The sequence below is a fragment of the Helicoverpa zea genome, chromosome 27, assembly GCF_022581195.2.
Source record: "Helicoverpa zea isolate HzStark_Cry1AcR chromosome 27, ilHelZeax1.1, whole genome shotgun sequence".
NCBI lineage: Eukaryota > Metazoa > Arthropoda > Insecta > Lepidoptera > Noctuidae > Helicoverpa > Helicoverpa zea.
Genome location: NC_061478.1, coordinates 233,387 through 359,367, shown reverse-complemented (window position 1 = coordinate 359,367; position 125,981 = coordinate 233,387). Strand labels below are relative to the sequence as shown.

The following is a 125,981-nucleotide window of genomic DNA, read 5'->3' as shown; positions in this document are numbered from 1 at the left end:
AAAAGAAAAAATACGTGTCCATTATTTTAGGGCTATCTAAGAGGCAGACTAATTACTTTTTTTCATTCTATGCCAAATATTTCATTTTAATAATTAAACAACCTGTAGGTATGTCAGGGAAAACGATACTTCAGTGATCACGAGAATTTGTTATTAAACATGAAAAAACGTGGTTTGTGTGGTTTTAACAAGATGACACTTCTCATCTGGAAAATATTGGAGATTTCTGAAGACTTAATCGTATAGTTCCCATGATATAAATACATACATATATGGCTAGGTAATCCATTGGACCGTTTCGAAAAATATCAAAAAGCACATAAGAAAGTTCTTGCTGAAATTAAAAATGAAGGCAGATTCGAGTGTAGTACCGACTTCGATTATATATAAGGTTAAGCAAAGCTTAGCACGGTCCAAGGATGGGTGATGATCTTGTCATGACCTGTTCTTCCTTTACCGGAAGGTCGATAAATTGGCGGGTCCCAATCGTCATTTGAACAATTCTGGCAGTCGTTACGGGAAGACAGAAGCCAGATCTGTCGACCTGTCCTGACCAAGGGATATTGGGTTGCCCGGGTAACTGGGTTTAGAAGGTCAGATAGGCAGTCGCTCCTTGTTAAACACTGGTACTCAGCTGCATTCAGTTAGACTGGAAGCCGACCCCAACATAGTTGAGAAAAGGCTCCGCAAATAGTTGTTTTAAGAAAAACGGACATTTATACTATCAATGAACTTGTGCCCAAGTATAGCTATGACAAAATTTTGGCGCCACAATTCCTCAAAAACCAATATTTTATCTACTAATTGCACTAAATATTAATAAGAACTTATCTCTTCGCGTCATAAGACGAAGAATGCATACAATTTGTAAATTGGGTGTCACATTCCATAGAAAGAGAGATGGCACTATATGGAGTGTATAAGTCTGTCTCTCTCTTACAAAGAAATCTGGATCAACATTGGATTGAATAGATAATCTGAGTATTAGCTATTATTGTGAATATCACGTCTGTCTTTTTTATATTAAAAAAGATTACAAGTTATGTGATTCACATTGAAATACATAAAATATGTCCGGGTGGCTTTCCAAAAAATATGTTTTTAATCGATACTAGAAGCAGTAGATAATAATCGTAAAATCCATCTTGCAATTTTTATGCCTTTGTTCACCGTCATCATCATCATCATCAGCACTGATGCAACGGAAGTGTCCTAGCGGAACCGAGTGCCATCCATGAATTTCCACGAGCAGCATTTAAAGTAATAAACAATTGCTTTAAGAAAAACGTCGGTTGAATTCTTCTTCTTCCTCCTGCCCTGTTCCCAATTTTATTTGGGGTCGGCGCAATATGTCTTCCGCTTCCATTTCCCCTGTCACTCGTCATACTGACGCTCCCTCCCTTCCTATTCATGTCATCTTTCAAGCAATCCATCCATCATGGTTGAATTAACGGTCCTTAAGTCATTTTAGCACCCCTCGGGGGTCCAATAGGACATGTAATTTTACAGCCTTTTTATCGTCCCACTGCTGGGCTGCGGCCTCCTCTCACACGGAGAAGGATTGAGCGTTACTCACCACGCTTGCTCAATGCGGGTTGGTGACTTCAGACTATATAGTCCAGATATTTTGGGTAAAAAAAAAACAATATTAGTACATTTTTCTAAACGTATATTTATTAGAAACATAGCAACAATACCCTTATTTACTCTACAGTAATTACAATGGCGGTGGGCCGCTACGGGGCCTTTCAAGCGGGGTGCATGGGGTGCAACCGACCTCGGGTGCAACTGTCTCAGTGGGGTGCAACCAGGCCCATTGAGGTGCAACCGATATCATGTGTAACTGGTTCAGTGGTATGCAACCTATAGTTCGGCCATTCAGAGAATGCGTTCCTGACACGTCGCGATTGAACTGACGACGTAACTACATTCATTGATTATTGATATAATAATGTTGTTTTAATGCTCCTCAATTGTTAAAACGGTAAACAACCAGCAAAAATATTTTTATCGTAACTGCAACGCCATTGCAAAGTTACGTCGTCAGTTCAATCGCGACGTGTCAGGAACGCATTCTCTGAATGGCCGAACTATAGTCAACTGGGATGCAACCAGGCCCACTGGGGTGCAAAAACCCGGGTTTTTTGGTAAAACGGATGCAACTAGTTATTATCACATTTGTAAGAATCTGATTAAGAATAATATCAATCAATGCTTTTTTTAAAGCGATTGTCGCGCCACAGTTGCGCTGCAAATTATATATTTTTTATGTATGATTTGATGAGTTACAATATTATGATATAAAATTGCATTTTTTACCTTGATACTGTATTTAAAAACTAAAAAGATAATAATATGTAGTAAAAATACTATTTTTGCTCCTGAGATCATTATTATTGCATTTCCCATTTTAATAAAAATAAATATAACATAATTTGTTTGTACTAAAACAACAACAACTTTTTAAAAAATATGAAAATAAAATTTGCAATTGACAATAATTGATAAAATATTACTTAAAATTTAAAACAAATGGTAACATAATATCGTCAAAAAATATAAACAAAAGTTGTGTTGAAAACAATAATTGTATTATTTTGAATAAATTCTAAGCATTAATATATTTAACTAAATTGATTTTATTGGTTAAATAATATCTGGTAACTTTATTCAATAATTCCAATTTAAATTAAAAAGGCGAATAAATTAAGTACATTTCCATACACATTTGGTGTTATAACAAATAATATAGTTTTAGTACACAATTCGAATAATATTTTTTCATACATATTTCACACTAATATTATAAGAAGCTGTGAAGTAGTTTCGATATTTATTTCCGAATAGTATTATTGGCTCTCAAATAAATAAATTAAAAAATATCGAGCTATGTTGGCGTCTAAATACATATAGTTGCTCATGTCGGCAATTATTGTCGATCCATAATTATTTTACCACTCAAAAAGGCCGATCTACAAATAATTTTTGTTTGTATTTAATTCAATAAATAAATGTGACTTCCTAAGTAAAACTTCTTCACAGCTCTTAAAAAATTATGGATCCAATACTGATTGTTTTTTTTAACCTAATCAACACACAAACCACACTTTTTGCTATATAAGTAATATTTTTACATAACAATATAAATTAAAACAATGCTATAATTATAGACATTAAATAATACTAATTTTAAGCCAATACTTATTAACATACGCAATTGGATTTGAAAGCAACCTATTTGGCGGGACTTAGATTTTTTTTTGAAAAATTTTCTGTATAGGAATATATATACTTTACATATTCAATGCAGAGCATATACAATGCTTCTAGGCACATAATTAAAATATATAGTGATTTCAATATAGGTCATTTGTACCGCGATAGTTGAGCAACAGTTACGCGATAGTTGAGCAACTGTTGAGCGATAGTTTGGCTACTTTAGCTGCCCATCTAAAGGTGCAATTGCATACCTTGTTTTAGCTCAATAGTTGCGCCACTATAGTTAAACAATGGCGCCACAGTTGCGCGATTTTTAGTCTAAGTTGAAATCACTTATGTATATTTATTAGGATGTTCTTATATTAATCATATTGTACAGTTTTACACCGCCATTTCACAAAACGGAATAAGTAAGTTTTCAAACACATTTTTTTATACAATTTTAGGCCAATCCTGATGTTATCATACGAGATTGTTTTGAAATTAATCAAATAGACATTTAATAAGACGTTAGCAAACAACATAACTTTTCTTGGTAGTCGGGTTAAAAATCATATGGAAAGGAGTATGGCATTTAAGTCTCAGAAACGTCAATGTTTCCTGACCGGTGATATTTCACCAAAAGCATGATGACAAAATGGAAGCCATTTTTGTTCCTCTTTTTACTACACTACTACACTTTTAACTTTCTTTGAAATATCGTGTAAGTTGTAATAACTTCGGAGTAAATAAATAAATACCAGTGGTTTTTTTTTTGATGAGATGACATATCGATTGCTCTGTTCTGTCTGTGTCTCAAATCAATTTCAATATCTTCTGTCTTATATTTTCCACGGTCATTCCTGGTTCAGATTATCCATACAATAAACAAACTTTTACTTCATTGAATTGGTAAGTTATAAAAAGCTAGATTTTGTTTTAAAAATCCCTCTAGAGAGCTACTTTTGATGTGGTTGTTATGGCGATATTTTCTTTCTATCTTTTTTATCTTTGCGTCATGATGATCCATTGATTTAATTAATCATTATTATAGAGGTATAAAGATATTTAATCACTTTCTCCAAGAATAATAATTATTTATGTATGTATTTCAAACCCAGCGACATATTGTAAGGCAACTGTAGCCCGCAACATTGCGCCATGTTGTAATATCTTTAACGTAAGCGCACAATCCTGTTGAGCGATTTACGGGCAACATATCGGCAACATTTTTGTTGCCGGTATTGTGTTTTAAAACCACAGAGTTGATATGAATAGATATTGTCCTTATATTACAATAGAAAGCTGATTTTAAATTTACAATAAGATCTATTTCATATGTCCATTCTATTAATTTCAAACTCTGTGGTTCAATCAATCAAATATTTTCTTATTGATAATTTTGTAGCAAACTTTATTTTTCAGTAACTATTAACAGAATGACTACGTCTAACTCATTCATTCATCGCTATATTTCCAACTGAACCTTATCGAAGCGGGACAAGCCTTTTACTGATATATTGTTTGTTAAAAATACTATTCGATTTTAAAATTTGAGTTTTCAGTTACACAGCGGTTTTGTTGCGATATTTTAAGTTTTTTGAAAACTGATTTAGAAAATACTAAGTTAACCACGTATAAAGGCGGGTCCAGACATGTATCATTTGCCCGATCCGAGCACCGTATCGTATCTGGGTATCGCACCGTATCAAGTTGTGGCCGTCTCCGATTTGCTCCGTATGAGGGACAAAAACCGACACGACATGGGACGAGCCGTATCATAACGGCGTATCATGATACGCGTATCGGTACCCGTCCACAGATGCGATCATGATACGCGTCGACGATACGGTAAAGCTGGGTACTCACTTAGCAGTGTAGCACGTAACGTATCAGATACGGTATCAAGTGAGTACGTAGGCACGAGCCCGCTGCGAGCCGCTCGCGCGTGGAGCGCTGTAAGCTCGCAGTGCCCCGCCGAGTGGTGGCTTCGCTGCGAACACAAAGGCGGCTCGCAGTGTGCTCGTGAGGACCGTGGACGAGCCGTACCCACTTGCAGGTTGATACCGTATCTGATATGTTACGTGCTACACTTCTAAGTGAGTACCCAGCTATAAGGTGATCGGATCGGGCAAATGATACATGTCTGGACCCGGCTTTAGGGTAAACAACCACTACTTGAACATTATGTAATTTATTGTTTGGACTTTTTGATTCACTAAGCTTCCCCCAGCAGCTTCTCTCGCCTTTCATGGGTCTTTTTCGAAAAATGGAAAGCCCATTTAATTAAAAAAAATAACATAGATTTTTTTTTTAAATCTGTCCTGTAGTATCTGAGATTTGCAAATAAGCTACTATGAAAAGGATTTTATGAAACCAAATTCCTAAAGGTCACATTCCGATCCCCGCTTCTATCGCATGCGACCGACGATCGATGTCCGACGGTTAGGTATACAATGATTATACTATAACCCGTCGGAAAATTAAAGGCGTTCCATTAACTGTTCTAGTATTTTATAAAAATATCGCAACGAAACTACTGTTTTTTCAAAAAGCACTGCATTTACAATGGTACAAATTACAAAACCGCCCCAACCATTCAAACTAAATATATTTTACACAAAGCAAACATATGTACTAACACTAAGAAACGCCGATACCTGCGTCGCAACTGCGTGGCAATTGCGTCACAACTGCGGCGCAACTACGTGGCAATTTTGTGTGTGATTAAGGTGGAATTCCGACAAAAGTGTTTGTCGCATATTCGAGATAATATTAATAGTAAATTAAGTACAATTAATGGAAGTCGACCTTTGGGTCATCGACCGTAAACGACAAAAGAATGTGTCGGAATTACACCTTTATATCTAAACTTAAAGCAACTGCGTCGCAGCCATGATGGTAACTTTACAACAGTATCACAGCTGTGTAGGCAACTGCGTCACAACTGCGGTGCAACTACGTGGCAGTTGCGTAGAAACTGCGTCACAACTACGTGGCAACTGCGTGGCAACTGCGACTCACCGGTGACCATTATTGTTGCGATAAACGATTCTATGCTAGTACCTGTAGTAGTTAGGTTTGAATGGGCCTACTTTGTTCAAGCCTAAGTACTTCGCCTGTTCGTCCGTTAACTCCGTGAGATGGGCATCGAATGTCGGAAGGTGTAGACTGGCGACGTATTCGTCCATTTTCTTGGGTAATAGGTATACGTCAGCCTGCAACAGAAATCAATAGATTTTATGAAAACTTCATGAGTTCTTTAAATTTTTTTCTGTCATTTGAACATCTTTTGCGATCGTTACGGGTAGTTAGTGTTGCCCGGTTAACTGGGTTAAGATCAGGTAAGCAGTCGCTCTCTTTGGCACACTCTAGTCGGTCGCCTGTCAGATGCGTTGGTTATGTTTTGTTGAGGTATGTGTCAGTTTTAATGAGGTGTGTCGGTGTTGATGAGGTGTGTGTCGGTTTTGATGAACTGTGTGACAGTTTTGATGAGCTACTTGACAGTTTTGATGAGGTGTGTGACAGTTTTGATGAGGTGTGTGACAGTTTTGACGAGGTGTGTGACAGTTTTGATGAGGTGTGTGACAGATTTGATGAGGTGTGTGATGGTTTTGACGAGGTGTCTGACAGTTTTGATGAGGTGTCTGACAGTTTTGATGAGGTGTGTGACAGTTTTGACGAGGTGTCTGGCAGTTTTGACGAGGTGTCTGACAGTTTTGATGAGTCTATGACAGTTTTGAATTTTTTGACAGTTTTAATCAAATGTGTATTAGTTTGATGAAGTGTGTATCAATTTTGATGAGGTGTCTGACAGTTTTGATGAGGTGTATGTCAATTTTGACGAGGTTTGTCAGTTTTAGTGAGTTATTTTTCAGTTTTGATGCGGTTTGTGTCAGTTTTGATGAGGTTTGTGTAGGTTATGATGTAGTGCGTGCCTCACCTTGTACCGGTGCGCGGGCGCGTTGTACAGCTCGATGAGCGCGAGCGCCTGCGTGGCGGCCGTCACCGACACCACGAACGATGGCAGTGAGGAGCAGCATAGGTTGGCTAGACGGCCTTCTGCTAGTAGGACTATGCGTTTGCCGCTCGCCCAGATTATGTGGTCCACCTGTGAGGATATACAGGTTGATATAATTACAGTAAACTTGTCACATACTATGTGTTTGAAAAATTATTTGTGCACGGTCTTTTAACAAGTGGACTTTTAACAACAACAACAACAACACAATTGAGCTAACACGGTAGTCTCAAAAATGGTGACAAACTAGACTGTAGAGGTGAGTGATCTTGGGCATTAAAGCCACGCGATCATGTCTCTGCGACCAGCCCGCGCACTTTGGTCGCGTGTGTATTTCGTTGCACGTGGCCTAGCTGCCGTAAGGGGTTAATTCACACATTACTAAATGGTTACTAGTTAAATCCCTTGGCGTTCGCACCACATGCTCAGACATGCTCCGCAATAGACAGTTCGGCCCGACCATATGGAGGCGACCGCCCCATTGGACTACTTGGCGCAAGCGTGACTGCTGCTGTGCATACATATGTGTGTGTGTCTCGAGTTGGAATTCTCGCGTCTGTGCCGGCCCGCGCATCAGAGAGTACATTAGTGTCGGTCCTGCTTGTAATCTCTCTCTGATGGCGTCGGATTGCCGTCCCATTGGACCATGAGAGTGAAGGAATAGTGAGTGCACAGCAATCTAAGTAAATGCTCGTGCACTATGTCCTGCGCAGCTGGCTGATCTCCTTACATGAGAATAGCCGCCGTGGCCGAGATGGGCCTTAAACGCCGTTATTATTATAATTTAGTTAGTAAAACACTCAAAAAAAAAGTCGTGGTGGCCTAGTGGGCAAAGAACCAACCTCTCGAGTATGAGGGCGCGGGTTCGATTCCAGGTCAGGCAAGTACCAATGCAACTTTTCTAAGTTTGTATGTACTTTCTAAGTATATCCTAGACACCAATGACTGTGTTTCGGATGGCACGTTAAACTGTAGGTCCCGGCTGTCATTGAACATCCTTGGCAGTCGTTACGGGTAGTCAGAAGCCAGTAAGTCTGACACCAGTCTAACCAAGGGGTATCGGGTTGCCCGGCTAACTGGGTTGAGGAGGACAGATAGGCAGTCGCTTCTTGTAAAGCACTGGTACTCAGCTGAATCCGGTTAGACTGGAAGCCGACCCCAACATAGTTTGGGAAAAAGGCTCGGAGGATGATGAGTAAGACACTCATTGTGGAAGACGAGGCAAGAAGGAATAGGTTCGGAGCTGCGCAATTGTTACCGTGGCCCTGGTACATAAAGGGCCTAAGATGGAACATGATGGGTTAATAAATTTCTGACGTTCGAGAAATGCTGTTTTGCAACCGATTTTTTATTTTGAATATGAATTGAAAAATTTGCTTACCTGACTACGAACTCTCTCCCACAGCAGATCAGGGGTACGTAAGGCGTGGACATCTATCTCAGTATTGCTGTGTCCCATATTGCAGACCACGCAGCCGTTCTTCATCCGCTCCATGTGTTCACGTGTGACCACGCCCTTATTGCCCGTCGCTGTTATTACGATGTCTACTTGGCGTATTACCTGGGAAACAAAGATTTAAAAAGTGTTGTAATTTCCTAAATATAAAACCTTTAAAGTTATAGAAATCTGCATCCAGTTAGGCTGGAAGCTGGCCCCAACAAAGCTGTGATAAAGCTCGGCAGACGATAATGCAGAGAATTGCCTCTCAAGTTCGAGTTAGATTCTAGTAAGTCTTCTGGGGCGTTTAAAAATATAATGCTGAAGAATTTTTTGTATGTTTTCTTGAGCACGCTTAGCTCAGGAACTACTAGTCTGATTTGAAAACAAATTACAGTGTTAAATAGGCCATTTATTGAGGAAGGCTATAGGCTTTTATCCGGGTTTGTACGGAAGTACCCAAGGAATGCGGGTGAAACCGCTGGCAGAAGCAAGTTTTGCTAATAAATTACTTACCTCATTTAACTTAACAACTCGGAAGCCATCCATGGCCGCCTGTAGCGCACAGATGGGATCTATTTCCGTCACATACACCTGAAAGAAACCGTTATAGAAAAAAATAAATACATACACATTTATCATACTTATTATAATGAATGCGAAAGTTTGTACGAAGACATGGAAGTTTGCTACTCATTAGCGCAAACACTACAATGGATTTCGATAATCATTTTCACTAACATATGTATGTCGCTGTATGAAGAAAACGTCGTTGAAAGGCCCTTCTAACCTACAGACCAACATAAAATATCTTGTTGGGCGCCTTTTTCTTCTTTCCAGCAAAAACACAATGTAAATGGTGAAGGGTAGGCGTTTTGGGGGCTGTATTTTCTAAATGACGTTCAAAAGTACTGTTTCACAACTACATATGTTTGAATTTTCGGGACGCACGCGCAGGTGAACTCGCCGACAAAAGGCAGTTCTATACAAACAGGTAATACTCACAACACATCCCAAGGCTTTGAGTGCTTGACAGCATCCCTTCCCGACTTCCCCGTAACCACACACGACTGACTGTTTGCCACCAAACATCAGATCCGTGCTGCGTTTGAGAGCGTCTATTATACTTTCCCTGAAATAAAATTATTGTTTCAAAACCAAATCAAAGTCAAAATCAAGTGATGAAATCCCCTCCAGCTTCGCACAGGTGCAATGCCGATACCAAATATACGATATCATACATACAAGCTGTTGATTTGCATCCGTGCAAAATTCAAGGACATAACTATGGTAATGATTCTCAACCCAAATCAACAATAAAATGGGTACGTAACTTATTTTTTTTCTATTTACCTACAGAAATCTATATTTTTATGTCAACCTCCTGAAATTTGTTACATTATGACCACAACAAGCAATTGTTAAATTAGTTGTAAGATTTTATAATGTAACTGTTTGCTATTCCTTAAAAAAAAAACCTTAAAATTAGCGCCAACGGAGGAACTGACCTGCAAGAGTACAAGTTATCGAACTTGGTCTTCGTGACGGAGTCGTTGACGTTCATGGCCGGCACACACAGCTTGCCAGCCTTACTCAGCTGGTACAGTCGGTGGACACCCGTCACGCTCTCCTCCACTATCCCTAGAATTGAGGAAAAAGGGGGATTTTTTTATAAAGTTGGTGATTATAGGGCAGAAAGAGGAACATTTTATAACAAATTGAGGTGTTATTGCAAGGCACATTTTATTATACCAGAGTCGTGGTGGCCTAGTGGGCAAAAAACTAACCTCTCGAATACGAGGGCGCGGGTTTTATTCCAGGTCAGGCAAGTACTAATGCAACTTTTCTAAGTTTGTATGTACTTTCTAAGTATACCTTAAACACCACTGACTGTGTTGCGGATGGCACGTTAAACTGTAGGCTGTCATTGAATACCCTTGGCAGTCGTTACGGGTAGTCAAATCAAAAGTCAGTAAGTCTGACACCAGTCTAACCAAGGGGTATTGGGTTGCCTGGGTAACTGGGTTGAGGGGGTCAGATAGGGCAGTCGCTCCTTGTAAAGCACTGGTACTCAGCTACATCCGGTTAGACTGGAAGCCGACCCCAACATAGTTGGAAAAAAGGCTCTGAAGATGATTGACCGTGGGGCAAGAAGAGGAACATTTGGACGTAGTTATGCAGAAACGTTCCAACCCACAAGTCACCCGAAATCGAGTTATTGTGATTGAACAGCCTAAAATTTAGCATATGGTTATCTAAACTCAATATAATTCAACAATAAAACCTCTAGTACCTTTACTAGTTAGAATAAAAAAGAATACAACTGAAACGCGTAAATGCTTATGTCTCAAATTCAAGTTTAATTTGAGATATAAGCATTTACGCGTACAGTGGGTTGGAACGTTTCTGCATAACTACGTCCATTTGAAAAACGCAAATTGAGAATTGCGAGGCATATTATATTGAATTTTTCGTACATAGAAACAAGAAGCTTTTATAAAAAAAATATTACAGAGGCACTTATTTCGTTTTTTGTCCAGTTTAACGTGATACAGCATTTACAATTTAGCCTAAATGCAATAAACGATCAGGACACTAATCACATATCTAACTAACAGTACATAGAATATAATATTCTATTCTTTATTGCATACTTAACAATACATAAAAAAAAATAAAAAAAAGACAGTTTATGTACAATGGCGAGCTTAACCCAGAATTGGGTTCTCTTACAGCCAACCTTAAAGCCATGGAGAGATTTGATAGTGGTAGGGTAGATTAAAAAGTGCACAACAAACATTGAAAACTAAACAAAAATATCAAATAACAATATACTAAACATATATATGTAGTAAAACTACACAATACATAAACATAATACATATAATATATATATATATACATACGAATATAAATATCATTCATGTCGATAAATAGTATTCCTTTACTCGTCGCCTGAATGCACCCAACGATGGGCTTTCGCGTATCGAATGTGGAAGGGAATTCCACAGTCTCACAGCACGAACAGTGAACGATCCATCATAGCGGCTCGTAGTGTGGGAAGGGACACGAAGAAGGAGAGATGAGGAAGTGCGACAAGGTTTGCCTCTCGGAACAAGAAACTCAAAACGTTCCCGAAGATATCTTGGTGAGCGAGGATTGTAGAGAAGAGAGAAAAGAAAAGAAAGAATGTGAGCATCTCGACGCCGCCGAATAGGCAACCACTTCAACCGACTTCGAAATTCCGACACGTGGTCGTACTTCCTGAGCCCGAAAATGAAGCGGATGCACAGATTCTGCAGACGTTCGAGCTTATCTAGAAGTTCCTCAGTCGCATCAAGGAAACAGACATCAGCATAATCTAAAAGTGGGAGAAGAAGCGACTGAGCGAGAGTAATTTTTGTTGAAAAAGGCAGGAACTTTTGGAGCCGTTTGAGAGACTGAAACGTGCAAAATACTCTCCTGCTTACTTCCGCAATGTGTTTACCCCAAGACAAGTGACTGTCCATTAGCACACCCAGGTTTTAATAATAATAATAGATTTATTTATTTGAATAAAATGTAGGATAGTACATAGATAGCATAGGATAGTACATAAGAATGTTCATAAGAGGAGTTCATAAGAGCGTATATAAAAGAGTACATAAGAGGAGTACATAAGAAAGAACATAAGAGAGTACATAGGAGCGTATATAAGAGAGTACATAAGACATAACATAAGACAGTGCATAAGAGAGTTCATAAGAGAGTTCATAAGAGCGTACATAGAAGGGTACATAAGAGAGAGCATAAGAGGGTACATATGAGAGAGCATAAGAGAGTACATAAGAGGATTATATAAGAGAGTACATAAGAGGAGTACATAAGGGAAGTACATAAGAGGAGTTCCTAAGGTAAATACAAAATAATTATAAGAGTAAAGAAAGTATATAAGAGAGTACATACGAGAAGTACATACGAGGAGTACATAAGAGAGTACATAAGAGAGTATATAATATGAGTACATAAGAAAGTTCATAAGAGGATTACATAAGAGAGTACATAATAGGAGTTCATAAGAGAGTACATAATAGGAGTACATAAGAGAGTACATAAGAGAAAACATAAGAGAGTTCATGCACTTCAAAAGTCCCCAAAACAATCTATCACAAAAACATTCTACTCCCAAAAAGACCAGAAGACCAAGCATACTTTTTTTATCGATGGCAAAAATCATCAAATGACCCCTCCCGCTGTGGGTTAGCAGCGGTGAGGGAGTGTCAGACTTTTAGTGTCTAAAAATCTATCGTTTTCCTTCGTAGGCCTTTTATGTACCAGGGTCGAGGTAACTCTTTCGAACAATCCCGCAGCCCCGGCAGGTATTGGCCCTGCTGAGGAGACCAAGCATACCTTTAATATGTTTGAAGGCAGCGGCGTGTTTCTTGAGCATCAGGTGCGTGGCGTCCCCTCCATCATCCAGGATCATGTTGGGAGTCCACGTCGCAGTGGGGGTGCAGCACTGGTCGATGCACCACCAGAAAGCTTCTTCACTTTCTCCGCGCCACGCGAAGATCGCGTAACCTGGGAAGATATTCATCATCATCATCATATGAGCCCATTGGCGTTCACTGCTGATCTTAGGGTGCGTCCACATCTGGCGAATGCGCCGCGAATGCGCAGCACGCGAGCCGATCGCGAGCTGTCCGCGAGCTGCGCGCGTGCAGTCACTGCAATAGTTCGGTGCGCCTCTTTAGCGCAACTCACGCAAGGCTCGTATAGAGCGCGCGAGCGGCGCGCGATCTGCGCGCAATCAGTTCTCGCCCTTACAGTTCCGTATATTGGCTCAGTACTATCGAAGATGTCAGACGTCGCGCGCCGCCTGCGCGCCGCTCGCGTGCGGCGCTTAGGTCGCGCGCGAGCTGCGCGCGGGCGGCGCAGAAGCGGCGCACGAACAAAAATGCACGCGCGCAGCTCGCGGACAGCTCGCGATCGGCTCGCGTGCTGCGCATTCGCGGCGCATTCGCCAGATGTGGACGCACCCTTAGGTCTTCCTCAATGAATGAGAACCATTGAGAAATTCTTGATTTAGTATATTAATAGGGCTAAACTACTACACTGACTTGATGGATATTGAACTTGCTTTCTGCAAGCCCTGGTAGGGGATAACATGAGTTCATCTTATCGTATCTTCGTAATCATGCTTTGCTCTTTGCTCGTCTAAAGCAACAAGCAACTCCAAGACAAACGGCTTGGGCACTAGTGTTTAGTTCATTCGAACAAAAAGGACACGGTGTCCGAAGTAACTTTGCGTGTCACGCAAACGGGACACGCCAAGTTACTTGACGGGATCTACATAATGTATGTTGATAGATAGCTTTTTTTCGTAAAAAAAATGTAATTTTTAATTGTTACTGAGTTACTTTAAATTTTTATTCTAAATTTCTTTTGCAAAACATGTTCCTATTCTGATTTATGTAATGCCTTAAAATACAAATCTAATAAATAAGTAGTTATTTACCCGCATGTGCCAAAGCTGCAGCCACCTCATTCTGCGTACTGTAAATATTGCAGGCAGCCCAGCGCACACTCGCGCCTAACGCCGCTAGCGTTTCTATGAGAACTGCCGTTTGAGCGTTGATGTGTGTGCAGCCTACGATCTGGAAGTAATAGGGCAGGATTTAGCATGAGTGTATTAACATGATCAATGCAACAAAGTCAATGTCAAATGTTCTAGGCCTTTGCAAGCTCTTACGAAACGCCACACTATTTGCACGGTTCCAAAAGGTTGGTCTCATGGAGAAGAGCCTACAAGAAACTCCATATTAACAAATTGCCTGAACACTACTGTGTTCAGCGACTTTTGCAATTCCATGACCAGGCCATATTGTTCTGTTCTCGTTTCAGTAACTTATGAAAGATTTAAGTGTTCATGGACTTCTGTTGATGTAAAATTGTTAGTTTTACATACTTCAAATCAGCCTTAATAATTACAGGAGCAAAATTGTATTGTAAAACTCTTTAGAATAGAATACAAAGAAACGTTGTCAGCCCAGGAGACAAGTAGGATTTATTTTCATGCATAAAGTAGTTCCCATAGCGAATGGGCAAAACCGAGGGAAAAAGCTTCATTAATTAGAGATATTACCTAGTTCCTAATTCCCACAAAAAATATTGTTAAAATAACAAAAACAAATTCAACTTCGAGACCTAACGTTTATATCAGTTGATTGAGCAATCAATCAAACCACTCCAGCCGTTAGTTCATCAATCATTCTGTCAATCTTTCATGATTCTTTCATTTCATTGATGTCTGAAACCATGTCAGACTTTTTGATTGACCGATTTTACTACCTAATGAAAGTATCCTAGTTATTTTTGTAAATGTCAGAGGATATTTTTGGGTAATTGTTACTCAATATGAAATTGCTGTACAGATTTAGAAATTACTTGGCTTGGAAATAGTTTCTGCACTGGATTAAGAAAGCCTGTTTTTATTCATCAAATTGAAAATTACTTTTGAAAGTGCCATAGTACCTTCAGAATTTTGTACATATTTCATTGACCACTGATTGAAACGACACTACCATTGTCAGATCTCTTAAAAGACCGCACTACATAAGCAATTTTTTTTTTCTTAATTAGGGGGAATGATTACTTTAGGTTAAGCCCAGACTACACCGAAGCTGAACTGAGAAGTTTTAAACAACGATCTCGTCTTCGCCTACTTAGTGTTATCCATGTAACGGAAAAAGTTGTTTAAAAAGTCTCCTGGGCTTATTTCATGAACCTACTGAACCTATTCCAGAATACAGACTTCTTCAAAAACACCCTAAACTCTACAGATCTAGATCTCTACAGTCGTCAATCACCTTAGCATCCTTAAGAGGCTTATCATCCTTAGCCCTGGCTCTAAGAGCCATGATCCCCGGCATCTCCTGTTCAGCGATTTCAATCTCTCGTCTTCCGAAGGCATGTTGTTCTATGTTCCTGACGCAGTAGGCTGGGTTCGGCTGACCGGCAGCTATGGCCTTCTCGTGGGGTTGTACTCCTTCGTCCTCGTCTGATGATGACCCTGGAACAAGAGGATATATGGTTTTAGAAGAGGAAAAAGTAGGGGTGTTTTAGCGTTGGGAATGGTGTGTTTGCAGGTGTTAATAATCTGGCATAATCGTGGTTGAATTCCAATATTTTAAGGGGCTACCAAACGCACAAATACCCCTGTTTGAACTTGCACCAACCCCACCACCAAAGTCTGGTACACATCGGGCCAAGTAACTTTGTAAATCTGAAATTGGGCATTGTCATTCATAATTTTTTGGCAATAATAAGTTCAGTAGTAGCCGACTTCGAACAAGCAAAGCTTCCAAAAATGTTAAAATTGCAAAGTTATTTGGTATGAACTGTAATCTTCGTGTGATGGGGTCACAAACTGACGTCAGGAGAGATCATCATCGCCGAGATATCAAGGATACAATGATAACTTTACATACTCTTTGAGACATGGCCCCTTCATGTCACGGTTTGAATGATCATACATTCTAAGCTATAGTTTTTGTAGTAATTAATGAGTGTGTTGTGTCCATATGGATGGGTGAAGAGGCAAAGGTAGACCAAGGAAAAGGATTGATTGCCTGAAGATGACAGGCATAAGAGGGGATGTTAGTATGACGGCTGACATTGAGGAATGGAAGCGGAAAACATATTGCGCCGCTCACAATTAACTTGGGAACAGGACAGGAAGAGGAAGAATTGTTATTATTCAGTACGAATTTAAATAAAACACTTACAAATATCACTTCCAGATATAATAGAATATCTCTTCTTGTGTTCTTTAGATTTTTTCACTTCGTTTATAGTTTCCATTCTAACTTATTACTTACACTAAACTTATTTATCACTTGTTGAATTGACCAATATTGCTTAAACCTTATAACCAGAAACCTATGTCTAAGCTTGTTCTAGACTAAAAAAGAAGAAAACAATAAGCTTCGTTACTTCTATTGCTGAACAAGTACTCTCACCAAACTTAATGGCGGATCGGAACTAACTTCCCAGCATGGGACCATGCATGTGGCCCGTGGTTGCAGCTGAGTACCAGTGTTTTACATCATAGTTCGGGAAAAGGCTAGGCAAATCGAGATTCACATCATCATCTGCCTCGCCCTTTTCCCAACTATGTTGGAGTCGGCTTCCAGTCTAGCCGGATGCAGCTGAGTACCAGTGTTTTACTAGAAGCGAATGCTTATCTGACTTCCTCAACCCAATAACCCGGGCAACTCAATACCAACTACAATACAACACAATTAACAATAAACAAAAAATATGCCAAAAAGAACGTTTCCGAAGAAGTCAAAAAGATATGATGTCCTCCTAGCTGATTATCGGCTTCGGCGGCTGTTCTTATGTAAGGAGATCAGCCAACTGCGCAGGATATATTATAGTGCACAAGCATTTGCTTGGACACAGGTATACTCACTACTCCTTAGCTCTCATAGTCCTATGGGACGGCAATCTGACACGACCGGAGAGAGATCAGGTGCGAAAAAGTATTATTGATTTATATTATTTACCTATAAAGCTACATACGGCAGTCTATTCTTAGCCGACCTTGAAGAAAAGTAGGTGTTTATAAACAATACGAGTTGGCGTGAATACTATTCTCGTATGACGCAACGTCTGCAAACTTCATAACATAACATTTTGCGGAATTAAACTAATAAATAAATCATTATAAACTACGAAAGAGCAGACTTGATACCTACATATTGATATGTATGTATGATATAAATAATGTAACTATTTATATGACTTCCCGAGGGAACTACTCGCCCCCGCGGCCCCGGGTACAAAGTAGTCTATGCCTTTTAGGTATTAGACTATCTAGGTACCTTTCAGTAGTATTGAAGTGAAATCGCGAAGATACAATTACTTTTATAATTATAATATTACAAGCAAGGATTCGATTACGACGGTGATTTCGCCCGTGTCCCGAAGGGACCACATCCCGCATCCAGATAAAAAATATACCTACTTATATGCTATCGTCAAGTTTCCTCAAAATTCGTTCAGTGATATTAACATTTACATATCCAAACATCCAAATGAATTAATAAATGTAATGTAGGTAATTGGCACACACATTTATTCTGCAAAAGAACTAAAGATACTAAAACGTATATATATATATATACGTAAAACAGCGTCTAACATTAAAATCTAAATGAACACGTTCTACATATGTAAGTATATACCTAATAACATTCGACCTCATTTACATTGAGAGTTATAACGTTTATAGGTCAAACACATTAATATATAAGTATTTACTGTTGCATTTGTTAGTATTTGTATAATATCAAAACTAGCAGTTTCCAGAAGTTTCACCCGCGTCTAGGAAACTACATCCTGCATTTCGATAAAAAGAACAAAAGAAAGTTACAACTTCTGACAAACTGACGGGTTATTTTCTAACACCCAACGACTGCCAAAGATGTGTACTTAATGAAAGCCGGGACCTACAAAACGTGCCTTCCGAATCTTGGAGAAAATTTGCAAGACAAGATGGTCACTGACCTCCTCAACCCAGTTGCCCAGGACAACTCGATACCCCTTGATATGGACTGGCTGTCAGATTTTCTGGGTTTTTGACTGTAGCAACAACTGCTAGAGCTGTTATAATGACAAGCGGGACCTACAAAAACAGGCCTTCCAAAATACGGAGGAACTCGTCATGATACGAAGGTCCACCGCTCCAAGCGTTGCTTAACCTTGTGATCGATCAACCCGTGCCGCTGTAACGTAGCATTAACATTTATGTCTAAATCTAGAAGGAAGCATATTGACCTAGGCAATATGGCAGATAATAGGAGTCTATTATGGATAGTATGCATACAATTAAGCTTTTGTATGCCCATATTCAGATTAATCTGAGGTTAAGTTAAGATAAAATAAAGGAAAACAATATTGGTTAAGTCCGAATCGACTTGTGACGCAAGTTCTGTATGATTATATTTTTAGGCTACAAATGAGTAGGCATATAAAAGCCTAAACTATTAGACCCCTCGTAAGTTCGTGCAGACACGAATAGATGACTGTCGAAGACTGAAGAACTCATTTGACGGTTCAATAAGGGATATTAATTTGACATCAAAATCCTATCGAATAACATAAGCGAATCACCAGAAATATAGGTTACTTAAATCAACAGTAAATAAAGTAGTCCCCTCGGGAAGCGAATAAAATTGACACCCAAGAACCAAAATGACGCTACCAAAAACATATCATCGTCCTCCGAGCCTTTTCCCAACTATGTTGGTGTCGGCTTCCAGTCTAACCGGATGTAGCTGAGTACCAGTGCTTTTCAAGAAGCGACTGGCTATCTGACCTCCTCAACCCAGTTAGCCGGGCAACCCGATTCCAAAAACATAGTCTCTTAAAATAACATGAGGTACCCTAAAACACCTAGCACTAGACCAGACCAACCAGTCAAACTGCCTTGATACGCCAGTAAGATCTAGGCAAACGTTACAAATATGGTTATTTACCTTAACTTCAGGTTTGTAAGGCATCGAGTCAACTTCCTCGATAATTCCGGTCAGGGGTAGCCAGTCAATAGTGTTGGGTCGTGGAAATGTACTGTTTGTTTGGAATCCTGTTATCCTAGTATTATTATAAATGTATGTATCTGTATGTATAGGTGTTGGTTCCTCTTTGAAACAAGAATTTGGATGATTTTGATGGAACTCAACAGTGGTATAGAATTACAATAAAACAGTCTGGTTCCTAGACAGACGACCTTATAAAGGTCGCAGGAAGACGCTGGATGCAGGTCGCCTCCAACAGGTATCTGTGGAGATCAAAGGGGGAGGCCTATGTTCAGCAGTGGACGTCCTATGGCTGAGATGATGATGATGATGATGATGTCGAGTCTGGTTCTTATACGGGTGAGGGAAGTAGTTCCCCCAGGAAGCGGGTGTAACGTCTGGTGGAAGCTAGTGAAAATATTAATGTACCGTAGAAATGAACTCAATTAATGTTCAGAATCCTTACTTATACAGGGTTATAGGTAAAACACTAACAGCCTCTCAGAACCATATTACTAATATCATAAACTAAAACTTTTGTTCTATAACTTTCAATAATTCTCAGATTTTAGTTCATCAAAATGTTCAAGTTGTAGTTTATGATGTTAGTAATACAGTCCTGCAAGGTTGTTAGTGTTCACCAATAACCCTGTATAAATGCGAGTCATATTTTTTTGTTTGCAGCGAACGTTATGTAATGAATGTTGTTACACAGACATTTCTAGAACCTGGAAAATGACGTGGCCTTCTTTTTACCCCGTTGCGGCAAGTGACTCTAGGAACGTGACTGAATCCACTGGCGGAAACTAGAATATTATATAAGCATAAACACATTAACTTATTTACATAACAGATTAAGCAAAAACTAGCGACATTGACCTCCCATAATTAATATTATTAATGAATTGGTACAAAGGTTCGTCAAACATTTGTAGTGTCGCACAATAGAAGTAAAAAACTGAACTGACGGAAATATCCTCAGCCATTACTTACAAACAACTTATTACTTTAACTTACCCTATTCACAGAGCCATGAGCCAAATGGTAAACAAATCATAAAAAGGATTCTTTATAAGCCACGATTGAAGTAATGCACATATTTTATAAAAATAACTACGGAAGTAATACTCTGACAACATTAGAAATGATATTTTAGAACGATGTCTGTAGAACGTATGTAATCCTTTCAGACTTATTTGAAATCAAATATAATTAGTACCTGCGATAGGCTGATGATGATGATAATAAATACCGTAAATTATTTTCTTAATTTTAATTACATGTAAAAGAACCAAAAAGACTTGACCGTCAAACATAGAACCCTACTAAATTGTAGACCACAGATACTGTGAACGTTTTACATAAAAATGTAACGTTTTGTCATCGGTCGGGTTATACCCGCCATCTTGAAAAATTGACATTCTTTGTTAACATTTTGGCTCACGGCTCGGTGAATAGTGTGTAGCTACTGCCAGCGGTTTCACCCGCTTCCTAAGGGAACTATTTTCGCACGTTTTCTTTTGTACTTTTGTTGCGCCACTTCTTCTTTCCAGCACAAACACATAGGAAGTGGTGAAGGGTGGGCGTTTTGGGGGCTGTCTTTTGTAAATTATTGACGTTTGAATAAATGATTTTAGAATTTGATTTTGCACCCGGATAAAAAGTCTAAACTTTAGGTTTACAATATTAGTAGGAGTACACTTCATATTTATTAACGTTGTACTTTGAAACAATACATCTTAGAAAATTATAACGCAAATAAATTAATGTAGATAATAATGAATTAAGACACTGACTGGCTATTTATGTAAACTAGCATATATGTAATAAACTCTACCTGAGATGAGAAGTTCGGAAAAGTTTACCCCGGTAAATACCCCGGTAGGTATGTTTTTTTTCTATTTTTAACTGACTTTAAAAAAGGTTCTCAGTTTGACCACTACATGTGCACGTTTATGTACGACTGTCTTACGTTTTGCTGTAGCTTTTTTGATGCGGTTTTTAACAAGACTTTGGTGCGATTTTTAGCATTAATACCTAGTGCTTTTTAAGTCAGTTTTATTATTTTGTAAAACACTCTTATAAGACATACATAACATATCTAGATAAACATAATGGTTTGCGCAGAATATTAAGTAAGCTCTAAGAGTTGTTTTGATGATTTTTCCTAGAACTGCACTTTAGTATTTTACCGTCAAAAACCACAGAACCTAGATAAAGATCTGACTAAGTACATACTAACTTTTATCCTTAAACTGCAAGTACCTACAAAAGTTAGTCTGTCCGTCCGTACGTCAGACTGACATGTGTTGCTGGGGAGTTTGTTGCGTCACTTCTTCTTCCCAGCAAAAACACATAGGAAGTGGTGAAGGGTGCTGTCTTTTGTAAATTTTGACGTTCAAAAAGTGCTATTTTGCAGTCAATGATGATTTTGATGATTATGTGTTTCGAGTTACATTCTTTTGGTAGAGCTTTCCTTCTAATGTAATCTTTGGTAAAATCTAATGAGTACACCGGGTTTCAATATCCGGGTGTAAGTCTTATGTCTTTATCAGTACAAGAGATACGTCTCAGACTGGCACGGAAAACATTTTATGAATGCTTATCACTTGATGGAAAACCGCATAGAGAACCGTTCTGTCATTTTTGAATTTATTACGTACATGACAAACCGATTTAAATAAATAAATATCTTTTTCTTCAGTGAAACGATTTTTCTTCTTTATAAGGCAGTAAAAACACAGTTTTGTTTTATACGTAAAAAAACGCACAAGTTCGAGGCACGAAACTCGGTGGAAAAAGTCTATAATTTTTCTACAGTTTCAAGAATTGGACGTTCACGAACTGAATAAATATATTTGCATAACATGCAAATCTGAAATTCCGAGAATCTTCTATATTACCAGTACTTTACATGTACTTTTATTTTACATATCATAACGTTTACATTTAAAATTACCCGCACCCGCTTCCCGAGGGAACTTCTTATCTTGGTTGTCCGGATAAAAAGTAGTCTATATTTTATTTTACTGCATAGTTTTATCAAAATCCATCCAGTCGTTTTTGTTCGAAACATACAAACTCGCGTTATATACAGTATTATTAATTATGAGAGGGAAGGAATAGTGAGTGCACTTGTATCTGCACAAATGCTTGTGCACTACAATATGTCCTGCGCAGTTAGCTTATCTCCTTACATGAGAACAGCCGCCGCAGCCGGTAATCGGCTTGGAGGACATCATCATCATCATATTAATTAACAATAGGAATAGGTTGATAGCTATCTAAGTAAATGTATTCAGCTAGTTTTTCTATTATTAGTATCAATGACCGTTTAGCAAGTGTAATGAAGTTCTAATTAAAATGGCAACTCTTTAATAGAATCTTTGGGCTAAGATTTGTAGGAATACTAGCTATCGCTCGTTAGTGTTTCCTAATATAATAAAGTCGAAACTACAGAACCGATGTCAAAAGTTCTTCCACTGTTGAAAGGCTAATTATACTAATGGTTTGAAGGCTCTTCTCTAGTAACATAGGCTATATTTTATTCCGGTAGGGGCAGTAGTTCCCACGGGACGCGGGTGAAAACGCAGGAAAACCAATACATAGATAGGTATTATTTCTCAACATTTATAATTATCTTACTATCACCTATGAGAAAAGGGAAAAAAACAATATAAAGGTAGTTTCCTACTATAAGCAATTTCGATATAAACGCTAGAAATTGGTCATTTGCGTAATAGATTTCGTTAAAAAATCCAGTCGTTAAAAACAATCGCTTTCGACCGATGACAGAATAACATATATAGACAATTTTTTTGTCATGTGACAAAAGAACAACCTCAGGGCGTGAGTACAACTGCGGAAAATAGTCGACAATTAGAATATTTAGAAAAATAAATAAAGAAAATTAACATAACAAATAACAATCACTAAAAAACACCATGACAACGAGCCTCAAACACATATTTACTTACTTACTGTACATACACTCCAACCAGTTTCACAAACCACTTTTTCTAAACGTCGGTACATGGAATAGGTGGTAATAGAACATCAATAAATATTATGCATCTTTTAAAATGAACTTGTGTCAAGGAACTTTAGACTGAACTTAAAAAATATGATCTAATATATCTTATAACTATTCTGTTATAGGATTTTAGAGTTCAGTATTCAAAGAGTCAACGGGGTATCGGGTTGCCCGGGTAACTGTGTTGAGGTCAGGCAGGGCAGTCGCTTCTTGTAAAGCACTGGTACTCAGCTATATCCGGTTAGACTGGAAGCCGACCCCAACAAAGCTGGGGAAAAAGCTCGGAGGATGATGATTCAAAGAGTCAACAGGGAATACTTTTAGGCAATGTCTTAATATCCCCAAATCTTTTATTTTATGGTTGAGCGCAGATATTTTAACAACAATTAGGAAGTTTTTATTTTACATGGTTATGTTAGCAGAAATAGAAAAATAATTAATTAAAGAAATACCCTTTAAAGTGAGGAACCTACCAATATATGTTTATATTGGATCGGTTACCTGAAAGATGACACAAATAGGAAGGGAGTGAGTGTCAGTATGACGAGTGACAGGGGAAATGGAAGAGGATGACATATTGCACCGACAACAGGGCAGGAGGAAAAAGAAGAAGTGAGGATCCTACCAAATCATTAACCATTTGTGACATTGGACACTCCAAAAAATGGAAGGCATGCGTATAAGAAAACCCTCACTAGAGAAACGGACAATTTAGCCAAGATCCAACGGACAAGCAGTGGCTGCACATTTCAGAAGAACCTTGGGGGAGGCCTTTGTCTAGCAGTAGATGGCTAAAACAATATCAAAAAACCCAAATCCTTTTTACATAAATAAAAAATCATAGGCAGTTGCTTCTTGTGGCACACTGGAACTCAGCTGAATCCGGTTAGACTGGAAGCCGTCCCCAACATAGTTGGGAAATGGCTCGGAGGATGATGATGAAAAAATCCTACAGAACCCACTAGCCACACCAAAAAGCACACACGCAATTTTTTACAAGATCTATTGGTACGGAACGTTTTTTCCTCGACTGTCGGTCGTCGCCATGAGCGAATATAAACTGGATTCATTCGATAACTATATAAAAGGTGGTTGGTCGGTAAAGGTGGCAGTATTACAAGCACTACTCTAAGATGAAATCGTTTGTCGTGTTCTGTGTTTTGGTAGCTGGCGCTTTTGCCGCTGTAAGTAGATTATTTTTCTTAATTATTTATTGAATAGTAAGATTTTAACAACATGTCGATATTTTTGGTAGTAATCTCTAGATTTGAAAGACTGGTCAAAGAAATCCTCTCTGTGACAAATAAAAATAACAACATAAAGTCGAGAGAAAATTATATAGACAGATGGGCAAAAGCTTACTTAGTTATTTTAAAAAGAGGAGAAAATAGATGATGCGAACATTTTAACACCTCTGCCGAATACTCGAGTTAAATAGGGGTCTACTCCAAAATGTAAATAAGTTATACTTTAAGGTCCATGTACAAAAAAATATCTTTTACAATTGATTTTTTTTTTATTCCAAAACATCAACAAAAGTCAACCCCAGTACTGTAGATCAAACGGGGCATAAAAACGATGTGTTAAATAAATCTATGCAAATATTATAAAGAGGTTTTTTTTCTTTATTTATTTAGGCTCCAAAACTGAACTGATTTTATTTGAATCCTTCACTGTTACACTATTCCCAAGTGACATAGACTATATTTTATCCGGGTACGGGAAGTTGTTTCCACTCAACACATCAAAAATACCCTTTGGTGTTAGAAACAAGGTCTAAGCTACCGTTGCTTAGGGCTCCAGAGACAGAAACCTCCTCACAATACGTGCCGTATCAATGAGTACTGCCTTCTGAATCACAAGTCCCCGATTTTTTGACGAGGACTCTTGAAACATTCAATGATATTTATTTCTGTAGCTTTGTGAGACTCTGAAAACATTAATTTTAACATGTAAATGAGAAAGTAACTCTGCCTGTCGAGCTTTCACAGCAAAACTACTGAAATGATTTGGATTTTGGTACACAGATAGTCTGGAGCCTGAGAAAAGACATATGACTACATTTTATCCGGATATGAAAAGTAGTTCCCTCAGGAAGGCGGATGAAATCGCTGGCAGAAGCTAGGATACATATATTTTTGTATTCTTGAAGTTATTATGCAATTCTCATAAATCTTGATTCAGGTCACGTATTGTTTATATTTTTGTTTGATACTGTTATATCAGCATTTTATATGCGTTAGTCGTTTCTTAGTTGTGGTTAAACTTGTCGTAAAAACTATTTCAAGGCAAGAAATAATAGCAATCGTTTAACACATAAAACTTTGTCGTTATACAATACCAATTAACTAGGTAATATATTTTAATTGACTAGCTGTTTCTCTCTATTCCACCGCTGCCCGACGGAACTACTTCCCCGCTTCCCGAGGGAACTACTTCCCCGCTTCCCAACGGAACTACTTCCCCGCTTCCCAACGGAACTACTTCCGTGCTTCCCGAGGGAACTACTTCCTATACCCGGATTAAATATAGCCTATTTTTATGAGAGATAATGTAACTAAATTATAGTGGCCAAAAAAATCAGTTCTAATTTTTGAGAAATTGTTGTGGTAAAAAAATTGTTCAATCAGTTCTAGTTTTTGAGAAATTGTAGTGGTCAAAAAATTCTTAAATCGGTTCTGGTTTTTTAATTCCTTCGTGCATTATTTAAACTATAAAAACATGAAAATAAAAATTAAGTAAATCAGTGAAAAGTTCATGGTCAGCTAGTTTTATTTAAATAATCGATTTGGTCTAAAAATAATCTACAGTATAGTGATTGTAGATAATAAAGAATTTCAAAGCTGAATCGATTACAATGAATTTAAACATGAAAATAGGTGGCAACCTGAAGATCGAGTAAGATTGCATTTTATCCGGGTATTAGACGTAGTTCCCTCGGGACGTGATCGAAGTCGGGGGCGTAATCTAGTGCAGAATAGAATGTAGTTATACAAAAATCTTATCTCCACCCCGTCTCTCCAGTGGTATACTGAGAGCTAAGAAATTCTATCGGCTGTTTAAAAACATCTCCGCTTTGAGAGAGTCTGGGCTTTAAGCAGCCACTAGATTTTATAAAACACTTTTGTAAAATCTGGTCCTGAATTCAATTTTCATACCACTAACTATAACATCTTCAGCTGTTTTTAACCGTACAAAACACACAAATTTTACAACCAAACCCTAACATCAAAACACCTCTTTTTCAGAACGTATCCCTACCCCCAAAACAAAATGAAAAAGCCAACCAAATCGCGACCGAATGTATGAAAGAATCCGGCTTAAAACCCGAAGTGCTAGCCGAAGCCAAGAAAGGCCACATCAGCGATGACGAACATCTCAAGAAATTCACCTTCTGCTTCTTCAAGAAGGCTGGTATCGTCAGCGAAGATGGCAAGCTAAACACAGAAGTAGCTCTGGCCAAGTTACCCCCTGGTGTCGACAAGGCAGAGGCAGAGAAGCTTCTAGATACCTGCAAGGGTAAAACTGGCAAGGATGTCACTGACACAGTCTTCGAGATCTTCAAATGCTACCACCATGGTACTAAGACTCATATTTTGCTTGGATTTTAATTTATAAAATTAAGTTAGGTGTAAGGTTCTCTGAATGACCCCCGTTACGCAATTGTTTTTGTTTTGTTTGACCCCTTTGTCGTCTCTAAATGACCCCTTTACTAGATTTGCTATGAAAGACCCCCGTAAAATTAAAACACGTAATATTTAATCTAAAGCTATTTTAGTATTTTGTGTTGCCATCCTTTTTATTAAAAAAGAGCCTCATTTCGTATTAAGTTCTTTTTTAAGTTTATCAAAAAGCAAAGCTGTGAAAAATGTTACCAACTAAATTATTGTTTTTATTTATTTATTTAAATAAATGATAATGTCTTTTAAAATATTCTAACTTATTTAAATACCAGTTAATCACCCGCCACTTTCTTCTCTCACTATTTGTTTTTATTAGATTCAGGTACCTAAGTAATATTTTGGGTAAGTTGAATGTACATATTTCACAATATACATAATACTATCTGCCTGTCTGTCTCTATCAACCCTGGTTGCTATCTTGACAGGAGCTACAAATCTGTCAGACTGTCACATGAATTTGAGAAAACTCTGACACTAGACCTTGTTATGACAACATTTCACCAAAATTGTTCGCATACAAAAATAAGTATGCTACGGCGTGAGTCCACAGCTAGCCACCGCAACCGCCGCGTGAACACCATGTTCGCGCGGCGGTTGCAGTGTCGCGGGCGTGTTAGTAATGTTCGCACGCAATGTGTCAGGCCTTGGCCTCGAATTTTGCGGGCAGCGGGGCGGCAGCGGCGGCGGCGCGGGCGGTCACCGCTTGACTGGAGTGCACCGCTCGTTGCCCGCTCCCGCGCCGCTGTATTCGAGGGCCGGTCCATTTGATTATACGCGTAAGATCCTGCCGCTCCCGCGCCGCCGCCGCTGCCACCCCGCTGCCCGCAAAATTCGAGGCCGAGGCCTTACTGCTTGCTAGAGCGAGTACACCACGAAATACATGCGGTGTGCCGAACAGTGCCGCACCAAGGGGGAATTCTTATTCGTATTACTTAGTTAACTTGCTGCCAAGTGAATTTGAAAATTATAAACTGACAATTTCTTTTACCTATCCATCTATTATTTTCCTTACTAGAGACAGGAACTGACTATTTGTATGAGGCTAATGTTAAAATACCAAGTCCACTAGTCTTACCTAGAGGTATTAGGTTGCCCTGATAACTGGGTTGAGGTGATCAGATAGGCAGTCGCTCGTTATAAAACACCGGTACGCAGCTGCATCTTGTTAGATTAGAAACCGACCCCAACATAGTTGGGAAAACGACTCGGGAGATGACGAATTTTAACATTCTATCCGCCGTAAGTCAAATCAGTCACCTTTCTTTCAACACTGTACTAAGCATACATATAACAAATATATTATACATATTTATATGTCGTTATCAGTCAAACAAATTTCACGCATCGCGTACAAAATCAAGACTCGTGGAACTGATAAGAAAACCGTGGAAAACCAACACAGTGTTACTTATAAATGCACTCATACGATAAATCAAGATTATACGCAGGATTTACAAGTAATTTTCACTTAATTCCTGGGGGAACTACTTAACGAATATTGATGAAAAGTAGCCTAAGTATTGTGTTATCTATACTGATATATAACAAAGAGGATTTTTTTTATTCGTTTGTACCCTAAAGGCTCCGAAATTATTGAACCGATTTGCATAATTCTTTCACAGTTGGAGAGCTACTCTTCCCGAGTAACATACGGTATAGGCAGTAGCTCTCACAGGACGCGGGTGAAACCGCGGGAAAACAGCTTAGCTACATGGAACTGCTAAGTTTCCTCCAAATCTATCCAGAAGTTTTCGCATGAACGAGAGAACACAAACATACATTATACATTCCCTCACAAAGTTTGCATTTACAAATACTACTATTTTAGTAGGATAGAGATTATCATGTTTATTAATTCAACGATTTATGCAGTTAAAGCACCTTTCACCTTTTATAACAAGAATATTAAATACTAGCTGTTTTCCCGCGGTTTACCCGCTTCCCGTGGGCACTATACTGCCCGTACCGGGACAAAATATAGCCTATGTTACTCGGGGACAGTGTAGCTTTCTAACAGTGATAGAATTTTTCAAATCGGTAGTTTTAGAGCCTATTCACGTTAAACAAACAAACAAATCTTTCCTATATATAATATTAGTGTAGATAAATATGTACATAGGATAACAACACTATGACCCTATTTTGTACTGAAATTAGACTAAGCCATAAAACAACGCTAACTATTTCACCATGCCAATAAATTCTATGACTGCATACGTACGAAAATACTTCAAACATACATAATTTTATATACCACACAACATTTTATTACCCAACCAATAAAGAACGTTATAACTATAGCACCAAAAACCGTAATCCAATACACACGAAACACCGTAAAACTTAATCACAACACTATCACTTGCACATAAAATTAATTTTAAAAATAAAAAAAAGAACGCGGAATTCTTTTTTCAAATCATACGTTCGCCTCGTTTAGCGCGCTTCGCAAATGTGACGCGTCGCGTTTAGAAAGTAGGTTGTAGTAAGTATTGATATATTTGAAAAAAGTTTAATTCTGGTTGTAAATTAAGTTGGGTAATATATTTTGTGGTGCCCTGGGGGGTAACTAGCCTAAATTGGACGTGAGCCCAGCCTGATATAATAGCTGCCTTGTGCAAAAACAAATATACAGTCGCCTGCATTTGCTTAACCAGGCAAGAATGCATATTTTGTTAATGAAGATTAGTTCACGCATCGCTTATCATTATTTTATGGCCATCATTTATGTGTAATCACGTATGTTCTGAACACGTCTAGTTATCAACCGACTTCCCTAAAACGGAGGTTCTTAATTCGGATGTTTTCAACTAACGATTTTTGTCAAATTACATGACGGGGACTATACTCTCCTATAGTTCGGCCATTCAGAGAATGCGTTCCTGACACGTCGCGATTGAACTGACGACGTAATAACATTCATTGATTATTGATATAATAATGTTGTTTTAATGCTCCTCAATTGTTAAAACGGTAAACAACCAGCAAAAATATTTTTATCGTAACTGCAACGCCATTGCAAAGTTACGTCGTCAGTTCAATCGCGACGTGTCAGGAACGCATTCTCTGAATGGCCGAACTATAGTAGGTATCTTTGTGTACCAGACCAAGTTCGCCAGGAAGCTGTGGATGCAGGTTGCTGAAGATCGACCAAGTGGCGAACCTTTGGGACGTCTTTCGGCTGACACGACAACGATATATAAGACATGACTGACTAAAGCCAAAATTCTGCTAATTTGACCATAGTCACAACAGGGGAATATCAGAAGCCAGGAAGTCTGAAAACTACTTTTACCAAAGGGTATCAATCAGGTTGCCCAGAATGAGGAAGTCAGATAGGCATTCGCTTCTTGTAAAACACTGGTACTCAGCTGCATCTTGTCAAACTGGAAGGCGACCCCAACATAGTCGGGAAAAGGCTAGGCAGATGATGAGATTTTGTCAGTGTTTGTTTATCTTTATATGTTTATCTCATCAACTTTAGATATCATGTTTACGTGTATTTATACATTAACACTAAATGATTCTGTCAGAATGTGTGTTTAGTCTATCTTGAAGTTTTCATCTGTTTTCTTAAACAATCTCTGTTAGTTTAGATGACAAGATGCTGTATAGAGGTACAGTGGTCAACATAATTTGTTTATTTCTGACAACATAATAGTTAACTATACAAAAAAGAGTCTGTTTGTAATGTTAAAATAACTGCCTGTTACCACCTATATACATCGATTTTTACTGCATACAGGATACATATTTTAAACATATGTATATTTAAACGACTTAAAAAAGGAGGCTCTCAGTTTAACCTGTACCTATGCAAAAAAGTTTTTGAGTACTGCTTTTTATGTATGGCTGTTATAAGGAGTAACTAAGACTAGTTTTTATCCGTGTGTGCGAAGAAGTTTCATTTAAAGGCGGGACACCGCAGGGAGCATCTAGTTTATTAGTAAATTATGCTAGTAGATAATTAGCCAACTACGTCTTTACTTTTACACTAACAAATATTTGTACAAGCCTTTAAAAATGTCTACCATCCATTCAAATATTTCTTTCGTGCAAGAATTTTAAATTAGGCAGGCTTTGAACAACTTTACGCAAAATACCAATAACATGTACTTACATAACATATTTACAACCAAATAAAGTAAAAAGCATGACTTGGCAAACAAAGTTTGACGAATAACTTAAGTCATTTTGAAACGTTAAACGTCATTTTTTTATATAAAACGTCAAATAAATTAGCCCTCATATCATTTAAAATTTCATCCAATCCATCACACAATTTAGAAAAAACTTTTTTTATAAAATCGACTTCAATGTGGTACCTAAAACCTTTCTCCTAATGTGCTAAAAACCATGCTGAAAACTGCATCGAAACCGATTCACCCAAACGGGAGATAATCGCGCACAAACATACATTATATGAATACAGGCCAAACTGAGAACATCCTTTTTTAAGTCGGCTACAAAAACTTTTGCATCCAACAGTACATTTGTACGAACACCACAGTGAACGTTAACAGGGTAAGCTGAACAGCAATCGATACTGTCGCACTGCAATGATAGGTGGAGCCGTACATTATTTAGTGGACCGACCTCTTTCTTCAATTCTAAGGATAAATGGCTTTATTTCGAAGAATAGTGCATTTGACGTTGAAGCAAAACAATTTAAGGAGCTAAGTAATAGGCGCATGGGGTCGATCGATCATGAGGTTAAGCAACGCTTGGCACGGTGGTACCAACCGTGGATTGGTGACCATGTCAACATGGTGTCCTCCTAGCCGATTATCGGCTACGGTGGCTGTTCTCATGTAAGGCTAGTCTGCCAGCGCAGGACATATTATAGTGCACAAGCATTTGCGCAGTAGAGTGAAGAAATAGTGCACTCACTATTTCTTCACTCTCATAGCCCAGAGAGAGATCAGGCGCAGCACCGACATTTACGGGCTCTCCGATGCACGGGTGAATCAATCACCGACTTCCACTCTCCGGGCTGCTTTGCGAAAGTTTCTAAAAACCAACAAAGCTATTTCGGCCCGACTCGAGAATCGAACCCAAGGCCTCGTGCTCAGCAGCCGCGCTTGCGACAGCTAGACCAACGAGGCAGATCCATGTCAACATAGAGAGTTAAGTAAGTACTCCATTTTTCTCGAGTCCACTCCTAGCAGGTCTTCGTGCACAAAGGTTGCAATTTCGCGCACATTTTAGAAATTTTCGCACATAATTTGTAACTTTTGCTACAGGGGATAAACCAGCGGAAATATTTTTATGCGTCACAGTGACACACAACGGTGGAATATTGCCTATATAACACTAAGGTACGCTGATCAATCAGACGATTCAGGTAGTCGGAATCCGTGTCAGCAAATACTACAGAGATGTATTTGCTGACGACTGATACCTTCGCAATACGGTTGAATAGTAAGAGTGTCGCACACAGAAGTATCGATTTTTAGTTCAAATATTTAACTTGAAGATTAGGGCTTTATTTTCTGTACCTGGATTTTTCACACAATATTTCTTGGAGTATTTTTGAAGAGTTTGTTTGTGTGCATGCGCTGATGTCAGCAACTATGTACTTGAAAAATTCTTTCAGGATTAAATTTTTTTCACCCAATTTATCGAGGAAAGAGTTTTAGCCAGGTGCGCGAGTTAGAGTAAGTTCTCACGGTCTGCAGATGAAACCAATGGCGGAACAAATTCGATGATAATGAGGGTTTTCGATACTTTTTCTGCCGCCAGGCGGCGCTTCGTATGCGTCAGGTCCAAACAGCTGTCAAATAGTATGGAATTGTAGGGTCCGAACTTATTGTTTATTGAAATTCTATTATATTGGAAGTGTTATTGATTTTATTATGGACTACGGTCAGAATAAGGTTTCCGAACTAAAAATTGAGCTAAGAGAGAGGGTGCAAAAGTCACTGGTACTAAGGAAAAGCTTGTTGAAAAATTTGTTACAACACACAATATGATTTAGTTTTTTTTATTTACTCAACCTCAATAGTAAAACAATAATGCAGTGCTTTAATTATAAAATAAAAAAAACACTAAAATCGTTCACTATTCATAGTAAAGATAAGCACTTTGACAGTTACCTGGACCTGACGACTCGGTGCTGCCACCTGGTGGACGCCATTTTAGAAAACCCTCATTATAGAGACACAGGTAAAACGGAAACTAGAGGTACACAGGCCCGCCGTAAGCGGGCGTGCAAGGCGTGCACCGCACGCGGGCGGCACGTCCTAGGGGGCGGCAAATCGAGTGACTTATCACGTAATATTAAAAAAATGCAATATCTTTTTACCAATTATTTGATTTCAATATTTCCGAACACAGCAATAGCCGCCCTCGCTTTGGTCGTCCCCTATCAATTTTGACGGGTTCACCCTTTGCATCCCCAAAAAAATTCGCGCTCGCTGCGCTCGCGTCTCCATGTCAGATATCGCAGTTAGTAGCGGTAGGGCGCGGTTGGGCGACGGCCCAGGGCGCCGGATATAAGGGGCACCGCAGGTGCCCCCACCAATCCTTGATCAGAATGTTACTCCTATTTTTGTTTTAAATTTCATCAAAGATTGCAACTTACAAGAACTGTATCCAAATGAATGGATAGCATCAGGGCCATCTTAACTTATGGTGCAGCGTATGCGAATAACCCGGGCGCCGCGGGCTCAGGGACGCCGAAGCGAATTTGTGTTTAATTACGCGTTAAATTTGAGAAATTCTCGAACAAACACTACTTTTATGTCCCAAAACTCAAAAATTTTCGCGCTCGCTCCGCTCGCGGTTTCCTTACTTTAAGCTTCAATTTTTTATCACATATAGCTACTTTTAATGTCCCAATACTCAAAAAAAATCACGCTCCCTTCGCTCGCGGCTTCTTCACTTCACAGTCGTTTTTTATTATATATGTTTAGGACTTTTAGTGATGCAAAACTCAAAAATTTTCGGGCTTGCTTCACTTTACAGTTGTTTTATTTTTCAACAATATTTTAGTCTACCCTAGCAAAAAGGTAGCGTCGTTTTTGAGTTCTTTTATTAATAAGAAAGTAACTTCTAGTTTCCATATGAACTTTCTTATTAACGGTACTACTTTAAGTCCCAAAAATATAATACATAGGCGCCAACACCAACAAAGAGTTATGTACGTCTGGGCAAAATTTTAAGTAATTTTTGTTTTGAGTTAGAACAATATATACGAATATAACAAAAAAATTCGCGCTCGCTTCGCTCGCGCAATCAGAAGACATGTTCCGGTGTTTTTGCATTCACTAACCAGCAATAACTTATGTACGATTGGGCTACATTTTACGTAATTTTTGATTCGACTTGTTAACTATAAAAAAAATATATTCGCGCTCGCTTCGCTCGCGCAATCGGTAACTACACACACCTCTGTTTTTCGTATGGGTTTGAATTGCAGTTGAAGGGCGCCGTAGAAATCTCGCCCAGGGCGCTGGTAGAGTTAAAACCGGCACTGATCGCAATTTATCTTTGTTTAATTGTTGAGGCATTCTATTCCGAAAAATCATTTTTCGCGCACGTCCGTTATAGCTTTTTGTTCACTTTGGCTTTTTATGATATGTTTACTTCATGAAAACTCTAAGGAAAAAATCGCGCTCGCTTCGCTCGAGGCTTCATGTACATTAGCGCTTCATTTCTGTGCATATCTTACTTTTTGACTTTGCTTTGTTAATTTACAGTGGTTTTTATTTGTTTTGTGTCCTTAGACTAAAAAAATTTCGCGCTCGCTTCGCTCGCGCTTCCTTACATATGAAATGTGTCTCATGCGTCGACTTTTTCAACGGGAAACCCACCAAAAACCATTAATAACATATTTTACTGAAATTAAACATTGCTATAGATATTTAATTTCGTTAGTTTAAGTTACCCATAATCTGTTCTAAGCACTTTGATATACATTATGTTGGTACCTACCCATTAATCACAATCTTTCAATACATAGGGGCCACTTGGGTAATGATTGCACTGTATTGATGCCCTAAGCAATTACTTAGTCTGCTTATGGGCTAACCCAGGACTTCTTAGGTTACTCTAAGACTTAGAGCATTTCAAGTAAATAAAAAGTTATGTGTAATATGTTATGTACCTATTGCAATATTTATGTATCCAAAAGGAAGTGCGTTTTTTGCAATCAGAGCGGTGCATGTACATATTTTTTTCTGTTGGACAAGTAAAATGGATATGAATGGGCGGGGGGGTCCGGTCCCCCTGGACCCCACCCCTTATATGTTTTTTGACAAAACCCAGTATAATATGTAGTCGTAGGGCGGCATAATCGGTTTTGCACGCGGGCGAACAAACAGCTAGCGGCGGGCCTGGAGGTACATTGCAATTGTGAGAGTTTGTATGCATGGATGTTTGTTACTCTTTCACGCAAAACCAGACAGAACTTAGCAGTAACAAAGCTGGTACATTACAGTAAGTTTAGGCTACTTTTTATTTGCAGGAAGTAGTTGCTAAGAGTCGCGGGAGAAACCGCTAGTTACTGAATAAGGATTGTGCGAAGCTTTGAATATGTCGAGACGCGGATATAGGATCTTATGAGAATTTTGTGAGTGCATATAAAGTATTTAAGACAAAGGTGTGAAAGGTGTTATCACTTTTCATTCTGAGATTTTGTGTAATTTGAATATCTTTGGCAATCGCTACGGGTAATCAAAAGGCAGTAATTCTGATAACCAGTATTACCAAGGGGTATCATTTTGCCCCGGCAACTGGGTTGAGGAGGTCAGGAAGGCAGTTTGCTCCATGTGGCACACTGGTACTCAGCTGCATCATGTTAGACTGGAAGCTGACCCTAACATAGTTGAGAAAAGCCTAGAAAAATGTTAATCATTTTGGGATTTTTGAGGAGTTGCAACAAGATATTTACAGTGAACACACAAAATGCATGGCACCTTTTCGGAGTCGGTTAAAACAAAATCCTCACCATCACTTAAATCCAATGTTTTAACACCTTCTTCTAAGATAGAGGGCACTAAATGTTTCTCACTGGACATTTTCACTTAAAACAATCCTGGGCACTACTTAAGTTAAACCAACCACTTACAACAAGAACTAAAGTTACCTATAAAACGCACGAGACACAACCAGATGCGGGAAATTCATATAAGAAATGTGTTTTCTTATTTTACCTAAGTTACCATTATATATGAGACATGGTCTTATCTCTCGCGATAATAATATACCTCATGTATGTAAAAAAAATGTTTCATGCAAAAAAGAAACAATTTACTTGGGTAAATAAAATATTGAAAAAAAAAAAAACATTTCCAATTTCCTGCACGTCCTTGTAAAATCCACCTTAATCACAGATTACTTCAACGCTTGTATTCCATTCTATTCTACTGTCCACTGCAACTTAGCTCACGAAATTACGAAACATATGCGATAACGTCATAAAAATGGGACACCAAAACACTATGTACATAGATACATACAAGTGAGTTTCCGAATCATGGCATAATCAATTACAAACATGATAAATTACCGCAACGAGAGTTAACGACTAAGGCCCAAGTCCACCGACAACTGAACGGAGTTTTCACGTTTAATTTTCATAGTAAACAGTTATTTAAAAAAGACTGTTTTTTAAATAACTGTTTACTATGAAAATTAAACCTTACTTTATGTTGTCGGTGAACTTGGTCCTTAGTCGTTAACTCGTTCATTTTGACAAAACTAATATTAATATAACTACATTATTATCTCGACATTATAATTTTAAAACACATAAGTAAGCTTATTATATATAACTTGTTATAAGACATCATTAGCGCCTACAAAAAATATTAATGCAAAGTACATAAGTGGTTTATTTGCTGTTAATGTTTGCAAGGAAAACTTGTCTTCAAATCACCTAGCCTTTTCGCAGGGTCGGTTGAGTACCAATGTGACACATGAAGGGACTGCCTAATATGACCTCAACAGCCATCCCGATAGCACGACTTCTCTTGGTAAGACTGGTTGTCAGACTTTCTAGCTTCTACTTCTAAACAATTAAAAACTATAACAAAATTCATTTATGTAATTGCGTCCAATGCCGAAATCGACCACGGCGGCTGTTCTCGTATAAGGAGATCAGTCAGCTGCGCAGAACATATTATAGTGCACGAGCATTTGCGCAGACACAGGTGCACTCTCTATTCCTTCACTCTCATACCCATGTCTATTTATCTCTATCTCAAAAGAACGCTAGTAACACAAACAGATTTTGCAAAACACTACAAGATTATCAGCGTCGTGTTTTCGACACATTTCAAGTCACAAGTGTCAACTCAAGATAAAAATATCTGTACGTGGTAAAGTAATCAATAACAAGACAATATTGTATTTTGTATCTATAGATTATATTGTTCACATCGGTCACAACCTTAGTTATCTTACAAATCTATCCCTACTAATATTATAAATTGCGAAAGTAACTCTGTCTGTCTGTCTGTTACGCTTTCACGTCTAAATCACTTAACTGATTTTGGTATACAGAGGTAAAGTTGACCTTGAGAAAGAATAGGATAGTTTTTATCCCGGACTTTTGAAGAAGTCTCTTGGAAATGCGATATAACCGAACTCTACGCGGGTAAAGCCGCGGGCGGAAGCTAGTAATATTATAAATGAGAGAGTAACTCTTTCATTTCATCATCATCATTAGCCTTTGTATTATCCCACCCACTGCTGGGCTGCGGCCGTCTCTCACACAGAGAAGGATTAAGCGTTAATCACCACGCTTGCTCAATGCCGGTTGCCGATTTCAGACTTTATAGTTCAGGTTACCTCGAGATGTTTTCCTTCACCATGAACCAGTCACTGTTGTCCAAGATATACTTAGAAAGGTACTTGCTTGACCCGGAATCTGACCAACACACTCATACTTGAGAGCTTGGTGCTTTACCTACTAGACCATTTACGCCAAAACTATACTGACCCTTATAGTCAAGAGTCTGAGACCGAGAGAGGGCATAAGGTACTTCTTATTCAGGTGCAGGAAGATTTTCCCTATATTTCTCCATTTTTTCATATCCTCACATTATTTTTTTTCATATCCTCCGCTTATGGACAGGCAGCCTTACAAAGAAACTGAATAAAATTTAGCAAAACAAAAGGTCAGAGCTGAAAGTGTGAAACCCAAACAAGTGTTTCTGAAAGCACATAATAATACTTTACTTACAATGAGTTTTTTACTGTTACTGCTAAACACTTTTGTACTTCAGTGACCTTTACAGACTTTTGTTTTCAGTATGTATTTTACCCTACTACAAAAAGCTAAAGGGTTTATAATTTCAGTTGGTGTTTTATAAGGGTTCCTTCCAAAGAAAAGAGCACGTGTTTCTGTGCACAGGTACACTCTCTATATCCTCTATTTCCCTATATTGGCACCAACATTATCGTGCTCTCTGATGCACGGGCATATCAATCAATCGTGCTGCTTTGTGTAAGTTTTTAAAACCTTCAGTTTTACACGATCCGGGATTCGAACTGAATAGATCAACGAGGCAGTCAGTGTACACTATCTGCAAGTATCCTTCACCAACTGCCTAGCCTTTTCCCAACTATATTGGGGTCGGCTTCCAGTCTAACCGGACCGGATACAGCTAAGTACTTACTAGTGTTTTAAAGAGCGACAGCCTATCTGACCTCCTCAATCCAGTTACCCGGGCAACCCAATACCCCTAGGTAAGACTGGTTGACTAGAAGCTAGTCTATCTATACATATAATAAATCTGTAAAAAAACTGTGTCTGTACATTGAATATATTTAAAAAATAATTATTGGGTGGGGTTTAGAAACAGTAATGGAGCACAAATCCAAAAAAAAAATTCTGTCTGTATGTCTGTTTGTTTGTACACGCTAATCTTCGGAACTACTGGACGGATTTCAATGATTTTTTCTTTGTTGTATCAGTATTAAGCCTGGTCAACATATAGGCTATAATTTATCTTCGAAACTTGAAGACCTGATGCAGAACACCAACAGATCAACAAAACTATAAGAGATACAAAAATGGTGCCATAGCAAAAATTGTTTCATGTGATGAGCATTTTCAGCTGAGATAATAAATTTTAAGATCTGGAACACCTGATGTGGAACCCCAAGAGCCCAGCTTCTCTGTACCATATACAGGTATGACGTTTTAGCAAAAGTTGTTCAACTTGATAAGCACTTTCTATTGACTTATACAAATTGAAGATCTAAAAACCTGATGTGGAACTACAGGGGCCCAGCTAGACTATAGCATATAGAGGTGTGACGTTTTAGCAAAAGTTGTTCAATCTGATAAGCACTTTCTGTTGACTTATAAAAATTGAAGATGTAAAACACCTGATGTGGAACCCCAGGAGCCCAGCTAGACTATAGCATATAAAGATATGACGTTTTTGCAAAAGTGGTTCAATCTAATAAGCACTCTCTATTGACGTATATACATCGAAGATCTGGAACTCCTGATGTGGAACTTCAAGAGCAATACTACACTTGAAATGTATAGAAACGAATGTTATGAAATAGGTATGGTGACACAAAACCGACGATTATCCCTTTATACACTATAGAAATGAACCCAAGGACAATCCCCGGTGGACGTCGTTAAAAAAAAAGACAATCCCCGGTTCTGTGCTATACCATTGCTAACTGTGGATGAAAACTACTTGGGCTATTGTGATGGGATGCTAATGGACTAGGAATGGGGAAACTACGGGAACTATGGCACCTGCCGATGACTCTGTATTAGATACATGTAAAAATTGTAGGTGGAGACTTCGCCAGCTCACTTACTGGGCCCCCGGGAATCAGTCACTGAATAGCAACAAGAGAGCAACAGGGACACATGAGCGGCTGAAGTGTGAGAATACCTCGGCGGATTTTAAACGCAGATTACGCGCTCCCTGTGGGTCACTTACCACGAGGCACCTATCCTCCGAGCAGGGCTACTAACCCTGCTCTAGCGACTCCACTCTGGACGGCCAAGCCAAGCCAGAGGTGTGAGACCTACCCCCGTCATGGTTCACTCCGACCGGCCGGAGAACTCAGTAGATATAGCCCCGCGGGGTAGCTACTCCCCGTCATCAGCCTCAGATGTCCTGCGGTGCTTATATCTCATTATTATTGTCGTTATTATCTCAAGAGCCTTTGTCCCAATTATGTTAGAGTCGACTTCCAGTCACGATGCAACTGAGTACCAGTGTTTTACAAGGAGCGAGTGCCTATCTGAGCTCCACAACCCGGTTACCCGCTCAACCCAACACCCCTTGGTAAAACTGGTCAGACTTACTGGCATCTGACTACCCATAACGACTGCCAAGAATGTTCAATGACTGCCGGAACCTACAGTTTAACATCCCCTCCAAATAACGGTCATTGGTATCCAAAATATACGTAGATAGTACGTACGAACTTAGAAAAGTTGCATTGGCAGGTACTTGCCAGACCTGGAATCAAAGTGTCCATTTCGACCGCGCGGCCACCTCATAATTTTTGATGAAACTTTGCCAGGAATTAGTAGTAATTTGTTACTTTTCACTCCTCTTTTCCTGAATTTGTTACAAAAAAAAACCAAGACGCTATGACAAAGAACAGTTGGCCGCTAGAACCGCCACTTGCCGTAGTCATCGCCCGTGATTACTCAGAAACTATACAATGCAGATAGACGAATGATACATCAAAAGAAAGGTCTTAATTTGTTAAATTTGTTACAAAAATAAAAAAAGGTCAAAACGTAGATAAACAAAAAGTTATGCAATGTTAAGTTTTCAGGTTATGAGTAGGTAAGTATATCACCGTAGGTACCAAATTAATAGAGGCTAATGTGTATAGAAAATTAGTCTTTAATTTGTTACAGCGAAAAAAGACAAAAAAATACTAGAAAGTAGGTTCAATAATATGTTAGAGTCGTTTTTAGTTGGCCGCGCGGACGACAATATGCCTAAAATACAATTTCGTTTTTCTCGTTATTAAAAGTAGGTTTAAGCTTAATTAGAGTACTAATCGATGGGTAACGTAGCCTAGTTTGAATAAATATAGCGAATTTAACTGCAGCATTCATATTTTAGGAGATATTTACAAAAACACAGTGGTATGAAACTGTATGAGAGTAGGGTGTCCATGCATTTTCACATATTCGAAATTTTCGTTATTCACGTCTTATTTTTTTAGGGAGAGTGCATACTAGTAGAGTACCATGATTACATTAGTACAAAGGCATGTTGTTAATTTTGTATTCTGAACAAATATGCGGTTCGTTTTGCGGTCATATTGATGTCCATTGTTCTTAATTCTTTAAAGTACCCATTTACTGATAAAAAAATAGTTTCATTAACTTTCCGCAGGTGTTTTATGATGGGAACGATTCCAGAAAAATAATCTCTTTTGTTTTCAATCTATTGTTAAAAATATTTGTCGCAAGCGGTTTAAAAAACGATATTTTTTTGTTGCAAATAAATTCCTGTGCTAAATTTTGAAGTGTACAGGTACTCGTACGTATTTAATTCCCGTGATTTTCATACTACTAAGTTACTGAGACAATTATCATTATAAATCCAGAAGTGTCTAAAAGTGCTTAGTTATCAGTTGTGCCCACTGTATGTTGGAACTCACCACCAAAAAGTGTATTGCAGAGGGATCCAAATCGACTGCGGTAAGTTTATTTTTTTTTTCAATTTTATGATGACTTGTATAAAGTAATAAACTCTGTCCTTATAATTATTAAGTATATATAAAACGACATGAAATTCATGAAGTCTCTGCCACATTTTAATGTGATTTCATTTCACTTCAAAAGTGGTCATCTCTTAAAAATATTCTTAGCTTAATAACTTACATTAGCTTTTAATTTAGCTGCAAAATATAATTGCACACTTCTTTCATAGAAGTGCTGAACGTTAGTGACCGAAATCTTTTTAAAATAAGTCGCTGCATCTTTGTCTGTCAAATAACGACGACTTTTCTTCGTTATAAAATTATTAATTAAGAAAAGTTCTTGCCTTTAATATGTACCTACTTACATAGCAACAATTTGTAGTACCTCAGTATGTATATTTCGTTTGTGATGCAGGCAACGGATGTTTAACTTTTGTATTATATTATCAATTGCTTTTATTGCAGCAAAAATGGGTAAAGCTGGACGAAAATCTATTATTGAGAAATCAAAACAGAGAGAAGTTTTTATGAAATATGCCGACAAACTACTGGATGTTAAACTGAATGACCCTTTATTTGATAAAATTGCAAGTGATTTGGATAATCTTATGACACCAGCAGCTCTTTACATGTCACTGAAAAGAAATTTCAGGGAGTTTCTAAACACTGAATGCAAGCAGCGAACTGTATGTCCGTCCTCGTCATCCTCATCATCATCCTCAAGCAATAGCCCGAGAACTGCATCCAAAATATCACATTCTCATGTCGAGTCCAATCGTGAAAACGATACAAAAAACTTCAAGTTCGAATTAGATATCTATGACTGGAAAAAAATGCAACCATTAAATGTCTTGTATAAAAGAAATGACTTGAGAACATGCACTCCATTTAAAAAATATAAAATACTGCCTAAGTACAAATGGGTGGATATTTTAAGAGAAAAGATTTGGCTCATTACTAGATTACCTTGTACATGGAATTTCAAAAGTTACAAAGTGGAGTCTGAGCATCATATTTTCTATCTATTTGTGACTTTGATTTTTATAAAGTATGCACTCTCCCTAAAAAAATAAGATGTGAATAACGAAAATTTCGAATATGTGAAAATGCATGGACACCCTACTCTCATACAGTTTCATACCACTGTGTTTTTGTAAATATCTCCTAAAATATGAATGCTGCAGTTAAATTCGCTATATTTATTCAAACTAGGTTACGTTACCCATCTATTAGTACTCTAATTAAGCTTAAACCTACTTTTAATAACGAGAAAAACTAAATTGTATTTTAGGCATTTTGCCGTCCGCGCGGCAAACAAAACACGACTCTAACATATTATTGAACCTACTTTCTAGTATTTTTTTGTCTTTTTTCGCTGTAACAAATTAAAGACTAATTTTCTATACACATTAGCCTCTATTAATTTGGTACCTATGGTGATATACTTACCTACTCATAACCTGAAAACTTAACATTGCATAACTTTTTGTTTATCTACGTTTTGACCTTTTTTTATTTTTGTAACAAATTTAACAAATTAAGACCTTTCTTTTGATGTATCATTCGTCTATCTGCATTGTATAGTTTCTGAGTAATCACGGGCGATGACTACGGCAAGTGGCGGTTCTAGCGGCCAACTGTTCTTTGTCATAGCGTCTTGGTTTTTTAGGGTTCCGTAGCCAAAATGGCAAAAACGGAACCCTTATAGTTTCGTCATGTCCGTCTGTCCGTCTGTCCGTCTGTCCGTCTGTCACAGCCGATTTACTCGGAAACTATAAGTACTACAGTGATGAAATTTGATGGGAATATGTGTTGTATGAACCGCTACAAAAATATGACACTAAATAGTAAAAACAAGAATTGGGGGTGGGGCCCCCCATACATGTAACTGAGGGATGAAATTTTTTTTTTCGATGTACATACCCGTGTGGGGTATCAATGGAAAGGTCTTTTAAAATGATATAAAGTTTTCTAAAAAACATTTTTCTTAAAGTGAACGGTTTTTGAGATATCAGCTCTCAAAGTCGTAAAAAGTATGTCCCCCCCCCCTCTATTTTTATAACTACGGGGTATAAAATTCTAAAAAAAATAGAGGTGATGCATGCTAATTAACTCTTTCAACGATTTTTGGTTTGATCAAAGTATCTCTTATAGTTTTTGAGATAGGTTGATTTAACTGTAATTTACGGAACCCTTCGTGCACGAGTCCGACTCGCACTTGGCCGGTTTTTTTGTAACAAATTCAGGAAAAGAGGAGTGAAAAGTAACAAATTACTACTAATTCCTGGCAAAGTTTCATCAAAAATTATGAGGTGGCCGCGCGGTCGAAATGGACACGAATCAAAGACGTACGCTCATACCTGAGAGATTGGTTCTTTACCCACTAAACCACCACGACTTCCACTAAGTCATCACGACTTTGTCATCTCAGTAACATTTAATGTTTTTTTACGTAATATTTTTGCCACACACAACTTAAATGCGGACTAATTAGAATCACTACTTTTATCCCTATGGTCACGACTTTTGCGGTTCAGTTCTCAGCGTTTTGTTTAGTCTGCTGTGCTTTTGCCGTTGAAGTACAAAAATTAAATATATGGAACGTTTCTAATGGCTATGCGTATTCCGTTGTTTTCAAGTCAACGGGCCCTTAAAATTCAATATCAGACGGTTCAGATCTTTGATTTTGCTGACCCCGTCGTCGCTGGCATAAGGGACAGGATCCGCGTACGAAGTCGCGGGCAGAAGCTAGTATTTACTATAGCTAAGTATATCAATAGGAGTCTGATATATTCAGTAATATGGGACGTCACACAATGCACGCTCGTATCAAATGCATATCAATGCATTTATGTTATTGAGCTAAATAGATGCACCATTTGATTGCAAACGTGTTTCTATTATAGCAATATTATAAATAATCATATGTATCTTTAGATGTTGTATGTAATTCCATGATGCGAAAAATGTTAAACGAACTTGTATATAATGTGCAATTTACGACACAGATAGTTTTACACCTAGATTATATTGATTTTATCATGTTGTTATTTGGACTCAGAATTCGGAATTCAAAGTTTCTATATAAACCAAGACACGGGCAGTAAGTACCAGAATTAATCTAATGCAACCAATTTCCGCCAAACTATGGAACTAGAATGCCAAATGGAACCACGGACAACAGCTAGTCGGGAATTACAGTTTGTCAACACTATTAGCTGGTCAGACCAAGATTGCATCCTTGCTGTTTTCAAGCAGAACATGCTATTATCAACTGTATGACCACACAACAAGAATCATTTTCATTCCAGCAAGCTACTGATACCTGGACCTGTACCATAGATAGGATAGGACAACTTCATTTCAAAGCTAATCCAGGCTCATTTAAATCAACCTTCAACAAACACAGAAAACTGGATTTAACAAGTCATAATCACAGCTTATCATAATATTCATAATCACACTTATATTTCCACTACGACCTACGTCCACTAACTTAGAGCATTGAACCAACCGGAACTGACATCACAAATCTTTATGCGAAAAATTCTGCCAATGTGGGGCGAGGTAGCGTAACAAATAAAGAAACCGGAGAAAAGAAAAATGAGCGGAGATACCATAATGCAGGTAGGTCAGGCGCCTTCTTCCAGCTCAAATTTGGAACTGTGCCCATGATCAAAACGATCAGTTTCGAGTAAACTAACGAGGCGTTCAGATCCTTCAGGACGATCTGTTGACGATTTTTGATATTACAAAAATGGTCGGGTCCAAGGAAGGCGTATAAAGGCGAAGACTGTAACGTTCCTCGTCCCCTGCTCACCCGCAATTTGGCGCGTTACTTTCTGTAAGTAAACACTGAAGCTACTTGTAAACGCGTCTACATAATTTCAAAAGCAGTCTATGGAGTTTTTTTTCCATAAGACCTACTCCTTAGAACTTTTGACGTTTATGAAATAGAAAACTTTAGTTATGTGTCCGGTTGTTTAAATACTCCAGGTCCACTAATCGCGACCGCAATACCTGCATTAAATTGATTGGTCGAGCCGTTCACCCGGGTGCCCGACTGGCCACTACTTCGGCACTGCACGTGAGCTATCGTGACTAATGTGACGTTGATGAGTTTTGGAAGGGGTTGACATGTGGGGGTCAACGTTCGCAGAAGTTGCTGCATTCCGTCAAATAGGTGGTCAGTGGTCAGTTTATGGGTCGCGATCGACCATGTGCAAATTTTGGCGGCATTTACTTTTCATACAACACATTTGTGCAACACGGTATGGCTGAATGGACTGAACATCATCATCATCCGAGCCTTTTCCCAACTATGTTGGGGTCGGCTTCCAGTCTAACCGGATTCAGCTGAGTACCAGTGCTTTACAATGAGCGACTGTCTATCTGACCTCCTCAACCCGATACCCCTTGGTGAGACATCTTTTTCCAGCTGTCGACTAACCCAAGTTAATAATGATGGTAAGTGATATAGTAAGACTCGCCACTGCCACAGATTAATATAATAGTTACCACGTCTCTTACTTCGGCACTGCACGTGAGCTATCGTGACAAATGTGACGTTGATAGGTTTTTAGAAGGGGTTGACATGCAGGGGTTAAAGACCGCTGTGGTTACTGCATTCCGTCAAATAGGTGGTCAGTGGTCAGTTTATGGGGTCGCGGTCAATGCGCTGATATGAGTGGTAGCATTTTCTTTTTGCGATCTAATTTAGTCATTACTGGGGTGTTCTCTGTGATTTTGCACGCGTCTGTGGTTACTACTCCGCACAACCGGATAAAGAACCAAAGTCTTCCTCGACAAAGAAGCTATCTAACACTAACGACATAATCAACACTTTCAACCACTCTCAGTATGAATAAAAACATCATCCTCCGAGTCTTTTCCCAACTACATATGTTGGAGTCGGCTTCCAGTCTAACCGGATTCAGTTGATTACCTTACAAGAAGCGACTGCCTATCTGACCTCCTCAACCCAGTTACCCGGGCAACCCAATACCCCTTGGTTAGACTGGTGTCAGACTTACTGGCTTCTGACTACCCGTAACGACTGCATGAATAAAAACATTACTTACTAAACAGCTGAGGTTTTCCTTGACCCAACAGTTATTAACAATACTCATACATATCCAGTACTTCTATAGGAATTATCACGTGCGTCCTAGATATAAACTTATGCTAATGAGCAACGCGTTTTCATATTTAATTGAGTTGTATGCATAGTTATTAGGCTGAGGTTTCTTTCTCATGGGAATTAAAAGATTGTGTGTACGTTTATATCGAAAGAAAGTATTTATCTATAGAAAGTATAATGCATGTCTATCAGATGTTAACATAATACGCCTTTTCAAATTGTCTTACATAATAATAATAGTGTCCAGACAGATAGTCGGCAACGGCGGCTGTTAAGGAGATCAGCCAGCTGGGCAGAACATATTATAGTGCGCGAGCATTTGCACAGACACCGCTGCACTCACTATTCCCTCGCAATCCGATACCACCGGAGAGGGATCGTTTTTAACACCATAAATCAATACTAAACTCAGTAGCAGAATCGTGGATTCCACTCGAGAGTATTTAATAGGAAATATATCATCAAAACACGTGCTATTCAAACATACACACTAAACCAAGTGACCCAAAACCACATATGTACATATACTTCATGAAATTCTCGAGATTTATTTAAAATTCCAAGATTTCATAATATATTAAACCTTAGAATCACTAAACCCTGATAAAATTCACTCAAAGACAACACATTTGTGCAACACAGTATGACTGCTTGAGAGTTGAGATGAGTGAACATTCGCAAAGTGATAGTAGCCACCCTCAGTGGCGTGCGTATACAACAGTAAATAAGTCTACGAAGCCCTAGATCTAGGTGGTTGACGGTGATGGTCAAATGTATGAGAGGAAGAAACCTGAAGATCGAACCGAAAGAAATAATGATGGTAAGTTATTTTATGTAAGGAGGAGAACTCAGTATTTAGATATCAATAAGTGAGTAAATATGTAGGTTAACATCCTTAGGAAACCTGGACTTTAACTTTACTTTAGGCCGCGAACGCACAGGCAGGTGGCTTGCTTAGCGCTTAGCGCCTAGCTAGTCGAATAGCCAGGATGAAAGCCGCTAGGCACTAGGCGCTAAGCAAGCCACCTGCCTGTGCGTTCGCGGCCTAAGGTCTAAAATCGCCTCCAGTTTGCGCAGACATGGTGATCACCGCTCATTCCTTCTATGTATGAGAAGATGCATATCCCCTGCAGTGGGACCAATAAAAGGTTGAAGATGATGAATGAAGATGCTCATGAAAATGCAACACCCTTCAAGACTCCAGAAGACACGTGCAAAAGCCAGCTTTCGTGCTGATCTACTAGACCTCAGATTACGTGTGAACTAACCTGTGTCTCCAGAACTCTGGGCCTTAAGTACCGCTGTCGCGCTTGGTACAACTAGAACAATAAGACGGTTACTGGTAGACTGACTTTTGGAGTTATGCTACCCTCATCTGGATAAGGACCTCTGAATTTTTGTAGTATATCTAGGAAAGACTCATTCTTATTCTAACATCTAGTTTGATAATGGTACCTAAAAGAATCTTCTTGGAAATAACGCATTGGATTATGTAACTTCTGGACTCTATTGTGATGGCGTACTGACATACGAGTAGGAGGCAATAATGTCGTTTATGCAATTTCTGCCCTCTTTTGGTTTTGGGAGTGCCCACACATCATTGTCAATTTTTGTTTAGAAGGACCTATAATTCTGCTGACATTTACAACAGTTCCATTCCATCATGTGTATTATGTAGAAGACGCAAATAATTACGGAGGTGTCCGTGTATGTATTGTTGTGTATGTGTTGTTCTTAAAAGCTGCTAGACAAACGGACAGTAGACACACTTTTCATGGGTCTTTATCATAACACCCAATTCTTAGCCACATAAGGCTCTTTTGAACACTGAAGACAGGCCTCTTCTAAAAAAGAGTATGCTCCATCAATTGATCCCTTGAAGCTCAAGATAAAAATGGCTATTTCAGACTATATACATAGATGCAGATCACCCCACGATGTTTTCCTTCGCCATTAGTCAATGGCATCCAAGATAAACTTCCGAGCTAACATTAGAATTTATTACGTGGATACGTCATATTGCAATATAGGAGAATAAAATCTATTTTTGAGGTTTTATACTGAATGACTAAACGACGAATCTCAATTAACTTATCACTACATAGTATAAAACGCATTTTCTGTCTCTATATCCTCATGTCCCTTTGTACGCTTATATCAAAACTAGGCAACCGATTTTCATGCAGGTTTTTTAAATAGATACAGTGATTAAAGAGGAAGGTTTACATGAATAATAATTAGTTCACATTCATTAAATAGTGGGGAAATACTGTTATCCCGTGTTAAGCCGGGGCGGGTTGCTAGTATCTTATATTATCGTAATAAAATTACTTCTAATAGTTTATATTTACTTCATAAAACGTTATGAAGTCATCTACATTAACACAGATAGTTACGGGGTCGGTATTGTCTAAATAACTCCATGTGCGCGTCATTACGCAAGGTTAAGGGATGGGGGTGTACAGAACAATGCTCAAGTGACGTCATTCACTTACTACGTATTTCTGTCCATCTATCTATCTCTGCTAACTAGAGTTAGGGATTTGAAATTGGCCCCATGCAAGGAAAGTCATATTCTTTTCTCTAGGACTTACTGGTACTCAGCTGCAACCGGTTAGACTGGAAGACAACCCTACCATAGTTGGGAAAAGTCTAAGCTGATGATGATGAATACTTGTACAAAGCAAAATACACTTATGTACAAAGCCGGGATAAATAGCGGAAAGCTAATAAATTATAAGTAGTGTGTGACAAATCGGGTAATATTTAGCAGGCCAAGGGTGACCGATACTCATGAATTCGAGAGCTTGGCACAAGTACCTATGACATAATCTATACTTGAGTATAGTAAATAAGTACTTAGAAATGCTTTATTTGGTATTATGTTTTGATGGCATGGCATCAGAATAGAGCGATTACCTGGATTAAGCCAAGCGAAAAATGACATGTAAATAAATACTATTAAAAGCTTGTTAATAATTTCAATGATTTTATCGTCTAAATGGGAAGAATTAAAACAAATCCTTGTTAGTGCGAACAGTTTACCTACCACAGCTGATAACTCCTTTCCTACAAAAAGATTTTTTCAAACCATATGTAAATAAATAAACTACAACGAATTATCATCAATCATTGGAAAAGTCAGTTGGAATACTTCGCTTAACTCTACAAACATTTTACATCTACATATAACGCAAAACCGCGATCAGCGGCTAGACTTACATAAGTATCAAATATCCTCTTGAAAGCCAAAGCCAGTAATAACACATAATCTATAATCCTGTCGTTTGTATAATCAGGGTCGTGGAAACCTTATAATTTGTGAACATTGTGCATTTGCCGATGTTAACTACGAGTTACAGCCTTTTATTACCGTCCCACTGCTGGGCTGCGGCCTCCTCTCACACGGAGAAGGATTGAGCATTAATCCCCACGCTTGCTCAGTGCGGGTTGGTGATTTCAGACTATATAGTCCAGGTTTCCTTTTTAACAGCCATTGGTGTCTAAGATGTTAACTACAGGTCTCGTCAAATCAGCGGGGCCCACCAGGCCTGCCGGGGCTGCGGGATGGTTCGAAGAGTTACCGCGGCCCTGATACATAACAGGTCTACGAAGGAACATGATGAGTTTTAGTAAGTAAGAGTCTGACACTTGCTCAACGCTTCACGCTGCTAACCTACAGCGGAAGGAATCATTTGAGTCATTTCCTATAAAAAAAGGGTCTCGTCAAATAACTTTAGTCATCACAACTGGCAAACTAAGAAGAAGTTTGAAAATGGCATCAGCAACTGAAAAACGATGTGGAAACTGGCTGTCATGGTATAGGCATGTTATGCAGAGGAATGAGGATCATGTTGCAAGGAAGGTGATGAGCATGAATGCGAATAGATATAGTGGAAGGAACGACCAAAGAAATGATGGATGGATTGTGTGAAAGTCGTCATGGCTGAGTAGAATGTTTCTTGTGAGATGACGGCTGATGGAAGAAAACATACTGCACCGGCGCTAAATACAATTGCGATAAGGGCCAGAGGATGATGGGGTACGCCCTAGCCGGTAGGGCACCACATTTTTCCTAATCATGCTATAAAAGGTTTTGACATATGTTTTACAATCGGCTGCTTGCCTGACAGTTGACACCAACCTTCTTTAGGAATGCTGTGGTGATTTATCTGTCATCTTGCGGTTGGCCCAAAATGTAGATGTGTCCCATTGAAGAAAGATAGGGAGGTCCTATTCTGATCCGAAACCACTACTGGAGCAATTTAGAAAATTATTTCACCAATAGAAAGCTACTTAATTTGGGAAGCAGTTTCCTTGGAAATGGAGGAACAGCTAGTCCATTAGATCTGGAGTAACAAACAATAACATTGAAGAGTTGACCTAAATACTTAACCTTCATTATACTGAATGTTTTGCGAAGTCCCCTCACGGCCAGACTTGTTGCGTAACGGATTATAACATTGAAACAAATGATATTATACTTCGGCCGTTCAGAGAATGCGTTCCTGACACCTATCAGTTAGTCACGACTAGTGATGGGCACAACATAACACTGAGTTCGTTACCGTTCCTTCAAAATGAACCGCCGCATTATTTTAAGATTATTTTCGTTTTAAATTGGCGGAATCATTTGTTTTATATTTTAGTTATTTAAGTGGAAACCAAAAAAAGGTAATATTCATATAATAAAATTGTTTTATTTATTCTTTGTTACAAGTACATTGAATTGAATGTGCGAACAGAATATTAATCAGACTCCGATTTGCTTGAGGAGGTGGTGTCTTCATCATCATCTTCGCCTACATGTATAATTATATTATTATCAATAACAGAATCAATCCTGATATCTCGGTCTAACAAAAGCCGGGTAATCAAATAAAAACAGATCGAAAACACTTGAAAAACGTGGTCTATGCGCACGAAACGACAACGGACGACTGTTTTAGCGTCACAAAATGGCGGCCCATAACGCCATTTGGGGTTACCATTTTTAATCTAAGTATAAAAATGCGGTTTGGTCATAGTTTTATTTTTATATTTCATAAAAGTTATAATTAAGTCTTATAGTCCATTATTTTCCAATTCTTAAAAAGAAAATCAAAACGTATTATTTTATATTATAACTGTATAAGAACAGATTACGATACTTGCCTGTTATTTTTAGCACAGCACTACAAAATATAAACCGCTGACATAACCTTGTAATAGCGCAGTATAGATGTAGAAAAATATTGTTTACCAAGTTATTTGACACTCAGTTTGGCACAAAATTATAACATTCATTGATTATTGATATAATAATGTTGTTTTAATGCTCCTCAATTGTTAAAACGGTAAACAACCAGCAAAAATATTTTTATCGTAACTGCAACGCCATTGCAAAGTTACGTCGTCAGTTCAATCGCGACGTGTCAGGAACGCATTCTCTGAATGGCCGAACTATAGTTACATATACGAGTATGTAGAAGCTATCAAAGTAATATTGTAAGTGGACTGTAGTTAAGGTCAGCTTAAAACTAGCAGAACAAATCAAAATTTTCAAGGGAGCCTGCCAAAGTCATCATCATTATTATCTCAGGCATAGGACGTCCACTGCTGAACATAGGCCTCCCCCTTAGATCTCCACAGATACCTGTTGGAGGCGATCTGCATCCAGCGTCTTCCGGCGACCTTTATAAGGTTGTCCACGTAAGTCCACGTCATAATTTCTTAACTATACAAACGTCAAAATTTATTTAGCATCCTGAACTAGCTCGGGATGCGAGTTAAGCTGTTGGAGGAACTCAATATAATTGTTACGAGTTACTATTCCAACGGGTGTTCAAAATACTCTGTCTTACTATTACCTAATACTCATCATCTTCCGAGCATTTTTCCTACCTACCTATCCTTATCCTGTTTTTAGGGTTCCGTACCCAAAGGGTGAATCGGGACCCTATTGTTTTCGCTCCTCTGTCCGTCCGTCCGTCTGTCACCAGGCTGTATCTCATGAACCGCGATAGTTAATAAGCTGAAATTTTCATAGATGATGTATTTTTGTTGCCGCTATAACAACAAAAACTGAAAACTAGAATTAAATAAATATTTGCTCCGCTACAACAAACGTGATTTTTTTGTCCGTTTTATAAATAATGGTATGGAACCCTTCGTGCGCGAGTCCGACTCCCACTTGGCTGGTTTTTTTATTACCTAATACTCTGTCTTTGTATTAATTTGCTTACTAGCTATACATCATCATCCTCCTGCCCTTATCCCAATTTTATTTAGGATCGGCGCAGCATGTTTTCTCCTTCCATACTCTTCTATCTGCCGTCATCTCACAAGTAACATTCTTTCGTACCATATCTACTTTCACCCAATCCATCCATCGTTTCTTTGGCTGGAAATACATATAAGAGCCAAAGAACAGATAGAATATAGGGAATGGTTTAAGTGGCGGAAGCTAGTACGTAATAAATTCAGTAAAACCCATAATAAATCGTATCTCACAGAGATAAAGAGATAGAATCGATTCATTGAACATAATGTGAGGAAGCTTTTGAGCGTGAACGAGGAAGGATACGGCAAAGAAACGATGAACGTTAGTAGTTTTGTTTTCAACGTATCGTCAACTTGCCGATTTTGTTAATTATTTCAGGACGCTAAATGCAAGACAAACGGGCTAGCCGTTCGATTGAATGGCTATTTCATTGATTGAAAACTCTAGGTATAATAAATAGCCGAATTGTATAGGATAGACCTATGTGTAGTAGGTAAAGAATATGATTAGCATTACGCCAGCCAGACGATAGTCTTTGCCATGGATGAAGGCGCCTTCTAGGTCAAAATACACGCGATGGGAGGTTTGATCTAACACATCTGTCGAAGATTTTTTTAGCTTTACGAAACATGAGCGGGTTGCAAAGATACATTATGTAGACCTATGAATACTACTTGGGCTATTGTGATGGGAGGCTAATGGACTAGGAATGGGGAAACTACGGGAACTATGGCTCCTGCCGATGACAATGTATTAGATACATGTAAAAATGGCAGGTGGAGACTCGCCAGCTCACTTACTGGGCCCCCGGGAATCTGTCACTGAATAGCAACAAAAGGGCAACAGGGACATGAGCGGCTGAAGTGTGAGGATACCTCGGCGGATTTTAAACGCAGATTACGCGCTCCCTGTGGGTCACTTACCACGAGGCACCTATCCTCCGAGCAGGGCTACTAACCCTGCTCAAGCGACTTCACTCTGGATGGTCAAGCCAAGCCAGAGGCGTGAGACCTACCAACGTCATGGTTCACTCCGACCGGCCGGAGATGGGGGACAGTATACTCTCCCTGGAGAACTCAGTATATATGCCCCGCGGGGTCGCTACTCCCCGTCATCAGCCTCAGATATCCTGCGATGCTTATATCTCATTATTATTGTCGTTATTATCTCAAGAGCCTTTGTCCCAATTATGTTAGGGTCGACTTCCAGTCACGATGCAACTGATTACAGCTCTAAAAAGCTGGCAGTACAAAGTGGGCAAAAATTAAAAAAAAAAGCTCAAAATTTGTTGCTAATTTGTTGCTAATTAGTTGCCAAATAATCGTTTTTTTTGCTTTTGCCGATTTCGAGAAATCGTCAACAATGCTAGCTTCACCATAAGCTGGCATGGATTATAAGATAAAAGTAAAGGTAAAATAAACAAAATCACTACAAATTTGTTGCTAATTTGTTGCTGTATAACCAAAATAAATTTGAGGTGCAAAAATATTTTTTTTTTCAAATAGAAAATTTTTATTTGCTTTGCGCGCTTGAATGTCAATTGTTTCATGAAAAAAATATGAAATAAATTTGTTGCTCGTCACAGAACTGTTCCTTGTCACTTAGAGAACCAGCAACTAAATAGACACCCGAAGATCGGGTGTCTTGAACTTCGGTGACTAACAAACCGGCCATGCTAGCTTGAATGTCGATTTTTCCGGTGAAAAACGTTGAAATGAATTTGTTGCTCGTCACAGAGGTGATTAATGTCTCTCAGAGAACCAGCAACTAAATAGACACCCGACGATCGGGTGTCTTGAACTTCGGTGACTAACAAACCGGCCATGCTGGCTTGAATGTCGATTTTTCCGGTGAAAAAACGTTGAAATGAATTTGTTGCTCGTCACAGAGGTGATTAATGTCTCTCAGAGAACCAGCAACTAAATAGACACCCGACGATCGGGTGTCTTGAACTTCGGTGACTAACAAACCGGCCATGCTGGCTTGAATGTCGATTTTTCCGGTGAAAAACGTGGAAATAAATTTGTTGCTCTTCGCAGAACTGTTAGGCATCGATCGGAGAACCAGCAAGTAAATAGACACCCGTTGATCGGGTGTCTTGAACTTCGGTGACTAACAAACCGGCCATGCTGGCTTGAATGTCGATTTTTCCGGTGAAAAACGTTGAAATGAATTTGTTGCTCGTCACAGAGGTGATTAATGTCACTTAGAGAACCAGCAACTAAATAAATAGGAGAGCTCAAATAACACACAAGTCAAATTGTTGAGCTCTCATAAATTGACGAGCTCAAAAACATCGCAACAAACGGCAACATTCGAACGCTTAATGTATCTAGCGGGAAGTCACAGGAATGGCCTTTTAGGGTCATCCGATTTCGATAATTTTTTTTTTGCTTATTAGCGCTCAAGGATGGCTTAGAAAAATAGAATTCAAAAAAAAAAAGCGAAAAAAACACCCGATCGTCGGGTGTCTATTTAGTTGCTGGTTCTCTGAGAGACATTAATCACCTCTGTGACGAGCAACAAATTCATTTCCACGTTTTTCACCGGAAAAATCGACATTCAAGCCAGCATGGCCGGTTTGTTAGTCACCGAAGTTCAAGACACCCGATCGTCGGGTGTCTATTTAGTTGCTGGTTCTCTGAGAGACATTAATCACCTCTGTGACGAGCAACAAATTCATTTCCACGTTTTTCACCGGAAAAATCGACATTCAAGCCAGCATGGCCGGTTTGTTAGTCACCGAAGTTCAAGACACCCGATCGTCGGGTGTCTATTTAGTTGCTGGTTCTCTGAGAGACATTAATCACCTCTGTGACGAGCAACAAATTCATTTCCACGTTTTTCACCGGAAAAATCGACATTCAAGCCAGCATGGCCGGTTTGTTAGTCACCGAAGTTCAAGACACCCGATCGTCGGGTGTCTATTTAGTTGCTAGTTCTCTGAGAGACATTAATCACCTCTGTGACGAGCAACAAATTCATTTCAACGTTTTTCACCGGAAAAATCGACATTCAAGCCAGCATGGCCGGTTTGTTAGTCACCGAAGTTCAAGACACCCGATCGTCGGGTGTCTATTTAGTTGCTGGTTCTCTGAGAGACATTAATCACCTCTGTGACGAGCAACAAATTCATTTCAACGTTTTTCACCGGAAAAATCGACATTCGAGCTAGCATGGCCGGTTTGTTAGTCACCGAAGTTCAAGACACCCGATCGTCGGGTGTCTTTTAGTTGCTGGTTCTCTAAGTGACAAGGAACAGTTCTGTGACGAGCAACAAAGAAGATGGATCAAAATTGCCCCACGTCCTATAACAATGTGACGTATCTCAAAAAAAAGATAAAAATGTTAAAAAAATTATGGCATACTCTCTAATTTATTTTTTTCACACCTTCATACGAAAAAACTGCTTTAAAAATTGTTCAGGCGCTGTTATAAAAACGTCGTTCGTAGGACTATTAATGGACCATTTTATTAAATATGTTTTTTGTTTGATAGGGTATACCACACAGGTGGTCCCATAATCATCAGGTCAGGATCTGATGATGGAAACCCTGAGAAACCCAGGGCAACTTTTAAAAGTTGTAGGCATGCACAGGATAAAAACTTGACTATGAGGTGTATGTCTGGTAAAACTATGCAACAATGAAGGTTTGGAGCTGACCTAATGATGGAGACGAAAAAAGGTCGAGGGAACTCAACAACTGAATATGTAAACTACCTTGTGTTAGGGCTTATATTATTTGTATTGAATAGACCTTTGCAACAGTGAAGGTTTGGAGCTGACCTAATGATGGAGACCAGAGAAGGTCGAGGGAACTCGACAACTGAATATGTAAACTACTTCGTATTTGGTCTTTTATTATTCGTATTGATGAGAACTTTCTACAAATCCGGATAGTGACAACTATGCTTGTCACAGAAAAGCCAAAAAAAAACTTTTTACAATAAAATAAAACCGACTCCCAAAAACACTTAAAATCAAGATAAAACTATTCTTAGGTGCATCGGCCTAGAAGTCGCTGGGGACTTAGACACTGACTTCTAGGCCGATGCACCTAAGAATAGTATTTTTTTCGTTTTAGTAGAAGGTTCTCATCAATTCGAATAATATAAGCCCAAACACGAGGTAGTTTACCTACATATTCAGTTGTTGAGTTCCCTCGATCTTTTTTCGTCTCCATCATCAGGTCAGTTCCAAACCTTCATTGTTGCATAGTGTTACCAGACATACACCTCATAGTCAAGTTTTTATCCTGCGCATGCCTACAACTTTTAAAAGTTGCCCTGGGTTTCTCAGGGTTTCCATCATCAGATCCTGACCTGATGATTATGGGACCACCTGTGTGGTATACCCTATCAAACAAAAAAAATATTTAATAAGATGGTCCATAAATAGTCCTACGAACGATGTTTTCATAACAGCGCCTGAACAATTTTTAAAGCAGTATTTTCGTATGAAGGTGTGAAAAAAATAAATTAGAGAGTATGCCATATTTTTTTTTACATTTTTATCTTTTTTTTGAGATATGTCACATTGTTATAGGACGTGGGGCAATTTTGTATGGATTGTGATCCGTCTTCTTTTTTTCATTTTTTTTTCATGAAACAATTGACATTCAAGCGCGCAAAGCAAATAAAAAAATTCTATTTGAAAAAAAAATATTTTTGCACCTCTTTATTTTGGTTATACAGCAACAAATTAGCAACAAATTTGTAGTGATTTTGTTTATTTTACCTTTACTTTTATCTTATAATCCATGCCAGCTTATGGTGAAGCTAGCATTGTTGACGATTTCTCGAAATCGGCAAAAGCAAAAAAATCGATTATTTGGCAACTAATTAGCAACAAATTATAGTTCGGCCATTCAGAGAATGCGTTCCTGACACGTCGCGATTGAACTGACGACGTAACTTTGCAATGGCGTTGCAGTTACGATAAAAATATTTTTGCTGGTTGTTTACCGTTTTAACAATTGAGGAGCATTAAAACAACATTATTATATCAATAATCAATGAATGTTATAATTTTGTGCCAAACTGAGTGTCAAATAACTTGGTAAACAATATTTTTCTAAATCTATACTGCGCTATTACAAGGTTATGTCAGCGGTTTATATTTTGTAGTGCTGTGCTAAAAATAACAGGCAAGTATCGTAATCTGTTCTTATACAGTTATAATATAAAATAATACGTTTTGATTTTCTTTTTAAGAATTGGAAAATAATGGACTATAAGACTTAATTATAACGTTTATGAAATATAAAAATAAAACTATGACCAAACCGCATTTTTATACTTAGATTAAAAATGGTAACCCCAAATGGCGTTATGGGCCGCCATTTTGTGACGCTAAAACAGTCGTCCGTTGTCGTTTCGTGCGCATAGACCACGTTTTCCAAGTGTTTTCGATCTGTTTTTATTTGATTACCCGGCTTTTGTTAGACCGAGATATCTGGATTGATTCTGTTATTGATAATAATATAATTATACATGTAGGCGAAGATGATGATGAAGACACCACCTCCTCAAGCAAATCGGAGTCTGATTAATATTCTGTTCGCACATTCAATTCAATGTACTTGTAACAAAGAATAAATAAAACAATTTTATTATATGAATATTACCTTTTTTTGGTTTCCACTTAAATAACTAAAATATAAAACAAATGATTCCGCCAATTTAAAACGAAAATAATCTTAAAATAATGCGGCGGTTCATTTTGAAGGAACGGTAACGAACTCAGTGTTATGTTGTGCCCATCACTAGTCGTGACTAACTGATAGGTGTCAGGAACGCATTCTCTGAACGGCCGAAGTATAGCAACAAATTTTGAGCTTTTTTTTTTAATTTTTGCCCACTTTGTACTGCCAGCTTTTTAGAGCTACTGATTACCAGTGTTTTAAAAGGAGCGACTGCCTATTTGACCTCCACAACCCGGTTAACCGCTCAACCCCCAACACCCCTCGGTAAAACTGGTCAGACTTACTGGGTTCTGACTACCCATAACGACTGCCAAGAATGTTCAATGACAGCCGGAACCTACAGTTTAACATCCCCTCCAAATAACGGTCATTGGTATCCAAAATATACGTAGAAAGTACATACGAACTTAGAAAAGTTGCATTGGCAGGTACTTGCCAGACCTGGAATTAAAGACGCACGCTCATACTTGAGAGATTGGTTCTCTACCCACTAAACCACCACGACTTCCACTAAGTCATCACGACCTTGTCATCTCAGTAACATTTAATGTTTTTTTACGTAATAATACGTGTAATATTTTTGCCACACACAACTTAAATGCGGACTAATTAGAATCACTACTTTTATCCCTATGGTCACGTCTATTGCGGTTCAGTTCTCAGCGTTTTGTTTAGTCTGCTGTGCTTTTGCCGTTAAAGTACAAAAATTAAATATATGGAACATTTCTAATGGCTATGCGTATTCATGCTGTTTTCAAGTCAACGGGCCCTTAAAATTCAATATCAGACGATTCAGATCTTTGATTTTGCTGACCCCGTAGTCGCTGGCATAAGGGACAGGATCCGCGTACGAAGTCGCGGGCAGAAGCTAGTGTAGACCTATGAACACAGACATTTTGGCGACACTACTTTCTTAGGAGATTTTCCGTTGTGACATCTCCGTTCATCATTTTGTTCTCCATGGTCTTTACAATTTGTAGGCAGATAGATATACTATATTAGATAGGTAGATTGAAATCGATACCAAAGGGTTTTACTGGCCAAGAGCGAAAGGCCGCGATGAATAAACAAACAATCATTGTAATATTATTCAAGAAATGATAGCCGCAACCCGCATACAGATTTGCATTGTAAATACATCGATCTGAAAGGTGGAAAGGTTATGCCTAACCTTTCCATTCCATTCCATTTTGGATTTTTCGATGAAACTACAAAATTAAGCTGTATAGCATTATTGTATTATATTATGACTGGCTAATTCTCGCGGTTTTACCTGTGTCGCGTGGAAAATATTTCGCCAAGCTGAATAAAAAGTAGCTCATAGTTTCGCTCGATAAATAGGCTATCTAAAACAGAATCACTGAAAAAATATTTTCAAATTGTACCCGTCTACGGAGACTAGGGCGTTCAAACAAATCTACTCTTCAGCTCTATAATATTAATGTAGATTATTTAAGCAGAGCTCTGTTACATAGAGGGTGGTGCTATGAAATGGATTGATGACCATTTATTCAATGCCCAGACACGTGAAATTAAAAAAAATCTTACAGCTTTAGATAGCTCATCAATTAATGAGGAAAGGCTAAGGGTTATTTTTATCCGAATGCGCAAAGTAGTTACCCCGAAACGCGGGCAAAAACACCTGGTCATCTATAATAATGCTACACTTATATTATAAAGCAGAAAATATTAGTATGTTTATTTGTTTTACCACAGAACAAGGATGAAACCGCTGGCAGAAACTAGTTATTTTTATATACAGGTAACAAAATAATGATGTTTACAAATCTCCAACTCAGCGATACCCATCTGATTACCATATTGTTTTTCACAATATATTTATCTGACAAATAAATATTTACTACCTCATTTTCTTGGATTTTCCTTGAAGGGTGACAATCATTCTCAAGGGATTGTGTAAGATAGATATTACATTTATTTTAAATCTTTGTGAGGGTTGATGTAAATAGGTTTTATGTACCAATAACATTTTCAATCGGAGAGAGTTTGTGGATAAGTAGCAGCCACATGGGTTGAACAATAATAATACGGTTAAGCAACACTTACACCTGGCCCGACACCTGGTCAATGGCAGAGATGTAAAAACTCTTGCACATTATAACTCTTGGCTACTTAATTAAAAGACCAAGCACTGGTTTGTATTCACAAACTATTTAGGATACCATTCAGGTGACCATCTACGTCATGGTGAGTTCCTCTGTATTTCAGAAAACATAATTGGGTCCTGGTTATCATTCGGAACTCTTTGGCAGTTTTTATAGGTAGTCAGAAAATATGGCCCCTAGGCTTACCAGGTAATATTGGATTGCCCAGTGACCAGATGAAGAGTTCAGATAGGCAGTCGCTTCTTGTGGCACACTGGTTCTCAGCTGCCACCAGTTAGGCTGGAAGATGAAGCCAACTTTTTGAGGAACGTTTCCTACCCACTGCAATTGTATTTGAAAAGATTGTCATGTAAATAATAATACATATATAGAAATAGAAAAGGGTGCATATATCTTATGTTTGCTAAAGAGAACTCAAATCTTTACTTTATTATTGCGGTAGAAAATATCACACAAAGTCCCATTGCATCACTGCAATTTAATACTTACCCATTATTTAAAAGATTTGAGCTTCAAATATAATTCCTATTATCCAACAGAATAAAAATTCCTTGGCATTTGTCCATGATAATTTGCACCCATTGTTTACAAACTTCAGTGCAAGTTACTGAAGATTGGTGAAGATATAATTATTTTTACACACACTGCACATTGCTACACATCTGAAAACAATATATTTTCGTGTTTTACTCACCAGTATATGATGTAGAACTGTAGGAATCGGCGGAGGAGGCCGATAGTGATCTGCTTCTGTATCTCGCAGATTTTTTCAAAGCGCCAGATTTCCCGCGCTGGCCGTCGAACTTCCCTGCAGCTCCGGCCTCCGTATTCCCGCCGCGGACCTGCCCCGGGTCCGTGACAGGACTATCACTCGGCACATTGGCAGTAACCACACTATCTTTTCGACTAGAATTCAACTGATTCGGTTCGCCGTGACCGTCAGACATGTTTGAATTTGTATTTTTTTAATTATTTTTTTTAGCTTATTAATCCAATTAGAATTTACGGTTTTCTATATTAAAACCTTCTTATTAGTAAACTTTACGTTTTTATTAGAAAATGTTGACTATAAGCACATCGAAGAGGTAAAATAAAAATATCAATAATAAAAACAGCAGTACAAACAACCGCAGTGGCGATTAAAATAAATTTAATGATTGGGAGAACACTTCGCGGTACAAAATTAAATTCATGTGGTGGAACGATGTTATTTTGTTATCGGCAAAGTCATGGAAAACTAAAAAATTAAATAGAACAGATGGAAAATACAATTTCTTCAGTTATCCGCCCGAGCAAAATCGCACACCCCTCTCTTCCATACTTCACCCCCGAAACTGAAATGTCATTTTTTCGATCGGCATTCAAGCAGGGATTGCAAAAGTTCTTTCTTAAAAACCGATTCAGAATAAAATGTTTCGATTATTGCTATGGCAATTAAAAATATCACCTTTCTTAAAAGCTGTTTTAGTTCGCATATTAGTCAGTTATAATACTTAACTAATTCCAGACTTCATCAATGACTCCATCTTTATTTTCTCACTTTGTAGTTGCTTTGCTATGTCATGCTACAGTAATACAAATAACATTGTAAATAACATATTTTTTATCTGAGTTATTGCAGCATGCAATTTTAAATTCTACTTTAAGACCTATTATAATCTTTTTCCATTTGATTATAAACTTTTTACTTTTTAAACAGAAACCGTTATTACCGGTTTTTAATCTATGAAAAATATATTTAGAAACTCCTACACACATCACTATCGTCGCCAATATGGAAGTGAAACGTATGTCAACTACTGCGCGACCAAACAACTAGGAAATAAATAACTCAAAAATACTTTCTATTATTTAACTTGGTGAGTAAATATTTACAAAATTATTATTAAAACTTTTTTTTTCACATATTTCGCTTAAAGTTCATCCATTTTCGTGCGTCGTTCACAAACGAAAATACAGTCGATTATCGTCATTGGAGCGTTCGCCGGCGAACAAAGATATTTTGAAAAGATACATAGCCTATAAATATTTAAATCGCATTCGAAAACGATGTAAACAAAACCTTTGAAACATATCCTTTGAGTTTTCATTGATGGTTTTCCTGTAAATTTTTGAAAACATGCCTGTGTGACAATTTAGTTGTCATAGTGTTTACATGTCATACATTATATTATTTTATGTATTTATTGTATTTAAAAGGTATTGGTGTGCGCATCTTTATCTTTACAAGCGTCACACTGTATAAAGTTAAGTGATAATGATGTGTAAATAGATGTTCTCGAGATATTTCGTACGACATGACATACTAATAAAAAAATAACACACACGCTCTGTCTGACATATGTGTAGTTTCGTTTTTTTTTAGTTTTTTTCCTCAAGTTAAAGGAAACGTTCGTCATTCAGCCTACGATTTTGAGGTTTTATGTTAATTTTTATGTATGTTTTTGTAAGTTAGCACATTTTAGCATGACTCTTATTCTTGAATCTTGGAATGACTGAATAACATTGAATGTATCAGCTACTTATTATCTTGTGATGTACAGTATTTTAAGAGAATAGTGTTTTTAATATAAAGTCAAAATGTTATTAATCTTGATTTTTAATGTTTTCATACATAATTACTGTTAGCTAAATGGCCTATAAGATTCACTCTACCTTGTACATTTGTAAGAGTGAGACATCATTATTAAAAAGTGTGCTATGGTAATCAAATTCACACAAATTAGCATATATTTTGGCACTCATGTCTGTGCTTTGGCTGCAATTCAACAAAAACATAGCTAATACTTATTTAAAGCCAATTCAAACAAAATAAACAACTTTATACTATTCCATATTTTCTATGCCTTTGTAAATTTTTCTTATAAGAAAATATTAAAAGCAAACCAATCAAAAGTTTCCCTGAAAAGCACTATTTCCAACTCGCATCCTGCACTAAATGGACATTATTTACTTCAATATTTACTATTTACATGTGTGCACAAAAAATTCACTATAAACACAGATTAAAAAAGTCATGGCAGCCTAGTGGGTAAACAACCAACCTCTTAAGTATGAGGGTGTGTTTGAACCAGGTCATTCAAGTACCAATGCAACTTTTCTAAATTTGTACTCACTTTCTAAGTATATCTTGGACACCAATGACTGTGTTTCAGAGGGCACAATAAACTATAGGTCCAGGTTGTCATTGCACATTTTTGGCAGTCGTTATGGGTAGGCAGAAGCCAGTAAGTCTGACAACCAGTCTTGCTTAATGGTATTGAATTTGTCGGGAAACTGGGTTGAGGAGGTCATATAGATAGACAGTCATTCGTTGTGGCACACTGGTACTCAGCTGCATCCGGTTAGACTGGGAGCCGACCCCAACATAGTCAGGAAAAGGCTAGGCACATGATGATGTATGCACAAGAATTCACTATAAATATATGAACACAGTTTCTTGTACGTCCGTTCACTTGAATTCGCACAAGATCATATGAAGCTAATACATTTTAATATGTTTTTCTGTCATTCCACAGATAGCCATGGATTTGAAGAAGGTATATATTTATTTGTTTTATCACAAAGTTACTGTTATATGCACCTTACTCTGTTTTAATATGTATTCTTGCCGTTTTTAGGATTCTGAACCCAAAGGGTAAAATAAGGCTTTGTTACTGTGACTTCACTGTGGTAGTGATTTTTTTGCTCAGTATATCATGTCATATCATTTGAAATGTTTACAGAATATATTGCTTACTTCAAAAGTAAATAATAAAAATTTGAATATGTGCTAATATATCATGTATGATCTAATCTAGTGGTTAGTGTCCAAATAGGCCTTTATTATTTTCATTTTCTTGTCTATGCGTTGGATAGATTATTGTACTGAACCCTTCTTGCTTGAGGCTGACTCGCACTTAAACGGATTCATAAAGTTTCTGTAGTTATTACATATCGTGGTGACTCGTACTCATATAAGATTACTAGGAAATAAGATGCACAATTCTTATCCTTTGTCTTAATGTGATCTAGTTTTTATTACAACCTTGATTTACTTTTCAAGGGTAAATCTAATATTATAAAGATAAAGAATTTGTTTGTTTTGAACGCGCTAATATCGGGAACTGCAGTTTCAAATAGTTATAGACTATAGACCATTTATCGAGGAAGGTTTTTGGATATTTTTTTTGTCGCGCAAATTAGTTCCCACTGTATATATCCTTGGCAATCGTTATGGGTAGTCAGAAGCCAGTAAGTCTGACACCAGTCTAATCTAGGGGTATTGGGTTGCCCAGGTAACTAGGTTGAGGGGGTTAGATAGGGCATTCGCTCCTTGTAAAGCACTGGTACTCAGCTGCATCCGGTTAGACTGGAAGCCGACCTCAACACAGTTGGTAAAAGGCTCGGAGGATTAGGATCTATGTACTCGAGATATAGATGAAATATTTACGATTAAATATGAAAATATCAAGAAAATGTTAACATTAACAAAGATAATATTAAGCAGTGAAATCTTCTACGAGATAAGACGATATGACGTCTTAATTTATATTGAACTTATTTATCACATCACATTATTATTCTATGTAAAAGCGAAAGTTGTGTATGGCTCATGGATTTTGATGAAACTTAGCAGTACCTAATAGAGTTTATATGATGTCCTCCAAACTCCAAGCCGAATATCGACTACGGCGGCTGTTCTCATGTAAGGAGATTAGCCAGCTGCGCAGGACATATTATAGTGCACAAGCATTTGCGCAGACACAGGTGCACTCACTATTCCTTCACTCTTATAACCCGAACGCGGTGGCGGAACCTAGTAGTAATATAAATACGAAAGTAACTCTGTCTTTCTATCGCGCTTTCACTACCGAACCAATTTTAATGATATTTGGTACACTAATAGTCTAAAACCTAAGAAGGGCCTTTTTTTAGGGACCCCTCCCGCTGTGGGTCAGCAGCGGTGAGGGAGTGTCAGACTCTTACTGACTAAAAACCGTTGTATTCCGTCGTAGGCCTTTTATGTACCAAGCCCGCGGTAACTCGAGCGAACAATCCCGCAGCCCACCTAAGAAAGGTCTTGAAACTATTTTTTATCCGGTTACGGGAAATGGTTCTCCCCAGACGCATGAAACGGCAGCTAGTTTATAATATATGTATTAGTTGCCATTGATGAATCTAAAAAAAACAGTTACTATGATAATTAAGTACTAAAAAAGTATGAATAACAAATGAATGCGCACACGTCGTATTTAAACACTTAACCTACCAAATATGGTTGCCGAATCGTTAAACCATAGTGTAACCTACTTTTTTCTATGCTATTAAATCATAATTTGGAAAGTTCGTCTATGAATCATGCTATTCTACTCAATGGATTTGAGTGAAATTTTAAAAGCAGACTACCTTCCTACCGCGGTTTTACTCACATCCCATGGAACAACTCTGCACACCTGGGTAAAAACAGCATATAATCCGTCTTCGATAAATGGGTGTCAGATTAAAACCGGAAGATTTTTCAAATCTGTCTTTATTTCCTAAGAGCGTTCAAACACAAAACAATATTCAACTTTATTACATTAATCTCCGTTACTAATAAAAATATGAATTTTACACGCTGAACTATTAAACTGGCGATTTCCCGCGGGCTCATCCGAGTCCAAATCTTATGCACCCACAGGTAGGCCTACTTTATCGCATTCCCTACTTATTATTGTGGTCGAATACCACTGTTTCAAGGGAGCTCTTATACAACAAACGGTCCTATTTTAGTTAATTTTATTTTACCATCAAATCCCCCAACTCACTTTTCTCATTCCCCAAAATTCCTCCAACTCACTACTTACATTTTATCGTTCCAGCTAGTTATAATGTCGAGTGTTGGCCGCGGGCGAGGGTACACCGGTCGGCATCACTTGCGGGAGCCCCGCCCTGGGGACGACGCGGACTCGGACGCCGCCAGGACACTGGCCGAATTGAGCCCCAGATCTACTGGTGAGTTGGGGGAACAAGGGAGAATATGATGATGATCATGTCAATTATCGGCTACGGCGGCTGGTCTCTTATAAGGAGATTAGCCATCTTCGCAGGACATTAAGTGCACAAGCATTTGCGCAGACACAGGTGCACTCCCTATTCCTTTACACTCATAGCCCGATGGGACAGCAATCCGACACGACCGGAGAGAGATCAAGCGCAGGACTGACATTTACGTGATCTCCGATGCACGAGTGTATCAATCACCAATTTCCAGGTTTGAGCTGCTTTATGTAAGTTTCGAAAACCCACAAAGCGATTTTGGCCCGACTCAGGAATCGAACCCGAGAACTCGTGCTCAGCAGCCGCGCTTGCGACAGCTAGACCAACGAGGCAGTCGAACAGTGCGGAAATATGCTGCAGGTTCAACAGCCAAACCAACTATGTTGGAAATAGTTTCGAGTCTGGTTGTGGACTTTCTGGCTTCTCCTGACTATATTTAAACACTGACATGGATACACAAAGAGCATAGGTACTATTAGTGTGAAATGAACCAACCCGCATCTCTCGCACGTGGTGATTAACGCTCAATCCTTCTCCATGTGAGAGGAGGCCGCAGCCCAGCAGTACGATACAAATGCTAGTGATGAAATTAGTTTACCATTGTTTAAGATATACTTAGAAAGTACCTTATTATACTGGAGTACTGTGAAATGAGAGTATGAATGCTTTTTTTTTTTCAAACAAGTGTCAAAAAAGGCTACTTACCTGTTTTTGTTGTAAATATGAGTGAGTGGGACAGCTTATTATGGTCATTTACTAGTTACCTGTAGGTACTTAAGTTACCTGTGCTTTATATAATCCATTAACAATAGAATTGTGAGATGGCAATATTAAACGCCTATATGTAAGAAAGAGATGGAATACTAAAGTAGGATTTTTTTGTAAATACAGGTACCTCTTTTGTAGCAATAGATTAAGTAATAGGATACTTTAAATTGTTGAATTTAGAAGCACCTGTGACTTTGTACAGTGAAGTTGTGATTTTGGCCTGTTATTGTCAAAAAGTGGTATTTTGTGGTTCAAAAATGGTGATTAATGAAAGACTAGATTGGGCGGAAGAATGTGCTGAAACGGATACAGGTAGATTTTGATGTTTGAAAATGTCTTGTTATTTACGCGGTTTCACAATCGTCCCGTGAGAACTACTGCCCGTACCGGGATAAAATATAGCTTTGTTACTGGGAAAGAGCGTAGCAACAGTGAAAGAATTTTTCAAATCGATTCAATAGTTTCGGAGCGTTTAGGATATATAGGTTAAAAGTCGTGGTGGCCTAGTGGGCAAAGAACCAACCTCTCGAGTATGAGGGCGCGGGTTCGATTCCAGGTCAGGCAAGTACCAATGCAACTTTTCTAAGTTTGTATGTACTTTCTAAGTATATCTTAGACACCAATGACTGTGTTTCGGATGGCACGTTAAACTGTAGGTCCCGGCTGTCATAGAACATCCTTGGCAGTCGTTACGGGTAGTCAGAAGCCAGTAAGTCTGACACCAGTCTAACCAAGGGGTATTGGGTTGCCCGGGTAACTGGGTTGAGGAGGTCAGGCAGGGCAGTCGCTCCTTGTAAAGCACTAGTACTCAGCTACATCCGGTTAGACTGGAAGCCGACCCCAACATAGTTTGGGAAAAAGGCTCGGAGGAGGAGGAGTTTCGGAGCGTTTAGGATACAAAAAAAATCCTAATCGCACTTGGAACTGTTTTTGAAATAACTACAGACATACATAGCCCACATATATTTTCTAAATACATTTCTTCATTATTTTAACACGCTTCACTTGTAACTATGTAAGAAAATATTGGAATCTTAATTTAACTCACTTCCCGGTCTTCGATTAGGATGAAATTTTGCACACGCTCCGAGTTCTGATGACAATACATGACTAGCTAAGAAACGTCATTACAAATCCAATATGGCGAACTTTAATCAAAATCAAAAGGGTGTTTTTAGTTTATCAAACTATTTTTGTTTTTGAGATTACCCCAGACATAACTATTTTTCCAAAATTTTTAAACTAAATCCCTTCATTTCTTTACCTACAGACCCAACTAGAATGGAAGTGAAGCGCGACGGACCGGCGTTGGAGCCCGACAAGGAGACTCCAGACAAGGAGGCGCCGGAAGAGGACAGCTCGCTCAAAGACATGCTCCGAGTCGACGACCAATATGTACCACTGTTGACCCTGGTGAGTGATATTACTGACAACAGAGGTACAGACACAACTAGTGGGGGTGAAGAGTGACGGACAAGCGTTGGAGCCCGACAAGGAGGCGCTTAGGAGGACAGCTCGCTCAAAGACATGCTCCGAGTCGACGACCAATATGTACCACTGTTGACCCTGGTGAGTGATATTACTGACAACAGAGGTACAGACACAACTAGTGGGGGTGAAGAGTGACGGACAGGCGTTGGAGTCCGACAAGGAGGCGCCGGAGGAGGACAGCTCGCTCAAAGACATGCTCCGAGTCGACGACCAATATGTACCGCTGCTGACCCTGGTAAGTGCGCGGTGATATTACTGGTTTGTTTTACAGGTGAAACATACACACATACATTTTACATGAAATTACTGCTACTAATTATTGCAGCTTATGTTGTAAAATTTCTATTGCACATTAGCAGCATCTTCCCGCAGTTTCACGCGCGTTCCATATCTAGATGAGAATTAAATGTCAAATTATCATATTTATGTTCTTCCCACAAGTCTAAGTTACCTCTTGACCAGTTTGCAGGCAAATTGATTACACATTTGCAATTTTAATAACTGCTACCCGCATTCCGTGTTTCATACAAATAAAGATTCTTATTCTTGTTCCCACCCGCATCCTGAAGAAACGACCTCCAGTTCCCAGATAAAATGTAGTCATGTCACCCGGGGATAGTGTTCTGTAGCCTCAGTCGCTTTGGGCATATTATTGTCTTCTTTTCTTTGCTATATTAGTATAGATCAGTACTTATGTATATTAACAATGGTATTTTCAGTTGGAGCAGTTCTCCCCTGGCGAGGACGGCATCCAGTTCAACCGGAAGCTGCGGCACTTCGAGACCACCGTCTGCTCCATGTGTCCGGACGAGACCCGCCTGCAGTGAGTACCAACATCTTAACATTTTGTACTTACAAACACATTGGTCCCGTTTTTGCATTCCGTACAGGGTTGTTATGAAATTCTTCTGCTTAATGTTTAATTTAAATTAAACTTTTTTTTTCTTCTTTTTATGTTTAATATTTAATTTAAATATTTTATTTTTTTTAATAAAAAAAATATGGTTTTACATTTCACATAACAATGTACCTTGGATGAACCTTGGATTGAGAGGTAAGACCTTAGTCTTACCTCTCAATCCAAGGTACAATATTGTAAATTCTCAACACGGTGTAATTGTGTTGCCTCTTCAACCAGTGGGTTGCGATCTCCGTGTCAATCCAGGTCACAAATGGTTTTGCATGAAACAAAACAGTCGAATGGTGTCTAGGTATTTATCTCAACATAGGTAACGGCTGGTCCCTGGTGATGTAAAAATTCTGTCTTTAGTAAGCAAAACAACACATAGGTACAGTTGGGAACTGCCGTAAGGCGTTCGCGTGGTTTATTTCGTTGAAAAAGTCGGTTGCAATTTAAAATTAGGTATAGAGTACGTTTTGATTTTTCGTGATAGACAAGTCGAGTTTTACTGTCGTTGGGGAGTTTGTTCTACAACTTCTTTTTCCCAGCAATAACCCATGGAACGTGGTGAAGGGTGGGCGTTTTGGGGGCTGTTATTTGCAAATTTGACCTTCAAATAGTGCTGGTTTTCAGCCTAGTTTAAATTTTACCTTATAACCGTTTATTTTTCTATGTTTTCAGGCAAGCATTCAGCACATTCCGCGCCGCAGCCCTGCTGAACCCGGTCACAGCCCGCAAGCTGGCAGCCGTCGGAGCCTCCTTCACCCGTCAGCAGCGACAGCAGCTGCTGCGAGCTGAACTCCTCAATGTGGTCATGCAGGGGACCTTCTCCAGTAAGTGTTACACCATCTGCCTAGCACCGTCATCATCATCATCCTCCGAGCCTTTTTCCCAACTATCTTGAGGTCGGCTTCCAGTCTAACCGGATGCAGCTGAGCACCAGTGCTTTACAAGGAGCGACTGCCTATCTGACCTCCTCAACCCAGTTACCCGGGCAACCCAATACCCCTTGGTTACACTAGTTGTCAGACTTAGGTACTAGCTTCGACTAAGACTAACTTCTAATAACAACTGTCAAAAATGTTCAAATGACAGCCGAGACCCATCAATGTATAACTGAGTCTTCCGAAACACAGAGGAACTCGACATGACAAGATGGTCACCATCCACATACCGAACCAAACGTTGCCTAACCTTATGATTGATAGACCCGTGTGGGTGTTACTTAGCCACAAGCCCCTCTGTATATACATAATATTCAAAATGTTTTTTTTCCTTTATTTCAGAACTAGATGTACTGGAACGCTCAAATCCATTATTTTTAATAAACGCTGCAAACCTCATGGGAGACTATTTTGCAGGTAAATACATCATTTTCATAGTTATAGTATAGTAAGTTCAACTCAGTCGTGCGCGCGGCCCTATGTGTGGGTAACCCTTGTACATATACAGTGACTTTATGTGCGTGACAAGAGGTACAGTCGGGTACAAATACAGTTATTTAGGGGTTGTATACGGCTGTTTAAAGTACAGTTATTACGTAATTTAGTTTATTTATTTATAATGATTCTGTATCGCTACTTGAAAAATCAAATGATGAATTTTCGGATTCGCTACTTTCACCAATGTTAATTTTAAATTCTGACTCCATGTCAAAATGTCTATAGTATTCTTCTTTTTTCTTTTGTACATGTCGACAAGTATTACCCAACATCCCTTCATCAATTTGACTTAAACGTTCATTTATGAGTTTCATTATTTCCGTCTTATTTTGGTCGACATTATGCGAAGCAATATAATTTTTTAAAATTCCCCACACATTTTGTTTCCATTATAATACTAAATTATAGGTCTTTTACATTCTTAGTCCACACATTTATTTATTGTCCGCGTACCCCGAGCTAGAAAATATGTAAGGAGTATTTAATTCATCTTAGATATTTCACTTCATTTATTTCTTAGATACTGTCAATGTCAATTTGAAAAGCCGTATGAGAAAATAATGATAAACTGTAAAATGTAATAATAAAAAGCTTTGAATGTTGTTTCATTTTTTTGAAACGCTACCTGACTCCTTAAAACATTTTCTCCGTGAAGAACTAGACATTTTCGTAGACGACTGTACCCATAACAAAAAGCGATGAGAACACGTCATGCTCGGACGACGTCACTGTCACACGAATGAAAGTTGTATATTTACAAGCCGACGCACACATAGGGCCGCGCGCAAATCTGAGTTGAACTATCTATAACTTATTTACATTATACGGAAATATGACTGCTGAGTTTAAACTAGTTTAAACTTACATTCATTTAAACATTTGTGATACTACCTTCTAACGTTCGTAAAAATGTCACTCACACATTCATGTGTATCGACGTACTTTAATGTTCTTCTCGAGGTCCTGTCCGTACTGAGTGTCGTGCATCGAGCACATGCGTGTGTGACTGACGTTGTTATGATGTTTTTTTTCTGATGAACTCATCACATGCCCCCTCCCGCTGTGGGTCAGCAGCGGTGAGTGTCAGACTCTTACTGACTAAAACCCGTCGTGTTCCGTCGTAGGCCGCGTATGTACCAGGGCCGCGGTAACTCTACATTGCTTCACAACTCTTTACAAGAGAATATATTTAAGCTGTTTTATTAGGAGAAGAAATATAAAATAACTAATGACTAACAAATTATGTACCTATTAATTCACAGAGGCTCGTCTCTGCAACGGCAACAAGGTGCATATCCTGGCGAGTCCGCTGCTGCAGTACATGCGAGCGCTGCTCGCCAGTGACGACATACGGGCACACCGCAGTCTCGCTACACAGGTCTGTATTTACTTATTTATATATTTTGAACTGGCTTTTGTATGTCACTTTGTCCACGTAGACTGCCTGAATATTTTTTTTTAATATGTTAGACAGTGTTTTTTGCAAGGTCTATTACAAGTTTTAAATTTAGTGGATCATTTTTCCAACACACTATCAATTAAACTGAACTTGATTTGTGTACACAAAACGGAGCTGATTGTCAAATTATATATATATTTATAATTACGCTGAGTAAACTTGTACAAAATTCAGCTTATTTCTTCCTGAACATGTCCTTATGAAACATAATATATCCTTATGAATTCTCATTAAGTAGTAATTCGCTCTTTATTGTCTAAGAATGTCATTTTTCTCATTTAATTCAAACATGAAAAAAATTGGAATCAGCACTTCTATAAAAAATGATCTAAAAGGCAGTCTAATTTAGGATCATAATTTTTACCACTGTCGTCAAATAAAATAACATAACTAAAAAATCTAAACGTCAACTTATCTCATTCCAGTTAATGCAGAACGGTCGCGAACTCCTCTCTGTGCTCGCTCAGGAACTAGACGAGTTATCCATCTCCATCCGCCTCCGACTCCTCTCCCCCCCTCCCGTCAGCACCATCTGGCTGCTCCTCTCCGCAGACCTGTGCCTCAACAAGTTCCTCCCCCTCCCCAACACCCTCCAACAGTTCTACGCGGCACATCTTGAGCTCACCACAGAGGAAAACTTCAGCGAAGTCTCCTACGGCTCCTGGAAGAAATCCCCAGAAAAAGATGACTTCAGAAGTGAGACCACTGAAATCGCTGAAAAAGTCAGCCAAAATATATCTCAGATAAGCCTTAATAATAATGAAGATACCAAGCCTAAGTTGAGGCCGATTTTAGGAGCCGGCGCTGGGCTGTTACGACAAGAACAGGCCTTGTCTGTCAGTCAAGATAATTTTGAAACTTGGACGGCCAAAAATAATTTGAACAAGAGATATGACTTGAACTCTTGGCGGCAGCAAGAAGAAGAGAAGAAAGAAGAGATTGAGTTCAACCAGACTGTGTTACCTAATGTACAAAACTTCCCCGTACCCGACTACCCGCCGCCGAATCACAGATTCAACTACCCAGAAAACTTTGTGAACTACCTACAACAAGGGGATGGGACGTATATACAAAATCAGTACACAAATGTAGCCTTTAACCAGCAAGGGGGTGATACTTTCCAGTCATTCCCGGAAAGGACCCCCTCGAATTCCGAAAGACCCCCTGTCGTTGAACGGGTTAACGAAAGGACCCCTGTCCCAACAATGCCAGAGAGGGTTAACAATGAAATACAGAAAAACAGCAGTCGAAGACCCGTAGAGAATTGGAGAAAAGAGAAAAATGATGTTAAAGACGACCCCAACAGGAATAGACAGCGGAATTGGACTCGACAGAAGTCCAAAGACAATGTTAGTGAAGATGAGGATAAAGAGAAATATAAGGATCGGTCTACATCCAGAAATAGGGATGGTAGAGCCCGGATGAACAGGAGAAGCAGTGGGGAGGAGGAAGGTCAGGCAAAGACACCTCCTCGCAGACATGTGACCGAGGTCCCAAGGAACCACAAATATTGGGACCATGATGACCGATGTGATAAGGATTATAATAGTTAGTACGAGAATTTGTAAGCGGTGAGCGTTCTGTGGCAAGTAGACGAATTGGTGGTACGAGGCCTTTTAGACCCCCTAAAAATTCAAGACCCCCTAAGTTGTAGGGGTAAAAGTGTTAGTGCAGTGTTTTTGAGTGGATTTTGAAAATGTTGTCTCGAGTTTGTTGCCAAAATTTTTGGTTCTTTTTACCACTGCCATTGTGAAAGTTTAATTTTAATAATATTTATTTTCGCACTGCCAAAATTGCCCCAAATTAAGGTATGGTTCTAAAAAAATGGGGATATTTTTGAAGAAAAGTCAGGTAACTACCAAAAATACTGTATTGAACATACAATTTTATTTTTAAGGGGTCTTATAGCCAAAATTATATTGCAAACGCCACCTATATTAAAAAATAAACTTAAATATGGACTTTACTAACCAAAATTGGGATTAAAATAGTGAAATTTAAAGTGACAAAAGACACTAGTGACTTAGTGACAAAAAGTGGATGCCAGTTGAAAATTTTAGTGTTAAAAAAGTACCGTCTTTACTATTTCTCTTTATAAACTTATGTATAAGATTAGTTCAAATTTTAACTGTAATAATCGAATAGATAGTTTATATCGAGATATAGTTAAATAGGTATTTAGTGTACTTATTTTGTTTTGGTATAAAACGAACCGATAATTTTTTTGTCCGATTTTTTACTTAGATAAATTGGAAAGTGAAATAAATTTTTTTATTGATAATTTTGACATTAGTGTATAGTTTAGACATTAGTCCATAATATATCGGGTGTGTCGTACCTAATGAAATTAAATAAAATACGTTAATATACTGGTTAATATATGTCGATTAACACAAAGAAAAAGAAATACGATATGAATTCTTCAAACAAAGTAAATAGAATATAAATTTGCGAAAATTAGAAAACCACATAAGAGTCAGTCATTACAAACAACTGAAATTGTCCCTTAAAAACTGACAGCTGTCAACTAGTCAAAACATTCGATACTCCTAACTTTATCTTTGCTTTACACATGATGTTGTAAATTATGAAAACTAAAAATGGTTATTTTTTTACAATTCGCCATAGAATATCATAAAGTATATGTGATAGGTTTTAATGTGATTAGATACGACACACCCTGTAATAACAGTGCTTATCTTAAAAAAAATTGGACGATTTATCGGACGATAAAAAATCGGTCGTTTCCTAAGACCTTGTTTAGATTATACTTTTAGCACTATTTTGTAATATAATATTAAAATGTGTTCATAAATTCGTTAAGTAACTTTGGACAAAATAATATACGAAAAATATTAGAAATTTTGTTAATAACATGCCTGAAAAATTTTATATTTTGTATGTAAGTGATTTTAAAAGAATTATTTAAATAAGGTCTCAGACGACCTTATAAAGGTCGCCGGAAGACGCTGGATGCAGATCGCCTCCAACAGGTATCTGTGGAGATCTAAGGGGGAGGCCTATGTTCAGCAGTGGACGTCCTATGCCTGAGATGATGATGATGATGATGAAGGTCTCAGAAACAATTATGAAAATTGTAAAGGTTTTTTTTAACTACTGAATATTTAACTGACTCTACTTTTTGATAGTTAAAAATGTCGAGTGCTAACTGAAATTACAAAATAACGGTTAATTCCATTAAGGAATATTAATTTAATTTAGTAATTAGACATTTAGAATATAATGAAATATACTTTTCTCTCATTTCAAATAGTGGTAGTCATTATAATTAATTAATAAATTGAATTCTTAAGTCAATCTTAAGTTTTTTAACAGGACTGTAGAATTTTAGGATGTTGACAAAAGTTGCGATTATTAATCGCATGTGCGATTTTTTGTCGCAGTTGCGATTTGAGCGCCATATTCAATAAAAACTTTCACATAATGTAAAACAGATATTTAATTTTTATTAAATACAGCTGCGACAAAAAGTCGCAATGTTTGTGCGCGTCCTAATAAAACTTACTCTTTAGTTGCTCAAATATTTAGTTTCAGATCATGACAACAATATATAAAATAGTAATATTCTAACTAAATTGAGCAAATTATATTTTAATTGGAAAACTAATGACTTTGGACGTTAGAGGGCATTAACGACTTTCAATGAAAAGTTGTTATTTTGTACGCAAGTATTAATATTGAAACAGACATTAATATTACTTTAGCTGTTTCGTTCCAAGATTAGCTAAAAGCCCAAAATATTTAAGTGCTGGTTCTAGGTGTAGGGTTAACCGTCTTACATGAAACATATATCCCAAGTTAAGACAATTCTGTTTTCTTGGTAGTCAGTTGAAAAGGTCACCAAAAAATCGCCCGGGGTGCGAAATTACTAAAGCCAGCTCTGCTTAAAATAAATTGATGTGCTCATTCAAAATAAAAATAGTAAATAGTCTTATGCTCATTTTCACCAACAAGTACCTAAATTTAGGGAATACTTACCTAATACAATTTCGTTTTCACCAAAGTTTAAGTGTCCCTTACAACTTTTAAGTATTGGGGCAGCCATTACTCTAAGTGACACTTAGTTAGGTAAACGATTGTTGGTGAAAACGGACATTAGTATACCTTCTAATACTGCTAATTAAAATAATATAATTCAAGTTAATTTCACTTGTAAGTCGGATCAGATGCACTCGATAAATACAATACTTACTAATATAGATCTGTCTGTCGCGCTTTGAAAAACTACTGAAATTATTGAAATGAAAAGTGGTATACAGATAACCTGAGAAAGTACTTAGACTAACTTTATCTGGGTGCAGGAAGGTCCTCCCTCGGAATGCGGGTGAAACCGCGTCTTTATAATTAAGTCTTGGCCGAACATCGGTCATAATGGCTATTACTATAATTTATTTGGTGTTTTTACACAGAAAAAAAAGTTAATTTAGAATAACATTACCGACCGACCTAATGCCGGTCATTTATCGTCTTATTTCATCTATTTACACCCGTTATATCTTTACGGGATACATAATTTTAAAAAAATCGAAAATAAAACTATTAGTAGGTTACGAAAAAAAAACAAACTAAATAAAAAAAAAAAAAACCTACTAATTAGTCTTGCCAGCCAAGTATGTCATGGAAAATAATTAAAATTTATGTCGAGTTAGAAGTCAGAAAGTCTGATAACCAGTCTCCAAGGGTTATTGGGTGTCCAAGTAACTGGGCTGAGGAGGTCAGATAGGCAGTCGCTCCTTGTGGCGCACTGGTACTCAGCTACATCCGGTTAGACTGGAAGCCGACCCCAACATAGTTGGGAACAGACGAGGCAGAGAATATTTTTATCGAGTGTATACTAAGTATGTTTTAACTTATCTGATCTAATACTGAACAAGTGAATTGGCGTGGCTATATTAATATGGACGTACACTGTAACATTTTTATGGTAAATATGATTTTAAATAATGTCTTATTTTTTGGGTGAGAACTAGACTAACATTGAAATGTAATTATTGAAATACTGACATTATTTAGCCGGTTCTTTCTTATCGAATGAGCTGCAGGCTTAATCACCTAACAAGCCCTAGTGTCAGAGTTTTCACAAATCCGCCTGACGGCCTCTGACGTGGAATCGTGGATTTAGAAGCCAGAAAGTGTTTAAAAAATTGTAAGTCTACCCAAAATTAAGAATTCATATGGTTTCCAAAACATGTAATAAAACTTATACTAATATATATAATAAAGAGGAAGCATATAGTTTGTTTGTACGTAAATTCTCCGAACTATTGAACCGATTTAAGAAAAATCATTTACTGTTGGAAAGCTACACTCTTCCCGAGTAACAATACGCTATATTTTATCCCGGGACGGGAAGCAGGTGAAACCGCGGGAAAACGTATGCGGGATAACGTATAAACGTATAGTTCTAAATATAATGCATAATAATGAATGTTAATTCTTATTTTTCATATTGTTATTCATAGTTTGAGATAACTAGATTTAAAATAAATATAGATTTAAGACTTACTATAAACAAATAAAATTGGGATAGTGAATTTTGGAAAATGGATAATGATTTTTACAGTGATTTGCATTGTTGAGAAATTCTACTCGAACGAAGTTAAGACAAATATATATATAACAAAATAAATTTCAAATTATAAGTTTCGATTCCCATTAAAAAATATAGTTTGGGTAGCATTTCAAAACACTGTAATTCACTTGAAAACTTTATAAAAATCTTTGTAAGATTCTGATAATGTATTCTATTTGTTGTTACAAATAATTTGACTATGAAAAGAAATTAAATTCAATAAAATATAAGCAAAGATTTAATAGCAAACAAAGGGCAAATAAAGTAGTTTTATTTATTCAATTCTAAGCCTTACAAATTATGATTATAAACGACAAAAAGATTGGCGAGGCGAGAAAAATTGCAAAACTATTCTTAACCAGCTCATTTTAAGAAAGTTTGTAATTTTTTGTCTGTTTACGTTATCAAATGAGGATTAAGAAATGTATGATACAAAGAAACTTAGGTATAACTGGAGACCAAGGTACAAAGCATTATGTACTTGATGTAAGAAAAGGTATTACCTACTGAAAAAGTAAAGAAATCGGCGATTTCAAGTCGGGAGAATTTTTTCACTATTTCCAAATGGTTGACTGATTTTCAACTACCTACTGTCTTGATCCTAATTTCAGCATCTTACAATTATAAAAAAACACTTCAGCGTATGTGTATTCATCCGTTTCGGAGTAATTAATGTGTAGACAAACATAATGTTAAAACTTATCAAAAACTGTGTTTATTGGGGACTAACTATTAGTTTCTTATAAAAGTTAATATTAAGAATATCTTTGAACCTTGGATTCTAGTTAAATCTTTAAGTTTCTTGTAGAACCATCGCTCGAGAATAAGTACCTGTATAGAATAATTCATTGTTATGCACAATGATCTAATTATTACTTTTAACTTTAGTCTCAAACAAACCGTGGGGTTTAATATAAGGATTATAAGGTCTAAATTACTCCCCAAACTGGGTCATTTCTAAGGTCTGAACTTAAAATGCTGGGATAATACTTCAAAATATACATATATATTTATTCTTACTTTTGGCAAGTTACTCTCTTCCCGAGTAATATAGGCTGTCATATTTTATCCCGGTACGGGCAGTAGTTCCTACGGGACGCAAATCCGGGGGAAATCGGCTAGTTTGCCAAATAAATGTGTTTTGAAGTATTATCCAAGATTATAAGCTGAAATAAACCGTTAAGAAGTTCTCAACGTACATGGCCAGTAAATACATATTGGTATTTTCAGTAATGCCAGAAGGCCACGATGTCACCATAACATTAGTTAGTTAATTAGTCAAATATGTCGGTAATGTTATTATAAACCCGCGGTTTGTTCACGGGTTTCTTGCAAAATTGTACTGATGAGCACACTTCAGTAAGTACCTACTATGTTATATTTTTATGCCTTTTCACCCACCTGTAAGAAAATATTAGCTATGGTAATCTACACACGGTTACCTACATATTGTCCAAGTATTTTCTCTGTAAGTAGCATCCAAAGTATTTTTGAGAATTTTTGCATGTGAAATTTCTCAATTTAGGACGAATAAATTGTATAATTTTGCAAGAAATCCGCCTTATCTATTTATGGGATAGAAATAATGCATTGTAAATTAGCTAAATAAAAACAAAAAAAAAGGTATATTTTAGATTTTTCTAAGGTTTCGTAATGAAAACAAAATGTTGTGGTATTTTTTTTTCGATTAATTAATTAACAAAGTATATTTAATTATGGTAGCTTTCGCGCCTTATTTAACTTTTAATTGGGTAGGATGAAATGGCTGACAGTATCGATTATATTTCACTTAAAATTCCTAATGAAAACTCAATAGTTTTCAGTATAAGAAAGAAATGCAAATAAAAATGAACTGTATTTCTTAAGCTTAGAGTTGAAAGTTAAATATAATCAATATTGTTAGTTAATATTTGGCTCAAGAAGCTAACTAGGCGCAATTTAGGATACTTAGTTGAAATAGATGCCTGATTGACACGACTTTATTTCTGTAAAATTACCTATTTTCAACCACAATTTGACAAAAACTTACATACTCGAACATAGGTACACCTACCGATTTCTTCAAACAGAACTTCGAAAATATTTCGAAAAATGCAATTTGTCGTGTCAATGGGTAGTCTTCTTAAGTCTGTGTTTATTGAAAAATACAGACGCACGTAGTTACTTCATCCCTTAAACAAAATGGAATATTGGATTCGTCCAATCTTAACTTTCTTCAAACTATTTCACACTTGAAGTCAACTCTATAATTGAGACATAAGATTCATAAAAGAATGTATTTGAACTAAGATTCAATAATGAAAATTGTTTGTCTATAAAATGGGGATTTTGACTTAATGCTGTAATATTGAAATATAGGAATGTTATTTTGATTCTGCTCGAAAATATAGGAAAACTTTCTCAGATATGGATTTAATAATTCTTTTTTTGCTTTATTTTATCTTAAAAGACCAATGTAATATTTTGTGACACCTTTTATATCCTATAGGTTGTAATGCATGAAAAGATCTCAAACTAAAAAAAATGGTGTATGGATTATTGCATTTTTAAGATAGTTAAAACTAATTAGATGATTATAAGTTTCTTCATATGAATTGTATCGAAAGTTATAAATCTGAATATTCTCATCACGTTTAAGCTTATTTTAAGTGACTGTAAGGTTTTTAATGTTTAGTTAAATTTTTCCAAATCTATGTCTTTGCTTTACTCACGGCCAGTTTCTTCATCAAAAGTTAAAGTAATGTCTAAAGTAAAAGTAACGGTCAAATACGTTTTTTCAAGGCTAAAGTGACAGCAAAACTAATAGAAAAATTGAATTTGACCGTTACTTTTACTTTAGACATTACTTTGACTTTTACTTTGGCTTTAACTTTTGATGAAGAAACTGGCTGTTAATAATATTGTACAAAAGTTAATTATTTTAGTTATAACTTGTATAATGCGAAGGGATGGGTAACTGCGTAGTTTTTTGTTACTATAAAAATAATTTCGATTTGAAGGCGGTCAAGTCGCTGCGGTTTTGTTAAATTATGTAATCTCGAATAAATTGAAATATGATTTCAGTTTTGATGTTTTATTTCTTTCCTGTAATTACTTCCAGCGCCCAGGTAGAGGGTAAACACTTACCAGTGTAAATCTATACTTATAATAAATCTGTTGAGAGGTCAATTCTGTACCTTGAGTACATTTCCAAAATAACTATTAGGGGGTGATTAGTGATCGATACTGATGCCAAAAATGCAATCAGAAATTTTTTTGTCTGTCTGTCTGTATGTTATGGAAACAAAAACCACTTGACGGATTTCAACGAAACTTGGTACAATGATACTCATACTCCTGGGCAGGTTATAGGATATTTTTCATCACGCTACGATTAATAGGAGCAGAGCAGTGAAGGTAAATGTTGGGAAATTCTGATTATATTTGTCTATTACGTTTATAACACTCTCACTCACACGTACGTACTATGTACTCAACGTAATACCTATATTTATTAATATGGTACAGTTGCGTACACAAGCGTTAGGAAAAAATAAAACAATTGCATTTCTTGAATGAAAAATATTTTTTTAATAATAATGCCACTATCTACGATAAAAATAACTATAACTCCTATAACTTTTTAATTACTAGTACTAGTAAAGTGTATTTTACGTTTAAATTTTTATCTTTTAAACCCTACGACTTTTTCTAAATCTGTTTTTTAAACAAATATAAATAAATTCAAAACAACGTATGTAAAAATCTACAGCTCTCTATGTAAGCGCTTTATATGAAAACTAGCTAATGGCCAAACGTTCGCGTAGCGGAAACTTGAATTTCTCCGAAGTTTATGCATGCACTGATTTCATTCATACATAATCAATTATACACAAATACACACTAATTTTAGGACACATCTGTTTTCTTCTAAAGTCTATGGATTAAAAAAAGTTCCGCCAGGACAACGTTCGCCCAGCGGAATCTGTTTTTGGTGAATTTCTCCACAATGGCTGCATACACAAATTTTTATTTACCATACACAATTATAGGACGTCTTACACTTATTATCTGCATAATTAAATCTTTAAATTCAACAACATTCCGCTGCGCGAACGCACACACTCGCGGCGCGGTGACTGCGCGAGCTTCATACAATATTTGGCTGTTGGTGCGATTGATGCGATCCTTATTCTTAGGGTCAATCCCCACTGAAAGAGCAGCGGCCGGCAGCGGCCGCAAATGCAAGTGATTGAGCTTTAGCGTGGCGGGCCGCGCCGCGCTCTTATGGCCGCTGCTCTTTCAGTGGGAATTGACCCTTATTGCGCGACTTTTAGGTTTTAAATAATTTATTTTTAACTTTCTTTTGTTGTTATTTTATAAAATAGGTTAGTACCTATTACTTATTTTGGTAGTGTTTAAATATTCGTTCAAATTATTAATAGTTTATATTTTATTTCTTAAAGTAGTAGTAGATACGCATAGGTAGGTATAGACTTAGATAATTGGAGGGGCTGGTGTTTATTATTTCTTCCTCTCTTTGCACAAAGTCCGACTCTAATGCGGACGAAGTCGCTGGCAGAAGCTAGTACGAAATAAAAGAAAAAAGTAAGATTTTAAATAGTTTTATTATAATAAAAATAATGTACATACCCACAGCTTAAAATACGTAACTTAAGTATAGATAACAACTAAAACATGATAGGAACATCAGTAACGATGATTTATTTACAAAATAAAATGATTTAAACTGACAGCCCACACGAAACATACAATATTGGTTTATGTGCTGCCCCACTGCTGGGGAAATCCTCTTTCTTGTACAGAGAAGGCATTGATTAATACTAATATTGTTTTTGAACTATTTAAATGTACCTTTACAATACAATACATTAAATATACCTGAAAACATTTACACATAAGTAACTTCCGTCTATATGACTCCTTATTTTGACCGTACTACAAAATCACAAAATATGGAATGAGTAGCAACTTAAAAATGGGATATTATAAATTGCATATCAAATAAATAATCGCCTATCAATTAATACTCATCATTTATATTCTTTTTTACATCAAATAACTTAGTTCACTACAAATAAACTAAATGTTTAACAACACTCAAACTGCAGATAATTCGAAATTATACATCAATATGACATTGCTTTTTTTATTATAATGCAATACACTTAAATTTATTCTTGTACAAAAATACTACATACATAGCATTAATACTGACTGCACAGCAAATTTTCCATATTTCATAGCAAAATAACTATCCCAGTCGCATATTAACCAGTAAGTACAACAAAACCTGTTCATCATATTTGTCTTAATTTTCAAGAAGCCATGCTCGACAAATTAAATGATTATTATAACAAAAAAATCCTGTCACATTGCATTATTTCTAAAAACAGAACAAATTAACTGAAAAAGGTTCGCGGCTTCGCGCGCTTTTTCGTCACTGGAGTGCAGAGTGGCGCGAGTGAGTAAGATAGAGTTCAATTAAAAAATATTGTATTAAAAATTGAAGCTAGTAACGAAAACAAATCGCTGCAAAACCGACTCCACGTAGTCTTGTCTGCCCTACCCCTAGAGTGCAATTCAAAACCGCGTAGGCGCGGAGGGGCGAGGCGGCCTGCGAGCTGAGGAGCAGGTAATTTTAACGCTCGCCAACGCGGTTGAGGCTGGCCGGCTCGGCCGGCCAGTAAGCCGAAGCTGCGGTGGTGAGCGTGAAAATCATCTGCGACGATAAGCTCGCATTTGACCGCCGGAGCCACGAAGCGCCGGAGCCGTGACAGAAGTGATGCTTGCTGCATGTTGCATGCTTACTTCCATGTTGCATGCCTGGTTACATGCTGCATGCCTGCTTTCATGCTTCAGGCTTGTTTGCATGCTTCTTACAGGAAAATAAAAATTCCAAAACTATGCCAAAAGATGATTCTGACTATAAACATTCTGAAATATGATATTATAGTAGTAGCCTTTTAATGACTACTTATATGAAATGTATGCCAAAAGGAAATACTGACAATGACTGACAATGCACCAGCCCTATTTTTTTAAAGAACTATAGTATGTATATGCAAGCATATCATCGGACTTGCGATCCGACTCAAGTACGTGGCGCCAGCTGCAGAAGCTAAAAATGTTGCCTATTATTATTAGGGCAAAAAAGGAAACGTGTACGCCCCGCGAAAGCAAGACGCGCTTTAATAATTCAATAAATTACAATTTTGTATTTAATTTTATATTTTTTTGCTGGTCTCATTATGCCGTAATTAATAAATAATAAGATGACTGAGACAAATAAAATGCTGTTTCATTCTGAAAAACTGCTGTAAATAATATAAAAATAGAAGCTATATTTAAAAGAAAAAGAGTTAACATGTATAATGTGCATTAAGATTATTAGCTGTGCATTGATGAAAAAGCTTTTGCTTTAGGAAAAATCGCTGTACGCTGCGAAAATAAATTGTAGTGTGTTTAGTGATATTTTGAGTTGAATATTTTGCTGTGCAATCAGTAATTTTGATGGGAATTCGGAATCTTATTGCATAGAAAAAGGATATTTTTTGATTTGCGTTTAAATACTACCCCTTAAAAATTGATATACAGGTATTAAAATAGGTATATGTATGGAAAACGACGACAATTAGTTTCTTTAATTTATTATTTTCAGTTTCTTTTTTTTATGTAACACAGAATGAGATTTTTTCTATACTAATATGATTTGAAATTCTTTCGCTGATGCGTAGATATTCCAGAGTAACATAGGCTATATTTTATCTCGGTAGGGGCAGTAGTTCCCACGGGACGCGGGTGAAACCGCGGGAAAACGTCTAGTATTAAATATATTTATTGTTGCTATGATTGGCTATGCTGTACTTCATTGATATAAACATGTGCGTTATTTACAAATGGCACTACAATAAAATAATGAAAAACATATTGGACAAATTCAATATTTTGAGAAAGTTAAGCATACTGTCAAGTGCTATTTTTAACCATGATAAAAAAAAAACTGTTACAATATTATTTTGGAAATATAAAATGCCTATTTGGCACGTTAAACTGTAGGTCCCGGCTGTCATTGAACATCCTTGGCAGTCGTTACGGGTAGTCAGAAGCCAGTAAGTCTGACACCAGTCTAATCAAGGGGTATCGGGTTGCCCGGGTAACTGAGTTGAGGAGGTCAGATAGGCAGTCGCTTCTTGTAAAGCACTGGTACTCAGCTGAATCCGGTTAGACTGGAAGCCGACCCCGACATAGTTGGGAAAAGGCTCGGAGGATGATGATGATGATGATGATAAAATGCCTATTTACACAATATTACGATGTTTACTTTGTCATACAATAGTTTCATTACAGATAGGAAATGAAATTAAGTAATTTGTTTGATTTTCTATAATGTATAAATGCAAAATGTGTGTTGCGTTACCATGGCTACGAACTATCTATTATTAAAAGAATACAATTTTGGTGACTACATGGAGAAAATAAACCGGCCAAGTGCGAGTCGGACTCGCGCACCGAGGGTTCCGTACAAATCCTGGTTAGATAAAAAGTGAGTCTCGCGCCAACCGTTCAGTTTAGAACAATCATAGTTATGGTAATTTCGTGAGAGTCAAAATAGCTAATATTTTTTATTTTATAATATAACTAAAATAGTAGGCCAGTACCTTGTAAAAGTTATTTTATTAAAGTTATTTATATACAACATTTTATAGTCATCATTCAGAAATCTGATTGAAAATAACTAATTATGTCTTAAAGGTCATTGGGCATATCTGACCCGCTTTGTAAAAAGTGGCGGACATGAATCAAAGTAGTTTTAAATCGTGGAGAATGGTATGACGTTTCTTTGAATGTCCAGGATCGTTTGAAAAATATAATAGACAAGCAGTTTCAGAGGATTTTACAGGTTGCAATGCTAGTTTTTATTGTTAAAGACTTTTCATAAAGAAAGGATCTGGAAACCCTGAGTAATCGAGGGCAACTCTTGAATATTGTAGTCACGCATCGAGTCAAAACCAGACATGTGAGTGTATTTTTGAGGGTACTTGTAAACAGTGAAGGTTTGGAGCTGATTTGATTATGGAGACTACAGAGAGTCGAGGGAACTCCTGAACGGTATGTTGCAACTACCACGTGTTTGGGCTTATTTTATTCGTATTGGCGAAGACTTTCCACATAGATAGGTTTAACTGCCATTGTGGGATCGATAGCAAAGATCAGATATAGTTATGGGAACTCCTTTACAATTTATAACGTAACCTTGTGTTGGAGCTTATTTTATTTTAGGTGATGAGAATTCACTACTAATGGGATCTATTATTTTTTTAAACATGCATAGAGTTCTCTCGACTTTCTCACGTCTCCATCATCAGGTAAGCTCTAAACTTTCACTGTTTGATAGTATCACCAGACATACATCTGAGAATCAAGTTTTAATCCTATGCATGCCTACAATTTTTTATAGTTGCCCTCGATTTCTCAGGATTTCCATCATCAGATCCTGACCTGATGACAATGGAAATAAACGGCGAGTATACTCTTTCACTACAAAGAAATGATTTCTCAAATCCGTCAAATTTGGTCGTTTAAATTCCCCATTGAAATGAGGAAAATATTTGATGTTTACACCTGATTTTCTCTAGATTCTCACGGTTCACATAGATGCGACTAATGCCATAGTAAATCAGAGCCTTTATCATTATACTGTGCTATATTTCGTTCGTATCCGCCGTGGGTATGGTTTTCATACTAAGGTGCCCAATGACCTTTGAATGATTTAAAATTTTTCATAGTTTAGTGGCAATTATATTTAAGAAGTGTTTGATATGAATTTCAACTTTAATATCTCTACGCGTTCATGTAAAAAAGGGTAGTTAGTAAGTTTATAATTATTAAAAAAATATTTTATGTCGTGTAAGCAAAAATAATATTTTAATATTTTATGTAACTTCAAATTAATCATTTTCGCAATTTTTCCTTTATCTGTACTATATAACGCTGCTTCGTGGCGAATTTCAAGATTCTGAGTTCACGGGAAGTACCTTGTAGGTTTTGATTCCCTAGCGTGTGACAGAAATTCGTCTAAGGTGTCGGTATAACTGCTGTATCTTTTGATCGCGTTAACTTAGAAGTTTGTTTTTTTCACTGCCTAAAGGGACAATAGACTTAGGTATTTGGTATAAATTTCAATTTGATACCTTTATTCGTTCGTGAGAAATAAGGTAGTAAGTTTCATTTTATTAAAATATATTTTTTTATATTATATAACTAAAAAAATGAGATTTTCGTAATTTTTCCTATATTTGCATTATATGACAATACTTCATGCCAAATTTCAAGACTCTGAGTTTACGGGAAGTACCCTGTAGGTTTTGATTCCTTTGCGAGTGTCGAGAATTTGTTGAAAATATCGACATAATCGGTTGTATCTTTTGATTGGCTTGGCTTAGAAGCTTGATATTTTCACAGCTTAAAGGGACAACAGACCTGAGCATTTCATGTGAATTTCATCTTGATACGTCCACGCGTTCTTGAGATAAAGGGTCTTGACAGACAGACAGACAGACAGACAGACAGACAGACAGACAGACAGACAGACAGACAGACAGACGGACAACAAAGTGATCCTATAAGGGTTCCGTTTTTTCCTTTTGAGGTACGGAACCCTAAAAATGACTAGCAGAAGTGTCACAATGCAAAATCATCTAAGAACTCTTAACGCCTCGTTGGCTCACTCGTAACTGATCGTTTAGGGTCCGTTCAGACAGACCGGCTCGGAGAGCAGAGCAAATTCTTAACACGTTGAAAATTGAGTACTTATTATTTGAAGTAAGGTTTATTTTTACATGCGCATGCTTTTGTCATTGAGAATGCTCGAATGAGCTCGGTGTGAAATAATAAGAGGAGCCGGCCCGCTCCGATCGCGTACTTTTTCTTGACGTTTGGCTCCGATTGCATGCTCTTTAATGCTCGCGCAGCCGATCAGCTCCGGTCTGTGTGAAAAGAAAAATGCGCGCCGATGCTCTCCGAGCCGGTCTGTTTGGACGGACCCTTAGTCACAAACACCGTTCGTATTTGAGACGACCGAACGTTTTTGACCTACCTGCGTTATGACATCCCCGCTCATCTTCCCTTACTCCGTGGGTGAGTAATAGTAACAGAATAGTTTTTATTCACAGGTGAAACCGATGGAATAACCTTAGCTAGGAATATATTGACTTCATGAAGACTGCGCTCAAAGATAATAACAAAGAATGTGATTTCAATTCCTTGTTGATTTGGATGTTTAGTCCAGAATACCGCACCTGTAAAAAAAAGGGTTAGATAAATTATATTTTCTGTTTTTTCAGTAGTGTCGGGGCAATTAAGTTACAAACAAACAAAAAATGTTTTATCTTTATAATAGTAGTGTAGATAAGGTACAAATAATCCAGATCAAATACGTAGGTACTAACACTATGAGTCCTGTTGCTCGAAATAAAATAGGAAGTTGTGAAGGGCGGTTTGGGGGCTACCTTTTGTCAATTTGACCTTCAAAAAGAGCTGATTTTCAACCTTCTTTGGAAAAACGAGTTTTTATCTTGTACCTAGTATGAGATGGTGGGTTGGCCGAATAACTGGGTTGAGAAGATCAGGTAGTCAGATCCGGACATAATTGGGAAAGGGCTCGGGAGATGATGATGGGATGTGGTACTGTCAGCAGGTGGTGACGTCATGGTGCCGCTCGATGTGGCGGCGGAAGGCGAGGCGCGAGGCGGACTCGTATAGATGTATGACAGTACATACTGTCAGCAGGTGGTGACGTCATGGTGCCGCTCGATGTGGCGGCGGAAGGCGAGGCGCGAGGCGGACTCGTATAGATGTATGACAGTACATACTGTCAGCAGGTGGTGACGTCATGGTGCCGCTCGATGTGGCGGCGGAAGGCGAGGCGCGAGGCGGACTCGTATAGATGTATGACAGTACATACTGTCAGCAGGTGGTGACGTCATGGTGCCGCTCGATGTGGCGGCGGAAGGCGAGGCGCGAGGCGGACTCGTATAGATGTATGACAGTACATACTGTCAGCAGGTGGTGACGTCATGGTGCCGCTCGATGTGGCGGCGGAAGGCGAGGCGCGAGGCGGACTCGTATAGATGTATGACAGTACATACTGTCAGCAGGTGGTGACGTCATGGTGCCGCTCGATGTGGCGGCGGAAGGCGAGGCGCGAGGCGGACTCGTATAGATGTATGACAGTACATACTGTCAGCAGGTGGTGACGTCATGGTGCCGCTCGATGTGGCGGCGGAAGGCGAGGCGCGAGGCGGACTCGTATAGATGTATGACAGTACATACTGTCAGCAGGTGGTGACGTCATGGTGCCGCTCGATGTGGCGGCGGAAGGCGAGGCGCGAGGCGGACTCGTATAGATGTATGACAGTACATACTGTCAGCAGGTGGTGACGTCATGGTGCCGCTCGATGTGGCGGCGGAAGGCGAGGCGCGAGGCGGACTCGTATAGATGTATGACAGTACATACTGTCAGCAGGTGGTGACGTCATGGTGCCGCTCGATGTGGCGGCGGAAGGCGAGGCGCGAGGCGGACTCGTATAGATGTATGACAGTACATACTGTCAGCAGGTGGTGACGTCATGGTGCCGCTCGATGTGGCGGCGGAAGGCGAGGCGCGAGGCGGACTCGTATAGATGTATGACAGTACATACTGTCAGCAGGTGGTGACGTCATGGTGCCGCTCGATGTGGCGGCGGAAGGCGAGGCGCGAGGCGGACTCGTATAGATGTATGACAGTACATACTGTCAGCAGGTGGTGACGTCATGGTGCCGCTCGATGTGGCGGCGGAAGGCGAGGCGCGAGGCGGACTCGTAGCCGCAGGCGCCGCACACCAGCACGTCGGCCGCCGCCACCGCCGCGCTGTACAGCTGCACCTGCACCGCCGGGGACACTGCGCCCATACGTTAATAATATATCAAATGTACAAAAAAATATTATTAACAAATATTGTACACCCCATGGGTATATTACAGTGATACAACTATGAAACTTGTAAGAACTACCTTTTACCTGTGACAAACAATAAATGGATTTGATTTGGTGAACCAAATGGTAAACAAACCATAAAAAGGGTTCTTTGTAGGTCACGATTGAAACAGTGAACATATTTTATAAAAATAACCACGGAAATAATACACTGACAACATTAGAAATGATATTTTAGAATGATGTCTGTCGAACTTATGTAATCCGTTCAGACTTATTTGAAATCAAATATAATGAATGCCGTAAATTATTTTCTTAATAATTTTATTCTTTGTTACACAATTTGGCTCACGGCTCGATAAATAGGGTATAACTATTCTCACACGCTTGGAGCCGCGCTCGCGTCAGTGACCGGTTTCGCGTTGCCGCCGTGCCTACTATGACGACTGTTACCGTACAATCAGTTACAAAATAAACATCTTTCGCTATCAAGAACTAATCTTTTTTGTACTAAAACACAACAAAATAAAAATATACGTATCTATAAAACTTATTTGACTATAAGTTGACAGTTTGCGCACTGAATAAAATTCATTTCTGTATGTAACGAACCACAAGTTTGGATTTTTTCGAAGAAAAACAACTATCAATTTATTAAAATAAGCAGCGTCTACCATATCTACCAGAAATAAAACGAAATTAGCACGTCTATCGAGTGTGTCGTACCTAATCACATTAAATCCTATCATATGTACTTTATGATATTCTATGGCGAATTGTAAAAAAAATAACCTAATCCAATCAGTGGTTTGACCACAGGAGTCATTTTTCGTTTTCATAATTTACAACATCATGTGTAAAGCAGAGATAAAGTTAGGAGTATCGAATGTTTTGATCAGTTGACAGCTTCAGTTTTCAAGGGAGAATTTCAGTTGTTTGTAATGACTGACTCTTATATGGTGTCTAATTCTCGCACATTTTTAATCTATTTACTTTGTTTGAAAAAACATTTTTTTGCTCATTTTATTTGTGCTAATCGACTTATATTAACGTATTTAATTTAATGTAATTAGGTACGACACACCCGACATGTACTATAAATTATTGTATATTTATATTATATGTATACTTACAATCGGTAGATTTACTGGTTTCACCCTCCAGATGTTTCTCTTGCACGTGCTTCATCAACTGGAATATAACAACATTTTTAAATTAAATTGCTGTGGCGACTGTTCTCATGTAAGGAGATCAGCCAGCTGCGTAGGACATATTATAGTGCACGAGCAATTGCTTGGACACAGGTGCACTCACTATTCCTTCACTCTCATAGCGCGATGGGACGACAATCTGACACGACCGGAGAGAGATCAGGCGCAGGACCGACACTTACGTGCTCTTCGATGCATGGGTGTATCAATCACCAACTTCCAGGCTCTGGGCTGCTTTGTGTAAGTTTCGAAAATCCACAAAGTGATTTCGGCCCGCCTCGGGAATCGAACCCGAGACCTCGTGCTCAGCGACTCACTTGCGACAGCTACACTAACGAGTCAGTTACTATGAACTATGTAAATATAAGTACTAGCTTTTGCCCGCGACTTCGTTCGCGTGGAATAGTGACTTCCGGCAGATTTTTGGTTTGACCAATAGATGGCGCTATATGTCCGGAATAAATTTTATTTTTATATTTTTTTGTAATAAGAACTATCCTGTCTTTAAGTTTATAGCTTGAAACTGTACCTTTCACACAAATTGGTTTAATAGGTTAGGCGTGCAGAAAAGACAGACGGATAGTTGCTTTCGCATTTATAATATTAGGGGGATATGCAATAGTTAGTATCTCGTGCACAGCTACATACCTGTGTGTGCACGGCGGCGCGGAAGGGACACCTCGCGCACTGCAGCGTGACGGCGGCGCCGCGCCCGCCGCCCGACCGACCGCGACTCGCGCCGCCGTGCTCGCGGGCCTAAAGGATAATCAAGTTAGTTTTTATATAATAGCAGGTATGACGACAGGGCTAAAAATAATGATTCTGATTTTAGTCCGCAATTTAAATAAGGAAAAATATTGGGCATGCATTTTTAATTTTAAGAAAACCTTAAATATTTATTGAGAAAGCTACAAAAATTGGGAATTATGACGTACGTTACGACTTATGACGTCGCGTTTATGTATAATGTATACTTAGAAGTGATGTAACATAAAATTCAATTGTGTTGTTGTCTGTGAGAAAAAAGAAAATATACGTGCCCATATTTTAAAATTTATCTAAAAGACAGATTAGTTAATTTTTCATTCACTATGCCTATTAAATTGAAGTCTAATCTTTGTAGATACCTATTAATACTTCTGTGACATAGTATAAAGAGCCGAAGTAGGTTATGGGTAGGTATAGTTATAGGTAGGCCTTTTTTTTCCGACGACAAAAATCATCAAATGACCCCTCCCGCTGTGGGTTACCAGCGGTGAGGGAGTGTCAGACTCTTACTGACTAAAAACCGTCGTGTTCCGTCATAGGCCTTTTATGTACCAGGACCGCGGTATCTCTTTCGAACAACCTGCAGCCCCGGCAGGCCTTGGCCCTGCTGGGCCCCGCTGGGGTTGCTGACATCTCTTTGAGGAGCGCGTGGAACAACGCGCGCCGTCGACACGGGTCTGTCGTCTAAGTAGACAGAGAGACGATGAGCCACCCGAACTCACCGCCCACAGACCCACGCCTACGGTGGCCGGGAGTCATCTCGCGACACCCGGCGCCCATGGTGTCTACCTGGTCCAGCGCGGCGGCCGGGATGAGAGGTGCGAACTCTCTGGCGTTCCGCCTCCTCCTTCTCGAGCATGACCGCTTCGCAGAAGGAGGCGACGGCATCCCATTCCCTCTCGCCCCGGACCATGGCCTGAACCAGGGCCGGACGCGAGAGGTCACCGCCGCCCAAAGCCTCGACGAGGACCCGGCGGTGCCCTTCCCATGCGGGCCACACCTGGACTGTGTGGTCCACAGTGTCCTCGGGGCTGTCCGCACAATGGTGACACCCGGGCGTCTCCTCACGACCGATTCGGTGCAGGTACCTCCCGAAACAACCGTGTCCGGTGAGGACCTGCGTCATGCGGTACGTGAGGGCGCCGTGACTCCTCCCGAGCCACTCCTCAAAGAGGGGACTTACCGCCACGATGGTGGCGTGCCCTGCACTGGGTTGCGACAGTCGCTCCCTCCAGGCCACCATGAGATCGCGCCGGAGCTCCGCCCGCTGCGCGACAACTTGCCGCGGCAGCGGAGTTTCCCCCCCGGCGCTGAGCCTCCTTGCGCCAGTCGTACAGGCGCAAGAAGACCCTCGCCTCCAGATCCCACGGTGGCAGTCCGGCTAGTAGGCCAGCTGCTTCGCGGGAGATCGTGCGGTACCCCCGGATTAGCCTAATCACCCTTTGGGGCACGTTCAGGTAGTGTACAGCCCGCGGCCGTACCGAACGTGCCCATACCGGGGCCCCGTAAAGGGCCATGGACCGCATGACCCCCGCGTAGAGTTTACGGCAGGGGGCGTTTGGGCCTCCCAGGTTGGGCAGGAGCCGCTTGAATGCAGCACCTGCCTTCTCCAGTTTGGGGCCCAAACGTCGGAAATGCTCGACGAAGTTCCACCGGCTGTTGAGGACGAGTCCCAGGTATTTCATCGCCCTCTCGACGCCGATGGTAACCCCCCCCACCGTGACTTGGGAGCCTGAGGCCTCGGCCTCGAATTTTGCGGGCAGCGGGGCGGGGGCGGCAGCGGCGGCGGCGCGGGAGCGGGGCGGGCAACGCATACCTGTTCTCGAAACTAGCGGGCAGATCGCGCGGCACTATAGCAGTGTAGTGTTGTGTTCTGTTGTGTTTGCTGTTCCATATGTCCTCTCAAAGATGGCCGAAATAATTAGCTCTTGCACGTCCGAAGACATTTTGATACGTCACAAAAAAAAATGTATAACACTATGCCTACAATGCAGACGCCCAACGCGGGCGGTCACCGCTTGACTGGAGCGCACCGCTCGTTGCCCGCCGCCGCGCCGCTCCCGCGCCGCTGTATTCGAGGGCCGGTCCATTTGATTATACGCGTAAGATCCTGCCGCTCCCGCGCCGCCGCCGCCGCCGCCCCGCTGCCCGCAAAATTCGAGGCAGAGGCCTGAAGGTGGCGCGTTCCGAAGCCCATGAAAGCACCTCCAGTCCCAGCAGCTGGATCCTCTCGATGACCGTCGCAACCCCGCGCGCCATTATGTCGGCCGCCTCCTGGTGCGACCTCCCTTGTGCCAGAACCAGCGTGTCGTCAGCGTAGCAGACCACGCTGACGCCGCTAGGGAGGTCGGCGCGCAGCACCCAGTCGTAGCCGATGTTCCACAAGAGCGGCCCAGAACCGACCCCTGCGGAACACCGCACGACATCTCTCGCCGGTTCCATTCCCCGTTGTGACCAGGGTAAATGATGGACCTATCCGACAGATAGGCCTCGACCACGCGACGAAGGTAGGTCGGCACCCGGTGATACCGGAGTGCCTCCCTGATGCAACTCCAGGGAAGGGTGTTGAAGGCGTTGGCGATGTCAAGAGACACTGCCAAGACGAATGGGACACAGCATCAGGCCCTGGGGCGGTGTTTTTGGCTTTCAGCCTAGCCACCGCCACTCTCAGGTCCACCCCAGTCACCTCGGGGACATCGTCGTCGTCGGAAGTGTAGTCCGTGGTTGACACCGCGGGTTGCAGAGACATGGGCGGGGGAGAGTGTTCCCCGCGCGAAGGGAACAGAGCGCTCACCACCTCCTCCACCAGCTGAGGCCGAAGACTCTGGGTCAGCGGGGGGGCCCATGGGCGGAGCTTGCCCCGCACCATTTTGTAAGGGCGCCCCCACGGATCTCTGTCCAGAGACCCCAGCAACTCCGCATTGGCCACCTCCTTGGCCTGGACGATGGCCAATTGGTCTTCGCAGCTCTGTATCCCTCGTACAGCTCTGCTTCTCTGGCCTCTGCATCCGGAGGGCGGATGCGCAGCCTGCGGTGTCTGGTGTACCGGTGCCTCGCAGCGACGCACGCCTCTCGAAGGGCCGCGATCTCGCAAGACCACCAGTACACCTGGCGTCGGGCGCGTCCTGACGGGGCTCGGGGCATGGCCACGTCACAAATCTCGGACATGGTCTCCCGGAACCACTCCGCCTCGCCGTTGATGTCGGCGGGCCTGTCCGGTGATGACACCTAGGCCCGCACGACTGAGGCTTCCAGGAGAAGCTCCCGGTCAAGGTGCCTCAGCGCCCAACGTGGACCACTCGGGGTCTGCAGGACCGGCGCGCTAGGGTTCTGGGCGGAGACGTCAAACCGGATGTACCGGTGATCGGAGTAGGTTTCCACCCTCTCCTCCACGCGCCAGTCAAAGACACGCGGCAGCAGAGTGAGAGCTTGCCCCGCACCATCCTGCCCCGTGCATCTGTGCGTCGGGAACCCCAGGCCAAGTTCTTGGCGTTGAAGTCCCCTAACACTAGCACAGGGAGGGAATAACTTCCGACGACGACGGACAACTCCAGGAGGGAGTTGTGGAACTCGGCGAGAGTTCGGCTCGGGGAGAAGTACAACCCACGACGACTATCTCCCCGAACCGTGCTGCGACGCAACCCCTTTCACTCTTCACCCCTTCGAGGGAAGGAGTACCAGCGGCGGCCGACGATATGATGGTCACTGACTGCCGCTAAGGTCCTTAACCCAGTCATCCCTGGGAAGGACAAAGTACGGCTCAGCGACCACGGCGATGTTGATCGACCACTGCGCCATGCTTTGGAGCAACAGATCCTGGGCACGGGCGCAGTGGTTGATGTTCGCCTGGAGGAAGCGTAATGGAGCCAGACTAGCACTCCATCACGTCTTCCTCCTCTTCAGACGCGGGCGCTGCGGCAGCAGCAGTGGCGACGGCGTCGACAGCGGCGGCAGCGTTGGAGGCGGCGGCGGCCGCAGGAGCTGCGGTGGTGGCCACTGCGGAGGTGGCGGCGGTGGGACGGCCGACCCTTGCCCTTACCCGGCTTGGCGGGTGGGGCACAGGTCTTGCTTCCCGCCCGGTGTTCGGCCGGCTTGCCAGCAGCCGCACATGCAGAGCAGTGCGGCGTGGCGCTGCATTCCACGGCCTTGTGACCGGGCTGACCGCAGCGGAAACAGAGGGCGCTGCGGTCGACCTCCGAGGTGCAACGGACACCCACATGATGCCCGACGTGGCATCGGAAGCACCTCAGCGGTCTGGGGTCAAGCAGCTTGACCTGCGCCGACACCCAGCCAACCAGCAATCTTCGGCCGTCAACGATGTTCTTGGCCGCCGTCACGGGGCAGCTCACCGTGATGGTGCACGTGCCCCTGAAGTCGGGACGTATGGTGCCCGCCTTGACTTCGTCGGCAGAGCACCCACCCGTCCTAGCGACGGCGGCCACCACCTCCTCCGCAGTAACTGAGTCGTCCAGGCCCATGATGCGCAGATCCGCGCACTTGTAGGGCCTGGAGACTCGGGCATCGTCCGCACTTACCCAGAGCCTCTCGGCTAGAGCGATCCTTGGCTTTGGCGAGCACGTCGCGGTACGACACGCCCCTTTTGACCGCGTCCGGCTGTAGTGTGACTACTACAGCCGCGGTCTTGGGGGCGCGGAGTTGCGCCGCGGCGGCTCGCTGTCTGCGCCGCTGTTTTTGGGCCTTCTTTTTGGCCGCGTTGGCTGCCCTCCGTGTTATAGGCAGGCCTTTGAGTTTGTTTCGGAGCTTCTTCTCAGGTATCAGTCAGTTAGGAAATGCCGACCCCAGCGTTCTTAAAATGACGTGTAAAAGTGATGTAATGTTCAACTTGCAAAATAAATTATCTTTATACAAATGCTTGGTCGCGGCTTGTACCTAAATCTATCGTTGCGCTGTGAGGAACGCACTCGGAGCGCGCGGCGACGCTGGGTCACGCTGCAAGCATATAAGCCACGAGCAAGCATTTGTATGAACATAACCTACTTCGGCCCTCTATACGATGTCTGTGGACTGAACGAGATTTTCTTAACATTAAGTTATAATGTGATGGCGTCCACGGGCGATTTCGGCCACGGCGGTAGTTCTCATGTAAGGAGATCAGCCAACTGCGCAGGACATATTATAGTGTACGAGCATTTGCGCAGACACAAGTCCACAACATTAAGTTAAGATAGTTAACATTATATTACCTTCACGAGTCTGACAATGTTCTTTTAACATATAATTTAGAAAGCTAGCAGCATATATACCTTGTGAGCAGACATCTCCTTGACGGCATTACACTTGAAGGCGCAGAGCTTGCAGGAGTACAGGTACAGGCGGAAGTTGGGCGAGGCTAGCAGCTCGTGCGGAGGCGGCAGGTCGCTCTTCCGCTTCCGGCCGCGGCCACGGCTCGCTTGTAAAGCTCTGTGGAGGGGCAAAGTTTTTGTCGTCAAGTCATTAAATAGCTGCCTCGTTGGTTTAGATGTCGCAAGCACGACCGCTGAGCACGAAATCGCTTTGTGGGTTTTCTTAAACTTTCACAAAGCAGCCCGGAGTCTGGAAGTTGGTGATTGATCCACCCGTGCATCGGAGAGCACGTAAATGTCTGTCCTGCGCCTGATCTCTCTCCGGTGGTGTCGGATTGCCGTCCCATCGCGCCATGAGAGTGAAGGAGTGAGTGCACCTGTGTCGTACCCAGGCAACCCCTTGGTAAAACTGGTTGTTAACGACTGCCTAAGATATTAAAATTTGTATTGTATATTATCATAATCATTGAAAATTCAATCATTATTACAAACTTTAAGAAGATCTAGACACACGGCAGTGTGTCCGCCAAGTTCGAGCAAAAAAAGCGACACACCGGCCGTGGGTTATATTACACGAACCATTTCGGGCCAAATTCGACCCCCCTGTAACTCAAAATCTATTTTATTTACGCATATCAAATTTCTAGTATCTATTGAGACCCCCTCACTTATCTAAAATACAAAATTTCATTAATATACCTATTGTAGGTCTTGAGATATTGACGTCAGAAAATCGCTATTTTTACTATACACTCACTGACTGACTGATTCACTGACTCACTCATCAAAAACCTAGACCACTTCCAATGGTCGTATTGACTTGAAATTTGGCATGGAGGTAGGTCTTTATGTCAAGGTAAAGGGAAAAATCTGAAAATGGCCAAGTGTGAGTCGGTTTCAAAATAATGAAGGTGTTTTATACCCGGTGTAAATTTATACCCCTAAGGAACTAAAACGAACTAAATTTATCTATATTTATATAATATATCTTCGAATGGTTTGTATTTAGTTTAGTTAGAAGTAAAATAGTGTAGTTAGAAGTAAAATAAAAATCTGAAAACGGCCAAGTGTGAATCACTTTCGAAAATAACGAATGTGTAACTTTGATCCACGAACATAATATATGATAACATGTCATGTCAGTCAGTTGGTAAATCTAGTCCATTTAGTTAATCTAGTTCATTTCTTTGTAAGAAACATAGTGCATATTAAAAAATCTAAAAGATAGTATAAATGAGACATTCCTTTAACTAACTTCATCATAAGAAAAAAATAAAATAAACAACCTTACAAAAATAAATGAAATCCCACCCAAAACAAAAATGTGAAAGACTGCCAAGTTCGATAATATGGGAATGCTTCGCCTATAAAAGAAGTGAGATCTGAATAAGTACCAAGTTCCATACACATACCTCAGTTAAAAATAGTTACTTTTTAATGATGTTACCTGGCAAGTTTTAATAGAAAATTAAATACTTGATTCATTGCGTTTAGTACGTTTATAACAAGGTGTATGAAAACTTTCCAAGTAACATCATTAAAAAGTAACTATTTTTAACTGAGGTATGTGTATGGAACTTGGTACTTATTCAGATCTCACTTCTTTTATAGGCGAAGCATTCCCATATTATCGAACTTGGCAGTCTTTCACATTTTTGTTTTGGGTGGGATTAGTTTAATACTCACTTGGCTTTGTGTAGAGACTTCGCCTTTTCTAACAAATCTGCTGGTGACAAAGTTTTCTGTAACAAATTATAAAACCTTAAGGACTGTGCCCACTAATAATTCAATAGACATGATGAATGAAAAGGCTGAAATGAAATGAAGTGGCTAATTCAGGCGAGGTTTTATAGTGTTAAAGAACAACAAAAGTACATGTCGATTTGGTGCCCACTAAATGCCGTACCTTTTTTTATAACCAATAATTTAATTTAAAAATTAATTTAATTGATTAATATTTTAATTTAACAGATAATAAGTATATTATATAATTCCATTAGCTTTAAAGAACTATATTTTGCATACCCGTAATACGGGTGAAATATGTTTTGTACACTACAACTTACATAATTGTTATATAACACCTTATGTAAAACCATATTTCAAGCAAATAATTATAAAAAATGAAGCAAAATTAAAAATTTTGAAAAAACCCCCGACGGTAATAATCTTATTGAAAAATAATAAAATAACTCAAAACCCCCGACTTAACCCAATTATAGTATAGGAATATGCGTCGGGGGCTGCCATTAAACTCTAGTGAGTTACAGGCGTAATTTTTATTTTTTCTGAACATGCATTAAGCACGTACACATGCTGATGAAAACAGAATTGTAATCGGACGTTTTGACTATATTGCAACATTATTTGGCACTAATATTATGGCGCCCCCTAGTGAGTTACAGCCATGACACCTGTCCAAGAACATGAACTGATCGAACACAAACCCTTTATTGAAAACCGCATCAAAATCAGATCATTAGTTTAGAAGATATGTGGGAACATTACTTTGCACAAACGCACACACAAACGCACATCTCCACCCTAAACGCATATACCTGCTCCGTTCCGTCGTGGGTAAAAAGTAATTAGTCATTTAGATAGCCCTAAAATAATGGACGTATTTTTTATTTTCTTCCACAAACAAATAACAACGAAGATACAGATTTAACCCTTATGTGAGTGACGAGGTACCGGGGTACCTTTAGCATTTTCAAATTTAAAGAAAAGTATGTTTTACGCTCTGTAAGTGGCTGTGCTTTCCTGAGAGCTCTTAACTATTTATAAATTATATATTTTTTAATATTTTAACCCAGTCAACTATTTACAATGTTTTGTGGAAACCAAAACATAATATAAACTCACAGTAGAGTGACAAGGTACCCGGGTACCTCTTTGCGTCTTGTATGACAATGAAAAAAGTATTTATAATTTGGTACAAAAATGAAATAATAATAATTTGTTATGATGTTTTATTTCTATAAAAATTACAAATTCTTTGTTTATTCAGAATTATTATATATCCCGAAACAGGTGTTACTTGTTGGACGAGTTACTGCATGCTCATCACAAACTGGTTTTTTACAGTTACTGCAAGCTTTTCGTGTTTTTCTTTGCTTGCGTTTGAGTTCTCTACACATGTAGCAACTTCCGACGACTGCAACACGCCCTGTAGAATCTCGTCTGGTCCGACTTATAGAAGTTGTAGATCCAGAAGGAATCGAAAGCCTTAGTTCTTGGCCAAGCACGTCCTGCATTGCAGATCTTACATGTAATTTTGATGTCACAATGGATTTTTTTGATATTTCTTCTATATTTTTACCACACAGTTGTAGACTCAATGATTTCAAAAATTTTCTACGTCTGTCACTAGAGACAAATTGTGGGTTATGTTCCATGTAAATGATATATGCTGCAAAAGCTGCAATGTCATTTTGAATCTATCATGGGACATCGCAGCCCGAAATAATGGTAGGTGACTGGATTTCCACAATTCAGTCAAATGCTCTTTATTAGATCTATGCACCCCACTAGAGATTAGAATGCCAAAAAATGCATCCAATTCTTGTTCCATGAATGGTTTGAATATTTTTTGTTTCGGTCGCTTGCTAATGTCAGGATAATTTTCTATCAGCTTATTATTGTATGCTTCAGTAATCTTAGTCCCTTTCCGATTAGTTTCCCTCAAGATTATGTCACACATCTCATTGGACAATATATTTTTGAATATTTCCATTTGATTGTAAAGTTTACTGAAAGATGCAGCCCCGCCCCGTTGACGAATAATGTTTCGACTACTAGTTTGTGTTCTGGGAAGTGGATCAGACTGCCACCGTGTTCCATCTTTTGCAATAAAAATGTTTTCAAATGATTCACCTTCAAAACTCGCATCGGAATCCTAAGAGTCGATTTCATTTTCGACTTCAGCTTCTGGCTCAACATCAGAAATTTCCAATCCACCCTCTTCAACCAAAGGAATATAATCGTGTTCATTATCAGAAGTAACAAACTCACCTTCATCACTGGAAGATTCTGCTAATATCGCTTGTAATTCTGTTGAATTATATCTTCGAACATGTGATCTTTGGTTAGAAGTACTCGCTCCAATATTCATAATGAAATAATTATACAAAGTAGAAATAAACTCGTAAAATACGAACACAGAAAACAGTCAAGTGTCAATATTAAGCACGCTGCATTGAATGGATTCAAGTGTTTCTTGCGCGCCGATAACGTCAGATCCAATTGTTTAGCTTAACTAAAATAAATAAATAGTATTCAAAGTGAGGGTACTGTTAAAACAGACCTTGATTGTTCAAATTACGTCTAAACTGTATGAAGGTACCCGGGTACCTCGTCACTCTAATAAAGGTGTTTTATTCGTCACTCACATAAGGGTTAATTTTGTGTTACGCCACTTTTGAGTAAAAATTTTACATAAACGTGAATTTTAATGTATATCAGTATCTATTTAATGATTTGTTAAAATACAAAAAGTACGTATCCAAAATGCCGACTAATTAGAATCAGTATTTTTTAAGCCTGTTATCACGCCTATTGATTAAGAATTACTAGAAGTCAATACAAACCTTAGGTTCTTCAGCAGGCTCCTGCACAGCGGTGGCCTGCTGCAGTGCAGACTTGAGGATCACCAGGGAGCCCTGTCCATCCTCATTCTCTACCATTACGTACGAGTCTTGGTTGTCTGGATCTGTATGGAAAGTGTGTTGATTAGTTTAAATATTTAATTAAACAAGATTTTTGTTATAAACTATGTGAAGAATGGCAGCTTAAATTACAGATATCAATTTTACATGTAATTAGTTGTTGTTTCATGCGGTTTCACCCGTGCCTCCGAGTAACTCCTGCACTTACTTGAACGAAATTTAGCCTATGTCACACAGGGATAGTGTGTCTTCCCAACTGTTCAAGAATTTCTCAAATTGGTTTAGAAGTTTCCTAGCCTTTAGGCCCTAAAGGGACAATATAGGCTAAACAAAAATGAAGCTAGGGGTAAACTCAATTCTCATACTTGTTAACAGGGGTAGTGACATTGAAAGCGTTAGGAACTTAAGGAACTTAGGGTATTAACAAACAAAAAAATGTTGTCTATTTATTATACTTGTGTAGATATTTACCATGAATATGTGGGCTGTCATGTTTACTATCAAGTTATTTATGTTAATAATACATTTTTGTTTATATCTAAATATATAAAAAGTGGTGTACCTTCAGTATCACTGGACTGCAGCACACAGGTGACGGTGGCATCAGATGAGATGTCTCCGTCCGACGTGCCTGCGTTGGCCACCAGTTGGAATGACTCCGACTCTCCAACATTTTGACATCTACAGTGTGAATAATGCTTTGTTAGGGCGCTTTCAATTTAGCCGATTGGTACCGGACTGCTGCAGTCCGACTATCGTACTGCGCACGGGCGGTTATGATTTTTCATACAAAATGTCTCGACGCAAAGTCGTGCGACAGCAGTGCGGCGCACGTCTGTTGGCGGAACGGCAACAACCTGTCTTAGTCGTTGTTCGCTAGTGCTGCGAACGCATCGTGTTTCTTAGACGTTTTCGTGCATACCTACCTAATTATGGATGATTTAAATACAGAAGATTTTATAAATGAAATAGAGTTGCAGCCCGCCGTTTGGGATTCTAAATGTGACCAGTATTTAAATCGCTTGGAGAAAAAAAAGCTAGGGATGTTTTATGTGAAAAATTTATTACCGATTTTAAAACTAAAAAAGCAGCTGAGCATTCTTTTGATCTAGGGTGCAGTGTATAAAAATCACCAGTTTTATATTTTAAAGAAAACATTGGCGACGCCCTAATACGGCGTCGTTTATGTTTCTGCCAAAGCAAGAGAACTAACAATAACACTTCCTCGTCAGAGTCCATGGCGCCGACTAAAGTTAAGTTTTGATGGAAATCACTAAAATTCGATCGGACTGCAGCCGCGTATCTCTTCAAATAAGACGATTTACGTCGTACTGCTGTCGTCCGGCAGCAGTACGGCTCATGGTCGTTACAACCGTGCGGCAGCAGTCCGGCACCAACCGTCTAAATTGAAAGCGCCCTTAGTGATGATGATGATGTCCTCTTAACCGATTATCGGCTAGGGCGGCTGTTTTCATGTAAGGAGATTAGCCAACTGCGCAGGACATACTATAGTGCACGCACACTGCGGTGCACTCACTATTCCGTCACTGTCTGCGTGCGATGGGACGACAATCCGACACGACCAGAGAGAGATCAGGCGCAGGTCTTCAGCCCGACTCGGGAATCGAACCCGAAACCTCGTGCTCAACCGCACTTGCGACAGCTAGACCACCGAGGCAGTAATAAATATATGGTTTTTATGGTAAATTATCAACGCAGTAACTTATCAACTCAGTCTATCGTGAGTACTACTGAATCAATTTAATTGTAATTTGGATCAGTAGGTAGTTTAGAGCAAAGACATAGAACTACTTTGTATCTGTTATCTGTATACGGTAAGTAGTTTCTATTGGATGCGGATGGAACTGCAGGATTTTTAAAATCGCTATATCGAGAACCAATTTAGCCAACTAGTGTAATGTGTAATGAGTAACTGAAGGTTTATACAAACTTATATATCTTATATATTTAATATTCGTTTTTATATAATATATTAAAAAAATATATGTTTATGTTATCGCACAATAAATCAGCTCATGTCGTGCTTACCTATAAGGAATTGTGACACTAGATTAAGTATCTCATAAGTCTTAAACTTGTAAATTAAAGTGTTAACAGTTGTTGGTGAGCCAATAAAATAAAATAAAATAAAATTTTGAAAATTATGTAATTCTAGTCTTACTTTTCATGGTAAAATAGGAAAGCTAAATAAAGTAAAAAAATAATTTATCATATAATTTTATACATACCTGACTAGTGTCAAATTAAGTAGATCAAGCTGCACCAATCCCTTGCTTGTGTCTAACACTTGCATATACTTGGTGCCCTCACCACCTTCCTCTGACAAGTCGGGTAAGATGTGGTTTTCCTAAAACAAATAATAAAAATATTACATGTATGCAGACTGTCATTGAACTTCCTTGGCAGTCGTTACGGGTAGTCATAAACCAGTAAGTCTGTCACCAGTCTAACCAAGGGGTATTGTGTTGCCCGGGTAACTGGGTTGAGGAGGTCAGATAGGCAGTCGCTCCTTATAAAGCTCTGGTACCCAGCTGAATACGGTTAGACTGGAAGCCAACCCCAACATGGTTGGGAAAAAGGCTCGGAGGATGATGACATGTATGCAGTGTGTAAAATATGTGTTAAAGAGCCAACTTTTCAAGTATGAGGTTTGATTCCTGGTTAGGAAAGTACTAATGCAGCTTTTAACAGTTATGAATGGGAACCAGCAAGTTCAAAATAAAAATCTTTAAATGGAAATGTCTAGAAGATGAGATTGAGAAAGGTTTTGGTACATAATCAACATTAAAGCAAAGTCAGGCTATGTTAAAAATTATAATAATTATAAAAAAAATGCATTCTTTACCTGATTCTTTTCAAATGGTGTGACTTCCACTATTTGTAGTTGACCTGAAATTAATTTAATATTAAATTAAGAATAAAGATAATAAGAAGAATAAGATAATAATAATTATTAATAAGATAATCATCACTCAGCTTTACACAATATGGATCCTTCACATACATATTATGTTTATACACTTACCATCCTTATATTCGGCAGACAGGATCTGGCCGTCTGAAGTCTCAACCGTCACCTCTTCATCAGACATGATTAACTGGTATTATACCTTGTCTTACACTGAAATCAAAACATGATTCTTATTTAATCTATAATATAAAAATGAATCGCAAAATGTGTTGGTAAGCGCATAACTCAACAACGCCTGGACCAATAATTTGGCTAATTCTTTTTTTGTTGTGTTTGTTATTGTCAGGAGAAGGTTCTTATGAAAAAAAAAATAGGGTAAAGTAGAGAAGTCAGTTGACGGGAGCGAAGCCGCGGGCAAAAGCTAGTATTATTATATTTTAATGATATTGTCATTTTATTGATAATGTAAATACTACATACAAAGGTACACTAAATTGGTGGGTCCCGGCTGTCATTTGAACATCTTTGGCAGTCGTTACGTAGACCAGAAAAAGTCTATTTCACTAAATTACAGATTATTACTGACCCTTTTCTGAGTTAAGTATAACTGAACTTATAAAAGAATTAATATTATTTCTTCAGTATCGGGCCAATATGAATGACATAAAACATGCATGTAGTGAACTATAATATGCAACAATGTATGATTATACCTATTTTATAGTTAGGTAAAGCCGTGAATATACGAACACGTAGAAAGACAAAGTAAGGCGACCATATTTCCTCAGATACAGCATATTTACAGTGATAATATAGCAAATAAACGTGTTTTAGATATTCGAAAGCGATTTATAAACAAAATAAACGTCAATCAGTGTATAAAAATTCTTGCAACACCAAATTCATTGTTGCGGTGTTTCTATTTTACGAAATGGACGGCCATCATTTTTAATTTTATTATTGCAACAATCAATACTCACATTTAATGGCAACAATGATGATTTTCAACACTTTATTTCACGATAACAAGATTCACAATACGGTTCAATAAGTGATTTAAATCAATTCAATGGATTATAACGCACGAAAATGGCGTCGACGCTATATTAAATATGGTTTTCTTTGTAAATTACGAGAGGAAGACATCTCGGCTGCTTGTCAGAGTTGCCAGCGTGAATTTTGTTTACCCTGAAAATTGGACCGGAAGTAAGGTTAACGATTATTTAAATAAATAAGTTTTAACTTTATTTACTTGATTAATATTTTTAGAAGTAATTTGGTAATCGCAGCTCGTTTAATATTAAAGAAAAACATACCAAAAAAAAATAATTGTAGCCACGTAAAAAAAAAACACTGCTTAGTATTTAACTCCAACTGTTAACTAAAATGTTTTTAGTAATTGGATAATTATTTACCTATGCATTACACTTTCTTTACATATTAAAGTTCATGATATTTTTAATATGATTATGTTAAAAGTCTTTGATCACAAATGATGTCATGTCGACATTCATACCACTGTCTCTTTCTAATGTTCTACGTATATGTAGCTATCTCTCTTATGTAGAGTTGGTAGAGCTAAAACTGTAGACAGATTAGCACATACATCCAATTGGGGACAGGTAGATTCTATTTGTACGAGAACATTCCATCTTACTCACTCTTATACGATTCCCATAAGACCAATTAAGAAACGTGACCCCCTAAAACACAGCAATAAGAAACTTAATAATCCAACAAAAAATATTAGAAAACTAACTTTATCGCGACATGCATTTTGCGCATCTAAAATTTGAGATTTTTATAGTAGTTTTGTTGGAAAAAAATATTGAAATATGAGTTCTGCATCGCGCTATCGAAGTTTTCACAGCCATTTGGACAGTGAATGGAACTAGAAAAACTGATAATGGGAGGTCCGTAGCTACTACGTAAGCCGGTACTGACGAGGAGCCGGTCTAATTCCTTGTCATCAGATATGTTGAAGCGTAAGCAATCATATAATGGTAAAATATAATGTCAAATATGTCAAGAAAAATAATAAAGAGAGACTAGGTCTCATCCACACGCTAGTAGCTGATATGACTTCCTTTTTGTTTGTTGCGCGTTGAAAATGGAACACGATTTTTTCCCCCTTTGCATGTTTTTCAGAACTATTATCTTTTTGAATATTTACTTGGCAGTGAGCTTATGTGTTAAATATACATAAGCCTGTAAATAATTTAATATACAAATTAATTTCTCATAATTTGGCATATAATTTGTTCCTGAAAAAATATACCATATAAATCGTAATTATGTTTTCTTCTAATTAGTCCTAATTTCTTACAAGATATAATTTCTGTTAACTCTTCTTACTAGAAGAGTTAAACTAGAAACTCTACTTTATTTAACATCAATATAAATTCAATTTTAAAATACTTATTGATAAAAGAGCGTATAACATTTATTTTTAGAAGACTAAGGCAACAGGCACTCAGGTATCAGGTCAGGTCATTGATTTACCCGCGAGTTCAATGACCTGCCTTGACATTGTAGCTGCAATGTGACTGTGCCAAAATATCATAAAACAACACTACATAGGTATACAAACAGAAATGAAGTATTGATTACCGAAATCTGTTAATCAAATCTTTGTTTTGTTTTAAAGTCTGGATTCAACAATGTAGAGTCTCTATTGAACATGTTTTGTTCAGCGTTACTTATTCCAACTAAAGTTAATTATAAGAGTATTAGTCTAATCAGAGTTAATTCTAGTCAGTAATAAAATATAAGATATTTTTACATTGATGATGTTGTTGAAAGAATAGATCTTATACGCCGATGAGGGCCACTAGTGCACACGAGAAAATTACCTTTATTGATGTACATATTTAAACAACTGTTTAATCGTTAGTATTAATATACAAAAGTAAAGTCAAGTGTTGCTTGAACAATGCGAGCACAGTGACATAGAGCTATTTTCCATCAAAATCAAATAAGAAAATCCACAAAAAGGAAGTCAAAGGCGCTACACTGGTGAATGTGAGAAGGACTCTCGTTTTTCATTGAACAGAATGATTGGACATATCCTTTTAACATTTTATATTAAACCCATACATGACGACTTATTCAGGCGACATATTCAGATGGCGGAGGCTTAGACCGGCCCTCCGCCACGACCGGTTTCCCGTGTAGCAACGGACTCCCCGAGAGTGTGAAGATGCTATTTGTATGCATAAAACTGGGAGAGAAAACTTCGATACCGCGATGCAGGCTTCGAATGCTGATTGGTCAGTTCTCGTGACGTAGCCGACGAGAGTCGGGTGTGGTGACTGAGGGGAAAGCTGGATAAGTCAAGTTTTTGCCGCAGTTTTTTGTGTCGATGAGAGGTAGGAATGTTTGGTCTGAAGACAATGATTTAAACGAGGTATGAGATCATTGCACCTCGCAATTGGCATTGTAAAAATTGAAATGTGACCAAGTACTACCTCAAGCCACGTTAAGTCATAGTAGTTACAAAAGTGCTGCTGCCTGTCTTCATTAAAAAAAGCATCTCAGCCCATCCATGTCTACATTTTTTTTTCTTAACAAACAAAAACTGTTTATAGTATCCTCACCCTACCAATCTTCCACCCTAAATCCGGTTGGCCACGCAAATAAATGGGGCTCTCCCTTGAGAGGTCATTGTAATTTTCGGTCATTCAACTTCCTCGCGAACTTGAACTCATTGTGTTACCTGAATCTTAACTCCTTTATAGCACAGGGCAGGTAATTTGTCTGCTTAAAATTACATTTTACAAAATCGAAATAGGTATACAGAGAAAATATAACACTTAGAGCAGCTCGAACATTCTGGATAGTTTTATTCCTTAACCAATCTGCAATAGCAATATGCAATACATCGTGATAGATTATTCTATATTGAAAAAAAATGCACGAGAAGAAAACGAAAATTTTCTAACGTATGCCAGTTGCCTGTTAGTGCGGATGACGCATTTTCACCGCTGGAATTGATCGCATGCACGTCACAGCTCTTCGTAGAGCTACTAAACAAACCAGTACTACGTACCTGCCTATATAGGACACAATAACATTGCAACTATGAACTGCTTTGTCGACTCTACCATGTACGGCTTCGATAGAAATCGATAGAAAATGTAGAGCTCTTTGCATTGTAGGCGTATTTGTTGTCTTACAAAGAACTGCATAAAAATTTTTGGCAGATATTCATTGCTTTATTTGTAAGCGTAGTATAGCATATTGAAGACTGCTCCAAATACGATGATGCATTTAATCCTATTTGACGATACTCTAACATTAAAATAGTTCTTTGAGTCTCTCTCTCTGCTTGCGTTTTCTTCTAAACAATTTTTTTTTTTAAGAAACTATAATTAGCTAAAACAATCTATATGTCTCGACTTTCCGAGTCATGATACGGTCATTGATTCTAGACGGACAAATTACGAACAGTTTTTATAGCCAAAATGCTCAGTCACTTAAGAATATTCTTATATTGATGATATTCTCCTTCAACAATTCGTGATGGAATGTTAAGAGGATAATCTTATTGGCTAATTAAAAACATTGCGTGGTATAATAAGAATATAAAAAGTACGGCTTTCTATGTGTTTCTAGTAGAAAACCTTGATACATGAGATAGCTCACATTATACCGTCTTTTGAAGAAACTGGCTTTTCGGGTGATCAATATTTATATTAGGAAACTCGGCTTCTCCATTTTTAAATTGCATTTATTAGAAAAAGTTAAACTATTAAAATTAAGGAAGCATGACAATCTTCTAAACTAAGCGTTAATAACTTAAGGGGAGCACCAGCATAGTAGTATGCTAATGCTACAGCGGAAACTCATTTAAATAAATTGGGACGTCATAACCACTAAAGAAAACATTCAAAGGTAAGCCTAATTGAGACTTTAATTGCTTAATTATCAGCGTTAAATAACTCATTGTCAGTGACTTTTCCGACACAAAGTCATGGATGCATGCTTCTACGATACGCTCTATTTATTTATTAAAGGCAAAGCTACCTACATACTTCGCGTGGTCTATTGTTTATTTAATCGAAGTATTCTTAGGAATCTACTTCCTAATTGAAGATCGACGATAAAGTAGATCAATACAATAGCAATTTACGGAATTTTGCAATCAGCTTATACAGGGTTACTCGTAAGTATTGCGCATCCTTTCATGAGGTGATAGTATAGGCCAATACGGACAAAGACCATGGTATACACTGGGCAAAAGTTAACCCTTCTCAAGATAATTCAAGACTTTTGCTTCAAAAGTCGTCTAAGTACACGTATAATTTTTTATTATTCATCCCCCCAATTAATAACTTAAAAGTATAGTGTGAGTTTGATGAAATCGGCTTTTATATTCCAATAGCATATAATATCTACTTCCAAATAAATAATATCCGCAGTACATTACTTACTTACTTTGTATTCTACAAAAGTATTATTATCATCTCGTCTGCCCGCGGTACGTCTAATACAAAGAACAGTTATTGTGCAACTTGACCTTAACTGTCTTCATTCATGGAACCTGATTGCTACCCCTCTACTGCGGGATATTACAGAGTAGCTCACGACAGAGACTACACTTTGAATAAACATAGAGAACTAGCTGTTTTACCGTGGTTTTACTCGCGCCCCTTGAGAACTACTGACCGTAGAAATGCCTATGTTACTCGGAAATCGGAAGGACTCGTATGGATTAGTAGATTCATATTGGATTCTAGTAGTCCTTCTGATACAAACAAGTAGGGTATTACACGTGTTTAGGTGAGATTGTAACTTGAGATATGAATTTAGGATAATATCGATAACACACTTTAGATTATTAAGTAGAAGCCAGCCTCAAATAACTGCGGCATTTGAGAAAAATGTAGTAAAAAATTACCAACCGCAACGAAATACAGAAACCATTAACATTTCTAACTAGAATCTACACTAAATGAGAAGTAGCCATTAAAGCAACAATTTGTCATCTGTAAACGAAAAATAAATTAATAAAATAGCCATCTCTGTACCCAAAAGCTAACCTACATCTCTAAATCGCGCAAGCAACATTTTCTCTGCACATCGAACATGGCTCGCAATTTCACTGCACATAGCAGGGAGTCCGCTACCACAAGGTAAAGTGGTTCAGTGCATCCACTTCAATCAAGTGCACGTCACCATAATTCAGACAGACACGATCTCAGTCGCTACAAACTTCAACATTTGCCATTCTGTCGACTAGAAGAAATTGCTAGACTGTATTTGGATACCCGCGACTTTGTAGAATGACGAATGCTTGAACTTGATATTGAATGCTTACAGCACCTGTGTGGGCCTTTGACTCCTTTTTGGTACTCGTAAAATAGCTTAGAATTTTTTTTTTCAATATAACGAAATGTAGAGTCATTTTTTTCTAACAAAGTGCCAAAATAATTTCTAGCTTTTCCATCATACCATAAAACATTTTATTTAATATTTGTTTACATTATAAACAACATTTATATAAAAATGGAAACTACTTTTTGTAACCCAAAAAAAAATCTTAAATCAACGGAAGACCAATTAAAAGTTGTGATTATTTTTTTGTAAATGCCAGAGAATTCAAAAGAAAGAAAACTAAATTGTTTCTTTAGTTCTAGAGTATAAGTATATAAAATATATAGATAACCTACGCTACGAAATAAAAAAAAAACCGTTTTCACATTATAACACATCGTATGATCGTATTTCAAAGAGAAACTTTTGAATTTTGTCCATTCATTATCCTACTTAGTAAATTCATTACTTTTTAGTAAATACATCCAAACTAATTATTCTAACTTCAAAATCAAAAACAAAAACTAACCTATATATTGAAGCGACATCTTGCGGCTACTTAGCGCCTTTCATAATTCAGCAATGGACGACAACTTACAGCTTCCAAAAGGCGTAACATAGCCAGCACTTATTTCACTTAGAATTATCTGGATGGCGCTCTACAAAACAATAATTACACACTAAACAAAACAAAAATTATTTTTACGCATTTTTTTTAAGATTCCTGAGAGAAGGGTTAAAGAATTTCATAGATACGCATTTTTCCCTAAAATATGTTACTCCCCTTAGCAATGACAACCCCAATAAATACCCGCAATGGCTGTACTGCGCAAGTCATAACTATGTCAATTCCACTTTGACAAATTATAATATCAACGCGACAAGGATTCTTACGAGAATTTATTATTATTTAAAATATTAATTTTAAACGTGTCATAATAATATTTAATATGTGTTGAATATTATTTGTGTAATTTATATGATACTGCTTAAAAAGGGCTTGTTTTGAGGTAATTTTTCCCGCAGTATGTTTACGACCGTAGTGTGTAGTCAATTTTATTAATTTATTTAATATTGCGCTTTTGTTAATTCTCTTATTTATGACGATAAATTAATTCTTAATTTTATTTGCCATAAAATTAATTGTATCTCAACAGAAGTTCTGTATTACGTAAATAATAAGAGAAGCGCATGTAAATATATTTTGTCAGTGATTGCAAGGCAGCATTTTAATATTTAATTTATTTATATGTTAGTGCTGTAATTAATAAACTAAAAATTACTTGATTATTTCATAATGTATAATATTTTATCAACATAGCACTCCACAATTTTCTCAAAAAATATGTTTTTTTTTACAAAAAAGTAGTTTAGTATGCTTGCTTCCGAATACCTGCGTGTAATAATTTAGTCGTTTGTATATTATTTATCATAATAAAACAATATTGAACATTATGTTTCAGAATAAAATGGCAAGTGGCGGTTCTGGTGCAGTATTCTTTCTAGGCACGCGAGCGCATTACCAGGTAAATAATAAATTACTTTTGCAAAATAAAAGTATTGTTATTGATCTTCATTTAATGTTATGGATACCTTTGGGTATGAATAAACTCACGCATGGTTGCAATTTTTTTAGAAATATAAATAATTTATTTGCCTAAAATATATTTTACATAAGATGGTATACATATAATGGCATATTGACCAGTATGTATGTATGTGCGCGATTATCTCTCATGAACTGACTTATATCGCTTTTATTTTTATAAAAAGTTCTTATTTCTTCCGAACTATTGATAAAAAGTTCTCTAATGTTATTCCGCCGTATAATTTAAATGATTGGCAAGTTTTATCAAAGTCCATCCAATTTTATGCATGAAAATTGCATTTGCATGGAATAAACATTTTTTCCATACAAAATTTTGCATTGTATGTTTTTTTTTTTTTAAATCAAGAAAAGCGAATAAATAATTTCTTTGAAAATTCAAAACATAAACATCCTTTTTACACACTTCAACACGAGTTAAGGTCATGGCACACATGTACGGTACGGCCACAGTTTAAATATGCAAGCTCGCTGTCACCTCGCCGTTGGCTTTTTATGTTATAACGTTATAAGATGTTATTATAAGATACCATTTAAGAAAAAATAACTAACACTTCTTAATTCCACCAGGTCCTAAACCAACCGGAAAGTCGTTACGACGCAGAAAACGGCAACGCTTCAACAGAGACCATCTACCAGAACCCGTCGGTACAGGAACTGTGGCCGGCAGACAAGCAGCGCGATGATAACGAGCGCTGGTACTGCGAGCAGGACGTTACTGGTGAGGGTGCGGGAGTACTTAGTTATCTGCCATCATTAGGACATGTAGACACCGAGAATATCTACCAGAACCCGTCGGTGCAGGAGCTTAAGCAGTGCGATGATAACGAGCGCTGTTACTGCGAACAGGACGTTACTGGTGAGGGTGCGGGAGTACTTAGTTATCTGCTATCATTAGGACATGCCTGGACACCGAGACTATCTACCAGAATCCGTCGGTGCAGGAGCTTAAGCAGCGCGGTGATAACGAGCGCTGGTACTGCGAGCAGGACGTTACTGGTGAGGGTGCGGGAGTACTTAGTTATCTGCCATCATTGGGACATGTAGACACCGAGACTTCTGCGCAGATGTAGGTCAGAGCTCCAGATTCGTGCCGATAACTATACGAGGAGAGACTGAAGTATTTGGAAAAATATATTATATGATTCCGTGAGACAATTAATCGAGCTTAGGATTTTGTTCTACTTTCATGTCTATGGAGCTGGATGCGAGCAGCCGAAAATCGATCTCAGTGGCGTGCACTTGGAGAGGCCTATGTCCAGCAGTGGACTGCTATAGGCTGATGATGATGATGGAAAGGGTCTCACTCTCTCGCTATGCATATGCACAAAGGAGACAGTTGCCAAGCAACCGAACGTATACTCGACACGAGGAGCGACTGCCTATCTGACCTCCTCAACCCAGTTACCCGGGCAACCCACCAGACAGAAGCCAGTCTAACGTTTATATGTATTTTCCAACAGTGAGTGAGGAGAAAGAGAAGTCGGAGAGCATGCTGCGCTCGCGCCGGCGACAGAGCACCGCTGCGCTCTGCGACGCGGAGGATATGAAGCCCGCGCTACTCAACTCTGTGGGGAATAGGTAATAATGTAGCCTGTCTAGGGAGCCTATTTTTATGACTCCGCTGTGTGTATGTATGTTTGTCAGCAGGTCGACTTAATGAACAGTGATAGACAGACAGTTTTTTTCACAGATGATAAACTGAATTTTAGTATTCAGTAAATACATGTTATACCTTACCAAAGAAATAAATATTTTGAACTAGCTTTTGCCCGCGACTTCGTTCGCGTGGAATAGTGACTTCCGGCAGATTTTTTGTAATAAATACTATCCTATGTCCTTTCTCAAGTCCAAACTATGTCTGTACCAAATTTCACACAAATCGGTTCAGTAATTCGTCGTGAAAAAGACACAGACAGAGTTACTTTCACATTTATAATATTAGTTAGGATTAGGATTTGAGTCTTTTGCCGCTGCAGACGAATACCTATGTAGAATAGAAAGTCGTATAAGTGATACTATTTATATGTTAACAACGGCTGAATCGATTTGGGAGGCAGCTTAGAACCAGGAAGCGAATATAGAATTCTCAATTTTTATCCCCATCTGCGCACGGCTAGTAGTTACTTATCTCAGTATACGGGTGCCATTAGGTTTGGCACGTACTTTATATCTATTGTTTTTTGTTTATTGCCACCAGTGGTCCAACAAAATGCGCCAAAGGTCGCGGCACTCTCCTCGCGCTGCTGTGGTCACTCGCGCGGCGCAAGAGACGCGCCGGCGACCACGACGAGATCTATCTGCGGCACATCGACAACGCGCTCACCAGCAGCTGCACGTACAGGGAGAGCTGCCGCTGCCTGGAGTGTCAGGTAAGTGGGGAGTACCACCAGTGCTGCTGTGACGAGATCTATCTGCGGCACATCGACACCGCGCTCACCAGCAGCTGCACGTACAGGGAGAGCTGCCGCTGCCTGGAGTGTCAGGTAAGTGGTATAGCTCTTCACATAACTTCGCTGCTCTGAAGTTGGCTTGTAGTTAAGACTGTACAATTTTCAAAATGTAACGCACAACTAGCTTGACGTTTCTTAAGCGCCTGTAATAGGTCTATCCCCCACACTCAGAGACATTTAATGATTACTTAAGTCACTCCTTATTGACGGAATGTCATACTAATCCTTCACTAAGGAATGGCTTAAGCATAGACTAATATATAATAGTATATTAGTCTATGGCTTAAGTAACCATTAAATGTCTCTGAGTGGGGAGGTATATGAATTAAAAACATTTTACTTAACAAAAACTTTTTTCTGGTATTCGTGGAGCATATTCAGGCCAACTTCAGAGCGGAAAATAATTTTGATAGAACTGCAGAATAAAACAGTTACTATAGTTCGGCCATTCAGAGAATGCGTTCCTGACACGTCGCGATTGAACTGACGACGTAACTTTGCAATGGCGTTGCAGTTACGATAAAAATATTTTTGCTGGTTGTTTACCGTTTTAACAATTGAGGAGCATTAAAACAACATTATTATATCAATAATCAATGAATGTTATAATTTTGTGCCAAACTGAGTGTCAAATAACTTGGTAAACAATATTTTTCTAAATCTATACTGCGCTATTACAAGGTTATGTCAGCGGTTTATATTTTGTAGTGCTGTGCTAAAAATAACAGGCAAGTATCGTAATCTGTTCTTATACAGTTATAATATAAAATAATACGTTTTGATTTTCTTTTTAAGAATTGGAAAATAATGGACTATAAGACTTAATTATAACTTTTATGAAATATAAAAATAAAACTATGACCAAACCGCATTTTTATACTTAGATTAAAAATGGTAACCCCAAATGGCGTTATGGGCCGCCATTTTGTGACGCTAAAACAGTCGTCCGTTGTCGTTTCGTGCGCATAGACCACGTTTTTCAAGTGTTTTCGATCTGTTTTTATTTGATTACCCGGCTTTTGTTAGACCGAGATATCAGGATTGATTCTGTTATTGATAATAATATAATTATACATGTAGGCGAAGATGATGATGAAGACACCACCTCCTCAAGCAAATCGGAGTCTGATTAATATTCTGTTCGCACATTCAATTCAATGTACTTGTAACAAAGAATAAATAAAACAATTTTATTATATGAATATTACCTTTTTTTGGTTTCCACTTAAATAACTAAAATATAAAACAAATGATTCCGCCAATTTAAAACGAAAATAATCTTAAAATAATGCGGCGGTTCATTTTGAAGGAACGGTAACGAACTCAGTGTTATGTTGTGCCCATCACTAGTCGTGACTAACTGATAGGTGTCAGGAACGCATTCTCTGAACGGCCGAAGTATAATTTTGACTATTCTGAATTCTCTATACTCTATTTAGGTAAGTAGGCACTAGGTAAACAATCTTAATAGAACCTTATACATAACTACCTATATGTATATTAAACAAATAAACTACTGCTGAAAATCATTATTCACCTGATTAAGTAATTGTTATAGTATTTACATTGATAAACTGATTGTTTATCGTTAGTTAAGTCCGTATCTATTCGATTTGAATATAGTAACCTTCAAAATGTAGTAACTTATCTAATTTCATAGAGGCAAAGTTATTTAATTATACCTAACGTTTTTTCGTACATTTTCACTACAGTGAAGAAACTGTTTAATAATTTCGACCCTTTTATTGCCAACGTCCATACCACGTTGAATACACCGGTTCTCGTCCGATCACCGAAGTTAAGCAACATCGGGCGCGGTCAGTACTTGGATGGGTGACCGCCTGGGAACACCGCGTGACGTTGGCTTTTTATTGCTCAATCATATTTTTTAAAATATTTTTTTTTACAGAGAATAATTTTGACGTAATTTAGGTTTTTTTTGCAATACCAAACATCGCGAGTCTTATAAGGAAACAAAGTTGACCTGGTAGTTGAAATTAAATTTTTATTTTCGAGAAAACTGTCTGTTTTTTGCAAAGGTATGTTTGCAATGCCAATAATTGATATAGGTATACATATATATATGTTTTTTAACGAAGTTCCACGCAGGATTTAAAAACTTGACGGCACCCGAGGTGAAAGTGGCGCCTCGTATTATTTTCGCGGTCAAACTTTTTATGCGCCAGGTTATGAATTAATTATCAGGTTAAGATATAATTAGTAACGTTTTTGAGTATTTTGTCCCTTACTAACCGACTTTACAAAAAGAAAAAGAGAATCTAATCTTATTAATTTTGTCGTGGTTAGATCCTCCACAGTCTAATTCAATTTGTGCGGTCAATAGTTTTTTAGCATTGTCTAATTCATACGCACATACAATAACTTGTATGTAGGGTACGCAAAACTTCTTGATTTGAATTCTCACTTCTTTCCTTTTCACGTCTTTTCCTAGTACTATTATACTCTTCGCTAAAAGCTTTTCATGTTTACTAAATATATAAATTTGAAATTTATTTATTTGCCAGAATATAGGTACAATATGATGGTCGATACAATAAAAAATATGGTCTCACTATATTCGACATATAATTTAGTCATGCAAATATCTTAAATTCTATAATCTAAAAAAGTACCTACAATCATTTTGCATTATAACTCTTTCTCCTCTAGGTACTCTTTGACTGTATAAAAACATTTATCAATAAGCCAATTTCTGAGGGACCTCTTAAATTTACTCATTGGTAGGTATATTAAAGAGGAAACATTTTTGCGTATTTATTTGTGCCCTAAAAGCTCCGAAACTAAGGCACCAAATTGAAAAATTCTTTCACTGTTGGAAATTTTATCCAGACTATCCCGAGTAGTAAGTAGGGTATAGTCTGGGTACGGGAAGACGTACCCCTGGGATGCGGATGAAACAGCTAGTTGGTCTAAAAAGCTCGCATTGGTACTGCGATAGGTTTGTGTTCATACAAACATCTTTAACCATATTGTAGTAGTCCATCATACTTCATGATGTTAATTTGCTTGTGAAAGAGCTTTTGACAGCAATCAGATAATCAGTTGGCTATAATCAGGAATAATAGTTCCCTCCAAAAAAGGTTTGACAGTAAAAAAAACAACAAAATTAATAATGGTATCTCTGTATTGTCTGTAACATGTCATTATAATTATAAAGAGGTCATTCACATATTCTATATTTATTTATACCTAACTGAACACAGACATGGTTCACTATGCATAAAACTAAAAAACAGGTTTTTTAAATTATTTCGTCACAAAACTAAAGTCTGCACAGTTTTCATAAATTTCGTCAATTTCAGTCTGCATATTCTTAATAACTAAAACAACTGGGTTTTTATAAATAAATATTCAAATATAATTATTGATGTCAATCAAGTTTTTAACATTTAAATAATATAAAAATCTGTTTATAGAGAAAATAATATAAAATACAATCAACTGAAAATAATATGTAACTGGAATTTTAAAAACTATTTATAATGGTAATATGTATGTATTGCAGTTTATAAAACATAAATACTAATATTAATTTTACATAAGGAAACTAAAATTATTTCTGCCTATAGGCACCATTGAATTCACATCTGTGGTCAGTAGTCTAAATTCACTCAGCAAATGAATATATTGAATTGAATTAAGCTTATACAATATAAAACAATTCACATGTTTAGGCACTAATTATTTAGCTTAACTATTAATATATTACACTCTTTAATAAGCCCGCTCATTATACATATTTACATGCTTAAGATTCGTGATAAAAACAATTACACATATACAAGAAACATATTTGCTAAGTAAGGTATTTCATATCCTGAGCCTTTTCTCAACTATGTTGGCGTCGGCTTCCAGTCTAACCGGATGTAGCTGATAACAGTTTACAAGGAGCGACTACCTAGCTGACCTCCTCAACCCAGTTACCTGGGCAACCCAATACCCCTTGATAAGACTGGTTGTCAGACTCATCGGACTGCCAAAGATGTTCAAATGACAGCTATTGCTTTGAATGGAATTTATGATCTTATAAACTAAATATAGGCAATGCTGTGTTTGCACAGTAAATAGCTTGCTTGAGTATTGTTTGAATACTAAGAAATACTAATGAGAAATTCCAAACTCAGCAAAGTACTGTATCTTGTATATGTGTAATAGAATAAACGTACATCCTAAAGTTAGTTAACGAATTCGAAAGTCAGGTACAATTCAATTCACAAACTTGTCTATGTCATACTCTAAGGCAACTGTGTCTACTTGTACGTCATCAACTGTCTTCTTGCGTTCTTCCAAACGTACACATTTGAGACATTTCTCCCCTTTTCTTAACCAACATCTTCGATGATACATAGAGTTACATTTATCACACATTAATGCTCCACTGTCAAATGGGTACAATACCTCGTTGTTTTTACAGATTTCACATAAATACCCTTTCCCTGAACATCGGTCACAACTCGTTATGTGAGAACGGCAGGTCTCGGTCAATTCCATTAGCTGTCTCTCAAGTGTTCCATCTTGAATGGCCTGTAAATGGCTCATACTGTATTTCTTGTTCACGTCACCGAATTGTACAAATAACGGTGATAGTAAGGCTGTGCCGTCTACGCAAGCGCACAGGTACCGTCTCATCCACTCCAAGTCCTTCCTCATTCGGTGCACCCACTCCAATTCAGCTATAAAGTTAAATAATCTAGGGTTTATAGTCTCAATATCGATGTACGGTCTTGCCCAAGATAAGTTCAGCATTTGGAATGCTAATCGGGAAACGTACCGCTTCTCCCAGTCCCAGTTGTGAATAACTCTCGCTGGAGTTGCCATTAAATCGTTCCAGTGACATGTAGCACAGAAGTACAGGCCGGTGTAGTCACATAACCGAGGTTCGTTCCAAGAATCTTTGAAAGTTAACGCTGTTTGACATTCTGCACATTTATAATCTTGTGCTGCTAACCCTTTTTCGGGACATATACTCATTTCGAAGCTTCCTTTCTCAGTCATAACTACATGTGCACATACCCTACAGATGTGGTCAACACATTTGTAATGACACAAGTATCCACAGTCGTTACAAATGTACGAACCTTGCACAATGCTCCATATCACCCCACTGCAGTGATCGCAGTACTGTTTGCGGTTACTGGGATTCGTTTGCTGTTCAAAATGATGACCTTTTATGGAAACACGGTCCCTAGCTTTGCCATTATTCTCTTTTAAATCCTCTAACCTTAATCTGAGTTCTACAAGGTATCTTACGAACCATTTTCGCTCGTCTGAACACTGTTCGCTGTTCAAAACGAGTTCTTTACACTGTTGAATGGCTTTCTCAATCTCCTCCTTCGTTGCTGAGCTGTGTATCTTCAACTTTTTGTTCGCTACTGACTTTGGTATACAATTCGAGTCGTAACCTTCGTCGACAGAAACTCCGCCAGAAGTAGACGATGTGGAAGTTCTAGAAGTAGCTTCCACGCTTGGACTGCAGCATATCAAGCTGTTCCTGTATTTAGGCGAGTCATTCGCGATGTTCACAGCCATGGTCACTAATTACACAAAGGATTTGCAACACTCGTACATTACTGAAATTTACATAAATTTTGCAATGTCACTGTTTGTTTTGGTTTTAGTTACGAATGCAGACGTCTGTTATCTAATATTGCGTATCATTTCCATGGGGAGACGACAATGTTTTGATATTGAATCGTAATTTTTTTACAATGAAATTGTTATCGTCATTTTTGACAGGTGAATAATAAGATTTTCGTGTTTGTTTTTGTATGTTGGTTGACCGGTATGTTGCGTTTCGTTGCGCACTAATATTAATACAAAAGGCTTTCTGTAATTTTTATATTTCCCAATGTTTGATTTTACTATTTATTCACACGTAAAAACATATTTATTTACGTATTCTTTTGTTAAAATTACCATTTTTCATTTAACACGATCGTATATTATAAAAATAAGTCTTTTACATCGCCGTGTTCTGTATTGAACGAATCGTGGTTGCAACGCGCAGGCGTACCAACACTCAGTCGATAGCCCACTCCTGTCAATGTCATTGAGACGACTTTTCATAGTTGTCATTTGCTGTTTATCATACATTGATTGCATAAGAGAACAGAAACTCTTAAATAAAACAAAAGCGTCAATGTATGATAAAATATAAATAACCTCGCGATATACCGCGGATGAGATCAGCCTCTATATTCGTCCTAATTACCTAGATTATGGTACTTAGTAATGACCTATGTCCTTGCACGCGCTCTAAATGGGAAACCCGCGTGGTATAAATAAATATAATATGTATTCGCAAGACAATGTAGTACGTTTTGGTACTTTGAATTGGCCTACATTGGCGCGCTATTTTAAAAGTTCTACATAGAGTTGCCATCCTACTTTTATATGATTGCTGAATCAAGAAATATTTCTTGATAATGTAGGTGCTCTCTATAATTAGACAATCATTTATACAAGAATGAATTTTAAGCAGTGCGCAAAAAAAAGCTGGTGGTACAGAATCATTAACAGAACATATCTGCATCATTAGCAAAAATTTTTTCTTCCGCCCTAAAATCAGCAAAATATGGATACTACCTAACTATTTTTACGCGCTTGGAGCAGCGCTCGCGTCAGTAAACCGTTTTCGCGTTGCCGCCCGTGCCTACTATGACGACTGTGATCATACAATTGGTTACAAAATAAAAATCTTTCGATATCAATAACTTTTCTTTTTTGTACTAAAACACGACAAAATAAAAATATACGTATCTATAAAACTTATTTAACTATAAGTTGACAAAGTTTGCGCACTGGATAAAATTCATTCCTGTATATAAGTACGAATTTGTGCAATTTATTTAATTAAAAGATTATGTATAGCACTAACTTTTTTCTAGTAACTTCTCGGGAAACTTCCAGATTTTTTTACTGCAAATTTTTAATGGGTTAATGGTAACTTTTAGGGTTACTTGCCTAACAGGAAAACAGGACCCTATTATTTCCCTGTTCGTCTGTCACCTAGCTGTACTTATCTCACAAACTGTATACATAGTTACGTACTAACATACGTAGGTACAATATATGAGTGTGTTTTGAGTTTTTTTTTAATTTTCAGAGCCGCTACTTCGAGTGCGATGAAGACAGCGAAGACTACAGCTCTGATGATGACAGCTACGTGGCGCAGTACGTGGCGGAGGCTATAGAGCATCACCACGAGCCCGCAGCTGATGATGACGATGATGATGATGAGGTAACCGTGAACACTACAGCTCTGATGATGACAGCTACGTGGCGCAGTACGTGGCGGAGGCTATAGAGCATCACCACGAGCCCGCAGCTGATGATGACGATGATGATGATGAGGTAACCGTGAACACTACAGCTCTGATGATGACAGCTACGTGGCGCAGTACGTGGCGGAGGCTATAGAGCATCACCACGAGCCCGCAGCTGATGATGACGATGATGATGATGAGGTGATCTTCTTCAAACAGAGCCACCGGCCCTGGCTGAAAATTATCCGGGATATTAATAATTTTGCTACTACCGCTAGTGGTTTCAACCTCGTCTCGTAATAAATACTTTGCGTACAGGGTTAAAAGTAGCCTAAATAAATGTTCTATCTAACACTGAAAATATTTTTCAAAACGGTCCAAAAAAATCCTTTCAATGTAAGAAAGCCTGTAGTTCCTTAAAGTAGGGCATTCAAGCAAGCAAGAAATCAAGTTCTTTAGCCATATAACATTCATGCAGATATATACTCTTGTGCTTCCCAGGTGTTCGTAGACACAGTTCCCGGCGACAACACATCAACAGACCTTCTTCTAGATAAGAAAATGTCTGTCTCCTCCGACGAAGCGACCACGACGGAACCCGACGCCGAGGATAAGTTGCAACTAGAAGTGGCCGCGGGCACTCCTGTGCTACTCAACTATTTACTTACACATCCAATCACTTGTAATATACAGTGAGGAAACGATGACTAGCGGAGATGTCATAACGCTAAATCTGCTAAGAAGGTAGCGTGACAACATGCGGGTGTTTGATGGACGAAAACGTTACTAACTTCGCTCTTACACGCCTTTTTTGTCAACGTAAAATCACCAATCTTTGACATATTGGTTTTGATTTGACAAGGAACTTGAATGTCTCGTTAGTTCTAGTAACTTATCACGCCTACTATACGTTGCTTGACCTTGCTTTTAACGACGTCAAAAATCATCAAATGATCCCTCCCGCTGTGGGTTAGCAGGGATGAGGGAGTGTCAGACTCTTACTGACTAAAAACCGTCGTGTTCCGTCGTAGGCCTTTTATGTGTGTATCTCTTCGAACAACCCGCAGCCCCGGCAGACCTATAAGAAGGCCTGACTTACCTTCCTTATGGCATCTCCGTTCATCTTTATGTCTGTGGTACAGAGTTCCAAGGTTATGTTTGACAGATGACGCGAAGATGTGAGATGGAAAAAGTTTTTATTTAAATGGTGGAATCAAAAGAAGTATTATTTTAAATCATGTGTGATGATGGATGATAATTCTGGCCATTTTGCGGGATTTTATTGTAGTTTTTGCTAAATTATTATTTTCTTGAAATGTTATATAGTGAGTGTTGTGTGTCTGTGGTACAGAGTTCCAACGAATATATTGACAGGTGTATGTGGAAATGGCGGGAAAAGAAAAAAAATCTGGTAAATTATTTACTCATATGTCTAGTGAGTAAATTAATTTGCCTATGTAACTGTAGAAATCAGAATAGTGTTAATTTCAAACTGAATTTTGTGGTTTGAGGTCTGATAAGTCTCAAGTTTGTCTGAGAATTCTGACATACAAGCAGAAATTGTCAGAATGCCTTTATTTTAAAGGGAAGTTTGCCATTTGACGCCTGAAAAACGTTAAATATTTGCCTAATGCTGCTGCAATTTATTAATAAGTTAAAAATGAGTTGTTTCAAATTGTACCTAAGCTGTAAATGTAGATATAAGTCGCCAAACTTTTTGTCGTCATGAATCATTCCGCGAGATGTAGGTAGATACGTCGTTGTACCATATTGACAGTTTAAAATACTCTAGGTACATTACATCTCTAAAATAGCTTTATATGTAAGTAGTAAGCAAATAGAATAGAAATCCTGAAATAAGATAGAAATATTAATATTGTCTTTGCTTGATTACGAAGTTAACGCTACCTAACGAATAGATAATATAATTAAATCTTTAATTAACTAAGTCTAAAAATATCGAAGTGTGTTTTAAAACGGCTTAAACAAGAAGGTTCTTAGTTTTACCTGTACCTATGTACAAATGAATGTTTGAGCGCGATTTTCTCACGTTTAGCCGAACCGACTTTGATGCGGTGTTCAGCATAGTATTGACAGACTGAGGAGAAGGTTTTAGGTATATTGTTGAAGTCGGTTTACTTTTGTGTAAAAAGTTCGTCCATATTGTAAAATAATTTTAATGACATAAAAATTAATGCTGCCTGATAATTATACATATAGTTTTAAATCTTATGAAAACAATCCGTGCAATTTTACCCTACTTGCTATTATAATCATCAAATGGAATATCAAAAATATTACACAGGAGGGTAGATATCAAACTCAAAATAAGAAAAAAAATAACAAAAATATATTTTATAAGAATCGAACTTGCTATTGCTTAAATAAATATATAGTTCCTTTGTTCGTCAAAACTTTAATAAGATAATTTTAATAATTATAGTCGTAAAAGATCTCATAACATGTACCTGTACTATATTTATTTATTAGTGATAGTCATAGATAGCTTTAAATTATTATGTGTCTACGTAGTTATACCTAATGTTATAGCCGATTTTACAATAGTCGCGTAACATTTATCTCAAGAAAGTAAATATGGCATAACAATCTAATAAAGATACTTAAAGAACAGATTTTTATTGTATAAATTTAATATTAAGTCTGTTACAATGTGACGCCGAAAATAACTAAGATGCGCCTAAAAAATTCAATAGTAAAACTGTCCTCCACTGTGTTACCCATTTTTCTTGGAGAATGCCTTAAAATGGCAACATCATGTTAAAAACAATAGCAATGCTGTCAAAAACAGCTGTGTGTTTGTACTTCCATATTTATTCTGGAGATAATGGTTAATGAAGTCATATTTTGGGCCTCAATTATTATTCCACGAATTATAGTATAGTGTAGACTGTAGTTGTAAGTTCCTAACTCTCGTTAAGTGTTTGAATGAGTTTACAGACCCACCGAG

General features: G+C 38.4%; 6 protein-coding genes and 1 non-coding gene across 15 annotated transcripts; 4 read left to right on the top strand and 3 right to left on the bottom strand.

Annotated features, from left to right (window-relative positions):
• Positions 1-5,514: 5,514 nt before the first annotated feature.
• LOC124643256 (adenosylhomocysteinase-like 1) lies at positions 5,515-62,221 on the bottom strand. 5 transcript variants are annotated; one of them, XM_047182156.1, is made up of 12 exons: positions 62,090-62,221; positions 61,515-61,886; positions 47,996-48,046; positions 15,506-15,708; positions 14,155-14,293; positions 13,047-13,217; positions 10,166-10,298; positions 9,663-9,789; positions 9,174-9,251; positions 8,601-8,780; positions 7,142-7,309; positions 5,515-6,416 (listed from the first exon to the last, which is right to left on the bottom strand). In XM_047182156.1, exons 2-12 carry the CDS (start codon positions 61,765-61,767, stop codon positions 6,258-6,260), a joined length of 1,662 nt encoding a protein of 553 aa, XP_047038112.1. In that variant the 5' UTR covers positions 61,768-61,886; positions 62,090-62,221; the 3' UTR covers positions 5,515-6,257. The 5 variants fall into 5 exon arrangements, with proteins under 5 accessions (XP_047038112.1, XP_047038111.1, XP_047038114.1 ...); XM_047182155.1 differs by having other exon boundaries at positions 61,515-62,221; XM_047182158.1 differs by lacking the exons at positions 47,996-48,046; positions 61,515-61,886; positions 62,090-62,221 and adding exons at positions 16,424-16,599; positions 29,208-29,572.
• On the top strand, positions 24,302-27,183 carry LOC124643257 (general odorant-binding protein 56d-like). Its single transcript, XM_047182160.1, has 2 exons — positions 24,302-24,436; positions 26,501-27,183. Exons 1-2 carry the CDS (start codon positions 24,386-24,388, stop codon positions 26,861-26,863), a joined length of 414 nt encoding a protein of 137 aa, XP_047038116.1. The 5' UTR covers positions 24,302-24,385; the 3' UTR covers positions 26,864-27,183.
• A 355-nt stretch (positions 62,222-62,576) lies between the features above and the next one.
• Positions 62,577-75,308, top strand: LOC124643476. 2 transcript variants are annotated; one of them, XM_047182467.1, is made up of 8 exons: positions 62,577-62,679; positions 66,664-66,796; positions 68,880-69,022; positions 69,820-69,923; positions 70,683-70,834; positions 71,288-71,362; positions 72,706-72,821; positions 73,328-75,307. In XM_047182467.1, exons 2-8 carry the CDS (start codon positions 66,673-66,675, stop codon positions 74,453-74,455), a joined length of 1,842 nt encoding a protein of 613 aa, XP_047038423.1. In that variant the 5' UTR covers positions 62,577-62,679; positions 66,664-66,672; the 3' UTR covers positions 74,456-75,307. The 2 variants fall into 2 exon arrangements, with proteins under 2 accessions (XP_047038423.1, XP_047038424.1); XM_047182468.1 differs by lacking the exons at positions 62,577-62,679; positions 66,664-66,796; positions 68,880-69,022 and adding an exon at positions 69,098-69,178 and having other exon boundaries at positions 73,328-75,308.
• Positions 75,309-88,407: 13,099 nt separating this feature from the next.
• LOC124643398 lies at positions 88,408-106,533 on the bottom strand. Of its 4 annotated transcripts, none has more exons than XM_047182384.1 (12): positions 106,334-106,528; positions 105,468-105,563; positions 105,288-105,331; positions 104,671-104,789; positions 102,984-103,102; positions 102,344-102,465; positions 99,441-99,496; positions 97,716-97,872; positions 92,332-92,439; positions 91,606-91,663; positions 90,290-90,437; positions 88,408-88,796 (listed from the first exon to the last, which is right to left on the bottom strand). In XM_047182384.1, exons 2-11 carry the CDS (start codon positions 105,532-105,534, stop codon positions 90,292-90,294), a joined length of 996 nt encoding a protein of 331 aa, XP_047038340.1. In that variant the 5' UTR covers positions 105,535-105,563; positions 106,334-106,528; the 3' UTR covers positions 88,408-88,796; positions 90,290-90,291. The 4 variants fall into 4 exon arrangements, 2 of the variants coding, with proteins under 2 accessions (XP_047038340.1, XP_047038341.1); XR_006985933.1 differs by having other exon boundaries at positions 88,419-88,796; positions 89,186-90,437; positions 106,334-106,533; XR_006985934.1 differs by lacking the exon at positions 106,334-106,528 and adding an exon at positions 106,067-106,246 and having other exon boundaries at positions 88,419-88,796; positions 89,186-90,437.
• Positions 106,534-113,108: 6,575 nt separating this feature from the next.
• LOC124643395 lies at positions 113,109-125,162 on the top strand. The gene is made up of 6 exons (XM_047182377.1): positions 113,109-113,194; positions 113,845-113,995; positions 114,738-114,855; positions 115,475-115,760; positions 122,854-122,988; positions 123,515-125,162. Exons 1-6 carry the CDS (start codon positions 113,123-113,125, stop codon positions 123,707-123,709), a joined length of 957 nt encoding a protein of 318 aa, XP_047038333.1. The 5' UTR covers positions 113,109-113,122; the 3' UTR covers positions 123,710-125,162.
• LOC124643575 lies at positions 117,475-117,593 on the top strand. Its single transcript, XR_006985953.1, has one exon. It is a non-coding gene; the product is annotated as a 5S ribosomal RNA (ribosomal RNA).
• LOC124643394 (differentially expressed in FDCP 8 homolog) lies at positions 118,855-121,497 on the bottom strand. The gene has a single exon (XM_047182376.1). It carries the CDS (start codon positions 121,275-121,277, stop codon positions 119,955-119,957), a length of 1,323 nt encoding a protein of 440 aa, XP_047038332.1. The 5' UTR covers positions 121,278-121,497; the 3' UTR covers positions 118,855-119,954.
• Positions 125,163-125,981: the final 819 nt, after the last annotated feature.

Bases quoted from the DNA above. Each gene is read 5' to 3' on its own strand.
- LOC124643398 (XM_047182384.1), bottom strand. From the start codon at position 105,534: ATGTCTGATGAAGAGGTGACGGTTGAGACTTCAGACGGCCAGATCCTG. The intron at 105,332-105,467 runs GTAAGTGTATAA...AATTAATTTCAG, and splicing joins GTCTGCCGAATATAAGGATG to GTCAACTACAAATAGTGGAA. The intron at 104,790-105,287 runs GTAAAGAATGCA...TATTTGTTTTAG, and splicing joins CACCATTTGAAAAGAATCAG to GAAAACCACATCTTACCCGA.
- LOC124643395 (XM_047182377.1), top strand. From the start codon at position 113,123: ATGTTTCAGAATAAAATGGCAAGTGGCGGTTCTGGTGCAGTATTCTTT. The intron at 114,856-115,474 runs GTAATAATGTAG...TATTGCCACCAG, and splicing joins CTCAACTCTGTGGGGAATAG to TGGTCCAACAAAATGCGCCA. The intron at 115,761-122,853 runs GTAAGTGGTATA...TTTAATTTTCAG, and splicing joins GCCGCTGCCTGGAGTGTCAG to AGCCGCTACTTCGAGTGCGA.
- LOC124643257 (XM_047182160.1), top strand. From the start codon at position 24,386: ATGAAATCGTTTGTCGTGTTCTGTGTTTTGGTAGCTGGCGCTTTTGCC. The intron at 24,437-26,500 runs GTAAGTAGATTA...CCTCTTTTTCAG, and splicing joins TAGCTGGCGCTTTTGCCGCT to AACGTATCCCTACCCCCAAA.
- LOC124643256 (XM_047182155.1), bottom strand. From the start codon at position 61,767: ATGTCTGACGGTCACGGCGAACCGAATCAGTTGAATTCTAGTCGAAAA. The intron at 10,299-13,046 runs GTATGCTTGGTC...CCTCAATTCTAG, and splicing joins TGCCTTCAAACATATTAAAG to GGATAGTGGAGGAGAGCGTG. The intron at 9,252-9,662 runs GTGAGTATTACC...GGTTTCTTTCAG, and splicing joins TCAAAGCCTTGGGATGTGTT to GTGTATGTGACGGAAATAGA.
- LOC124643394 (XM_047182376.1), bottom strand. From the start codon at position 121,277: ATGGCTGTGAACATCGCGAATGACTCGCCTAAATACAGGAACAGCTTG.
- LOC124643476 (XM_047182467.1), top strand. From the start codon at position 66,673: ATGTCGAGTGTTGGCCGCGGGCGAGGGTACACCGGTCGGCATCACTTG. The intron at 70,835-71,287 runs GTAAGTGTTACA...CCTTTATTTCAG, and splicing joins CATGCAGGGGACCTTCTCCA to AACTAGATGTACTGGAACGC. The intron at 72,822-73,327 runs GTCTGTATTTAC...ATCTCATTCCAG, and splicing joins ACCGCAGTCTCGCTACACAG to TTAATGCAGAACGGTCGCGA.